This window comes from Euprymna scolopes, chromosome 5, assembly GCF_053919585.1.
Source record: "Euprymna scolopes isolate OS-2025 chromosome 5, ASM5391958v1, whole genome shotgun sequence".
Taxonomy (NCBI): Eukaryota; Metazoa; Mollusca; class Cephalopoda; order Sepiida; family Sepiolidae; genus Euprymna; species Euprymna scolopes.
In genome coordinates this window covers 1,155,081-1,299,259 of record NC_136486.1, presented here as the reverse complement: position 1 = coordinate 1,299,259, position 144,179 = coordinate 1,155,081, and the positions used below count along the sequence as shown (strand labels likewise).

The 144,179-nt window shown below is 36.7% G+C and overlaps 2 long non-coding RNA genes across 6 annotated transcripts; both read right to left on the bottom strand.

Annotated features, from left to right (window-relative positions):
- Positions 1-27,252: 27,252 nt before the first annotated feature.
- Positions 27,253-107,811, bottom strand: LOC145276680 (uncharacterized). 5 transcript variants are annotated; one of them, XR_013867988.1, is made up of 4 exons: positions 107,613-107,811; positions 77,005-77,108; positions 40,518-40,654; positions 27,253-27,514 (listed from the first exon to the last, which is right to left on the bottom strand). It is a non-coding gene; the product is annotated as an uncharacterized LOC145276680 (long non-coding RNA). The 5 variants fall into 5 exon arrangements; XR_013867989.1 differs by lacking the exon at positions 27,253-27,514 and adding an exon at positions 36,961-37,453; XR_013867987.1 differs by lacking the exon at positions 40,518-40,654.
- LOC145276681 (uncharacterized) lies at positions 40,991-54,524 on the bottom strand. The gene is made up of 2 exons (XR_013867990.1): positions 52,020-54,524; positions 40,991-50,977 (listed from the first exon to the last, which is right to left on the bottom strand). It is a non-coding gene; the product is annotated as an uncharacterized LOC145276681 (long non-coding RNA).
- Positions 107,812-144,179: the final 36,368 nt, after the last annotated feature.

Below are 144,179 nucleotides of genomic sequence, written 5' to 3'. Positions count from 1 at the left end.
ACATTTAGACGACCCATGTAAATTATGCCTCCATGAAAAATTTTCTATCCTATACTTTAAAGAACCTCAAAATCTATTAAACTGTAGGCGGGAAATAGCAAACAACTGTGTCCACAAAATAAAACTTACTCTAGGATAGCGATACAAAATAGCTTTTAAACTTACAATAACAATAGAAAATAAACAAATAAATAAATTAAATATACATGAATATACATAAACGATCACACACATATATGTATATATATGTGTGTATATATGTATATATATGTGCATTACTGTGTACACATAGGTATATTTATATGTATATAAAAAAAGGAGAACGGCCACCTAAAACTACTAACCTTGTTCTAAAACAGATCCTTTGTTTGATAAAATGCATGCCCATTGGCTGATAGGAAGGGGCGCAGTGGATACTAGAAAGCTGATTGGCCAACTAGAAATCCTCAACATATATAAAAACAAGAAGCAACGACAGAATTCGCGCATAAGCCTGACGAATCCTATAGCTGGATGAAACGCAGAATATTCAGTGTAGCTTAATCGCCATATATATTTTAACAATTACTAACTAGCTCTACCTACGTATTGAGCACTTTTGAAGTAAATACTTAAAGTTTACGCATAAATCTATACCTTCGTATATTAAATTTATGTGAATAAATGAAGTAGTTATACTTAGCTCCTAAAACAGTCGAGCACTTTCAAAAGAATTTATTTCACCACATTAAAAATAGATATGGAAAGAGTTAATTTCGAAACATCGCTAAAAAACATCCCCACACCCAGCAAGCATAGCTATATTATTAAATTAATCCAAAAAACAGATGAACTAATACGCCGAATGCGATGGCGAGCAAATTTCTTCCTTAAAAATGAAAACGTAAAAAAAAAAGAATCCTATGGTTTTAAAACCCTTAAAAATGCGAAAACAGTAGACCTTTTGATAAACTTTGAAAATGACCTCTTAAACGTAATTAAAAACATAGAATTCCACAATCAACCTAACAATTTCCAACGGAAACTACACAAAATCGTTAGAAACATAAACAACTCTAATAAAATCTTTGTAAAAGCAGATAAAACAAGAAACTTTTATAAAATAGATAAGCAAGAATATAACAAACTAATCACAGAAAACATTACAAAAAACTACAAAAAACTAGACACAAACAAATGCGATTACATAGATATAATAAATACTGAAAGTAAACAAATTACCGATAAACTAAAAATTAGCGATAAAGTTGGCAAATTGAAACCTAGAGAGTCATACATTCTGCTTAAAGACCACAAATGGGACTTTAATAATAATCCCAACACCCGCCTGATAAACCCAACTAAACCAGAAATAGGTAGAATTAGCAAAAATATACTTTCTAGAGTAAACAAACAAATCAAACAGGACCTAGAACTAAACCAGTGGGCAAATACTACCGAAGCAATCACGTGGTTTAAAAATATAGAAAACAAAGATAAATGTACGTTCATACAGTTTGACATCATAGACTTTTATCCCTCGATATCCGAAGAACTTTTTAACATTGTCCTAGAATTTGCCGAGGTATACACTGATATATCCTCAGAAGAAATCAACATAATTAAAAAATGTAGAAAATCAGTTCTAATAAATAACAATAACCAATGGATAAAAACTAAAATGAAAAATTCATTCGATTTGGCGATGGGTGCCAGAGACTCTGCAGAGGCATCAGATCTTGTGGGATTATTCATTCTATATACCCTCACAAGCATATTCGATACTACGGATATCGGCCTATATAGAGATGACGGACTAGCTATAATAAAAAACTCCAACAAAGTCAAGGGAGAAAACTTTAAGAAAATCATTCACAAAGAAATGAAAAAATTAGGCCTAAAAGCGGACATATCAGCTAACATAAAAATAACAAACTTCCTGGACGTCACGTTAAACTTAGATAAAAACACATATGAACCATACTTAAAAGATAACGCTACTCCAATTTACGTAAACCCTAAGTCCAACCACCCACCATCAATTATAAAACATATTCCTAACGATCGTAAGTAGACTCAGTAATAACTCAAGCGATGAAAATGCATTTAACAATTTAATTCTTATTAGAAATCATCAGTGCAACTCATCCGAATTAAATAATCAACCCATGCATAGATACGCTACAGCAAAGGTGATTTCCATGTTGTTGCTTCTTAATGTCTTGTATGAAGGACCAAGATTTACAAAGGGAAGTCTGATTAATCTTTCTGGAGTTGAAGTCCCACGACGAACTCATGCACAGATATGCTTCAGTGAAGGATCTATTTGATGTTTTTTCCTCTCAAATTCTTGATTGAATAATAATTTTGGAGATTGTCTTTTGGACTTCATTTTGGTCCAGTTCCATAAGTTGCCATTTAATATGAAGGATTTAATTTTCCAAAACTTGTGGATACACAATATTCTTAGTAGTTCCAGTTTCATTGCAGATGAAGAGATCCTCAGGTTTGCCGACTCTAGAACATGCAACATATAATTTCCCATGTGAGAAACAGTCAGTGTGTAAATATAAGCCACACAATTCTAAAGATTGTCCCTGTGTCTTGTTGATTGTGATTGCAAATGCCAAGCGAATAGGGAATTGCAATCTCCTAAATTGAAATGGCAGATCTGTTGGAATCATGGGAATGCGCGGAATTAAGACATCTTCACCTTTGAAAGGCCCTGTCAAAATTGTTGCTTCAATGATGTTGGTCATTAATTTTTTTTACTGAAAGACGTGTGCCATTACAAAGCTTAGGCTGGTTAATATTTCGCAACATGATAATTGGTACACCAATTTTCAATTGCAGTACATGTGGTGGAATCCCTGGCAAATCTAGTGAATTCAAAAACTCTGATGGATAATTGATTGCTTCCTCTGCTTCAACAACAGTGTCAACGGACTTGTATGTGACTAACTCACCATGAATGTTCAACTGAATACTATTGTTGAGTGCATGGACATCTTTGTTCATGGGTGCAAGAATAGCTCGTTCACTCAGCCAACTGTGATTCATAAAGTTAATGTGGATGTCTGGGAATACGTTTTTAATTAATTCGTCTTTTGATGTAACTAAATGACAGAAGTCTTGTGGCAATTGAATTCGGCCTTAAGTCAGAGTAGCCAGCACTGTCCCATTCCCAATTTCCAACAATTGTTTTGAAAAGATCTCTGTTGACTGATTATTTTGCTGCTGGACACGCATATTTCTAGTCAAATTTAATGTCTTCACATTTTGCCAAAAAGTGGAGTATTTGAGGCAATCATTTATTTCATCTGCTGGTGTTGATCGAGGAATTACATGTAATGTTTGCCTGAAATCTCCAGCAAGCAATATTACTGCATTCCCAAATAATCTATCATTTCACGGCAAATCTTGCAATGACCGATCAAGAGCCTCCAGTGATTTTTTGTGTGCCATTGTGCATTCATCCCAAACAATAAGTTTGCATTTTTGCAATACTTTTCCCATACCTGATCTTTTTGAAATATTGCACATGGGAGTTTCAATAAATTGCATGTTTAAAGGAAGTTTCAATGCAGAATGAGCAGTTCGTCCACCTGGTAGCAAAGTTGCAGCTATTCCAGAAGATGCAAGAGCTAAGGCTATGCCATTTTGTGATCGAATGGCTGCCAAAATAAATTTAATTAAGAACGTTTTACCAGTTCCTCCTGGCGCATCTAAGAAAAATATATCTCCCACTCCATTATTTACAGTCTGCATTATTTTGTTGTAAACGTCTGTTTGCTCAGGTGTTAGCTTGTTAATATTTGCTTGCACATACAACAAAAGATCATCTGTGTTGTAATTTTGTTCCCTACGCAATTCTACATCAAAGAAAGCAGCAGCAGATCGAGTCGGTGAGGTCATTCCCAATTGTTTGAGGAATTTGTTTGCAATTTCTAAACACAAATTTTCAATTTTTATCAATGCCTCATTATAGATTTCTGATGTAAAATCCAGACAGGTATTTGTACTTTCATTGCTTATTTGATGAAAAATGTCTTCGGCCATGTGTGATTTATATTTCTCCCATAACTCAACAGGAGATGAAGGGGAGCAATTGGTCAAGATAGTTGCAAACAATGCGCGAATTTGATTAGGATGTGATGTGTTACACGGTTCATTAATGCATTCATCCCAATGTCCGTCATTTTCCAATAAATTCAGAGCTTGACATGCACTGCGAAAAGTAGCATGTGTAATGCCATTGACAATTTTTAGTTGCTGGATTGATGTTGGACCAGGCACATTTATCAACAACATGCGAAGAAAGAAGCATTCATCTTGTTTGGGATGGATAGTATACAGTCTGCCTATTGTTTTTTCTTTGAATATTCTAGGTTGTCCTTCGACTTGCTCTCCTCTTTTGCGCCGTTAAAATGATTTTCTACTCTTATTCCATGTGTAATACTGAGGCACTTCTGAATATAGGAGTGTTTTTGCAAACGTGTCAGTTTGACATAACATGAAGAAAGCCGTTAATGTTGTAGCAGGTGGATTCAAAGCTATCTGTTGCACATTTGAAGCTGTAAAGTAAACGCGCTGTCCATTTTCTAAATGTACTGATAAGTGAACAATAACCGAACTTCGTTCATGTATTGGAAATGAAAGAATTTGTCACACAGCTTCATTGATGCTTATGTATCTTCCAGCTTGATACTGTGCGATTTCATCAATATGTAGGCTTGCATTCAGATTATTGCTCTGTATTTTCAAGGCAAAAACTGCCATAGCGCTGCCTTTATTCACATACTTACAAATGTATTTGATGGACTTTACAAAGTTACAGTATTCCACATTGATGTGCGATTTATAGGTTTTTGATAGCAAAGGTGAATATGGAACAACCCATCGGTTATCAACTTGCATATTGCCATTTCGCATTTGTATGGTTGCTAATTTACCGCCATCTTCTACTGACCTTCTTTTGTATAAAGGATATCCATCATTTCCTGTAACTGTGTTGGTTAATAATGCTTGGGGATATCGCTTAGAGCATTAACCCTCTATCATGCATGGTGAATTTGGATTAAATATCCCGCAAGGTCCATGTATCATATTTTTTATGACAACTTCATGCAAATCTTTATAAATGTCAGCATCAGGTATTTCAGCAGATATTAGATTGTCGATTTCGTTTGGATTGAGTTTGTTGTAGAGTTAGATTAGTATGTGGGAGTGTGGTAATCCTCTCCTTTGCCATTCCACTGAATACATCCAGCAGCACACAGATCTAAATACTTTATGTTTTACAATGAAATCTATTAGTGATTTAAGCTTTTGTCTGAAAACACGCGCTGTAATATCATGCCTATCTACTGATGATTGCCCAGGAAGTAAGTTGCTGTATTTCATTCCAAGCTGGGTTGCATGTAAATGTAATGAATAGGTCAGGACGGCCATACTGACGAACATATGCAAATGCGTCTTGAATGTACTCATGCATATGACGTGGACTGCCCAAATACGAAGAATGCAAAATTGTTAGTCTTCCAACGTTGGTTGTATTACCATTGTAGCGTTTACCCCGGAACTAATTTTGACAGTGACATTGAACATTCACCGTTTCCGGAGAGCTCCAAAAAAAGGACAAAAAAAGCCGTGGCGCTAAATTCGAGGAGTCTCTCGCTCTCTTTTTGCTCGCGAACACCAGAGGAGTAAGACGCGTTACTGCCACGCTCTGTCGCCTGTGCGTGACACACCCTGTGCCGGTTCCAATGGTGAAACCACACAAAAAAAGAAAAAACATTCTTCTTATCTATTCACTCCGCTCCTTACCCGAACGGCTTTTCTAAAGAAAATTAACTTATCGTTTCTTTCCAACTTAACGACAAAAACATTTGACCAGTCGGGAAGGATTTCTTCTTTTTTTTTGGACTCAAAATAAACACGAGTGTGATACACCAGGGCAAATAAATTTACACCTTTTATAACAAGCCAAGTCTGATTATTTGTTTTTAATTAATTTTTCTAAATATTTGTTTTCTTATTAATGTTTTTGAAAAAATAATTTTAAGTGAGCTGTTTGTTGTTTTGCCCAGAGAGCACCTCGCTTCACCATCATTAACAACTGCTTCACGCAAATGAACATATTCTTCAGAACGAAGTTTTGACTGATTCAAACGGATGAATAGCAAACGTTCAGTTTCAATTTTTGCATACATGTCTACAATGTATTGGTGGAATAATCGGCGGCATTTCAGAATGTGATTGTTTTCGTTCTCTCGAATCATTAATCGGTATGAGTAATAGTTCATTGCGATGCATTTCTTATTTTTTTCTTCGCCACTAACTGGATTTATCATGTTAATATGGAAATGATATCCATCAGCACCATCCCAAAAAATGATTGGATATTGCAGGGCATCGTAGCATCGATGAGTTTCAGCAATGTTTGTCAATTGATCATTCCTCCTATGAAGAACAATATCCCTTGGTTGAAATTGATCTCCAACTATAACAATTGCCACTTCATCTATAGTTGGAGCATTGAATCTTCGCACGTGTTCTCCATTAGGCGTTTTGTCAGCATGAATAACAATCTTGTGTGTATCCGATGGCATCATTTCAATTGCAGTTTTGAATAAAAGCACTAAATTGTTTTTATTATGGAGCATGTCTTGCAGTTCGGAGACGTATGACGCTGATCTGCATTTCCTCGTTGACGTCTTTCGGCATGTCTCAGCCTCTCGCGTTCATTACGTTGTGAACGAAGCAGATCTGTAGCCGCATTACGGGATTGCTGTACGCGCAACCTTGCCTCCTCAAGTCTGGCTGCACGTCGATCTGCTGTTTCATTGGCACGTACTTGAATCATCCTTAGTCTACTATTTTGGTTTGCAGATGCCCGTTGTTCAGGACTTTGAGTGGCAAGTAATTGCCGCAGTGTTTCTGCATTGCGAGTACGACGACCTATGTTTGATCTTCTTCTGAGTGGCATTTTAAGGAAAAGAACTGCAGCGAAATTAACAATAACCTTTAGTAAAAGTGGACTTTTTAAAAATAGGAACAAGATAAATGATTTTGGAAAAGAGAAATCTGTAAAAAAATTTGATCATTGCTTAAATTTAATGGGCCTCTCAACAGCTATAGGCTCAATTAAGGCCAATTTTTATTTTTTATACAGTTCAGTACTTTTCCTTCCGTCCAAATAGATTAAAAAAATTTTTTTTTTTATTATTTTTTTTATTACATTTTCACCCCAAACAAGGCACATTGCCACTTTGGTGTAGGGGGCTACTATCAGGGGAAACATCTACTGGGGTACTATGTAGGGATTAGGGCAACGAGATGTTGGTTCACGTTGCACTTGAACTTATGCATGTCAGTACAGTTGGGGAAGCAGTGACCCGGAATGGAATTCCAAAGTCTAGCAGTCCTGGGGAAGAAACTACTGGAGTAGAAGGATCTTTTACATCTAGGGATCTCTACAGTGTGGGGGTGGGATTTTGCAGCTTGACGGGTCTGTCGAGGGTGTTCACGTCGTGGGGGCACAAGTGCTTGCAGTTCTTCAGAGCATTCACCATTATAATACTTGTAGAACAGGCAGAGGGATGCAACGTTTCGACGATGGGACAGAGGCTGAAGTTTTGATGCCAGTTTAGGGCCTATCAGATTTGCGACTCTCTTTTGAACCCTATCAAGGAGCGAGAGACTAGTAGCCGATGCACCGGCCCAAATATGACAGCAATACTCCATACATGGGCGAATAGTGGCCTTATAGAGGTACAGGATACTTTCGGGTGTTAAAAGTTTTCTAGCACGGTAGAGAGAGCCCACCTTCCTTGCAGCGGCCCTGGCAATGCCCTCGATGTAACTGTTCCAACTCATGTTTCCAGTGAACGTTAGGCCAAGGAGCTTGAGAGACGTACTCTCAGATAAAGAGTCGTTGGCCATTGCTATAGGTGGTAGAGAAGGTTTCTTGTAATTATTGAATGAAACCAGTTTTGTCTTGGTGGCATTGAACGTTACCATCCATTTTTGTCCCCATTCCACTACTGATTGGAGGTCATCTTCTAGTGTTTCTGCCATTACTTTAGATATATGTTCGTTTGTTTTCCTGTCGTGCCTGCTATAGAGTGTGGTGTCATCAGCATATATCCCCATCTCAGAGGCAATCTTGTCGGGGAGGTCATTTATGAATATCAGGAACAGCAGAGGTCCCAGGATAGATCCTTGGGGCACTCCCGCATTTATATCATATTGTTTAGATGTACGACCGTCGAGGACAACCTGCATTTTTCTCTTATCTAAGAAGGATTTAATTACGTTAAGTATTCTACCAGTGATACCGTAAGATCTAATCTTCCTGAGGAGATTTGAAGAAATAATAATTTCTTTTTTTGCTTGGAGCAAAATATTTAATGTGTTTATTTTTTTTTTTTTTGCTTATTTATAATTGAGCTGTATGGTAAAATTAGAGCAATTCCTTTTTTTTATGTATTCCTGTAATTATCCTTTTGTCAAAATAGATTTGGAGAAATAATTTTTTTGAAAATTCTTCTTGTGCTTATTTTTAATTTAGCTGTATCGTCAATTAAGGCCAATTTTTTTATATTGTGTCCAAATAGATTTGGAAATAATTTTTTCCTAAATTTTCTTTTTGTTTATTGTTCATTTAGGAATCTGAAAATAGAGAAATCTGAAAAAGATATTTGTTTGATTTATTTCGCAATGTATTGGCCTGTCGACAAATGTATGGTCCAATAAGGCCAATTTTTTTATTTGCGGCCAAATAGATTTGGAGAAATATATTTTTCAAAAAAGTGTTTTGTTGTTTATTTTTAATTCAAGAATCTGAAAAAAGAGAAATCTGAAAAAAAGTATTGGCTTGATTGATTTCTCAATTTATTTATCTGTCGAGATATGTACGGTCAATTAAGGCCTTTTTTGCATATGGTTCAGTAAATTTCCTTGCTTACAAATAGATTTGTAGAAATATTTTTTTTGCTTATTTTCAATTGAGGAATCTGAAAATCTTTTATTTGCTTCAAAATAAATTTGGAGCAATTTTTTTTTAAATTTGTTATATTTTTCTTTTTTTGCTTATTGGTAATTGAACTGTATGGTCAATACAGAGCAATTTCTTTTCTTTGTAGTCATGTAGTTTTCCTTGTGTCAAAGTAGATTTGTAGAAATAATGATTTTTTGTATTTTTTTTGCTTATTGTCAATTGAGGAATCTGAAATTCCTTATATAGCTTCAAAATAGATTTGAAGCAATGTTTTTTTAATTTTTTTTCTTTTGCTTATTATTTATTGAGCTGTGCGGTCAATTAAGAGCAATTTCTTTTTCTTTGTTTGTAGTCATGTTTTCCTTGTGTCAAAATAGATTTGTAGAAATAATGATTTTTTTTTTGCTTATTTTCAATTGAGGAATCCGAAATTCCTTATATAGCTTCAAAATAGATTTGAAGCTATATTTTTTTTAATTTGTTTTTTTTCTTATATCTTTTGCTTATTGTTAATTGAGCTGTACGGTCAATTAAGAGCAATTTCTTTTTCTTTGTTTGTAGTCCTGTAGTTATCTTTGCGTTAAAATAGATTTGTAGAAATGATTTTTTGTAATTTTTTGCTTGGTTTGATTAGAGGAATCTGAAAAAAGAGAAGTATGTAAAAATATTTGCTCGATTGTTTTCTCAAATAATTAGCCTATTGAGAAATTATGTTCAAAGAAGCACAATGTGTAGAAATATTTTTTATAAATTTTCCTTTTTGTGCTTATTTTTAATTGATCTGTAACACCAAATAAGGCCAATTATTTTATATGTACTTCTGTACTTCTTGTATCCAAATAGATTTGAAAATAATTTTTTCCTAAATTTTCTTTTTGCTTATTGTTCATTTAGGAATCTGAAAAAAGAGAAATCTGAAAAAGATATTTGTTTGATTTATTTCGCAATGTATTGGCCTGTCGACAAATGTATGGTCCAATAAGGCCAATTTTTTTTATTTGCGGCCAAATAGATTTGGAGAAATATATTTTTCAAAAAAGTGTTTTGTTGTTTATTTTTAATTCAAGAATCTGAAAAAAGAGAAGTCTGAAAAAATATTGGCTTGATTGATTTCTCAATTTATTTATCTGTCGAGATATGTATGGTCAATTAAGGCCTTTTTTGCATATGGTTCAGTAAATTTCCTTGCTTACAAATAGATTTGTAGAAATATTTTTTTTGCTTATTTTCAATTGAGGAATCTGAAAATCTTTTATTTGCTTCAAAATAAATTTGGAGCAATTTTTTTTTTAATTTGTTATATTTGTATTTTTTTGCTTATTGGTAATTGAGCTGTATGGTCAATACAGAGCAATTTCTTTTCTTTGTAGTCATGTAGTTTTCCTTGTGTCAAAGTAGATTTGTAGAAATAATGATTTTTTGTATTTTTTTTGCTTATTGTCAATTGAGGAATCTGAAATTCCTTATATAGCTTCAAAATAGATTTGAAGCAATGTTTTTTTAATTTTTTTTTCTTTTGCTTATTGTTAATTGAGCTGTGCGGTCAATTAAGAGCAATTTCTTTTTCTTTGTTTGTAGTCATGTTTTCCTTGTGTCAAAATAGATTTGTAGAAATAATGATTTTTTTTTGCTTATTTTCAATTGAGGAATCCGAAATTCCTTATATAGCTTCAAAATAGATTTGAAGCTATATTTTTTTTAATTTGTTTTTTTTTCTTATATCTTTTGCTTATTGTTAATTGACCGTACAGCTCAATTAAGAGCAATTTCTTTTTCTTTGTTTGTAGTCCTGTAGTTATCTTTGCGTTAAAATAGATTTGTAGAAATGATTTTTTGTAATTTTTTGCTTGGTTTGATTAGAGGAATCTGAAAAAAAGAGAAGTATGTAAAAATATTTGCTCGATTGTTTTCTCAAATAATTAGCCTATTGAGAACTTATGTTAAAATAAGCACAATGTGTAGAAATATTTTTTTTTAATTTTCCTTTTTGTGCTTATTTTTAATTGAGCTGTAACATCAAATAAGGCCAATTATTTTATATGTACTTCTGTACTTCTTGTATCCAAATAGATTTGAAAATAATTTTTTCCTAAATTTTCTTTTTGTTTATTGTTAATTTAGGAATCTGAAAAAAGAGAAATCTGAAAAAGATATTTGTTTGATTTATTTCGCAATGTATTGGCCTGTCGACAAATGTATGGTCCAATAAGGCCAATTTTTTTTATTTGCGGCCAAATAGATTTGGAGAAATATATTTTTCAAAAAAGTGTTTTGTTGTTTATTTTTAATTCAAGAATCTGAAAAAAAGAGAAGTATGAAAAAATATTGGCTTGATTGATTTCTCAATTTATTTATCTGTCGAGATATGTATGGTCAATTAAGACCTTTTTTGCATATGGTTCAGCAATTTTCCTTGCTTACAAATAGATTTGTAGAAATATTTTTTTGCTTATTTTCAATTGAGGAATCTGAAAATCTTTTATTTGCTTCAAAATAAATTTGGAGCAATTTTTTTTTTAATTTGTTATATTTTTCTTTTTTTGCTTATTGGTAATTGAGCTGTATGGTCAATTAAGGCCAATTTAGCTTTCTATGTGGTTCTGTAGTTTTCTTTTTGTCCAAATAGATTTGGAGAAATGAATTTAGTTTTCAAATAGTTTTATGTTTTAATGCCTGTTTTTAATTGAGGAATCTGCTTGAGCGATTTCTCAATTTATTTGCCTGTATGGCCAAGTAATGCCAATTTTTTATGGCAATTCTGTAATTTTGTTTGCGTCCAAGTAGGTGTGATTCTTTGTTTCTGCAAGTTTTTAATTAAGCAATCTGAAAAAAAGAGGAGATGAAGAAAAACATATGCTTGATAGATATCGCAATATAATCAATTGTTTGGCCAGTTAACAGCTGTATCGTTATGTAAGGCCAAGTGTTTTTTAGTAAACAGATGGCTCGTACGCTATTTGAATAAAAAAATGGAATTTTGGAATGCGTGATGCCGTAAAAAATGTAGAAATAAGATTGAATGAAAAATAAAACAGCAAATGAATTTTTATGGAAAAAAAAGAAACTTACCAAGGAATTTGTTGAATATCAGAATAAAAATAAAAAATAAACGGAAAGAAACACGTGAGGAAAAAAATGCGGTAAGTTTTTACAGCAAATGAATTCGATCGAAACAACAAATTTATTTTAAGTAGGCTTGTTGTAATTTAAATGAAAAAAATTGGAATTTTGGAATGCGAGATGCCGTTAAAAAACAAATGTAGAAATAAGATTGACTGCAAAAAAAAATAAATAAATAAAATAAACAGCAAATGAATTAGTAAGAAAAACAAAATAATTTGTAAATCCTGTAATTCGAGATAAGTTCAAATATGAAGTTATTTAGACAGATTTACTGGAAGAAACTTACCAAGAATCACCTGTAAACGTGGAAAAGAATAAAAATGGAAGGGGGGGGGAAATGCGGTAAGTTTTTATAACAAATGAAATCGATCGAAGCAAATGGATGCTATTAATATTTTTAAGAATTAAACAAATTTATTTTAGGTAGGCTATGTTTTAATCAAAATACTTGGAATTTAAACTTTTTAAAAAATGTAATCTTGGAATTTAAATAAAAAAAATGTAATTTTGGAATTGAATGAAAAAAAAAACAGCAAATGAATTTTTATGGAAAAAAAGAAACTTACCAAGGAATTTGTTGAATATCAGAATAAAATTTTTAAAAATAAATAAAAAAATAAACGGAAAAAAACACGTGAGGAAGAAAGCAAATGAATTCGATCGAAACAATTTTTAAGAATTAAATTTATTTTCGGTAGGCTTGGCTTTAACCAAAACATTTGTAATTTAAATTTAAAAAAAGGAATTAGCACAAATTGCCGGAAGTTATATATAAAAAAAGTACAGCAAATGAAATCGATCGAAGCAAATGGATACTATTTTTTTGGATTTAATCTAAACACGTGAAATTTAAATTAAAAAAAAAAATGAAAATTTGGAATGTGAGATGCCGTTTAAAAACAAACAAACAAATAAAACTTATTTTTTGATGGATGAAAAAAACAAATGAATTATAAATGTAAATTTTGGATAAACAAATGAAATAAAAAATGTAAAAATAAGAGATGCCTATTATACTTAGCGATGTAACACTGAAAATGTTGTCATGCCAAATCATCAAATCGGAGTGAAATCATTCCCACGTGCATTCTACCGGAAATAAAATTTGACCAAAGGTTCGCATTTAAGAAAAATATTTTTATTTTATTTTATATATTTTTATAATTTGGGATGTTAATTTATAGACTGTCTGAAGCTTTCAAATAAATTGGTAATGTACAAATATGGTTTTATTGATAACGAACGAACCCAGAATTACATTTCTAATTCGAAATTCGAAATCGTCAAATCGTCGTGAATTGCCTGCAAACCGGAAATAAAATGGAACATAGTTCTGCATTTACGAAAAATATTTTTATTTTATTTAATATATTTTTATAATTTGCGGGGTAAATTTATTTTAATAACATAAAAACATCCCTCGACTCTAAAAATGGGTTGTCTGAAAATTTAAAATAAATTGGTAACGTAGAAATATGGTTTTATTCACTTTTAACGAACCAAATTTACATTTTTATATATATAGATATATATATTTATATATATATTTACTTAGATATATATATATATATATATTTATATATATATTTATATATATATATTTGTATATATATGACTTATTTATATATATATATTTCTGTATATATATATATATATATATATATATATATATATATATATATATATATATATATATATATATTGGGGGGAATTTGTTTTTGCGTATATCCGTTAGAAGCGTTATGTTAAAGTTGAAGAATAAAAACTGTATAAATACATTTGAATCCAAAACTGCAACTCGAAATCTTTTTTTACACGGTGGTCATCACTTATAAGGGCCCGGAAGCCACTCAGGGATAAGAGTTATTGCAAATACAGTACGTTAGTGTGGAGATTTGATTAAGTGTTTACTTAAGGGGGCGGTTCATTAGGAATTTGTTAACGCTGGACTTGAAGACATCCAAGTTGTAATCAGGTGGGAAGCAGGCAGATGGAACAGAGTTCCAGAGGCGTGCAGTTCTAAGAAAGAATCTTTGTTCATGGAATCCACGTTTGATTTTTTATAAAATGAACTGGTGTTTATTTTTAAAGAAATATATTTCACTTCGACTCCTCATCGAACTATCTTCCACTACATCATGTCGAGGAAGAAGAGAAATAAAGATTGATAAAAGTGTTGTAGCGTCTACCCCGGAACTAAAATTTGACAGAGACTTTTGAATTGTCACCGTTTCTGGAGAGCTCTAAAAAAGAGGACAAAAAAACCGTGGCGCCAAATTCGAGTGCTCTTTCTTCCTCTTTCGCTCGCTGACCCTTGAGGAGTTAACACGCGCTACTGCTGTGTCTGTCACATGTGCGCGACACACGCTATGCCAGTTCGCATAATGAAACCAAAAAACATTCTTCTTACCTTTCCACGCCACTTTTCACTCGAACGGCTATCCCAAAGAAAAATATTTAATTTATCTTTACTTTTCGACTTTACGCCAAAAAGAAGAACATTTACCCAGTCAGTCAAGATTTCTTTCTTTTCTACGGACACAAAATTAGCCACATGAGTGTGATACACAAGCCAAGTCTGACTATTTTTTTTCATTAATTTTTCTGAATATTTGTTTTTTATTAATGTTTATGAAAAGTTATTTTTTAGGAGCTGTTCGTCGTTTTGCCCGGCGAGCAGCTCACTTCACTGGTGACCCCTTTTCCTCAGACTTTGGTAGAACACGATAGGAGCTGGACATCCCCTATTCGGCAGTTTAAAGACTTTAAAACTAAGTTTTTCCCAACCCAGGCCAGGGCGGCAAACCAACCATGGATAGTGATACCATATCGGCGACAACGACAATACAGGCCGTTCTTAAAATTCCGCCTTTCTGGACACACGACACGACGTTGTGGTTCGCCCACGTGGAAGCTCAGTTTTTCACTCAGCGAATTCACAGCGAATTAACTAAGCTGAACCACGTGGTGGCTGCACTCACGCACGAAGTGATGGCTGAAGTCCGCGACTTGATAATGGCACCCCCAGGATCTATTTCTTATGACACTTTTAAGTCGGAGTTAATCAGAAGAACAACCGACTCCCAACAAAAGCGTCTCCGGCAACTGCTGATCGAGGAGGAACTCAGCGACCGAAAACATCCGAATTACTGAGACGGATGAAACAATTAATGGGCGAAAGCGTTATACAGCCAGACATCCTCAAACAATTATTTGTTAGTAGGCTGCCGTCCAGTATTAAGATGATACTAGCGTCTTCCAAAGACACCACTTTGGTCGAGGAATTGGCGGAGTTGGCAGACAAAATCATGGAAGTAACGGTTTCAGTAGCCCCGGTGCACGCACAGGCACCAGAGGATTCCTTTCCCAAAACCTCAGGCACCTCCACATATATCCGCGAAGAACTGGAGAGACAAGCCCAACTAATCCAAAACCTGAGTGACCAGATTCGTGATATGGAGCTCAGACCAAGCAGATACCCGCGTCCGAGCGGACAGGACCGTTCTCGACCACGAAGTAACAGTCGAAATGGTGACAGGCTGCGTCAATTCCATACGCGATACGGCGAAAAGGCTTTCCGATGCCGCAGGCCTTGCTCTTTCATGAAGAACGATAAGCAAGCGGGAAACAGCCAGGCCAGGTGGTAGAGGCGACCGATACCCCTGGCAGAAACCACATTAGTCGCACCCTTTACGTCACAGACAAGAACACTGGTACACGATTCCTCGTTGATACCGGTGCAGAAGTCAGCATAATCCCCAAGGAACTGCTGAAAGAGAAAAATACCCCGTCGACTTTCTGTCTACAAGCCGTGAATCACTCATCTATTCCGACTTTCGGAGAAAAGTCGTTAACATTAAACCTGGGATTCCGACGCACCTTCCAATGGATTTTTACTATCGCGAAGCTGCCCATTTCAATTTTAGGAGCGGATTTCTTGCATCATTTTGGCAGACTTGTGGACGTCAAACGCAGCAAATTAATCGACAATAGCACTGGACTTATCGTGCAAGGGAAGATTAATAGAAAGATGACGATAAGCCCGGTCATATTGAAGGATGCTACGGACCCATACACATACCCCTTAAAAGGTTTCCCTAATATAACTCGTCCTGTTTTTAGCAACGACAGGGTTACACACGATGTTTTTATCCACCACATCCAGACCAGAGGACCTCCTTTGAGCGCGCGCCCGCGCAGGCTCAAACCTGACCACCTGAAAGTCGCCAAGCAAGAATTTCAGCATATGTTAGATTTGGGTATTATTCGACCCTCCGACAGTAATTGGTCATCGCCACTCCACATGGTGCCCAAAAAGTCAGCAGGCGACTGGCGCCCTTGCGGGGATTATCGAGCACTGAACAGTCGCACGACTCCAGATAATTACCCCATCCCTCACCTCCAGGATTTTTCAAACTCTCTCCATGATAAATCGATATTCTCCAAAATCGATCTCGTCCGTGCGTACAATCAGTGGACCCTGAAGATATCCCCCCAACTGCTATAACTACCCCATTCGGACTCTTCGAATTTCTACGAATGCTCTTTGGACTGAGAAATGCTGGCCAATCCTTCCAGCGATTTATAGACGCAGTCTTACGTTGATTACCATTCGTTTACGCATACATTGATGATCTACTCGTAGCGAGTTCATCCGAAAGCGAACATGTGCAGTATCTAAACAACTGTTCCACAGATTGTCGGAATACGGTGTTATCATCAACCCCAGCAAGTGTGAGTTTGGAGTCTCTTCGCTTTCCTTCCTGGGATATTTAATTGATTCGGAGGGTATCCGCCCTCTCTCGGAAAAAGTCCAATCCATTGTTGATTACCCGCCTCCCACTTCCCTTCGTAAACTTCGGGAATTCCTCGGTTGATAAATTTTTACAGGCGTTTCGTTCCTCACTGTGCCGAAATCGCACAGCCCTTAACGGATGTACTCAGGAACAAAAAGAAAAAAAATGAGACAATCACTTTGAACGGAACGGAATTACACTCCTTCAACAAAGTAAAAGAAGCGTTAATGGCTGCCACTATGTTGGTTTTTCCCCACCCACACGCTCCCCTATCCCTGTCAGTAGACGCATCTGATGTGGGCATTGGAGGGGTATTACAGCAGTTTGTAGACAACACGTGGCAACCACTATCTTTTTTCTCCAGGCGACTTCAGAATGCTGAGACCAAATATAGTACCTTTGGCAGAAAACTTTTAGCCGCTTATTGTGCCGTTAAGCATTTTCGCTACATGCTAGAGGGATCCGACTTCACTCTCTTTACGGACAATAAACCGGTATCGCACACCTTGCTCGCCAAACCCAGCAAGCATTCACCCAGAGAAGCTCGTCATTTAGACTACATTTCTCAGTTCACTTCAGACATCAAATACATCAAAGGCACTGAGAACGTTGTCGCCAACACATTATTGCGCATGCACATTGATGCCATTCAGCCTACTGATAGTATCGATCTTAAACAGATCGCCGTCGACCAAAGAAATGATGAGGAGTTGAATAACTTGCTACATTCTGAAAGCCTATCGTTCAAACAGGTTCCCATACCCTTTTCTAGCGAAGTGATTTGGTGTGATATCTCAACCGGACATGAGCGCCCTTATGTTCCTCCCAAACATAGGCGAGCTGTTTTCTCTCAGCTGCACAGCCTATCGCATCCTGGCATCCGCTCTACACAGAAGTTGGTGACGTCTCGTTTTATATGGACAGCCATCAATCGAGATATACGCGAATGGACCAGGAGTGTCTTACTCTGAAATTTATTTCGTTAAAAACATACACCTGTTTATTTAATAAAATATTTCGCGTCGCAGTTGTGGCTTCAAATGTATTTATACATGTTTTATTCTTCAAATGTGACTCAACGCTTCCAACGGATATTCAAAAAATATAATTACAAAGATGTTCAAAACGCGCGACCATGCGTAACAAATCCGGCTTCATCAAAAACCCCGCAGTTAACACCATCACGTGAACTCTTAATCTAACTATCTTCCACTACAACATGTCGAGGAAGAAGAAAAAAAAATTGATAAAGGACTCTTACACCGAAATATATTTCTTTATAAATAATCAACTGTTTATTTTACAATAAACGTCCGCGTTGCAGTTTTGGCTCCAAAAGTATTTATACATGTTTTATTCTCCATATATATATATATATATATATATATATATATATATATATATATATATATATATATATATATATATATATATATATGTATATATATATATAAATACATATACATATATAAATACAAATATATATATTTATATAAATACATATACATATTTATATAAATACATATATATATATTTATATAAATACATATATATATATTAATATAAATACATATATATATATATATTTATATAAATATATATGCATATATTTATATAAAAACATACATATATTTGTCTAAATACATATATATATATTTATATAAATATATATATATATTTATATAAATATATATTTATATATATGTATATAAATATGTATATAGGAATATTTATATATATGTATATAAATAAGTATATATATATTAATATATATATATATATTTATATATATATTTATACATATAAATATATATATATTTATATACATATATTTATATATATATTATATATATATTTATATATATATTTATATATATATTCATATATATATATTTATATATATATTTATATAAATATTTATATATATATTTATAAGAATATTTATACGAATATTTATTATTATATTTATATAAATATATATATATTTATTTATAAGAATATATATATATATAAATACATACATATATGTATAAAAATATATATGTATATATATTTATATACATATATATATAAATACATATATATAAATACATATATATATATACATAAATACATATATATATAAACACATATATATATATCTATATGAATACATATATATACGTATAAATATATATATATATATTATATAATAATAAATATATATATATAAATACATAAATATATATTTATATATATATTTATATAAATATATATGTATATATATTTATACAAATATATATATATATTTATATAAATATACATATATATTCATATAAATATACATATATATAAATATATATATATTTATACAAATATATATAGATATATTTATATAAATATATATTTATAAAAATATATATATATACATATTTATAAATATATATATATATATTTATATATACATATATTTATAAATATATATATATTTATATGATTATATATATATTTATATATATATTTATATACATATTTAAATATTAAAATGTATATTTATATGTATATATGTATTTATATGCATATGTATATTTACATATATATATTTATATATATATATTCATATATATATAACCTTATCCTCGTCAATCAGAACACACACAAACACGCACACACACACACACACACACACACACACACACACACACACACACACACACACACACACACATACACACACCCTACCCCACCCTAAAGGAAAAGAAAAACACTAGCGGAAAGAGAGAGTGACTACAACCATGTCAGCTGCCTGGACAAGCCCAATAAAAGAGCAATAAAAATTGAACATGCCAATGAATAATAAACACTTACAAGCCTCCACCCCTTGGAAACACTTCAAATGAACTACAAAATTTGCCATTTTTACATCTCCAACACATTGGAAAATTATTTCTGACGAGGACGCTTCGCAGAACGTCTGAAACGCGCGTAAAAACGATTTCAATGACTTAAAAACATTATTACAATGATCCAAACATAATTCTCAATGAAAAACCAAGACACGTAATAATAAAATAATGTTAAAAAATACACATTGTTGGTGACTACGCCCTTATTTAAATATACATCTTTCTTTTGTTGGAATTTCTTAACCCATTTTATTTAAATATATCTAACTACATTGACAGAATGCCACCAACACGTAACAAACCTGTAGAGGATACACCAGAATCCCAAACAACACCCAACATGGAAAACAAACATGTCGAGATGAAATTCTAAAGCTGAATGAAAAGATGGACAGAATAATCCTCATGATATCCCACCAACATCGACGAAATTATAGAACTCCTAAAAAACAACAAGAACATTTAGAACATCTAAAGGAACCACATATCTGGAATGAAGCGCTGAAAACAAAAGAAAAAAACCTCCAAACATGGAAAACTCTTATTAAAAAGAGAAAAATGCCCTACTACCGTGCAGTCAAATGCAGCGACACCGCCCTAGCCTACAGGACATTTTTAACCAATGAGGAGCAGTTTATCCCAAACAAATTCCGAGAAAAAATCACACCACAAGACACAGAGGAGCAGAAGAAAATAAAAAAAAAGCCCTAAACATATGAAAACTACAAGCTGAAATCGACATACAGGAAGACAGAAAGATACACCTCACAGAAAAATACACCAAAATCGACCATAAAATACTTACCGACATCAGAAAACTATGCCCCAAGGAGACCCACCAATTCCTTATTGGACTTTGGGAGTCTGAATGCAGAGAGGAGGAGGAAAAATCCAAAAGAATTATCGAAAGGAATCTAACCTGACTAAAGAATCTACCAGAAACAGAAAAAAATGAACAAGTACCGAACATGACCAGTCAAACCTACCAAAAACCGAAACATACCCGATTTCAACAGCTGGAGAGATTCCAAAACAAAGATAAGAAACGAGACACACATCACTTTCAAACATACAACAACAGACTCAACTATACACAACGAAACGACCGGAACATATTCATATCATACACCCATCCCCACCAACAAACTCAACCAAAACTCCCATCTAGAACACCACACATCCACTCAAGAACACAGGCACCATACAAACACAAATACTGCTACCAAAATGCTCCAAAAAACAACATATCAACAACTGACAACCCACTACCACATTACAATACTAAAAGATGCAACCTCCCAGAACAATACGAAAATAGTTACTACCAACCACGTCACCCAACTTAGCCAATAACCCACTATCTCTTACCCCACCCCACCCACACAAACCACCAAAAAATCCCCCTACTTAACAACCCTCACCGTAACAACCCAATGGAACTAAACCACCCCTATAGATACCACCCAACACAAAACAATCTTTACAACACCCACCCCCAGTACCCCACAGTACAAAACCGACCCCAAAAATACCCCACACACAAATACAACTAATCCGAATACCCCAGGTACCATCATAACCAATACATCCCTACAAAACGACACAACCAACCTCCCAACCGAATCAACAAAACTAACGACCCTCACAATCATTTTTTAGGAATCCCTCACAAAATGACAACACCAGACTAGACAACAAAAAACCCAAAGTCATCAACCTATCTACAGAGACACTTACAAAGGACGAAATTGAAGTACTAAAACTAGGCCTCAATTTCTGCCCAACTCCCAGAAGTAACATAGCAGAGTTAAAGAAAGACCTCAAAGAATTTGAACGCAAATTTAGACTCATAGATATACTTAACGACAGTGATAACACAACAAACGACTCTCTAGTAAAAAACAAGTCAACATACTTCCCCAACAAACATAACAACACAAAAGAACTAAATACCTTCTTTGAAACGCTCTGGAACCTCAACCCCCAACAAAAAGAAAACCCCACCAGTAATCTAACACGAAAACAAAATCAAGCATTTAAAAAAATCCAACACAATAACAATTTAGTTATAAAGGAAGCAGACAAAGGTAGTGCAGTAGTTATAATGAATAAGAACTTCTATAAAACAAAAATTTTAGAATCACTAGGGAACGAAAATTATTACAAACCAATTAGCTCTAACATAGACGACACAACCATATATAAAATAACAAAACTCTGCATAACACACAATATTACATTAACTAAAAAAGAAAAAAGACTTCCTTCAAACTTCACAACAAAAACAAACATCTTTTATGGGCTACCCAAAATACACAAATCTGACCAGGTAAGACATGCCATCAACATACAAAAGTCGGAATACATAAGCACCCCAAACCCCAACGACCTCACATTCAGACCCATAGTAGCAGGACCATCATGCCCAACAAGCAGACTTAGCAACCTAATAGATATACTATTACAGCCCTTCACCAATCTAGTCAGAAGTTTTGTAAGAGATAACACACACTTCCTTAGCTCCCTACCACAAACAGTAAACGATGGGACTATACTAGCCACATTCGAAGTTAGCAGCCTATATAGCAATATCCCACACAATCTAGGAAAAGAAGCTATCGCATATTGGATTGACAAACATACACAGACTTCACACCCCAGATTCAATAAACAAGTCGTGATTGATAGCATCGACATAATCCTCAATAACAACTCCTTCAAATTCAATAAAGATAACTACATCCAAATACTAGGCACAGCAATGGGTACCAAAATGGCACCGACATATGCCACCCTTACACTCGCCGTCCTAGAAGAGACCCTTTATGAAAGGATAGAGCAAAAGTACGGGCACAATATAAAAACTCTCTTCATAAAATTTTTGAAAAGATACCTAGACGACTGCTTTATCCTCTGAAGAACCTCATGGGGGATATCAAAGAACTCCACACTTTGCTACAAAATCTACACCCCAAAATAAACTTCACACTAGAACAAAGCCCCACAGAACTACCTTTCCTAGACATCCTAGTAACAATAAAAAACAACAACATAATCACAGACACTCAACAATACCTCCACTTCAAAAGCCACCATCCTAAAAACTGTCTAAAATCAATACCCTACTCCCTAGCACGTAGAGTCTGCACCATAGTAACAGACAGACACCCCCGTTCAACTAGACTGAATGAACTACAAATAACACTGCGGAAAAGAGGATATCCACTACCACTAATAAAGAAAGGTATTGAACTGGCTGAAAAAATTCCAATAAGACCAACTAAGAACCCCAAAAGAACACTACAAAGAACAAATTTTAGCATACGTCTCTACACACAAAACAAACAACCCAGAACTATTCACACAGATAACAAAAAAAACCTTATCCTCCTCAATCAGAACGACACACTAAACAACATACTTAAAACATCAAAAATAATAAAAAGCAAACGCCAACCCAAAAACTTAAAACACATTCTAACTTCCTCAAAACTCTTCCCACATACTACAAAAGGAGTAATAAAATGCAACAAACCGCGATGTGGAGTATGTGACATAATAATAGAAGGTAACACATACACATTCAAAAACCCAACACAAACATTCAAAATAAAAAAGGATCTTAATTGCACCTCTAGAAATGTAGTATATGCACTAAGATGCACAACATGCAACAAATCCTACATGGGCGCCACCAAAGATTTCAGCAATAGAGTGGCCTTACATAAGAGCAACATCAAAATTGCAGATAACAGATACCTCTATGTTTCAAAACACGTACACACATGCAGTGGAAACAGATTCAAAATAATGCCAATCTTCCAAACAGACAATTATTTTTATTTACTTACACAGGAAAAAAACTTCATCACCAGATTCACTCCTGAACTGAACAGAGCCTAATATCATCACACAAAAACATGAAATGCAAGGTACTCTCGCATGCACATCCATACACATACATATATACACACCCACACATAAATCATAACCGACACATTAAAACACACACGTGCACGCATACAACCACACACAGACATAACACCCCTATCTCTAATACAACACACTGAACAATACCAACCCTACTTAACCTCGAAACCAACAACACTAGGAAACACCTAGAACCATAGTATAATATCTGTTCCAACACCTCGCTCCCTCCTCAGTCAGTGGAGGAGAACCCCCTCATGACTGAAACAACTATCATCCCTTCTATCATCCCCCTCCCATACCTACACCCCCTCCATTTGCCCCCCTCTGGGGAACAAAATCTCCCTCACACTAGGAACTGATCCTGGGTCTGGCCATACCCACTTGGGAAGACAAATAAATAGAAACATTAAAAAATCCCCTATACATATTTTAAATACACCCCTCTTTCTAAACAAACATAATATAAGGAATACCCGAAAAGACTAAAACGAAAATCACAATACTAAAATCCAAGAATCCAAAAAATAAATATCAAAATAGAATGAAAGCACCAATGAAAGCATTTCAGAAAAGCTGGTCCACCCTCATCACACATACACATTAGTAACGACTTCGGATCACAGTCACCTTCCTAAGGAAGAAAATAACCCCATAATACTATAAAACAGTACATACCTTCTCAAACCAATAAAAGCAAACACACACACGCACACACACACACGCGCACACGCGCACACACACAAACACACACACACATACACCCTACCCCACCCTAAAGGAAAAGAAAAAAACACTAGCGGAAAGAGAGAGTAACTACAACCAAGTCAGCGGTCTGGACAAGCCCAATAAAAGAGCAATAAAAATTGAATCTGCCAATGAATAATAAACACTTACAAGCCTCCACCCCTTGGAAACACTTCAAATGAACTACAAAAATTGCCATTTTTACATCTCCAACACATTGGAAAATTATTTCTGACGAGGACGCTTCACAGAACGTCTGAAACGCGCGTAAAAACGATTTCAATGACTTAAAAACATTATTACAATGATCCAAACATAATTCTCAATGAAAAACCAAGACACGTAATAATAAAATAATGTTAAAAATACACATTGTTGGTTACTACTCCCTTATTTAAATATACATCTTTCTTTTGTTGGAATTTCTTAACCCATTTTATTTAAATATATTTATTCATATATACATAGTTATATGTATATATATTTATTTATATATATATATATTTATATATATATTTATATATATACTTATTTGTATATATTTATATATATATTTATATATATGTATCTCTATATATATTTATTTATATATATATTTATTATACATATTTTATATATATACATGTATATAAATATATATTTGTTTATATATATATATTTCAATATATATATATATATCTAAATATATATATTTATATATATATTTGTTTATATATTTATCAATTTGTATATATATATTTATTTATATGCATATATATATTTATTTATATATACATTTATTATACATATTTTGTATATATATATATATATGTATATAAATATAACCTTATTCGATTGGCAAAATTTTAGAATAATTATAAAAAAGTGAACCATATCGTAAATTCAATCAACTAAAAAATGGAAACCGGGGTGAGGTTATTTATTTTATTTAATTGTACATATAATTTGCCCCATTATATATATATATATATTTTTTTTCTTTTCCTCACCAGGATTTCCATTTTTTAGTTGATTGAATTTACGATATGGTTCACGTTTTTATAAGTATATAAATATGTATATTTGTTTATATATATAATTAAATATATATATATTGATATATATATATTTATATATTTATTTATTTGTATATATATATTTATTTATATATATATATATTTATTTATATATACATATATATATTATATATATATTTATGTATATATATAGTTTATATGTATATATATTTTGTATATATATTTATTGATGCATATATGCATATAATCTGTTTATATATATTTATATTTATATATTTATATATATATATTTATATATATATTAATATATATATATAGATAAATATATATATAAGTATATATATGTAAATAAATACATATATAAATAAATATATATATAAATATATGCAAATAAATATATATATATTAATATGTATATGTTTTATATAAATCATTTTTTATATATATTTATTTGTCTATATATGCATTTATCTATATATATATTTTATATATATATATTTGTGTTCATATATATTTATTTATTTATATATATACATTTATTTTGATGTATTTATTTTTGTATATAAATATATTTGTTTTGTATATATATATTTATATATATGTTTATTTAATTATATATATATTTATATGTATTTGTCTATTTATATATATTTTTTATATACATATATATATTTATATATATATATATATATATGTATATGAATTTTTTATATATATTTATTTATATATATTTATATATATATATATATTGATTTCTTTATATATATATTTATATATATATATTTATGTATATATATTTATATTTCTTTATATACATATTTATTTATATATACATACATTTATTCATATATATACATATTTATTTGTATATGTATTTGTGTATTTGTTTATATATATATATGTATATATTTATGTATATCTTTGTTTATATATTTATATATACATATTTATAAGTATATGTACATATAAATATTATTATTTATATATATATTTATATATGTGTTTATAAATATATACTTATATATTTATTTATTCATATATTTATATATTTATTCAATCATATATATTTATATTTATTTATATATATATATATATATTTATGTGTATATATTTATATATATATATATTTATATGTAGAAGAGCAGAAACCATATAAAGTTTCGAGGACATCTATTTTTTAAGTTCAGCAGTATCCCTCCACTAACAACCACAGTATAATTTGTTTTCAGATCAGGGTCTTTACCGGTTTGTTGAAGGAGAACAGTGTTCATGCGCGCTTGTATCTGTAGTAGTTGTGGAAAGATTTTCTGATGTGGGGATGTAGATTAGACAGATTGGTCAAATTGAAAGGAAGAGAAAGTCTTCAGTAGATACACGTGTTCGAGATAGCCATGTAGGCTTTTATGTACTCATGCTAGTTCATGGACCAGATGGCTTGGGCGATGTTTCTGCCAGTAAGAGCAGGGAAGAAAATGATAGTCTGTTGCGAGTTTCACGTTTGATATACTCGGTCACGTGACTGCTAGCTTCAGATTGGATAAGCCAGGGAGAAAGTCACTTTTTTTTGCAACTTTCGTTTGCTAAAATGTCACTGTCGGACGCAGCGTGGAAGTACCGAAAGCTATATGTGTAAGTTTATGTAAACACAGAAATTGCAGAGAAAAACATTTTTATGCAAATACTCAATGATATTCCTTGTGTATTCGTAAAAAAAGGAACTTCCATGCACCAGGAAAATAGCAGAAAAGAATAAAAGCCACAGTTTATTATTATTATTTTTTTTTTTAATTTAATGTTTATTTAGTAAACGCAAATAAGAATTGCAAATAGAACGAAATTATAACTTTTTTATTTGCTGGAAGAATTATATAAGATTCACATTAATTCCGTGGCGTCGTTTTCAATAGAATATCTCTATAGGGATACATTTTACAGTAGCAACGCTGTCCCCGATACGCGCATAAATGTCCCCACATATTTTTGCAAAGATTCTCATCACAGCAAAGGCTTGGTTCTAGGTCGCATGGGTGATATGCACTGCAAATATAAAGTGATTCATGGAAACAGAAAACAATCATAAATACGGCAGTATCGCATGCAAACTATAAAAATATTGTGTATACTTGTTCGAACATATTTTTCCTCACATACACACCCCCATGTGCACGCACGCACATGCGCACACACACGCACGCGTATACACATCCTCATACACACACTCACAAGCATATATACGCATACACACACACACACACATTGTGCGCACGCATCCGAGCTATGACGTCACAACAAAAAATGCTGACTCACAGTAACAGGATATATAAAGCATCAGCATCCACGCTAATTCTGTTTTTCACTCCTGGCGTCTACGGCAACACACGTGTTGTTAAACGCGCGAGATGCTACTACTGTTTTTGACCAGTGCGAACATTTGACGACTCACATTCCTTTGTCCTTTCCTTCTCCCGTTTTTTTCCACCGTCGAAACAAGTCGCCATGATTTCTTTTACGACCAACGTCAACCACAAGCATTTTCTGGGACCTTTCAGTAATTTCATCATGCGGTTTCGTCTTTTATCTCTCATCCCTTTCATACCACAGAATTGAACATTATTCACAAGAGACTTTATTTTTCCATGAAAAATAAATAAGTCATTTATTACAACCATTGTGTTTCTTCTCGCCAATACATTCTTTTCATTATTTTCTTTTGTAGCGAGTCAGGATTATTATATCCTGGGCCGCAACACACGCAAACTATGGATAACAGATATTGTACTATCACACGCAAACTGAAAAAATAGATTTTTAGTATCATAAGAAAATTATAAAAATCAGATAATGTGGCATCACACGCAAATTATAAAAACAATAATAGCTGTTTTAGTGTCATATGCAAATTATTAAAAATAATCATAAATTTTGTCGCAACACACGCAAATTATGAAAATAGTATTAGCTTTTTTAGTATAACATCAAAATTATAAAAAAAATCATAAATATTGTTACATCACACACAAACTATAAAATATAATATACGTTTTAGTATCACGTGCTAATTATAAAAAATATAGATACTGCAGCATCATACGCAAACTATTAAAATAATCAGATATACTCATATAGATACTGTACTGACCAAAAATTTAGGTTACAAAACCAAAACCACTACTGCCATCCTCTTTAGCACTATATTAAACCTTTCTCTTCTCTACAGTGTAAAAGACAATTCTCACTCCTTAACCGCTCCTTACACCTAGTCACGCTGCTTACTTACTCCCCCCCTTCAAGTACACACGTGTTTTGACGACTGCTATACTCATGTCAGCTTACCATGTTCGCAGTGTTAACAGAAAATAAAATAATCCTTCAAATTAGTATTTGTGTTGTCTTATTCAGACGAGATAACAGCAAATAGTATAATGGTGACCCCGCCTAAAGAACACTGCCCCTCGTCAAAAGAACTTTGCACTAAAAAATGAACAACATAAACTGGACTCGGACTGAAAAGAAATGAAACACACTTTGGAATCTTCAGGAAAATACAAGTGACTACTCAATTTCATGTCGCAAATGTTTCAAAGAGAACCTTCGACGTAAGTACAACAATACTATATCCCCCCTCCTTCTTTGCCTACACACACAAAAAATCAAAGGCAAAGATACACACACATATATATATATACTTTTAAAAAAAAGAAAAGAAAGAAAGAAAATGGAAGAATCCAGTGTGCAACAAATAAATCTAAAAACCCCTGAGTTTATGGAAACGGCAGGAAATGGCTGGTTTTCCATTCTGGAAGCGCAATTCCACCTGCGCAAGATAACAGCGTCCCACGAAAGACCAAGCCGGAATTGCTCGACAAACTAATGTCAACTAACACTATAACTGCCCGTCCTTCCGCATATCTTCAAGAGAGGCTGTCTATTGCAAAAAGGATAGGTATTGGCGAAGAGATTGTTCTCCATAAATTTTTGCAAGCCTTACCCGCAAAAATTTCCCCGGCCAATGCCTCGCAGAAAGAGCTAAATGCATCTCAACTAAGAAAACTAGCGGACGAACTAATGCCCTTGTTGAATAATATAAATGCAACAGCGTTTACCGCTCAGCATACTGACAGAAACAAGAGCAACGTTCGGATACCGATAGGTGTTAAACCATTTTTCCCTGAACAAAAAGCAAAGATATGCCGAGAACTTATTTACTTCGCGGAGAAAGTCAGAACCTGCAAAATATGGTGCAAATGGCCAGGGAAGCGAAACATAAAAATACTACCAAGCTTACACCCACCCACACCAACACTAAGTGACTCGGAAAACTAGTAGCGCGAGCCATGTCCGACCCCTTGAGTTCGCCACTACTACAAGTCAAAGCAAGGCTAGGGACAAAAACATTGAAATTTATTGTAGATACGGGCGCAAGTATCTCGATAATAGCAGCAGCCATGATAAACGATGTCACATTACACCCAACACCAGTATCACTAACCACTGCCAACTGTGAGAAAATAGAATGCCACGGCCAAGCTAACCTTGAAATTGGGATACCAAGTTCGAGAAGGTCATTTTCCTGGACATTTGTTATTGCAAACGTCACCAATCCCCTCCTCGGACTTGATTTCTTAAATAAATTTGGCCTTACAATAGACTGCAAAAATAGAACAATTTACGACCCAATTACCACCACCAAAAAAAAAAGCTACTATTAAATGCTGCAGCACCAGTGAATGTGATCATAAATGAAATAGAACTGCCTGCATTCATTAGAAAAAGCCTGGATAAACACCCAGAAATTATCTCTCCGCACACCAACAAAAACAGTCACAGAATCACAGAATCACAGAATCGACATAGACAGCCACTCCCCAGTCTTCGATAAATCCAGAAAACTGTCTGCTGAAAGGCTGGCGGCGAGGAAAGAGGAATTTAAACGTTTAATAAACGAAGGTGTAATAACCCCTTCAGACAGTGAGTGGTCAAGCCCACTACATCTGATACCCAAACAAAGTATACCGCGCCTTAAACAGTATCACTAAAAGTGACAGATACCCCATCCCCAATGTAAACTCCTTTACGGCCAAACTCGCTGATAAACAGCGATTTTCGAAAATTGACTTGATTTCGGCATATCATCAGATTAAGATGCACCCCGATGATATTCCAAAAACTGCCGTAATCTCGCCGATAGGACTCTATCAATACGAATAATGCCGTTTAGATTAAAAAAAATTCAGCGGCTACGTTTCAAATATATATATGGACAAAATTTCCCGAGATATCGACTGTGTTTTAATTTATATAGACGACATATTGATCTTCAGTGACAACGAACAATCCCACAAACAAGATATCGACACAGTTTTTCAAATCTTAGAAAACAAGAGTCTAAAAATATCACTTTCCAAATCCATCTTCAATGTGACATCTCTTGACTTCCTAGGATTTAGAATCAACTCAAAAGGAATCACACCAACTGCAAATAAAATTAAATAAATAGAATATTTTCCGTATCTTAGAATTACCCCACTCTCAACCAACTTGTAGGCAGTATAAACTGGTCACGGACAGCAGCAAATATGCAGTAGGTGCTGCCTTACATCGAGTCATAGATGGAACCCCAGTACCAATAGGGCTTTTCTCGAAAAAACTCACAGCAACACAGACGAGATATTCCACTTTCGACCGTGAACTTTTAGCAGCATATTTGGCTGCATTACACTTTCGCCACATAATAGAAAGTCGCGAAGTATTGCTTCTGACAGACCATAAACGAATATGCGTTGCATTTCACAGTCTAAAACCTGGAATATCAGATAGGCAACAAAGACAACTAGCCATTACGACAGCATTAATCTCAGGTATTGCCCATGTGAAGGGTGACCAAAATATAGTTGCAGATTGTTTATCTCGCCCAACATTTGCTGTACAAATAGATATGTACGACCTTCCAGCACTTGCAGATGCACAGAAAACAGACACCGAAATACAGTCCTATTCAGACTTAAAGAAATTCACATTATCTGGAAAAAATCAATTTGTGTTATGTGATACATCAACGTCATACCGTAGACCTTTTGTACCATGTACACTACGGAAATCTATCTTCAACAGCTTACATTCAGTATCACATCCGGGAATAAAATCATCTATCAAAATGATTAAGACTAGATTTTACTGGCCACATATGGATAAAACAATAAAAGAATTATGTGCATCATGCACATCTTGTCAACAAGCAAAAATATACAGACATACCAAATCACCAATTCAAACGTTGGAAATACCATCATCAAGATTCCATACCGTACACATTGATATAATTGGACCATTACCCCCAGCAAAATGTGCCAACAATCCTTATACAAATCAATGTCAGTATGTTTTAACATGTATAGATCGAACAAGTCGATGGATAGAAGCACAGCCCATAGCAAATATTACAGCACAAACTGCTTTGAAGCTTTTGTTTACACGTGGATTACTCGCTTTGGTGTCCCACTGCATGTCACAACTGACAGAGGTACACAATTTGAAAGCGAACTATTCCTTGAATTGTCAAAAATTATTGGATTCTATAGGCTACGAACAACATCTTATCATCCACAATGCAACGGCCTTATAGAAAGAGCCCACAGAACTATTAAAGCAGCTATAATGGCCCGAAAAGAATCTTGGATTTCAGCTCTACCAATAGTCCTCTTGAGAATTCGAAGTATGCCCAACTGCTCCAATTTTTCCCCATTTTATGCGGTCACAGGTACACAAATGTTATTACCACAACTAATGATGGGTACAGAAAATACAGAAACACTTACACAAAATTTTACAAGAGAACTACACAAAGCAATGGCAAAATTTGATCTGACAGATTTTTCAAACAGAGAAAAATCAACAAAGAAAGCATACGTAACAAATCAACTTCAAACCTGCGATAAAGTTTGGATTAGGATAGACCGCGTTCAAAAAAAAAAAGAAGCACCCTATTCAGGTCCTTACATTGTACTCGAACGAACACCGAAATATTTCCTAATAGAAACGAACCCAAACACGCATACACAAGTTTCAATAGACCGTTTGAAACCTTACATTGAAAACAAGCAAAAATGTACACAAAATACAACTAGCAACAAAAATTAAAAAAAACCGACATTTTACTCCGAAAAAGTGCAGGAACATAAGATAAAAACAAGAACTTCAAGTAGGAGAGTTACTGACTCCTACCCTATCAGCCTGCTGCTACCGTCTAAGTAGAGCACGCTGGTGCCTTTTCAACGAGAACGAGGCAGAGTTCACTGAGTCAACGTCCAGTACACACGTGTTTTGACGACTGCTATACGCATGTCATCTTACCATGTTCGCAGTGTTAACAAAAAATAAAATAATCCTTCAAATTAGTATTTGTGTTGTGTCTTATTCAAACGAGGTAACAGCAAATATTACAACACTATAATCATATATCGTGTAGCATAGCATGGAAACTACAAACACAAATTTTCAGTATCGTCGGATCCCATTCATTTATAATTTACATAGCACATGAAAGCAATTAAATTTATAATGAATATTCTATTATCATGACAAAACTACCTAAATAATAACGGAAATTGGTATAATATGCAAAGACTGCTGGTAAAAAAACGGACAGTTCTTTTTAATTTAATGTTTATTTAGTAAACAGGAACAAGAACAACAAATAAAACGCAATTAAAACTGCTTTATTTGCTGGAAGAATTCAAAAAGATTCAGAGTTATTTTCGTGGCGGCAAATTCGTTAAATAGTGAACATAGTTAAAATCATGACAGTAGCAAGGTTGCCCTGGAAACTCGCATAAATCCCCCAGTATATTCAGGCATTTGTTGAAATCACAGCAAAAAGATCTGGGGTCGCAGGATTTATAGTATGGTACGCACTGGAAATATAAAGTCATTCATGGAAACAGAAAACATTTATAAATACAGCAGTGTTGCAGGCAAACTATGAAAAATTGTGTATATGGCATTATCAAATGCAAACTATGAATAACAGATATTGTACTATTACACGTAAACCCCCCTCCCAAATATTCTTGCATCACATGCAAACTTTGAATATCAGATGTTGTACTATCACACGCAAAACCCCCAGATATTCTAGCATCACATGCAAAATATGAATAACAGATATTGTACTATCACATGCAAAAACCAGATATTCTAGCATCACATGCAAACTATGAATAACAGATATTGTAATATCACATGCAAAAAACCCCAGATATTCTAGCATCACATGCAAACTATTAATAACAGATATTGTACTATCACACGCAAAAAACAGATATTCTAGCATCACATGCAAACTATGAATAACAGATATTGTACTATCACACGCAAAAAACCCAGATATTTCAGCATCACAGGCAAACTATGAATATCAGATATTGTACTATCACATGCAAAAAAATCCCAGAGATTCTAGCACCACATGCAAACTATGAATAACAGATATTGTACTATCACATGCGAACCCCCCCCAGATATTTCAGCATCACATGCAAACTATGAATAACATATATTGTACTATTACACGCAAACAGACCCAAAATATTCTAGCATCACATGCAAAATATGAATAACAGATATTGTACTATCACATACAAATAAACCCAGATATTCTAGCATCAGGTGCTAATTATGAATAACATATATTGTACTATTACACGCAAAAAACCCCAGATATTCTAGCATCACATGCTAATTATGAATAACAGATATTGTACTATCCCATGGAAATAAACCCAGATATTCTAGCATCACATGCAAAATATGAATAACAGATATTGTACTATCACACGCAAAAAGACCCAAAATATTCTAGCATCACATGCAAAATATGAATAAGTTATATTGTAATATTACACGCAAAAAACAGATATTCTAGCATCACATCCAAACTATGAATAACAGATATTGTACTATCACACGCAAAACCCCCCAGATATTCTAGCATCACATGCAAACTATGAATAACAGAAATGATGCTATAACACGCAAAAAAAACAGATATTCTAGCATCACATGCAAACTATGAATAACAGATATTGTACTATCATACGCAAAAAGACCCCGATGTTCTAGCATCACATCCAAACTATGAAAATCAGATATTGTACTATCACATACAAAAATCCCAGATATTTCAGCATCACATGCAAACTATGCATAACATATATTGTACTATCTCACGAAAAACACCAAGATATTCCAGCTCCACATGCAAAATATGAATAACAAATATTGTACTATCACATGCAAAAAAACCCAGATATTCTAGCATCACATGCAAACTATGAATAACAGATGTTGTACTATCACACGCAAAAAAACAGATATTGTAGCATAACATGCAAACTATGTATTACAGATATTGTACTATCACATGCAAAAAACCCAGATATTCTAGAATCACATTCAAGCTATGAGTAACAGATATTGTACTATCACACGAAAAAACCCCAGATATTCTAGCATCACATGCAAAATATGAATAAAAGATATTGTACTATCACACGCGAAAACCCTCACATATTCTAGCATCACATGCAACTATGAATAACAGATATTGTACTATCACAGGCACCCCCAGATATTTTAGTATGACATACAAACTATTAGTAACAGATATTGTACTATCACACGCAAAAACCCCAGATATTCTAGCATCACATGCAAACTATGAATAAAAGATATTGTACTATAACACGCACCCCCCAGATATATCAGCATCACATGCAAACTATGAATAACACATATTGTACTATCATACGCAAAAAAACAGATATTCTAGCAGCACATGCAAACTATTAATAACAGATCTTATACTATGACATGCAAAAAAAACATATATTCCAGAATCACATGCAAACTATAAAAATAATAATAGATGTTTTAGTATCAAATGTAAATTATAAATTGATGTTTATGTATAGCGTTTTTTTTAAGAAAAAAAAAAACGCTGTACATAAAAATCAATCTTGGTCGCAAAAATACGTGAAACAAACTGAAACATTCACAAAATCCGAACAAGGCAGTTATTTTATATTTGTGTTTGCCATTAATAAGTTTGGCTTAAATGTATTTATTTATTTTATTATAATTATAATTATTATTATTCTAAGTTTTTTTTTAAGTTCTGTAAATATATTAAAAACGTACTCAGCAACGCACACTTTTATTTAGATATCTTTTATTTAAATACTTCGTTTTGTTACTTACTTAAAAAATGTTTTGTAAATATATATTTTTCTTTTAAGTCTTCAAAAGTTTGTAAATATATTTTTAAAAAGCTTGCGAATATTCGCTTATGTCTCCTATTTGACAGGAAATAAGGTTTATTTTAATTTATTTTATTAAAATTAAAAAATTTAAACAACCAACGCCATGTGTTTGTGCCAATGTCAAGGTTGAATCACCGGTGTCAATTAAAATGTGCGCCGGTTGTCACTAGTCGTCGTCGTCTGGTACAGGGTTTCTATTCTTTACTTGGTCCAATCACAAGTATAAGCGATCGAGATGTAAAAAATATATTATATAACACAAATCTTTTTCATATTTGTTCCTGCCATTAATAAATATATTAAAAACGTACTCAGAAAGACACCCATTTATTTAAATACGTTCGTTTTGTTATTTCAAAAAATGCTTTGTAAATATATTTTTTTCTTTTAAATCTTCAAAGTTTTGTAAATATATTTTTTTTAAATCGTGCTTGCGAATATTCGCTTATGTCTGCTATTTGACACGAAATCAGGTTTATTTTATTTTATTAAAATTAAACAAATTAAACAACCAACGCCATGTGCTTGTGCCAATGTCAAGGTCGAATCACCGGTGTCAATTGAAATGTGCGCCGGTTGTCACTAGTCATCGTCGTCGTCGTCTGCTACAGGGTATCTATTCTTTACTTGGTCCGATGTTTAGTGCCAGAGGCAAATTATAAAAAAAAAATCACAAATATTGTAGCATCACACGCAAACTATAAAGAAATAATAATACATATTTCGTATCACATGCAAATATTAAAAAATCTTTAGATATTCAGCATCACACGCATATTATAAAAATAATAATTATTAAATTTATATCACATTCAAATCATAAAAAATCTTAGATAATATAGCATCATACACAAACTATAAAAATAATATGTTTTAGTATCACATGCAAATTATTAAAGAATTCATATATATTATATAGCATCACATGCAAACTATAAAAATTATCATAGATATTTTTGTATCACATGTAAACTATAAATAATAGATATTGTAGCAACACACGTAAGCTATAAAAATTTCACGTTTGATATACTCGGTCACGTGACTGAGAGCTGGCTTCTGGTTGGATAAGCCAGGAAGAAAGTCAATTCAAAAACTCCAACCGAAAGCATGTGCTCCTGCTTCTTTTTTGTTGTTGTTTTTTGTTGTTGTTGTTTTTTGTTGTTGTTGTTGGTTTTTTTTTTTTTTTTTTTTTTTGCAATTTTCGTTTGCTAAAACGTCGGACGCAGCATGGAAGTGCCGAAAGCAAATGTGAAGTTTATGCAAACACCGAAATTGCAGAGAAAAACAATTTTTATGCTAATACTCTATGATGTTCCTCGTGTATTATAATATTCATAAAAAAGAAACTTCTGTGCACCAGGAAAATAGCGGAAAAGAACAAAAGCGGACAGTTTTTTTAATTTTATCTTTATTTAGTAAACACAAATAAGAATTGCAAATAGAACGAAGCTAGAACTTTTTTATTTGCTGGAACAATGTAATAAGATTCACATTACTTCCGTGATGGCGGTTTCAATAGAAATTTTCTAAAGGAAAAACCATGACAGTAGCAACGCTGTCCTGGATACTCGCACTCATAGCCCCGTATATTTTTGCAAAGCTTTTTATCACAGCAAATGGTTTGATGTAGGTCGCAGGGGTGATAGTACGGTGTGTACTGCAAATATAAAGTGATTCATGGAAACATTGTTAGTTTTAACTAAACAAAAAATATATGAATAAACACAATTGCCCAATTACGTTTACACATTTATTATACACTGACAAACATTTAAACAACAACAAAACACAATACAATAGCGACAGTTCGATAAGACTCACCGACTGGTGGAAAAAGATCTTAGTGCTCACCTCATGGTGGAAAAAAGGATCTCCTCTCTTGAGAGGGAAAGGCAACACGTCTGCCCGTGACCAAAGGGAAAAAGATGACAAGCGTTAGAGCAAGGGCAGATTACTCATCCCCGGTGTCCTCTAATTTTTAGTCCCCTACAACACTCCCCCCCCCGTAAATACGGAGTACTTTTAATTGAATGTTGTGAGAGGATTGTTTTCTTTTATGTAGAGACAAAGTCTCTTAAATGGGCAGGCCATTTTACCTGTCTGCCCGAACGTGTTTTTTCATAAGGGCGTTTTTCCAATGTCACTTCGACTAGCATCCTTTGTGAGGGATCTACTTCTAAATATGCATCCTCGAGTGTTGCGGGTTTCAACCTGTCAATTGAGATATTTTGTTCTTCGTCCTTTATGAGGATGCTGAAATACTTCTTGTTTTTCTTGTTGACTTTAAAAGGTCCGCGGTACGGTGGTTGCAGGGTATGCGACCTAGCTGTATCGCGAACAAACACATGTGTGCATGTCTCTAGTGCCTTTGGCACATATGTGTTAGCGCACTTGTTTATTCCTCATGGGGAATATGCCATTTTGGCCATGGTTCTTGTCAGTCTATCAACAAATGATGCAGGGTCCCAAACTTTATTTGGTGTATCACAAAAGTATTGTGCTGGCAGGCGTAGTGTTGTACCATACATCGCTTCTGCTGTTGAGCAATTCATATCCTTCTTCACTGATGTGCGCAAACGCAGCAAAATTAGAGGAAGGTGTTCTAACCACTTTGTATTGCTGGTAAGCACTTTAGGCTGCGATGTAGACGTTCGACTGCTCCGTTTGCTTGTGGATGGTATGCTGTCGTGTGTATAATTCTGGTGCCCAAAAGTCCTGAGAGTTTATGAAACAGTTCGGACTCAAACTGTCTACCTCTGTCAGTTGTCACATTTTCCGGGACACCGAATCTTGCTACCCATCCAGCGAGGAAAGTTCTGGCTGTTGTGTATGCTGTCATATCCGGCATTGGTAAGGCTTCAAACCACCTTGAAAATCTGTCGACACATGTCAAAAGATAACATTGGCCTTCACATGTCGGAAATGGACCGGTGATGTCGAGGTGTATGTGCTTGAACCTCTCATCAGGTACTGGAAATGTGGCTAGTGGCGCACGTGTATGTCGACCGACCTTGGCCTTTTGACACTGCACGCACTTCTTTGTCCATTCTCGCACGTCTGCTTTCATCCTCGGCCAGACATACCTGTCTGTCATCAAACGTATCGACGCATTGGCCACTGGGTGTGATAACCCGTGTACCGTGTTGAATATGCGTTTCCTTAAGGATGCTGGAACATATAGGCGCAGTTTGTTAGTGCTGATATCACACACTATTTTTCTAGGGCTGTTGGGGTGTGCCATTTTCACCAGCTGCAGTGATGTTCTATTATTCTGCAGAAGCTATTGCAGGTGCTCGTCTTTTTCTTGCTCCTAGCTAAGGTGTTGGCTTCGACGGAAGGTCCCAATGTGAAGGAGTTTATTCCTCGTGACAGTGTATCTGCTGGTATATTGTCAGCTCCCTTCATGTGTCTGACATCCGGCGTAAACTGTAGGATATAATCCAACTGACGAACCTCTCGGGGAGAGTACTTGTCTGAGGAGTACTGCAGAGCGCCTAATAGAGGCTTGTGGTCAGTCACCAAGTCACCAAGTCACCAAGTAGAATGGCTGTCCCCCTAGGAGGTGCCGATAATGTCTTATTGCGGAAAACAAGGCCAACAACTCTCTGGAAAATGTGCGTGTTTCTGCGTCAGTCAATTTCCTGGAGAAGAAAGAAATAGGTCGCCAGTTCCCATTACATTTTTGCTACAGGACCGCTCAAATTCCAGTTACAGATGCATCTACTGCCAGGCAAAGTTCACTATCGGGTTGAATGTGGGACAGCTTTGCGGTGTCTTCTAACATGGCCGTTACTTTGTTGAATGCTGCTATTGCTTCCTCCGATAGTGTAATGTTGCAGTTCTTCACATTTGTCAGCATACCTGTCAATGGCAAAAATACTTGGGCAACATGAGGGAGAAACCTACAATAGAAGTTAACTAATCCTAAAAATTGCCGCAACTGTCTCATTGTAGCAGGGATAGGGAAATCTCGGATGGACTTGACTGTCTCTGGGGATGGGGAAATTCCCTTCTCTGAAATATGGTGCCCCAAAAATATAACCTCGGATTGACCAAAAGTACATTTCGATGCATTTAAAACAACACCATATTGGTTCAGGCGATCGAATACTTGGTGCACATGATCTATGTGTTCCTGCCTATTCCTGTTAGCAATGAGGACGTCATCTATGTATGCATACACAACTGGCAAGTCTCGCAGAACCTGGTCTATAAAACGTTGGAACGTTTGAGCTGCGTTGCGTAAACCAAATGGAACACGCAAACATTCAAACATTCCAAACGGTGCGGTAATTGCCGTTTTGGGAATATGTTCGGGCTCCACAGGGATCTGGTGGTATGCCCGAATAAGGTCTAATTTAGTAAAGACCTTATTATTCTGGGCCACTGCTGTTATATCTTGGATATGTGGTACTGGGTAACTATCCGGTTTCGTAGCGGCATTTAAAGCTCGGTAGTCCCCACATGCTCGACATGCATTTGGACCCTTACTTTTTTTTAACAGAACTTATTTCTATGTATTTGCGTGTACATATATATTTTCTCGGGGTCACCAATTTGTTAGTTTTAACTAAACAAAAATATATGAATAAACACAATTGCCCAATTACGTTTACACATTTATTATACACTGACAAACATTTAAACAACAACAAAACACAATACAATAGCGACAGTTCGATAAGACTCACCGATTGGTGGAAAAAGTTCTTAGTGCTCACCTCGTGGTGGAAAAAAGGTTCTCCTCTTCTTGAGAGGGAAAGGCAACACGTCTGCCCGTGACCAAAGGGGAAAAAAACAACAAGCGTTAGAGCAAGGGCAGATTACTCCTCCTCGGTGTCCTCTAATTTTTAGTCCCCTACAACATAAAACAATCGTAAATATGGCCGTATCGATGCAAACTATAAAAATATTGTGTATATATTATTATCACACGCAAACTATGAATAACAGATATTGTACTATCACACACAAACTGAAGAAATAGAATTTTAGTATCACTAGAAAAGTATAAAAACATCATATTGTAGCATCACGCGCAAACTATAAAAATAATAATAGCTGTTTTAGTGTCATATGCAAATTATTAAAAATAATCATAGATTTTGTCGCATCACACAAGGATATTTTAGTATCGCATGCGACCAATATAAAATAATCATGTCAAATATGAAATCGACGCAGTCATTTTAACTTTCTTTTTATTATTTTTCCTTAAGCGAATGAATACGACACCCACCACAGTCAGGTAAGCCAAAATTTCTCCTCCATGAACAATTTAAAATAATTGTAGGATAACATCTAATCCATAGAATATATTAGTGGATCTTGTTGTACCGCATGCAAACTATCAGAAGTAATGGATATTGTTGCATCACATGGAACCTATAGAAGATAAACATGGATATTCAACTGTCATTATGACAGCGAGGCCGTTAAAAGAAAAGTGGATTGGCTGCTTCGAGGAAATGCAGCGATTCTGACAGCGACTCACTAACGGAATATGCTTATTTTCTAATGAAGAAGTGTCTACCGTAATAGTCTGACGATGAATCTTAAGGTCTGTAGGAGAATTTGGACGAAAACACCAGCTTAGATAGACACCGGGGAGTGAATTTTCTTTACCCACACACACACAGACACGGTGACATCGAGACGGGAAGCCGCATTAACACACAGTGGGCATAGCGCCTACGGGAAAAGACAGAGATGTTTCGACCTTAACAAGAAATATAAGGTTTTACCCGGGTGAGAACATTGTCCCACTATGAGACACAGTAGGACTTTAACTATTTCTAAATTATTGTTGTTCTGTATTGTGATGTTACATGACTTTCATGTTTGTCAATTTGTAATAAAATGTGTATTTATGTACTTGGAAACTATCTGCCTTTGTTAAGTATTTATGTTTGTAAGCATTTCTAGTTTCAGTGATTCTATCGTTAGCCCCCTAACGTTTACAACAGTTCCTTTGATTGAGCGCAGTATCGTGACACGGTATATGAAGTCAGCAGGCATTAATATCACATCTGCTGATAGTCCCGTAATTGGTACACCTTCAGATCCTATAGACAGAGATGTAAATATAGAGAGTAATGAGGCACGAAAAGAATGAGAGAAAGAGAAAAGCATGTGATGATGGTATGGATAAAGATATATTCAATCATATTATAAAACATTCTATATTGGGATGTTTTATGCATACAATGAAGTAGATAACTTTCTCTACTGTAGGAATTTGTTTCCTTGGACGGCATATCAATACTGTGTCAATCACTTTATTGTAGATTAGTAAAATATCAATATTTCACTAAGTATAGGTCACAATAAAATGAGAATTTTACCATCAAAAGGTTGCTTTAAGGTTAGGTTTTTCCCAAAATGTTATTAAAATTCATGCTATATTCATGATGTTATAGCATTTTATTTATTATCAAGGAAATTATACTGTCCACCACTTTATTGCAGATCTCTTAAAATGCCCAAAAATCAGGTGATTAAAAGTTATCGAAAAGCAAAGGATAGTTACTGGACTCGCAGAATGATTTAGTCACGGAGCTGGAAAGGGATCAAACCGTGGCCTTAGTCTTGAATACCCGAACACAAATCCAGAAAAATAAGGGCACCAGGAGAAAATTTTCAGATCGTGATATTCAGAAAATTCATAAGGAAGTCAACTGAAACACAAACAGCACCAGTGCTCCCGTTTTTTAAAAAGCTGGAATCGCTACAAGATCAAGGCAGGCCGGATACAAGGTGTTGAATGAGGCTGCAAGGAAAATCAAACCTCTTCCAAGGCCTCCATTGAGCAAAAAACATAGGGAAAAACGAATGGCTTGGACACAGAATTACATGAAAATGGATTTTCAACAGGTTCTATTTAGGGATGAGGCGCATGCTACTCTTGACGGTCTGGATAGATGTATCAAAGTTTGAAACCTGAACGGAACTCCGACCTCTTGTAGAGTTCATCGCCACAAAGAGGTAGAGGCATTATGTTTTGGGCGGAATCATTAGGGATGTTGATTGGACCATGTCGAGTTCCAGAAGGTGTAAACCTTACCAGCAATGCGTACACAGCCTTTTGGGATAATCATTTGTCGACATGATTAGATGACCTACCATTGTTACGTTGCTTTCAGATGATTTTTATACATAACAACGTACCATTTCATTCTGCTTGGGGCGACTGCAGCCTTCTTTGAATCCATGGGATGCGTTGGGGAAACTGTCATGACCTGACCACCGTGTTCTTCAAACTTTAACCCCTTTGAATATCTCTTGTCAAGATTAAAAAGAGGAGTTTATAAGGAAGGAGGACAATTTACTTCAAAGCATGCCTTGCGGAGGAACATAGTTGATGTTGCTAGAGCCATAACTCCTTTTAAGATCAAACAATTGACTTCTTCGGGGGACAAAAGGTTGTTTTAAGTTATTTAAAAAATGGTGGACATGTCGATGAATAATTCATTTATATGAGGTTTATACCTAGGATATGCTTTCGTTTATTATTCTTTGACAGAAAAGTATAATAAAAAGTAAAGTTCGCAAGGTAAAACATTGTATTTTGCCCTAAAACATTTTAAGAGACCTGCAATAAAGTGATGGACAGTGGAAATTCCTAAATAAAGAATAAAATGTTATAACTTCGTGAATATCGCATAAATTTGAATAAAGAATTTGGAAATAACTAACCTTAAAGCAGTTGTATGGTGATATGATTTTTATTTTGTTGTGACGTATATTTAACAAAATATTGATATTTTACTAATCAGCAGTAAAGCGATTGACGCAGTATGAGTAATGATTTTTTGAATTTCCAAGATTTTTTGTTCTTTTGTGAATTTCTGTAATATTTTTCATGTACTTCTCTAATAGTTATTATTTTGTGATTTGTGTGTTGGCAACATCGGCCATATGCACGAGGAAACACGTGTAAGACGCTTATGAAAAAGGTTAATAAAAATTGCCTTAATTTTAGTTAGACATATAACAATGATAACTGATTCACATTTTACAGTAATTGGAATATTGCATAGTATATATATACGTCTCATAAAGTGCGACGTGTAATAGTATTGCATACCCTTCTGTTCTGGGTTCCCGGAACATCAATCTGTTATTTATATGGTCAAACACGCATGTGCATTATCAATAAAATACATGACAGTTCCTTAATTATAAGTAACGCACGTTTTCGCATTATTATTATCTATTAATACACATCCATGCATCACTGGGCATGGCAGAGTGACAGCCCTATGACATCACGGTTCACAAAAAAATAGAAGGTATAAACAGCAGTTCATTTTCTTTAACCGTCCATGCTACACAAATTCTCGCTCACTCGCGCGACATTTCACAAAATAACTGCTACAAACTGGCAGATAGCATGGTTACAGTGTCAACATAAGCACCTAGTATTCACTGATGCGGTTTTGTTCCAAATCTTTCAACAGCGTACGGAGCTTTACTTCAATGTCAAAGCAACAAAACACGAAGACAAGCCGCCATTAATTCTGACACCGATACACCAGTTTGTCGATGACAGACGACGACCGCAAAATAAATACAATATTCGCTGCTTTCATGAGGCAGCTCGAAACGGCAACCAACCATCGCGTCTGTAGAATCAGAACTCAGCAAATATCAACAAAAAGCAACTGAAACAATGAACATCTTCCTTAACAAATGTCAATTTCTACCTAAGAAATGCAACTTTACTACCGACAAATTAAGCAAACGCTTCGTTGAGTTATTGATTGTCAACATGCAGATACCCAAATTTCAAAAGGAACAACTGAACAAATCAAAGATTTACAACATCGATGAGGCTGTTAAACTAGCCCGTTTACATGAGGCATCAGCAGTATATGTCAGTCAACCCCACCAGATACAGGGTCACCACAGATAGCCACAATAAATCATGCTACATACTGGAGTAGTGATAGAAAATAGGGAGATGTTTGCAAAAATTGTGGATACAACTATCGTTTTGGCAGTAAACACTGCTCTCCTAAGAATAACACATGCAATATATGTGGCAAAATAGGCCACTGGGGTACAGTCTTTATCTTAGGGAAGCATAAGGCTAACAATTCACAAGGAAAACTCTAGCTTAACAGTCGTAAATAATTGGGACATTCACAACGGGAGCTTGGAGGAAAGTCAACAGCGTCCCCAAACATGACAAGCAAGCCATTGCTGACATAGATACAGCAATGGAAAACCTCACCTTAAGCTCGATCGAAACCAACTGTGGAAAATCGCTAAATATGAAAGACCCTAAGAATGAGGGATTTGATGATTTAAGCATCAAGTTGATGAATCATCCACGTACGCATACATTCAACCTGAGGGTATGAGGGGCACATGCAAATAAAATTGCATGTTGGCAATTAATAACTCAACGAGGCGTCTGCCTATCCTCATAATCCGGCAGATATACCTCACCAGTATAAACAAAGCTGGAAACCCAATGATCGAATCACTAACCTCAACACAATGCCTACTAACAACAGCACAAAGATAAACTGTTATGGCACCACAAATATTAGGTACAAAATACAAAAACTTTTCATAGCTGGATACACAATTCTACGTGCTCGATGTACCACCACCAGCTATATTGGGCTTGTCAACATCAGTAGCTCTTAGAGTAGTGACAATGAACTGTGCTATCTCATCCCAGCACCAACCCATTAACTGTGTAGCTGACTTAATGCACATCTACCCTGGCAGATTCGACCGCATTATGAATTTAAAAGGACTTAAAAAAAGTTCAACAGTTTGTTGAGGGATTCTGCTTATTCTGTTTTAACAATAAAAGTTCGCAAATCCATAGAGATAGGGGCAGCCACACGCCACGTGATTGTTTTTGTTCATATGCGAGCCAGCCCTCTCCCAGCGCTAAAGACGGTAGTCTTCTTCCGATAGATGTATCCTGAAAAAAAAAAACCCTCAAGTTAACCGTCTGGTTAAAAACCCCGCAGAAGCAATAAGTAAAACATCAGTCATTGGTTTTCTTTTTTATAAAAAAATATATTAACAGAATCTATATAACTACAAAGTTCCAATATAATACCACTGTACAAAGATACACTGTACAGGCAGTTGAAATTAAAATCACTTCAGAGTCCACAATTCAACACATGTAGCATCATCTGCGGCTGATTAGTACTAATATAATACCACTTAACAAAGATAATTGTATAAACTGTTTTAATTAAATCATTTCAGAGTTCACAGTTCAACAGGTGTCGAATTATCTGCGATCAACAGCGCGTTCACCTGGAGAAACAATCACCCATACATTCGGATTCAATTTTCGTTTATCGTAAATCTCTATAGGTGGGATAATTACAGACACAATTATGTTAATCGGTCTTTTGTTCTTTCTTTTCTTTTTATATTGTCACCAACAGTCTGCAGATACGGGTATGAGAGGAGGCGTTTTTCAGCAATAATGTCAAGCAATGAATTATCAGCAAAGGAGGGTTTTAGCTAAAAGCAAATCTATTTTGTTTGTGCAAAATACCATATGTGACAAAAGTATTTAACCAGGGTATTCAGCTTTTGAGAGATCTTAACGGCGGTATTTCAATGTCAGCGAACGTTCAAGTGGCCAGGGGCTTCTATTCAACTCACTGTCAACTCAACTCTACTGCCCAAAATTGCTCGTGCATAAGCTTATATAATGAAGTGATAGGTGGAGAATGAAGCACCCCAGTCAAAACTAGCCAATCGACGATCGTTACGACATATCCCCTTCTCTTCAGATTGGTCCTATGCTAACCGCGCATAACCGTTTATTGAAGAAAATTTCTATCTACTTCTTCTCATGCCGGTCGTCCTAAGGAGATGACCCCAGGTTCAGATATCGCTTCCAAATTTAGCGCAAATAACTTTCAATACCATTCTCTCGAAGTCAATTGTTTTCTAAGCAAAACAATGTTATTATTAACAAATTATTATCGATCCCAAATCCGCAAATTGAAGCTACTATTCCTCAGTTTGGTTGCGTCATCGACTAAACAATCTCTATTCTAACCATCATTAATGTAAAATTTTAACACTGTAGCGTTGTTGTCCACATTCTCTCGCTTAGCTAACCCAGCTTCCAAAGGAAATGGTTGAGTCTAACCCATCAATACACCTCCCACATGACTGAATCACTGTAACAAGACTGATCACTCCTTATTCAAAATCGATGCAACATGCACTAATCACGCAAGAAAAGATTATATATGTGTCATTGTCTAGATCATTATTAAAAGCAAAAGTACAATTCTAATTGAGGGCGACTACTCGCCTTCTGCTTAGTTTTTTTTTAACCTTATTTCCTTTTAGAAAATTGTCTAGTCTGGTCTGGGGTTAAACACTTAGTCTAATGAATGTTCGTCAAAAATCCTTTGTTTTTTTTAAAAAAAAAAAAAGAAACATTTTCTTTTTTTTTTATTCCCTTTTCTCTAGATCATTGTATTTTTCTGGGATGAAAGATCACCATTATACAGTTTATACTGTTTTCTTTCCTGAAAAAAGAAAAAAAACAGAGAGAGAGAGAGAAAAAAAATGTAAAATCAATTTTATTTGTTTCTTCCATTCTTCTTCGGTAGCTTCTTCTTGGGGGAGTATCAAATTCAGCATTTGTTTTAGTTGAGGTCATCTCGGCTTCAGTAGACTTCTGACGAGGACTAACTTCCCTGCTGGCGTGAGTAGCTTTGATGCGTTTCTTACTGTCACGCCCATTGACTCGTTCGTTAATACCACACTGCCGCCACCAACATCGCCATCAGAACCACTATCATACTCATCATACTTCATGCCATTATTACCCCATGGGAGACGACCTTTGCACCATTCATATTCCGGCCTTCTAATCTGATCTGCAATTCTAACAAATTTACCTTATAAATTTATTCCTTTTAACATTTCATTTGCTCGTACCATTCCTGCTTACAAATGCCGTGGCCTCATGCTAGCCACTGAGCTCGTCAATCGATATGTAGCAGAAACAAATAGAACTCTTTTTCTTGTGCGTCAGTGCCTCCCATGACTGTGCGATATAGCATATACTGACCAATCAGAGGCATAACGCAGGGATCTTCCTTACCCCCCCTTAAGGAACTGTAATTGATTCCGTTCCGGATGAGAAAAAACTCCTTTTTCCAGCGAGACGCCAAAGAGAGCCGGCCTGGTTCCTCATCCTCTCTCTCTTTCTCTCTCTCTCTCTCTCTCTCTCTCTCTCTCTCTCTGCCTACAACGGTATCGACGATTCCCACTTGGGAATAACTACCGGGCAAAGGCAGACAAGTTTTATCCTAGTTATATCTGTTTGGCATCTTACCCTGACTTGCTTCAATAAATCTTTTCCTTGTTACGTTTTACGAAGTTTTTTGTTCGTTTATTAAGTAACTTGTGTTGAAATATTTATTTTATTAGGGAGTGCCCGAAAAGTACTAACTCAACTCCCTAAAGATACGTTTCCAGACTGCAGGTCTGACATTTCTCAGCCTCTTGTCAGAATATAAACCTATCCTTAGCCACGTCGAGGGCTATAAATTCGAACTCTAGCCAGTAACTGGCACCAAACTTAGATTGGGTGTGTCAAGAGGAGTGGGGACACAGCAAATAGTTGTCTACTATTGTTTAGTGGGGTACTATATCCCAGGGCTTTAGCCCACGTCCAGAGTTCTCTTATCCGGATCCACAAGCCGTCTTAGGCAGCCAGGTAATATTCGCCATATCTTCTCTAGCATCTCTCATAATTGTTCGGAGCTTATTATAATTGGGGACTAAGTGTCCCAACTCCAGGGCTTCTAGCCACACTTTCGGATGTTCAGTGCACATACATAAGGACTGTTCAGTCTGCCTTAACCGGCTTAACATGTAACACTTGAAAGTATTTCTGAAAAAATATTTCGCCTCAGGATATTTCCTTGTCTATCTTACCGGAGATGTTCCAAACTTCTTCCCGCAGGATTTGCAAATTGGCAATTTTCGTATTAACACTTTCTCGATTTTTTGTAAGCTATAGCCTCGTAATATTCAACATCGAGAGCCCCTTACGCGTGCTAGCTAACTGCTGTTTAACCTCGTCGAACTTATCGATTTTTCCTCGTAACTGTCGATCAATTTCTAACAGGGTTCCAAGATCGAATATGTCGGTTACCCTCTACTCGCAACTCAATTTCTCCCAGGGTTCCGGCGTACACTAGTTTGATCAAGTGCATATCTACAAAGCTATTGAAAATTTCCTCTTTTTTCAGTGGTAGATATACCCCACTCTGGAATATAAAATTTATCGATTTCTCTCCTGTTCACGTGGATAAATTTATCACATAGTTGCAAGGTCGAATATGTCGATTCCTTCTTCTATTTTAGAAACCTGTACACACATACCGCATTGAAACCAGACCTGGCAAAGGTACGTAACCTAGAGGAGATGTCAGAACAAAACAGAATTACAACTATTTTGGGGTGTGATTTCATACGTATCTCGTTTCGTCTATGACTTCAGCTCCCGAACTGTCCTGTTGCGTCACCTGTTACACAAGGACTCTGGTTTTCAGGGGGAACAACGCCACCAGAAAGTTTTCAAACAACCAAAGAGTGAAGTATCTGAAACGTCCTGCTTCGCTATTTGAACTTAAAACTCCAATCTACATGCACTGTGACGAGAGTATACGGGGAATAGGTGCAGCTCTGCTATAACCGGATGCAGATGGCAATCTATCGCCTGTGACGTATGCTAGCATGAGCCTTGCACAAACGGAACAAAGATACGCATTATTGGCTGTGAGCTACTGGCTATTGTATTTGGCACATAACGATCTAACACATAACTCTATGGCCAAAATTTTTAAGTCGTCACCAACCAAAAACCCCTCACTATAATTATTGACAAACCGCTCACCTCGGCCCCAGCACGTCTGCAACGAATGCTAATACAACTCCAGGGATACAACTTCAAGCTCACATATGACAAGGGATCTGACAACATCTGGGCCGATGGACTATCACGCCTACAACCACCCGGTAATGTGGACTCTACCGGGCTTGATGTCCGGGTTGATACGGTTCGTTTCTCCATTGATCGCATTGAAAAATTGAGAAATTGTAAAACAGCAAATCCCTTACTTAACCAGCTGATAGACTATTATCACGGAATGGAAAGCAGCTGCCCATTTACATTAGAATGTTCTGGGATTTAAAAAATCCGTTCTCAATTGTTGATGGTCTCATCCTCAAAGGACAACAAATCGTCGTCCCCATGCAATTCAAAAAGATATACTAAAACAATTTCATTTCGTTCATTTAGAACAAGAAAAAACAAAACTCCTTGCCAAGGACATTCTTTACTGGGTAAATATGAATAGGTACATTGAACAGTTCAGTCATGTATCTGCCAACACATCAGCCATCCCAAATGCAAGAACTCCTTATTCAACAGGACATCCCAACAAACAGTGTGACGTAGTTGGTGCAGACCTGTTTAATATCCATGAAAGTCAATGGTTGATAGTAGTTTACTATTAATCGAAGTATCGTATAGTCCAACGCCTAGCTGCAGTGTTATAGGGAAGATCATGTGCCAAGACTTGTCAGAGTTTGGCATACGATCAAAGGTAGTCAGCGACAATGGACAACACTTTTCAAGTCATCTCTACCGTGAACTTACCAAAAACTGAGGTTTCAGCCATGAGACCTCTTCACCTCGGACACCACAAGTAAATGGCTTCATAGTACGTCAGATAGGGACTACCAATATCATTCCCAAGAAAATCAAACAATCGGGAACAACGCCTGAAATTGTGTTGCTGCACTGGCGCTACACTCCAGTTTCAAGCGTCATACCAAGTCCTGCGCAACTACACATATGTAGACTGTAGAGTTGACTGTAATAAGCCAAGAAGCAAGTGCCCACATGTGTGCAATATGTGGCTATATGACTTACCTTCAGGTGGGGTCTGAGAAAGAGAGAGGTTAAAGATGGCGGTCGTGACTTTATAAGGCGTGGTCTCGTAGAATCTCACGAGGTCACACTGCCAAGCAATCAAAAGAAAATTACGGAAAGTGCATGTTATAAACAATAACAACGTTTATTTACATAATCTTCAACAAAAACCGTGGAATGAGACTGAGTGTTGTTGACTGGTGGAATAAAATTTCCTTATAAACACTGGGTGTATCTAATTTTAAAAGTAGTTGAATAGAGTATTATGAGGTGTTCTACTTAGCTTAGCTGATATTCATAAATGACCTCCCCGACAAGATTACCTCTGAGATGGGGATATATGCTGATGACACCACACTCTAGAGCAGGCACGACAGGAAAACAAACGAACATATATCTAAAGTAATGGCAGAAACACTAGAGGATGACCTCCAATCAGTAGTGGAATGGGGACAAAAATGGATGGTCACGTTCAATGCCACCAAGACAAAACTGGTTTCATTCAATAATTACAAGAAACCTTCTCTACCACCTATAGCAATGGCCAACGACTCTTTATCTGAGAGTACGTCTCTCAAGCTCCTTGGCCTAACGTTCACAGGAAACATGAGTTGGAACAGTTACATCGAGGGCATTGCCAGGGCCGCTGCAAGGAAGGTGGGCTCTCTCTACCGTGCTAGAAAACTTTTAACACCCGAAAGTATCCTGTACCTCTATAAGGCCACTATTCGCCCATGTATGGAGTATTGCTGTCATATTTGGGCCGGTGCATCGGCTACTAGTCTCTCGCTCCTTGACAGGGTTCAAAAGAGAGTCGCAAATCTGATAGGCCCTAAACTGGCATCAAAACTCCAGCCTCTGTCCCATCGTCGAAACGTTGCATCCCTCTGCCTGTTCTACAAGTATTATAATGGTGAATGCTCTGAAGAACTGCAAGCACTTGTGCCCCCACGACGTGAACACCCTCGACAGACCCGACAAGCTGCAAAATCCCACCACCACACTGTAAAGATCCCTAGATGTAAAAGATCCTTCTACTCCAGTAGTTTCTTCCCCAGAACTGCTAGACTTTGGAATTCCATTCCGGGTCACTGCTTCCCCAACTGTACTGACATGCATAAGTTCAAGTGCAACGTGAACCAACATCTCGCTGCCCTAATCCCTACATAGTACCCCAGTAGATGTTTCCCCTGATAGTAGCCCCCTACACCAAAGTGGCAATGTGCCTTGTTTGGGGTGAAAATGTAATTAAAAAAAAAAAAAAAACTGTCAATGATGGAGAATGGAGTGGCAACGGATTTGGTTCTTTAAGCGCATTAAATTCTAACTATGGCAAGGATTTCTGTGAGTTTTCCTTTTTCCCATCAGAGCGTCCTAAATCCCAAAACAGGGCTATCTCGTACACATTCATCTCTAAAAATATGTTATATATTTTCTTCCTACGTATTTATGGCATATTTTACTTTTCCCCATTCTTATTACTATATGTGATTTGTCCTTGATACTGACCATTATATGCCCTTTGATACCTTAAAGAATTCTCGTATTCTCTCCAATGCCTGCATTTTTAATTTATTGTGTCGAACTTACCCTTTCGCTCGAAGCCGTTATTTGCAGCATGCCTTTAAAGCTACAATATCGCAGGTTTCCACCTATATTTTCCTATAGGTGCATTCTAATGCTGTTCCCTTGCAAGTAACTTTCTTGCGAAAAATGTTATAGACACAAAAAAAAATCTCACTTTTGGCTTATCACATCCGAAATCCTCTCAAAATACCCGTTTACGTAATTTTCTCTTGTCCCCTCTCTAAAATTTAACTTATTTTTAGGCCAACCATTCGTCTTAATAATCGTTTAATTTTTATTTTCTTATAACCTGTGTTTTCATTTTAATTTACACCTACTTAATTATGGCTTGAATTCCTGACGACAAATATACTTCATTATGCATAATACATTGTTCAAACATCAGATCATATAACATCTTCTTCAAAAATACATCATTACATAACATTTTCCCATGCATAAGACAATTTATAGCACATTTAACCTTGATCTAGACAAAAAACGTTCCAGTTATGACTTCTTTTCAAAAAAAATATTTTCCTGTAAACAACAACAACGACAACAACAAAAGTATGTTAAAAAACACTGGAGCATACAGAAAAAAAATTCGAGATTACTAGACATCTATATAAACTCACGTTCAAAAATTGTCCTTTTTTAATTGACTTTTTTTTCAAAAAACAAATAAAAAAAACACCTGGAAAGCTGAATTAGTTCAACTATAAACAAAAAATGCTTTAAACACACGTTGTTTTAAAAGTACATCTACATTAGTACTTGTTGCAACTTTTTGAATGACAGCTCAAATTTAAACAGTTTCGACGTTGACATTGATTTCAAAACAATGCAATTTCCTTTATCAATGAACTTTACGCTGAATGTACTCATATCTTTTGTTTTTGCATTTTCGTGTCAGAGTGTTTGTTTTTTTATTCATTTCTACGAGTCTGTTATTCCGTTTTGCAGCATATCGTCTCGTTTTTCATGTATGAGTGTATGATTCTCTTTCGTCTTTTCTCTTGATATTGTGTTTATGTGTGTATTAATCGTCTAGCATTTTTTTCTTTGTTTTTTTTTTCACGTTGTGTTTATTTTAAAGAAAAAAACTTCAAAGGACCCTTTCTGAGAGCTCCGATGAAGATGAAGAAGTCAGCTTGATTGTATGATTGCAGTGCAAACCCTAACGCTGATGCCGATAGTTCCGACACCCCTTCTGAGAACTCCAATGAAGGAGTGCCGACAAGAAACCCACCACGTCGACAATGCCACATGTGTGCTCTTGAGACCAGAGAGAATGTAGAGTTGAATATAATAAGCAAGTAAGCAAGCGCCTATACGTGTGCATTATGCGTCTATACGAATTACCTTCAGGTGGGGTTTGAGAGAGAGAGAGAGAGAGAGAGAGAGAGAGAGAGAGAGAGAGAGAGAGAGATTAAAGATGGCAGCCGTGGTTTTATAAGGTATGGTCTCGTGGAATCTCACGAGATGACACCGCCTACCGCTCACATATGCAAATGAAATGAAGTCAGTTTTTTTTTTAATAAAACGCCTGCTGGAAGAGGCGAGGCGCCAGGCGGTGAGACGCGTGCTGGAAGTTGAAATAGCAAGTTGTGAGGAGTAAATATAATGACGAATTCTATCCGTGAACTTTGTGTTTTCTTTTGTTTCTTTTCTATTATCAGCCCATTTAACTGCATAGACGAATCCATTCTCCACTGATAATCAACATCAGAAACTACCACCACGAGGAGGATGTGATATATAGCAGCACGTCAGAAAAAACAAAATAGGTATTTGACTAACATGCACTCAGGGAGAATCTACCATTGCTATACCGTTGCCAAACGGTAATGGTACAAAACCCTGTGTCTGTAGGCTGGGACAGTAATACCCCATACAGGTGGTCACCTGTCCTATCTCCTGGCGAATGCCAAAAGTTATATGCTGTAAAGAACAACATATAAGGAGCATTCCGGTGACACCTATCCCACAAATGTCACAATACCTCCTAAAAATGGCTTTACAGAAATGCTCGACCTCTGTGGGTCCACTTGTGTGTGCGGCTCCAAACATGCACAACGACCCTCAAAGGCGTACCGTAGTGGTAGAATAGTGCGACCGGCATCAATGATAAACTTATGATGAAAACCAAAACATAACATCTCAACAAGTATCTCATGAGGTAGAATAATCCCCTTCTTTGCTGTTCATGCAGTCTACCCTAAACTAGACTTTCCATTTTATTTGTCATGTTTGTTTTGTCTAACAGGTATTGTATTATGATATTTGTTGCAGAGAAAGGGAGATGTAATGATATTGCCTACACTTTCGTTTTGGATTCCAGAAACGTCAATGTGTGTTTATATGTACAAACACGCACGCGCATTATCAATAAAATACACTCGATGATAGTTACTCAATTGCAATTAACACAAGTGTTCGGGTTATCATTATCTGTTAATACGCATCTATAAACCACAGGAAATGACACGACGAAGACATTTTCATAACGAAAAGTACAAGAAATCCAAAGAAGAACTTCGTCCTGCGGTCTAGAAAATAAGTATATTGAAGACAAAGAGAGAAACTCTGTTTGTGTGTACACGCATTTTAATATATAGAGGCATATATATACGAATATATATATATATATATATATATATATATATATATATATATATATATATATATATATATATATATACAATTATTAACCTGAAGAGTCCTCAAGAGGTTGAAGTAGGAAGATTTCGGTGGGGCTTAATTGTCACATCTGTTGCAATATTTTGGACTTGTAATGGGGTATATATTTAAATGCTGCCCACATCAGCATTATGTGGCACAAGGCCGCAGGCTCCCTAAAGAAGGGGCACTCCTGCAATTTTAAAAATTGCCTGAGTAACCCCGTCGGTATTCCCCGGTCGGGGCGCCTCAGGCAGCAAGAATAAACTTGCCCCACCGGAAAGCCCGGTGGCAAGGCCTGGGAGGGTGGACCTCCTAGATATTACCCAGGCGGCGTACCTCAGTCCAACAGGTGCTGGACCGGTTCCCGGCCCCTCACCTGTTGGGCTGAGTGTCAAGTGACGAATCCTTGACGAGTACTACCCTGTCTCCCTGCAGCCGAAGCCGCTAGGAGACATCCCATCACAATGGACTTGTAATGAGGGTATGATCTCACACAGTCGGACGATTCTATTTATAAACGATGCTGCTATGAACTGACGAATCGAATTAATTCACGTTCTGCTACCAACCAATCAGAAACCAGAATTGCTTCATAAATATTACACCTTTTCTGGAGCAATTTCACATGTTTTTTTTCTTCCCGTCTCGACACGGTTAGAATATTTTGTTATGTGGAACTGTCTACCGCAAACAAGTCACCTCTCAAAACTTGTTTAGAACAACGAACCATCGGAAACTGTTCTGTCTACTGCAAACCAGTCACCTCTCAAGACTTGTTTAAAACAACGAATCATCGGAAACTGTTCTGTCTACTGCAAACCAGTCACCTCTCAAGACTTGTTTAAAAGAAGGCGGCGCGATTTTTTTGTGGTCGACAATATAAAAGATTATCAAATCGACTATTGCTATTCAATGGAAAATGCGCCAAAAAGCTTTAACGTAGCAATTAATTCAGAACATTGTGATGAATGGAAAATTGCCATGAAAAAAGAAATAGATGCCTTAACCGAAAATGATACATATACGGTAGTGCCTCTCCCAAAAGATAAACATGTTATTTCTACAAGATGGGTCTTTACAAAAATTAAAAAAAATACAGCATCAGGCGTAGAACAGTACAAAGCTATATTTGTTACTAAAGGATACTCTCAGATTTACGGTATAGAATATTTTTCTACGTTTTCACCGGCCACAAACCTAACGACAATCAGAATTTCACTGCAAGTCGCATCACAATATGACCTAAACATCCATCAAATGGACGTAAAAAAATACTTATTTGAATGCCCCAATAGACTGTGAAATTTATATAACCCCTCCAGAGGGATTTATAATGAAAAATAAAAATAGTGTGTGACGACTTAATAAGTCATTATATGGTCTAAAGCAGAGTGCTCAATGTTGGAACACAGTATTTCATGATTAAACAATTTAGACAATGCGCTGTAGATCCCTGTTTATATACCCAACACAAAGACGATAAACTACTGATTTTGGTTTTGTGGGTCATATTTTAATCGCATCAAATTGTGACATAATGTTAACTGATGTTAAAAACAACTTAAGTAAAAGATTCAAAATGACCGATCTCGGCAAAATATCCTGGTTTCTGGGGATAGAATTTATTCAAAGCAAATGACTTGTTACGATGACTCAATCGAGATACATCGACAAAATACTATTAAAATTTGGAATGGGAGAGTGCAAGAAACGCTCTACACCGGTCAAAAATGATATTAATAAAAATATACACACAGAATCTGAAATAATAAATGACACACAATATTGCCAAATTATAGGTAGTCTTATATATTTAATGACTGCAACCAGGCCCGACAAAACTGTCATAAAAATTATCACGACCGACAATGAAGGATTTAAACAGAGCTAAACAAGTCCTGCGTTATTAAAAAGGAACTAAAGAAAAGAAGTTAGTATTTAGAAAATCAAGAAATCCCCTAAAATTAGAAGGTTTTTCGGATTCAGACTGGGCAAACGACGAAGATCGTAAGAGTATATCTGGATATTGTTTCAGACTCTCAGAAAATGGGCCTATTATTTCATGGAAATCTAAAAAGCAACAGATCGTATCTCTCTCTACGTGTGAAGCAGAATTTATCGCGATCACACACACGCCCCAGGAAGCACTCTACCTTAAAAATATCCTGAAGACTATTTTAGAGCCAGAATTGATTACAAGCCATGTAGTAATTAATTGTGATAATCAAGCCAGTATAGTCGTAGCACAGAACACGGTAATAAACCAAAGATCTAAGCATATAGATATAAAATACCATTTCATAAAAAACGAGGTGGAAAAGGAATCCATTATTTTGAATTACATATCATCAGAACAAAATATCGCTGATGTATTCACGAAACCCGCAACAAGAATAAAGTTACAGCGTTTTTTCTCAAAACTTGTTGGGGGATTCGACTGAATAATTTTATTTTCACGTCCCTGTATGTATATAGATTTCTATATATCAAAAATCAAAAAAAAAATAGTCCTGGACAAGACGTTAAACTGTATCCATTTTATTTGTATTAACACTTTAACCTACTAATGCTTAACTAATACTTTTGCTGAAAAAAAAAGTCACTTAAAAAAACTCTTTGTAATTTTCCTTTTCGACAAAATACTTTTTGCATGCTTATTTTAAGGCGCGCAGAAATTACAATTGACGTTTTTGTGCACATTAGTTTTCTTTCTTATTTTTCAAAAATGTCCTATCTTTTTTTGCATTGTTTTCATTAACAAAACAAAACAAAACTCTTTAAACGGGTAAATAAATGGCGTCTTTTGACATGCTAAAATTCTAAGATCCAAATGATTTCTAATTTTTGGTTATGTATAATTGAATATAAAAATATATATTTATTTTTGAGCAGAACAAACACAAGGGACTTCCCCATTATAAAAAATAGGGAGAATGTTGCAATATTTTGGACTTGTAATGGGGTATGATCCCACACAGTCGGACGATTCTATTTATAAACGATGCTGCTATGAACTGACGAATCGAATTAATTCACGTTCTTCTACCAACCAATCAGAAACCAGAATTGCTTCATAAATATTAAACCTTTTCTGGAGCAATTTCACATGTTTTTTTTTCTTCCCCTCTCGACATGGTAAGAATATTTTTCTCTGTGGAACTGTCTACTGCAAACAAGTCACCTCTCAAAACTTTGTTAAAACAACGAACCATCGGAAACTGTTCTGTCTACTGCAAACCAGTCACCTCTCAAAACTTGTTTAGAACAACGAATCATCGGAAACTGTTCTGTCTACTGCAAACCAGTCACCTCTCAAGACTTGTTTAAAACAATGAACCATCTGAAACTTTTATGAAACTAAACATGGCTTACACTTCTAGAATTTGTTAAATTACTTCTTAGCACATTTTGGGCATAGTTTGATAAATACTGGACATTGTATATATTAGTTAGAATTTTCTAAGCCTAGTTTAATTTTTTTTTAATACGTAATTTCTACGTTTATGAGCTAAATGCAATTTAAATTTCAACAGCACATATATCACGGATAACAAAATTTAAGCTAATTAACTTCATGTGCGCCATGCACATTTCCCAAACATTTGAAAACACTTCTGTCGAAGAAAAGCACACAAACTCTCGTTTTACGGCTTATTGCTTCGGATTAATACCATATGACGAAGAAAAAAACAGAGATAAAATGATCTTGAACAAAGTGTATAACGTCGAATATTTGATTTTAAACAAATAAATATTTATTTACCTGCAAAAGAAATTGATGGCGTAAATATATTTCTAGAAATTCCGTAGCTGGAAATTATGTGAAGTAGGCTTTTATGTAACACCTGCGCAAGCCTTTTCTTGCCTCACACAAAACATGCGTTCACATTTCAAGCTATATTACTTGTCATATATATACGCGCACACAAACATACGCGCCCACGTGCACACACGTACATATATTCACGTTCGCGTACATACACTCACATTCACGTGTATACACACACACGCACGCGCTAACGTACGTACATATACGCACACAAGGACAACGTCACTCCCCCTTTCAAGGGAAATCAACACATGCGGAAAAGACCACTGGAAACGACTAAAAAAGAAAGAGACCAGCTGTTTCTAGCCTTTTCAGACCAGCCTCCTAGCTGGACGGTCTACAGACCGACAGCATGCCTTTTCGGCATGCGCGCACGCGCGTACCTCACACCACTTGCTACTATGTAGGACAAAAAGCTAACAGGCAGTATGTACACTTTATACGCTTTCTCTCTCCATGAACTGGATTGACATTTTCACTCTATTTCTCCTTCGTTTTGGTCCATCAACACAGACATGTGCGCGACTCTCTACTGAGCTTAACCCTCTCTTTCTACAGGCCGGCTTGCCACTTCGCGTTTCTCTATTGCATTCCCCTTTCCTTCCACGCGTGTAGTCGTCAACGGCGGAATAAACACGTGTACACCCAAGACTTTCATTTCTCAATAGAAAATAAACGACATGTTTAGTTTATTCCAGAATTTCAGTTCTTTGTTTCCTTCATTCAATTCGTTTCATTATTTTTTCTTGTAGCGAATTTAGGATATTTATATCCTAGTCTTCTACAAACCGTATCAAATGTCAGGATGTATTGCTCTAGTGAAGAAACCTATGTGAGAGAATCAATGATGCTTTCTATTTTTCAGCTCCCTTTTTGGAAAATATTGTTTATGAAGATGATGGACATGATCATAGAAAAGTGCACTGAATTTTAGCGTTGACTTAAGATGTAATTGTCTTCGAAACAAAAAAAACTGAAGAATACGACCACAACTTACGAATATTGATGGAAACAGATCGGACAACAACACATTTACAGTAACAAATGTGCTATCAATAAGAAAAGGGCAGATACGTTGGTGCTATCTGCAGCCAATACAGTATTTATTATTATTTTTTATTTTTTTTATTATTTATTACATTTTCACCCCGAGCAAGGCACATTGCACCTTTGATGTAGGGGGCTACTATCAGGACTAACATCTACTGGGTACTATGTGGGGATTTGGGCAGCAAGATGTCTGTTCACGTTACACTTGAACTTCTGCACGTCAGTACAGTTGGGGAAGCAGGGACCTTGAATGGAATTCCAAAGTGTAACGGTTCTGGAGAAGAAACGTAATAGATGCACTGAGACTAAAGCTGCTTTCAGGACTGTCAGCAACCACTGTAAAAGAGTAATAAAAAATGCAAGCGAGCTATATGCCCAGTCTGTTAAATCCAAGATAGCTGATCAGCGGCTTGGATCCCACCAGTTTTGGCAAATAACAAATATGATCCTGAACAGAAGTGTGCGTTCTATCCCAACCATTATCAATGGACCAGAGGTCATCTCGTCAGCGTCAGACAAGGCCAAACTATTTGCAAATTCTACCCTATGCGACGAAGGGCATCAACTCCCCATATTTCCTCCTATAACACAGAACAAGCTAGGTAACATACAAATATCCGTGCATGAGGTCGCCAAGCTAATAAAGAACCTAGATTCCAGTAAAGCAACTGGCCCTGATGGCATCCCAATTATAGTGTTAAAAAAGCTTCAACCAGAACTTGCTCCCATACTTACGAAACTAAGTGTTCAAGTCTAAAGTAAATAAGTTCTTGATGAGCCGTTCCATATAAGTTATTAAATTTACCAAATTTTCATTACTAATGATTACTATATTGACCAATTTCTACTGTACACTCTTTAACCCTTATCCTTGAGTGGCCTCTGGGCCTTGATAATGTGGTGATGCCTTTGTAAAAAAAAAACAAAAAAAAAACAAAAAAAAAACTATTTAAGCGCTGTCTTAAGGAGAAGTGCTTTCCGACTCCCTGGAAGACCTCTTCAGTTTACCCTATATTTAAGAATTCAGGTGATAAGTCATTTCCCTCTCAATACAGACCTATAAGTCTCCTGTGTGTTATGAGTAAGTTGCTGAAATCTATATTAAATAGAGAAATAGTCAACCACCTCAGCAGGAATAACCTTCTTAGTGACACACAATATGGTTTCCGCTCTGCAAGATCTACCGCAGATGTGCTGACGGTTATATCCCACAAGATAAGTGAATCTCTTGACAAAGGCTTCCTTTCTAGGGCAATTGCTCTTGACATATCAAAGGCCTTTGACAAGATATGGCATAAGGGTCTACTTCACAAGATTTCCAGCTACGGTATAACGGGAAATGCTTTCTCAATCATAAAATCATTTCTCTCCGATAGGCTCATAAGAGTAGTGGTCGATGGACAAAAATCGGAGGCCTGCAATATAAATGCTGGAGTCCCTCAGGGGTCAATACTGGGCCCAAATCTCTTCCTGATCTACATCAATGACCTCCCTAAACACATACTTAAATCATTCGTTGACATCTATGCTGACGACACGACAATCTACGGCAACACATCAAAGGATGTAAATGACAAAGTTCTCTCTGATTCTCTCTCCTCTGATCTCGAGCGCGTGGTTCAGTGGGGGGAAGATGTAGCTGGTTACCTTTAATGCATCCAAAACCAAACTCCTATCCTTACATTATCAACGCTCTGATCCCCAGCTGGCATCAATCGTGATGGATGGCTTTCGTCTGGGTGAGGCCCCGTGTTTTGACAAGCTTCTGTGTTTGACCTTTACTCCTGATCTGAAATGGAACACGTACATCAAGCCTGTTGCTAAGGTCGCTGGAAAGATGGTGGGATCCTTCTACCGCTCCAGAAGATATTGTAGTAATTACCAACACAACAAACGCCCACGTGTTTGTGCCTTGTATAGGCATGCCCGACAACAAAACTTGGGTTTTTATAAGCGGAAGTCTCGAGGTTGTCAGGAATCTACAGGCGCATGCGCAAGAGAAGGGATTGAGATAGTGGTATAAAAGGCAGGTCGAGTGAGAAGGTTGTTGTTATTGTTGTCATTGGACGTTACAGTGACGCGTGCGTTAGCAGGTGATTAAGAGCCCTTTTTTTGTGTGTCAAGTCGCGCACCTCGGTGAAGATCATATAAATCGTGCACCTCGGTGAAGGTGAAGGTCATAAGCTATTTCGGCGATTTCGGTTTGTCTCTTTTCCTGGACAACTATGGCTGGGGCAAAGTTTGATTTAAAACTGATACCCGAATTCGACGGATCCACTTCTGTTGTCGACTGGATCGAAAGGGTTGAGCTGACCTGCAACCTCTGTGAAGTAAAGGGGGTGCATACCGTGATTCCCCTGAGATTGGCTTGAGGCGCCCTAAGTGTATATCAGCAACTTAGTGCCGTGGAGAAGGCTGATGTTACCTGTATAAAAATGCTTTATACAAGGCATTTGCCATGGATCCCTGCACGGGCTACGACACATTTGCCTCTAGGAAGCTCATGCCAGGAGAACCCGTGGACGTCTTCTTCGCGGAGCTGAAGAAACTTGCAGTTCTATTTGGCAATGGAGTGTCAGAGCAAACACTGGCGTATGCGTTTGTGGCCGGCCTTCCCACCCATGTTAAGCAACTGTTGAGGGCTTCCACCAGCGTATCTGTAACACCCATGGAACATTTGTTAGAACGCGCTCGAGCCATTATCAGAGATGAGGAGGACCTGAGGGAACCGGTTGTAATGATGGCGCAGGCAGCCAAGACTAATGCTGAAAAGAGTCCCAGTTTGAGACCCACGACCAATGGGAGATGTTTCTGCTGCGGCCAGCGAGGCTATGTCGCAAGAAATTGTACTAACAAGGGGTGGGGGCGCCCGCGTTGTTTCCAATGTGGTAGTTATGGACATTTATCGCAAAATTGTGCGGGAAATGCATCAGGGGGCAGGACATCAGCGCCGCCCTGTTCCCCGGACAAGATTTAATTGAGGCGCAATCGGCAATAAATTTGTACGTGGACCAAGTGCCTTGTTCAGCTCTTCTCGACTCCGGGTGCTCACACACCATCATGAGTGCCAAGTTGTGTTGAAACTGGACAAAGCAGAACATCAAAGTAACCACAATAGGTGGCAATACGCAAGCTTGCTGTGGAGCCGGAACTGTCAAAGTCCACACAGACTCTGGTGTGGCCGCAGATATTAATGTGCTGATGATGCGAGGGGATTTGCAGGGATTCGATGTACTGTTGGGATATGATGCTATTAAGGCACTGGGGGGGAGTGGTTATAAGAAGAGATGGGACTGTGCGATTTTTGGAAACCCCAGTGTGTGCTGCAGTTCACATTGATCGGCCTGATTTTAAGGTGGACTACGACCCTCACCAAAAAGCATGGACTGCATCGTGGAAGTGGACAGAAGGAAGGACGCCAACCAAACTCAAGAATAGCATTGCAGAGTACTCGATACCCGACGAGGCCCGTAATGAATACGAGAAGGAACTTGAGGCATGGATCTAGGATGGATGGCTGATCCCCTACCCCAACAAGCTTGGACCACCCAAGGGTCTGATTCCCTTAATGGCGGTAGTCCAGCATAACAAATCAAAAGTTCGTCCGGTGCTGGACTATCGTGAACTCAATAGATACATTGAGACGTACACTGCCGATGCTGACGTGTGCGCCAGCAAGCTGAGAGAATAGCGCCAGAAGGGCTCCAATGTGTCTATAGTAGACTTGCGGAAGGCTTATTTGCAGGTGCGAGTGGATGAGACATTGTGGCCGTTCCAGACAGTGTGGTTCCGTGGTCAGGGATACTGCCTTACTCGACTTGGCTTTGGGCTGAATGTGGCACCGCAAATCATGAAGACCATCGTAAATGCAGTGTTGTCCCAGGAAAAGACCACTGAGGACGCAACATCGGCCTATATTGATGATGTGTACGTCAATGAAGACGTACAATCTGCGTCACACGTAAGAGAAAAGTTAGCTCAATTCGGGTTGGAGTGCAAGGATCCCGAACGTCTGAGGGATGGAGCACGGGTATTAGGATTGGACGTTTGCGGGAAAGACGGTACCTTACGATGGAGGCGTGGCAGTGAGATTCCAAACATCCCTGATGTTATTACGCGGCGGACTATTTTTTCCTTGTGTGGGAAACTTATTGGTCACTTACCAGCGTGTGGCTGGCTCCGAGCAGCTGTGGGCGTCATCAAACGCAGGGCAAGTTTAGTAACTATAGGTTGGGATGATGTATCTGATGATGCTCTTCTAACTCTGATGACGACAGAAACCCTAGAGAGAGTTAACAAGGAGGACCCTGCCCGTGGAGAATGGTGTGTCGATGGGGACACTGTGAATGTGTGGGTTGACGCTAGTTCTTTGGCATTGGGAGTGTTATTGGACCAACGTGGAAATGTAATTGAAAACGCGTGCTGGCTGCGACCCGTGAATGATGCTCAACACATCAACCTGGCGGAACTGGATGCTGTTGTGAAGGGTTTAAATCTGGCACTGCAATGGCAGTCGAAGAAGTTACACTTGTACACGGATTCTCTCTGCGTCTACCATTGGGTGTCCGACACTCTTTCGGGACGAACAAGAGTCCGCACTAAGGCAGCCAGTGAGATGTTAATCCGGCGGAGGCTAAACACCCTGAAGAGTCTGGTATCAGAGTATGACCTGTCTGTGAGTGTAACGCTCATGGCATCACACTGTAATCGTGCAGACCAACTAACCCGTGTGCCTCACAAATGGTATGAAGCTGTGAAGACAGGCGTGGAGTTCGCTGCTCGATCTTGCGCAGTTGGCGCGATTAGCTCATGCCAAATACAAAGAATTCATGTGTAGAGTGGACATCCAGGTATTAAAAGAACTTTGTATTTTGCGAGGCGTGTGGACCCGGCAGTCACAAGGGCGGATGTCAGGCAGATAATCAAGCACTGTGAGGCATGCCAGTCTATCGATCCTGCACCTGAGCAATGGCAGAAGGAGCGATTGGAAGTTGAGCATGTGTGGCAACGATTAGCGATGGATATTACCCATTACAGTGGTAAGCCCTTTCTAACCCTTATCGACTGTGGACCCACTCGTTTTGTGGTGTGGTGGCAAATGACCAGGCAGGACTCAGCGAATGTTGTCCGCCAACTGTCATCTATCTTTTCTGAGCGACGTGCGCCGGAAGAGATATTGACGGACAACGATGCTACTTTTTGTAGCCACCAAGTTCGGCAGTTGTTGAATGAGTGGGGTGTCCGACTACGACTGCGATGTGCTCATGTGCCATCAGGGAATGGCATTGCTGAGAGGAGCCATCGCAGCATCAAGAGAATTGCTGCCAGAAAGCAATGCACCATTACGGAGGCTACGTATTGGTATAACATCACACCAAAGAATGGGAAGACACTAACAACAGCACCGACCAATGTCATACACAAATACCGTGTTAGGATAAAGGGCATTGACACTGTCCAACCAATCGACGAGGAGAGTCATAACAAGTACAAGGTAGGGGATCCTGTTTGGGTTAGACCCCCTGGAAACCGGTGCACCACCAAGTTCAAGCGAGGACGAATATCTGGAGTGGTCCGCCAGCAGTCGGTCCTTGTTGATGGAACCCCACAACATGTGCGCGATCTTCGCCCAGCTAGTGAAGTACATCCCACAACTACAGAGAGCGATGAATCATCAGATGATGAGCTGCTGATGAGTGAGGTCACCGAGCAAGAGAGTGATAGTTGTAGTTCGTCTGATCAGGCAGGATCAGAACCAGAACCAGAACAACACCCAGAACCAGAACCTGAATCCGAGAGTGTAAATACCACCCTTCGCAGAAGCCAACGAACTAAGAGGCCACCCCCGGAGTGCACTCTATGTGATCATCAGATCAGGGGGGAGTGTAGTACTTACCAACACAACAAACGCCCACGTGTTTGTGCCTTGTATAGGCATGCGCAACAACAAAAATTGGGTTTTTATAAGCGGAAGTCTCGAGGTTGTCAGGAATCTACAGGCGCATGCGCAAGAGAAGGGATTGAGATAGTGGTATAAAAGGCAGGTCGAGTGAGAAGGTTGTTGTTGTTGTTGTTGTCATTGGACGTTACAGTGACGCGTGCGTTAGCAGGTGATTAAGAGGCGTTTTTTTTTGTGTGTCAAGTCGCGCACCTCGGTGAAGATCATATAAATCGTGCACCTCGGTGAAGGTGAAGGTCATAGATATCTCACTATTGATGCAATTCTCTATCTATATAAAAGCCAAGTACGTCCAAGGATGAAATACTCTTACCATATCTGGGCAGGAGCGGCCAGAAATAGCCTATCATGCCTTGACAGAGTACAAAATAGACTTCGTGGCTTACCCTGCAACCTCTCTCCCACAGAAGAGACGTTGCCAGCCTATCCTTGTTTTATCGTTATTTTCATGGCAGGTGCTCGTCTGAACTCTAATCTCTGGTCCCCCCTCGCCAATCCTTCACGAAAAACACCCGTCTAGCTGAATCCACTGTGAAAAATTTCCCCCACTCTATATCTGTGCCTAAATCAAAACGCGGATTCCATGAACAAAGCTTCTTTCTTAGAACTGCACGCCTGTGGAACTCTGTTCCGTCTTCCTGCTTCCCTCCGGACTACAACTTGGATGTCTTCAAGTCCAATGTTAACAAATTCCTAATGAACCGCCCCCTTAAGTAAACACTTCATCAAATCTCCACACTAACGTAATGTACTTGCAATAACCCTTATCCCTGAGTGGCTTCCGGGCCTTGATAAGTGGTGATCACTGTGTAAAAAAAAAACTACTGGAGTAGAAAGATATTTTACATCTAGGGATCTCTACTGCGTGGGGGTGAGATTTAGCTGCCTGTCGGGTTTGTCGAGGGTGTCTACGTCGTGGGGCACAAGTGCTTGTAGTTCGACAGAGCATTCACCATTAAAATACACGTAGAAAAGGCAGAGGGATGCAACATTTTGTCGATGGGACAGAGGCTGAACCTTAGATGCCAGTTCAGGGCCTATCAGAGTGGCGACTCTCTTTTGAACCTTGTTTAGGAGTGAGAGACTAGTAGCAGATGAACCAGCCCAGATATGACAACAATACTCCATACATGGGCGAATGGTGGCCTTATAGAGGTACAGGATACTTTCGCGTGTTAGTAATTTTCTAGCACGGTAGAGAGAGCCTACCTTCTTTGCAGCGGCCCTGGCAATGCTTTCAATGTAATTGTTCCAACTCATGTCTCCTGTGAACGTTAGGCCAAGCAGTTTGAAAGATGTACTCTGAGATAAAGTATCGTTGGCCATTGCTATTGGTGGTAGAAAAGGTTTCTTGTAATTATTGAAGGAAACTAGTTTAGTCTTGGCGGGTTTGAACTTGATCATCCATTTTTGTGTCCATTCCACTACAGATTGGAGGTCATCCTCTAGTGTTTCTGCCATTTCTTTAGATATGTGTCCATTTGTTTTTCTGTCGTGCCTATTATAGAGTGTGGTGTCATCAGCATATATACCCATCTCAGAGGCAATTTTGTCGGGGAGGTCATTTATGAATATAAGGAATAACAGAGGTCCAAGGATAGACCCTTGAGGCACTCCCGCATTTATATCATATTGTTTACATGTAAGACCGTCGAGGACAACCTGGATTTTTCTCTTATCTAAGAAGGATTTAATTATGTTAAGTATTCTACCAGTGATACCGTATGATCTAATTTTCCTGAGGAGACCCTCATGCCATACCCTGTCAAAAGACTTAGATATATCTAGAGCTACCGCTCTGCCCTCCCCGGCTTTGTCCAGTGAGTGGTATATACGTTCAGAGATTACAGTTAGGATGTCTGCTGTGGAACGGGTTTGTCTAAATCAATATTGTTGGTCAGTCAGAAATTAAGCGTCTGTAAGGTGATGAACTAGAGTATGGTTAAGATTTCAAATATTTTGGGAAAAAGTGGGAGGAGGCTAATGGGGCGATAATATAATGGGCCCGTTCTTTCGCCAGAATTCTTGAATGCTGGTATCACAGAAGCAGTTTTCCAAGAGCCCGGAAAGCAAGATTTATTAAGGCATTTGTTGTAGAGTTAGGAGAGAACTGAATCTACTTCAGCTGACCACTTTTTTAATAGAACAGCTGGCATGAGATCGGGTCCACATGCTTTTGAAGTGTCAAGGTTTTTTATGATAGCATGCACCTGAGAAAGGGTGATTTTCAGATTGTCTAGCGTGGCGTATGTCCGCATAGGAAAGTCAGGTAGGAGGTGGTTGAGAGGGTCCAGTGTGGAGTTTGAGGCAAACCGACTGGCAAGCATGTTAGCCTTCTCGGTTGCTGAGCAAATAACCTCGTGATTGTTGGTTGGATTTTCCAGAAGTCACGATTTCCTAATTTCTGTGCTTCGATGCGTTTTTTGGTGGTTTCAGTAAATTCTCTCTTAGCTGTCGCTATTTGTTTCTTAACGTTACTTCTAGCTTCTATATACTTCAGTCTGTTTGAACTGATGTCGGTTAAATCTGCGGTATGCATGCTGCCTTTGAAGAATGACAGTTGCGCAAGTCGAAGTAAACCATTGAGGAGAGTGGGGCTTGCTATAAAATTTCCGCATGGGGACATATGCTTCAATTGCAGTTTTGAATCATTCAGTGGTCTCATTTGCTCACTGTTCAGCAGGAAGAGAAAAAATATTTTCCCATGGGGTATCTCTGATAAGATCTCTGATGGCTTCCCAGTAAGCCTTTTTATAATAACTCGTTGTTTTGAGCACTGGCTCTTGAGTTTTGGCTCTAGAGTTTAGGGCGATTTCAACAATTATCACTGCATGATCAGCGTTCGCAAGTGGGCTGCCGGCATTCGTTGGTCAAGATCTAAAAGTGATGCGTGTTGTTCTTGCTGATCCGGGAAACGGGTTGGGAATGTAACCATTTGTGATAGGGAGTGAGATATAGCGAAGCTATGTGTTGTGCTGCCCGCTGTGTCTGTGTAAGTAGAGAATCCCAACCAGTTTTTGTGGTGGACATTAAAGTCACCAAATACATGTACATTTGCGCTAGTGTCGAGAGAGAGAGAGAGTGCTGTGTCTATGCTATCAGAGACTTTGTTTATTATGGTGTAGTCTTGGGTCGAGGGAGAGCGGTAGAGAAAATAAAAGTAGCTAATGTTGTGTTGCATGTTAAGTCTAAAGCACATAAAGACTTGATCGTCCGATTCTCGGTTTGTTTCTCTAGTCAAGGGAAGGGTATTACGAATGTAAATTCCAAGTCCGTGCATATGTCTGTCAGAGTCCTTACGGCAGAGTGGGGAATATCCAGTCATGTTAAATAGTTAGAGGGGATGGAGGAGTGTAGGTTAGTCTCACTTAGTGTTAAGATATCTGGTGTATTTGTTAAGAGAAATATTTCCACATCAGCTAAATTAGTTCTAAGCCACGGATGTTCCTGAATGCAAGCCTCAAGGGAGGAGGCAAGTTGGATTTGTTTATACCTAAGCCTGGTTTAAGCTTATTTTTTAGATTGTACTGTCATAATATTTTTGAAGAGTTTCAGTTTAGTTAGGGGGAAGCTGAACAGGAGGTTATGCAGAGTATCACACATGCATCACAAGTAGACCATCAGCTGACCTTTCTCCAATTAGGATTGTGGCCTCAGGAAAGCCCACCGGGGATGAGTGCATGGTCCCTTTCCATGCGCCACAAGGCACTACAAATATTCCTATATCATACAACTGTTGGTGGAGCAGCCGCTCTAAGCGCTACCAAAGAGTTAGAGTCCTGTACTACCAGTCGGAAACTGCAGCCAGGAACTGTCAATCCGGTACCCTCAACCCATCAGAAGAAGGTCAACCCAATCTAATTGCACAGGAATCTGTGGTACTCAAGCACTCCTAAGTGCCCAGTTTTTAGGGGTGGGATGTCTCGGGAGTGGGTAAAACGGCGTTCATTGCCCTAGACAAGAAACAAGATCTACCACTGTGTGTTTCTGTCGAATCACCATGATATCGTCTTTGCGCCTGACTAATAGGCAAAGAAGGAGTATGGAAGCCGGGTGATAGACAGATCCTATCTACTCCTTCAGCAGTTTAAGTTTGCAAACCGGTAATTTGTTGGAGTCACCAGCTCTAGGAAGGTTGTCATCCAAGACTGAAGAGGCCTCCCTTTCCTTTGGTTTAGTTTCAAAGTTTTCCTTCTCCTAGACGGATGATCTGGGAAGATCTACTGGGTCCGTCAGCACTGAGAGGGTTTGCTCCGCGCCTGTGTCCGAATTCAGGTATTTCTGCGATACCGCGTGGCTAGTTAATATTACTGGATTAGTTTGTATAGATTAAATATCTGCTGAATAGTTACACTCCTCAAAGTGATTAAGGGGCATTGCTATTTCATTGTTACTGGATAAAGGGGGTAAGTAAAGCTCATGCAGTGTAAGCAACTAAGTTTGTAAGCAGGTTTGTAAGGTTTTATTTATATGTTAGCTTAAGTATAGGATAAGGGTACAGTATGAGTATGTATTAAAAATTGAACTAAGAGTTGTGCCCAATCTCTGTATATTTTAGATCACAGGATGGTTAAGATGAAAGTGTAATACAGTACGGATAAAACAGTAGGTAAGTTTTTCGTCATGTGTAATTTGGTAAATAAGATATATGGGCTAGTTTTCAATAGATGCAAATAAGTTGAAGTTGTATTAATTATGTGTCTATTGTTAAAGGAAGATAATTTCAGCTTTCAGTTAAGAGTCATGGGATATTTTGCATAACAAGGAGTATCGGTTCAGTTTCGTATTAATCGTTGCAAAACTATCTAGGAGGAGACATAGTTATTTAATGCAGGTCGCTTTGCTTCTGAGTACATACTTTGGCTGTTAAATACCTAACTGGATAGGAATGAACTCTAATGCATGTCTTAGAGATAGAAATGTATAGATGTTTTTTGATGACTATTAAGCAGTAAGCATGTGAAGGTTAAGGGCTGGAAGTTAAATTCCACTACAAAGGCGTGTGCAATGTAAGAGTTTAGTGGCAGCTTGGGGGATAGAGCAGATTGTTAACTTTCAATAGACGGGGCTTATTAACTTACAAATAACAGTAGATTTTCATTAAGACGTAGAGTTTCAAGTAAGGTTTGGTGGGGGGGGATTTTTTTTTACATTCAAATCTATAAAAAGTGAAAGAATTATAGTCATCCCACTCTAACTAATGTAATGGAAGATCCTGGGAATCATTGCAAACATGGTATCATTTATTGCTAGACTTTGGGACCTCACGTCAAATTACGGTGAAATCCTGATGAAGATATCGAATACGAGTGAAGCAATAGTCACATAGAATCGATGAAAGGGATAAGGGATTTGATATGCAAGGAAATGCTACTCAGTAATATGATCCTTCTGAAAATATGAATACAAATTGAGGTGTCATCCAATAGCTTAGGATCAACCCTAATCGAAGATGACAAACCCATAACTTTTGCTTCAAAATCTCTGACTCAAACGGAACAACGTTGCACCATTATCGAGCTCTTATCTGTTGTATTTTGATGCGAATGATTTCGTACATATATTTACCGCTTTTAATTCGAAGTTGAAATTGACCACAATCCTCTGAGAATTATTTATTTCAAATTCGACCAAGGCAACATTATACTACTGACAGGTGTATTAGTTAGATTCCCCAACCAAAAAACAAATAATTAATTGATTTAGACATTCAAGTAGACTTTGTACACTTCTTGGCGAAGAAATTGTCAGTCACACGGTGAATGTTGATCCAAAACTGTGTGACTTAAGGAGACAGCATTTTTAAGGGTGGTCTGAATCTCACAGAAATTATGTAAAGACCTTCCACCGTACAGATGTATTCTCTACGGAGAATAGTATATTGCTTTAAAGTAAGAGGATATTTATCTATGAATGAGACATCAAGCGTTAAAAAATACCTCATGGTATTTTCTGGAATGGCACAAGTAGCGGTAGCGGCAATTATCAAAGGTGAAAAACACCAGAAATCTTAATCCCTCTGAATCCCCGATGCCGGATGAAATCCTAGTGCGACCGTGGCAAAGCATGGCTACTGATATATATATATATATATATATATATATATATATATATATATATATATATATATATTGGTGATGTTGATGTGGCTTTAGGTATAAGTGCGATCAACAGAACTGGGGGCGCTACGTTGAGACGGGGCCAAGTAACTTTCGGACGCCTCGGTGCAGTAGGAATGGCAGGAGTGGAAGGTGATAGAAACATTAGAACGCAAAAACCTGAGGCTTGCTGCATTGAGGACGAGGATTTCCTGGCGGGGTTCGATGGCGAGAGGTGGACAGTGGAATGGAAATGGATCTCCAGGCCTCCGGAACTACGAAACAAAGTAAACTGCTACGAGAAAACCCTGCGAGGAGACATAAGAAAAGGATTCGAGGAAGAAGTGGAGAGATGGATAGAGGAGGGAATTCTGAAACCGTGGACAGGGTAAGAAAAAGGAGTGCTAACATTACTGTCCGTTGTTCAACCCACAAAGAATAAAGTTAGACCGGTACTGTATTTCAGGGAATGAAACAGATACATAGCCTGCCACACTGGAAAGGGGATTGACGTATGCGAAGAGGTTATGAGGAAATGGAGGAGGATGGAGCGGGTCACTAAGATTGTCGACCTGAAGTCGGCTTATCTCCAGATCCATGTAGATGAAAAACTCTGGCAACATCAATTGGTCCAGTACAAGGGGAAGATGTATTGCCTGACGAGGTTAGGCTTTGGGCTGAGATCAGCCTTCAAAATTATAACTGCTATGCTGAAGACTGTGCTGAGTAAAGATTGTACAGTGGACAAGGCCACTAGTTCGTACATAGACGACATTCTCGTGGAGGAAGCAGAAGTGACAGCGGTGAAAGTGAGAGGCCATGTCGCGAGGTATGGATTGACTACAAAACCGGCGGAGTCCCTGGATGGAGGAGCGGCGTTAGGGTTGAAACTATGCCGAGATGGCAAACGAAGCCTTGTCTTTAGATGAGGAAATGCAATGCGTGAAATCGGAACCGACCTGACAAAACGAGATCTCTTCTCGGTCTGCGGGAGACTGGTGGGATACTATCCAATTGCCGGCTGGCTCAGGATAGCATGCAGCTTTATTAAACGGCAAATGTACACTGATGGCTGGGAGGGCCGTGTGACGAAGCAGGTCACAAACATGCTACAAGAAATCATCGCGAGAGTAACGAAAGACACAGTAAAGGGGGAATGGTACGTCAGCGGCGGAGACGCGGGGGTGATTTGGTAGGATGTTAGCAGTCTGACATTGGGCGTGGTATTAGAGATGGGAGGTGTAACTGTGGAAGATGCAGCTTGGCTAAGAAAGAAAAACGACTATTCTCATATCAACGTAGCCGAACTGGAGGCCGCTATGAAAGGAATCAATCTAGCCCTGAAGTGGGGATTGAAAACGATTGAAATCAAATCCGATTCAGCAACGCTAGTTTCATGTATCAGGTAAGCAGTGACTGGCGATAAGAGAGTTATCACCAGAGGTGCTGCAGAAATGCTGATCAAGCACACGTTTGGAGCACTTACAGATTTAATAGTGGAATTCCAGTTGAAGGCATCTGTAGTGCTGGTCTCATCATAAAAGAACAAGGCGGATTCGATTACACAGGTAAAGAAGGCCCGGCTGCAAGAAAGAAAGGAGGTTTCCTCAGTATGCTGTGCAGGGGAGGAAGTTAAAAAGTTACATGAAATGCACCACTTTGGTCGAGAACGGACGTTATTCCTGGCAAGAGAGGTTTACCCAGAAACCACCGAGAAGGAGGTCAGAGGGGTAGTGGAGCACTTGCCAATCGATAGACCCCGGACCACCCAGACACGAAGCAGGAGAGTTGCACATTGCAGAGGACTGGAAGCGATTGGCCATTGATGTGATCCATTATCGCCATAAGCTGTATCTGTCGATGGTCGACTGTGGACCGGGGAAGTTTGCCATATGAAGAGGAATCAGGGCAGAAGCTGCATGGGCGATCGGAGGGGTCATCGAAGAAATATTTTTGGAGAGAGGGCCGATTGAGGAACTGTTAATGGACAATAGCCCCGCTTTTCGATCAGAAGCCTTTAAAGAAGTGTGTGATAAGTGGGGAGTAAGGCAATTTTTTAGGGCAGTGTATCGCCCGAGTGGCAATGGGATAGTGGAGAGGAACCATCACACCATCAAGGCTGCTGCGGAAAAAGCAACATTTCACCCATGGAGGCGGTGTTTTGGTACAGCATCTCACCGAAAACCAGACAAGATGAGACAACTGTGCCTCATAGAGCCATCTTCGCATATAAGTGGCGGCATCCGTGCAACAAAACGGTAGGAATTGAGGGTGAAGAAGCTACCATTAAAGTGGGCGAGGAGGTGTGGGTGAAGCCCCCAATGCAAAATGTACCACTCGCTGGGGGAGGGGGTCGTAACAGGAACGCAGTCGAAGAACAACGTGATGGTGAATGGCGTTCCCTGGCATATCCTATACCTGCGTTGTGTAACCCTGTCGGTGCCCACTAATGGTAGTGAAAGGAGGAAGTCGAGATCCGCCAAGAAGCTAACGATGCACCCCAATTCGACTTAGCCCCACATTGTTGTTCCTTACAACCGGACGAGAATGTTTGTAGTGAACCTGAAAACGTCAACCCCCAAGAAGTTGTCCCCCAGAGGTCTCAACGTGAGAGGAGGAGGAGGCCTGCTTGGATGAAGGATTATGAAGTGTCTTTATAATCTCGAAGATCGGGGGGGGGGCGTGTGGGGTATATGGTTAGAAAGAATAAAAACGTACCGGGCGTATCTGCATCGCTCTTTGGGAAGGAAGAAGGAAAGGATGGCTAGCTCATTTATATACACGAACGGCATCTTGGGAAGGCAGGCATGATGGGAGAAGCTATTTTTCCCTGTCTCTTCCTTTTTTTTCTAGATAGGATAGCTGGGAAAATTGTTCACTCGAGGTCGTTCGAACGTACGGTTAATTTGCGTGTCAGTGGGAAGAAAGAAAGACGGATTTTCTACGAACGTCGAAACTGGAAGATAAAAAGGATTGTCGTTTTTTTTGTGTGTGCCGAGAGCGTTGCAAGCTGAAGAAGAAAAACCTCTTTTTTTGCATGAACATTTAACGGTATTCGGCAGTTAAAAGGAACACTTTAATTTCAATACTAGACAACTACCACTAATAAAGACAAGTGCCAGCCAGGGTTACAACAAAATTGCAACTGCTTTTCTGACTTTTGGGAGATGTATTTAATTATACCTATATTCCTATTATTTTCCTTTAAAGTTAATGAGTTTTTATTCTGATTAGTCAGAGCATAAAATATTAAAAAAAGCTGACATAATAATTAAATGAATATTCTGGCGCTACGAAACAGAAGCTTTCAAAGGTTGAACAATTTAACATACTGAAATAAATAAACGTTAAGGTGAACAGCATCTTTGAATTTGGAATATAGATTGTCATTTATACCGCGTTGAGCATTAACATTTTCACCATAGAAAGACGACAGAATTCAATTTCCGCTTGAGGAAAAACAAAATTTCTTTTTTCTTGCAGACCATCTACTAGTTGATCAATTGTGTAGAAGACCCAAGAGCGATATGAGCCTTCTATCATGTCTAAACGTGACACAATGTTCAATGAGCGAAATAAAAGATGCGCTGCTGTAAAACGTATGCTTCGTTCTAGGTTATGAGAACATAACCATTGCCAGCATCCTCAAAATGCAAATCTGGACGGTTCTCAATTTGAGGGCACAGACCAACGAAGTTTCCAGCCAGGGTTATGGCTTTTGGTGTGGTTTCAAGTGAAGGGTTCATCATGCTACTTCACATTTTTTAAGTGGCTTGAAAGTCAACACCAAAGTGTACCTGGACGTGCTGAAAAGTGTGATGATCCCCTGGTGCAAACAGGTAGCTGCTGACAAATCTGAGTGTGATAGTAGGACTCAGCGCCGGACCACAAGTCCAAAGAGACCCAGGCTTGACTTCATAAGGAGTGCTACGACTTTGCATCCTTTTCTCATTGGCCACCTTCCTCCCTCGACTTGAACCTGCTGGACTATTTTGTTTGGTCATACGTCGAGAAAATCACACACATGACTTCCCACAACACCAAAAGGCAGCATGATCGCCATCCGCCGAGTATTCGCTGGGTATTCGCCAAGTTCCCGCCGGTGCTTGTGGAAAAGGCTGTGTAGTGTTGTTTTTTAGGGTGACTAATTTATGGTTCCACTATATATCTATAATATAAATCTGAATGTGTGTGTGTCTGGTCACGAATAGGCTCCTATATGGTTGACTGTTTAAAAAAATTGATTACATATAATGATAGAAGATGTATCGAGACACAGTAATGGGTATGCTTGATTTGGCAGAACGGTGGTTCATTAAAATTGTGGGGTCTGCGTTCGCGCCTGGTCCACAAAGTATGGAAATAAAAAATTTAAAAATTAAAAAAAAACGTTTGCAAGTGTTTTTAATATAGATGTACATAATAATACTTTGATAAGTATGGTTTAACTTAAATAGGGATGGTATAAAAAATTGTGGGGTCTGCGTTCGCGCCTGGCCTCCATAGAATGGAAATGGGCACAAACTTTAATAAAGACTTTTCATATCTATCTGTGTAAGTATACTTTGATAATTATGTTTCAATTTGAAGAAATATGGTATAATAAAATTATGGGATGTTCGTTCGCACCTGACAAGGTTTTTAATATAGATCCACAGAATATTGTGATAAGTGTTTCAGTTTGAACAGGTATGGTATAATAAATTATGGGGTTTATCTATTTTATTTTTACTTTCATCATATTTTGCTTTGGTTTTGATATCCCCAAATTCAACCCAAATCTACAACCCTTCCTTTTCATAACGTATCATACTTTCATAAATCCGAGTCCATTTTCTATAGGCTGTTTTTGAACCCAGTCAACGACGGATACTTTTGCTAGTATATATATATATATATATATATATATATATATATATATATATATATATATATATATATATATATAATATCAGTAGAGAATGATTGGATATGCAAATGATAAAGTAATGTGCAACTATAATTTATATTAAATGGCTGTTATTGTGATTGTTACCGATCTCGCCTTGCTGTATCTATCTCTTACCTTCGTCCTCTGACCTATAGGCTTATCGGGAAGCATTGCAGAAACGAACACATTCTTCGTAAAAATGAATGCAGCAATAAAAAGCCACATGGAACAGTTCAGCGCTGCAAAAATAAAAAGGAATAAGATAAGTAAAGATATGAACCAAACATTATACTCTAATTAACTCAACTATAAACTGTGTCTCTAGATTGTATGCAAAAGAGATATTTTAGGTATAAGTCTATATTTACTATCGAATGAAATAATTTGCACTATTATGTATAGCGACTCACCATGAATACAATTAATTTACAATTTTTAATTTCTGGTTAATATTCAGTATAAAAGGCGTTGTGTTTGAAGGAAAAACCGTGGACACGAGTTAGCATATAAAAGAATGAAAATATTTAAAGGAATTTTCAATAATTCTCAATTATATTAGTTTATTTACCAACATAATGTTTCGTATAAGAGGGTTCCCTAATTTTTTAGATGTATCTTTTTTAAGGGAAGGGGGGATAACAGCATTCTCAATATTCAGCATGTTTTTTTAGTAATTATAGAAATTGGCAGTGTCAACAGATTATTTTTAAAAACTAGAATTTATTATTATGACTCGTGAAAAAAGAACTTAGAATTAAGGAAATGATCAATATAATTCTAGTTTTCCTTTTAACTGCCGAATACCGTTCATTGTTCGTGCAAAGAAAAGTTTTTTTTTCAGCTTTTTTTTTTTTTTTTTTACATAGTGATCACCACTTATCAAGGCCCGGAAGCCACTCAGGGATAAGGGTTATTGCAAGTACATTACGTTAGTGTGGAGATTTGATGAAGTGTTTACTTAAGGGGGCGGTTCATTAGGAATTTGTTAACATTGGACTTGAAGACATCCAAGTTGTAGTCCGGAGGGAAGCAGGCAGACGGAACAGAGTTCCACAGGCGTGCAGTTCTAAGAAAGAAGCTTTGTTCCGCGTTTTGATTTAGGCACAGATATAGAGTGGGGGAAATTTTTCACAGTGGATTCGGCTAGACGGGTGTTTTTCGTGAAAGATTGGCGAGGCGGGACCAGAGATTGGAGTTCAGACGAGCACCTGGCATGGAAATAACGATAAAACAAGGAGAGGCTCGCAACGTCTCTTCTGTGGGAGAGAGGTTGCAGGGTAGAGAAAAGGGCATCCCCCACTAAACCACGAAGTCTATTTTGTACTATGTCAAGGCAGGATAGGCTGTTTTTAGCAGCTCCTGCCCAGATATGGCAACAGTATTCCATCATTGGACGTACTTGGCTTTTATATAGATCAGTAGTGAGATATCTTCTGGAGCGGTAGAAGGATCCCACCATCTTTCCAGCGACCTTGGCAACAGACTTGATGTACGTGTTCCATTTCAGATCAGGAGTAAAGGTCAAACACAGAAGCTTGTCAAAACGCGGAGCCTCACCCAGACGAGAGCCATCCATCACAATTGATGCCAGCTGGGGATCAGAGCGTTGATAATGTAAGGATAGGAGTTTGGTTTTAGATACATTAAAGGTAACCAGCCACATATTCCCCCACTGAACCACGCGCTCGAGATCAGAGGAGAGAGAATCAGTGAGAACTTTGTCATTTACAGCCTTTGATGTGTTGCCGTAGATGGTCGTGTCATCAGCATAGATGTCAACGAATGATTTAAGTATGTGTTTAGGGAGGTCATTGATGTAGATCAGGAAGAGAGTTGGGCCCAGGATTTACCCCTGAGGGACTCCAGCATTTATATTGCAGGCCTCCGATTTTTGTCCATCTACCACTACTCTTATGAGCCTATCGGAGAGAAATGATTTAATGATTGAGAAACCATTTCCCGTTATACCGTAGCTGGAAATCTTGTGAAGTAGACCCTTATGCCATACCTTGTCAAAGGCCTTTGATACGACAAGAGCAATTGCCCTAGAAAGGAAGCCTTTGTCAAGAGATTCACTTATCCTGTGGGATATAACCGTCAACACATCTGCAGTAGATCTTGCAGAGCGGAAACCATATTGTGTGTCACTAAGAAGGTTATTCCTGCTGAGGTGGTTGACTATTTCTCTATTTAATATGGATTCCAGCAACTTACTCATAACACACAGGAGACTTATAGGTGTGTATTGAGAGGGAGATGACTTATCACCTGAATTCTTAAATACAGGGCAAACTGAAGGGGTCTTCCAGGGAGTCGGAAAGCACTTCTCCTTAAGGCAGCGCTTAAATAGTTTCGTAAGTATGGGAGCAAGTTCTGGTTGAAGCTTTTTTAACACTATAATTGGGATGCCATCAGGGCCAGTTGCTTTACTGGAATCTAGGTTCTTTATTAGCTTGGCGACCTCATGCACGGATATTTGTATGTTACCTAGCTGGTTCTGTGTTATAGGAGGAAATATGGGGAGTTGATGCCCTTCGTCGCATAGGGTAGAATTAGCTGCAAAGTTCTTTGCAAATAGTTTGGCCTTGTCTGACGTTGACGAGATGACCTCTGGTCCATTGATAATGGTTGGGATAGAACGCACACTTCTGTTCAGGATTCTATTTGTTATTTGCCAAAACTGGTGGGATCCAAGTCGCTGATCAGCTACCTTGGATTTAACAGACTGGGCATATAGCTCTCTTGCATTTTTTATTACTCTTTTACAGTGGTTGCTGGCAGACCTGAAAGCAGCTTTAGTCTCAGTGCATCTATTACGTTGGTAGCTATGGAAAAAGTGATTTCTGTGCGCGATAGCAGCAGCACATTCTGGGGAGAACCATGGCTGGCTGTTAGGTTTTTGTTGAAATTTTTTAGATGGTATGAATTGGTCTATGCCTGCAATTAACCATTCGGTCAGATCTGATACTATAGAGGACACATCCTTTTTAAACATGGAGTGCAGAGGTAAATCAGATATGAATGTACGGAAGCTATCCCAGTCAGCCACAGAGTATCGGTATACAGTACGGTGGAGGGGTACGTCTGGGGGCTTCTTACATTTCGTTTGTAATGTTCTCGGCACACGCAAAAACGATTATCTTTTTTCTTTTCCTGTTTCAACGTTCGTAGAAAATCCGCCTTTCTTCCTTCCTACTGACATGCGAATTAACCGTACATTCAAACGACTCCGAGTCAAAAAAAATGAATCTTCTACCAATGAAAAAATACCGTTTTTTTATTTGCTCAAATTCCACCGCGTTTTAATTTGTATGTATCACCTTTTCATTTCCTATCGATCGGGTTTCGGGTTATAGTGCTGCTGACATTTTACAATACGCAAACGCGACCCTTGGACGCTTGTTTCCATGGCCGTTGTAACAAATGAAAGTGTTCGCTTCAAATTTGTAAGGATAATGAAGTGAATAGTATCAGTAAGTAAAGAATTGCCTTTTAGAAAGGTTTTATTAACTGTAAAATACACGTACGCTCTTGAAAGGATCGAGCGGGAAAATGAAACAGAGGGCGCTTTTATTATGAATGTAAATCCCAAGGGGGATAACTCTTAACAACAAATTAAATCATAACATTTTCCCCGTCCTAAAGTATTCAAGTAAGGGGTAATTAATTATAGACAATTTTTTTTTTTTTTTTTTTTTTTTTACAATCACATAAGAATCATTTTATTTACAAATAACATATGAACCCAAACTGCAGTTTTTTCAGTATTTAGTCACAAAATCCTTATATTTACTAGGGAATTGTCGAACTTGGGACGACCTCCGCACAGATTGGCAGGAATGCTGATTTTCAGTATTATTTTTTAGTGAAATCTGATTTTCTTCAAGATCAGACGATTGATTTTTGTCTTCCTCATGACCAATGTTTTCATTAGTAGAAGGTTCAAATAAAGTCTCTGAAGTAGTAGGATTATTATTAGAGTTTTCTTCATTTGATGAGTTTGGAGCTAAGTCTCGAACGTTGACAGTGGTTTCAGTACCAGAAGGTAGTTGAACATAAGCGTAGTGGGGGTTGACATCTATTAGGGTGGCAGGCGTTACAGGAGGGTCATGTTTACTTGTTTTAGTGTGGTTTCTAATATATATTGGGCCTGGTTTAACCCAAGAAGGAATTGAAATTCCGGAAGCAGATTTACGACTATATTTAAATAGTCTATCATGGGGAGTCATATTAGTGGCAGTACAAAGTAATGATCTAATTGAATGAAGTGCGTCCGGTAGTATGTCTTCCCAATAAGGTAGTTTCATTTGATTAGAATGTAATGTTGTTTGAATGGCCTTCCATAAGGTACCGTTGAGTTTTTCAATCTGTCCATTACCTTCAGGATGATACCTACTTGTTTTAGAAGTAGCAATTCCTTTTTTGTGTAAAAAATCCTTTATTTCTCTTGCTAAGAAATCAGAAGCACGGTCAGTATGTATCATGTCAGGCAAACCAAAAATTGAAAAGAGTTTGTTTAGACAGTGGATAATGGTTTTGCTTGTCATATCTCTGCAAGGAAAAGCGAAAGGAAAACGGGAATACTCATCAATTAGAGTAAGTAGATATTTGTTGCCATGTATAGAAGTAGGTAGAGGGCCTTTAAAATCAAGATTTAATCGTTGAAAAGGTAATATGGCTTGAATGAGAGTCCCTCCATTGGTATTGGCGAATTTGGGTTTCAGTAATTGACAGGATGAGCAAGAGTCAGTAATATTCTTAATTTGATCCAAAGTAAAAGGAAGGTTCCTCGTTCTTATAAAATGGCTTAGTCTTGAAACACCAGGAGTACATAATTGTTTATGTAAATCACGAAGATCTTGTAGATTGTAAGTAAGAGCAGAGATGCGAGAGAATGTGTCAGCAGCAATATTTTCAGGTCCAGGTCGATAAACTATAGTGAAATTGTATTGGGATAATTCTATACGCCAACGACATATTTTGTCATTCTTAATTTTTGATTTTCTTTTATTGTCGAATATGAAGCTGATGCTCTTCTGATCTGTGATGACTTTAAAGTGCCTGCCGAGTAGAAAATGTCGCCACTTACGGAGAGCTTCTACAATAGCGGCTGCCTCTTTTTCTACTGCATGGTGCTTAATTTCGTTAGTATTGAGAGTTCTTGAAAAAAATGCAATAGGACGACCTTCTTGATTTAGTGTTGCAGCAATGCAATAGTTACTAGCGTCCGTTTCTACTTCAAATTCTTTATTTGGATCTACCGTTATTAAAGTGGCGTCTTTTAGATCATTTTTCAATGTTTGAAAAGATTTTAATACAGATGGAGGTAGTGGAAATTCTTTGTTTTGATTTAGTAATAAAATTTTATCCGAAAATTTTTTAATGAATTTGCAGTAATAGGAAAACATTCCAACTATTCTTTTTTGAGATTTAAGATTCAGCGGAGGTGGCATTTCGAGTAATGGTTTTAGTCTTTGATAATCGGGAGCTATTTGATTATTTTCTATGGTGTAGCCGAGTAGAGTAATAGAACTAGAAGAAATTATGCTTTTATTTTCATTTAAAGTGATGTTATATTGTTTAGCAATTTTGTAGAATTTTTGAAGATTGTAATCGTGTTCTTCTTGATTTTTTCCGCATATAGTTACGTTATCAACATACACAAAGGTATCGGTTAGATTTTCTTTTTCTATAATATAGTCTATGCTCCTCTGTAAAGCACTTACTCCATTGGTGACGCCAAAAGGAAGACGAGTAAATTGAAAAAGTTTGCCACTTACTTCAAACGCAGTGAATTTACGATCAGCATGATTTATAGGTATTTGGTGATAAGCAGATTTTAGGTCGAGAGTAGAGAAGATGTTATATTGAGCGATGTCGTCTACCATCTTATTGATATTAGGCATTGGGTAAGCGTCTAGTTCCGTGAATCTATTAATGGTATCGCTGTAGTCGACTACCATTCTTTTCTTATGATTCTCATTCGAAGTTACGAGAACTTGCGCTCGCCACGGAGATATCGAAGGTTCAATTATGCCTTCTTTCAACATTCTAGCAGTCTCTTCTTTTATGAATTTGTTGGCGGCAAAAGTGTAACGTCGGGATTTTGTCGCAATAGGAGTAGTATGAGGAGAAAGATTAGAAAAGAGAGGAGGGGGTGGAACGTTTATGGTAGGAAAAAAATTATTCGTGTTTATAGCTCCAATTATAAGTTTGTCTCTAGGACCGTCGAATTTAAGTGTTACTTTTTTATATTTTTTTAAAATATCTTTTCCGATTATTAAATCAATGAAAAGGTTTTCAATGATTTCAATTGTTATTCCAGAATGGGTTTTATCTTTCAGTATTAAATCCACGACAGCTTCGCCAGTTATTTTAGCATGTTGATCGGAAGCAACCAGAGCTATAGTTTTGTTTTTAGGTATTGTGAAGAGTTTAAGTTTTTTAGCAGTATTTTCATTAATGAATGTTTTTACACTGCCGGAGTCCACCATAGCGTTCACGAAGTGCCCGTTAATTTGGCATTGAGTGAATGTGACATCTTTGGAGTTAGTTCCTAGTCAGGATAGAGAAGGTGAGGGGTAGTCAGAGTCGTCATAAAGAACAGCAGTATGAGTGTTAGAAATAGAAGATTTACACACTTTAGCCCAATGACCATTTTTTTGCATTTTTTACATTCGGCGTTTCGTGCAGGACATAAATATCGAGGATGACGTGATTTTCCACAGAAAAAACAAACCCCTTTTGGATGCATATTTTCTTTAGTCACAGCTATACGATTGTAGCCCGAAGGATTATTTGTAGCTGCTACAGTAAAGTTATTTGCGTAGCTTATCGAATGCTTTTCTGCTTGTTCAAGAGATCTGGCCGTGGCATATGTGTCTTGTAAAGTCAGGATGGGTTTTTCTAACAGTCGTTGTCGGATGGACGAAGAAGAAATTCCACCGATGAAAGCTTCCCGAATGTATTGATTTTTGTTTTCTTCAGCAGAAACCGCTTCGAAGTTACATGTTTTGGCAAGCATTTCCAATTGTAGTATGAAGGCATCTATATTTTGTGTTGTTTGTTGCTTCGTCGTCATCAATCGATATCTATTATAAACAATATTTTCAGGTTTTAAATAAGCGGCGTCCAATGTTCTTAATGCACTATCGTAGTCGGTTTTATCGCTTATTAAATCGAAAACAGAGGCTGAAATACAATTGATCAAGGCAAAGAAATTATCTGAAGTGTTTTCGATTAATCCGTTATTATGTGAGCGGATATAATTCTGGAGGGTTAATTTCCAATGCCTATAGGATTTTTCGGAATTAGGGCATGTAGGTTCCACCTCGAATCTGTCGGGACGTAAGATTCGATTCATTATTTTTTTTTTTTTTCTACAGTTAATAAAATTGAAGTGAATAGTATCAGTAAGTAAAGAATTGCCTTTTAGAAAGGTTTTATTAACTGTAAAATACACGTACGCTCTTGAAAGGATCGAGCGGGAAAATGAAACAGAGGGCGCTTTTATTATGAATGTCAATCCCAAGGGGGATAACTCTTAACAACAAATTAAATCATAACAGATAATAAAAAGGATAATCGAAAAAGTAAAATGAATATGTCAAATTGGAATTAAAAATTGGAAATAAAAACGTTTCAGGCTTAACTCGGAAATTTAATAAAGTGAGATCTATCACATATCTAAGAATAATTAAAAAGGAACTCAAATCTCTCAAGTGTGCACGTGTTTAAGGACGCTGGAACCATTATGTTGTCAAGGTAAACAAGTGTTAAAGTATTAAGGAAGTTTTCTGGTGTACAAAATAAAATAAAAAAGACCGATTATAATAAGAAAACGTATATAAAACATTGCAGTGGTAAAAAAAATACATGAACACTGATTTCAATGAAATGCTTTTTACAGATGCATCAAGGATCATTCTCGATAAGCATGATAAATGGGCTCGCAGATGAGTTTTCAAGCTACATGATTTGAGCCATTTTTAAACGCCAACAAGGCGGCGCTTGGTCAGGAGCTAGGATGTTTCATAATGAATTAGTGTGTTCATTTACAGTAAGAGACAGGAGTTAAAATGAATTTATAATGATACTGTAATTTTCTAAAGCAACATTTCTTTGGAGTAGCTTGATAACGAATCATTACAGAAGCATGGATCTATGATCTTTATGCAAGACAAAACATCAATTCATGCATCAAACTTGACTAAATCCTGGTTGTAGGAAAGGGAATTTGTTGAAGATTCTCTTATAAACTCGCCTTCAAATAACTGGGATTTGAATCTCATTGAGAACCTTATGGGCATTCTCAGGAGAGATATTTATTCTTATGGAGGGTAATTCAGAAGCACATGTGACCTCTGGGAAACAGGTAAAGTTGCTGCAAAAAATAACTGGGTACTAAATATTCAAAATAAACACCAGATGTTGACAATAAGCTGGAAAGATTTATTGAAATAGAAAAAAGCATTTGTGCAATACATATTGGAGGTTCTTACAGAGGGGAATCGTAAAGTTGTCGCCCTAACGAAAACAACCCTACAACTTTATTTCAAAACTTTTATTGATAAAAATCAATTCGGGTAACTTGATTATGTAGTAGAGCATCTATTCAACGTAGTTGCATTCAGCCTCAATCGCCGCTTTTATACGTGTCAGGAACTGGGAGCAGGCCTTTTCCACAAGCGCCGGTGCAAGTTCGGTGAATATTTGGCAGATGGCAGCGGCCAGGCTTGTTTTCGTGTTGTGAGAGGTCAGGTTGGTGATATTCTGGACGTATGATCAAACGAAGTAGTCGAACAGGTTCAGAGGGACCAATAAGAGAAGAGTACAAAACCTTATTCTGAAGCCAAACCGTCGGGTCTCTTTGGATTTGTGGGTCGGTGCCGAGTCCTGCTACCACACCCAGGATCTGCCAGGAGATCACCACACTCTTCAGAACTCCTAAGCACTAGAGGGTCACCACACTTTTCAGCACATTCAGATACACTTTGGTGTCGACGTTTCTAGAAGTGTAAGCCATTTTGAGTTTCAGAACAGTTTCAGATGGTTTGCTGTTACCTGGGGGGTGACTTGTTTGTAGTTGACAGTTCCACAGAACAAAATATTCTTACCGTGTCGAAACCCGGGAAAGAACATGTGAAATTGCTCCAGAAAAGGTTTAATATTTATGAAGCAATTCTGATTTCTGATTGGTTGGTAGCGGAACGTGAATTAATTTGATTCGCCAGTTCTTAGCAGCACCGTTTATAAATAGAATCGTCCGACTGTGTGGGATCATACCCCCATTACAACTCCAAAATATTGCAACAACGTTCAAGCCGACTTCGAAGACGTGAAATGGCATAATATGGCTCCACTTGAAACCACACCAAAGACGATAACAGTGGCCGAAAACTTTATTTTAATCACGCTGGGAACGTCCCGATTATTCGTGGCAATCCAGCGATGAATTTTAAGGGTGCTGGAAATGGTTCTGTTGTTATAACTTGAATCGTTAGAGTGCAGGAGTTGTACAGCGACGCAACTCCGATCTCACTCGTTGAAGATTGTGTCATTTTCAGACATAATAAAAGGCTTCTATCGCTCTTGGGATTTGTGCAAAACTGGCCAACTAGTAAATAATTTGCAACAAAAAAGAAAATCGGTTTTCATCAAACGAAAATGGAATCATGTCGTCTTTTCTCTGAGAGGAATGTTATCGTTCTACCCTGTACTATTATTCTGTTAATATATCTTTTATTTTTAAAATACATTGTTTTTACTTTTATGAAATTGACATTTTAGTTCTATTTTTATATTGTTTTACAAATATTATAATGTAAAAATAAATAGTTTCAATAAACGCAAGAGGAGACTGCAGCGAAAACTACTGCAGCTTACATTAATGATATTTACGTCAATGAGAACAATTATCTGCAGTGTACCTCAGGAGTCATTCCTTGGACCTTTATCATTCTTGATATGCATAACCTCCCTGATAAAAGAGTCTCTGTGATGAGTGCTCTATAACAGACACGAGTGAAAAACGAAGGAACACATATTCAAGGCAATGGCAGAAACCCTAGAGAAAGACCTCCATTCTGGAGTAGAATGGGGTCAAGAATGGATGGTAATCTCCAATGCTGCTAAAGACTAAGCTCGTTTCTTTTAATAATTACAAGAAACCCTCTCAATCACCAATAGCTATTGCTAAAAATTAATCACTCGACAGTACTTCGTTCAAACTCCTCGGCTTAACGTTCACAGGAAACATGAGTTGGAACAGATACATCGAGAGCATTGCCAAGGCTGCTTCGAGGAAGGTGGGCATTCTCTACCGAGCTAGAAAGTTATTTACGCCTGAACGTATTGAACGAACTCTTTCTAGTTTCACACAAAAACACGCGTTCACATCTCAAGCCATTTTTCTTGTCATACACATACGCGCACACAAACATACGCACACACGTACACACACGTTAGATATATTCACGTTCACGTACATTCAGGTGCATACACACACACGCTAACGTACACACATGTACGCACACATACGCGCACACGTACGCACACATGGGCAATGCCACGCCCCCTTTAAAGGAAATCCACACATGCGCAAAAGACCACCGGAAACAACTATAAAGAGACCTGAGCTGTTTCCTCCCTTTTTCGATTCGGTTCCCGAGCTGAGCCGTCGACGGACCAACGGCTCCCTTTTGGGGCGCGCGCGCCTGCACGCGTTTCACGGCACCTGCTACTATGTGTGGGGCAAGTGTCAACAGACAGTACGTACACCTTACACGCTTTCTATCTCCAAACTGGATTGACTTTCTCTCTCTCTCTCTCTCTCTCTCTCTCTCTTTCTACAACAATATACGTTCCTTCTCACCAGTTAACAGCGAGAGACGCACGCCAAACTAAACACGTGCTGTACCATTTTCTTTCATTTGTTTCTTCATTAAATAAATTCTAGTTCGTTTACTTCAATAGACGCGTTGTTGGTTCCTTCCTAAAAGCAATTCATTTTTCCTTTCTCAATTCAATTCATTTCCCCTATTTTGTACGACTGGGGGATATATATATATATATATATATATATATATATATATATATATATATATATATATATATATATATATATATATATATATAATATCCACCAGCCCACTACAAATTGGTGACACCCGAACGTGAGATGAACACGCATTTCCTTCTATACCACCAGCCCGCTACAGTATCCTGTACCTCTACAAGGTCACCATTCGCCTATGCATAGCGTATTTCTGTAAGATTTGGACTGGTGCATCTGCTATTAGTTTCTCACTACTGGAAAAGTTCAAAACAGAGTCGTCAACCTGATAGGTCATGAACTGTCATCTAAGCTTAAACCTCTGTCCCATCGACGAAATATTGCACCCCTCTGCCTGTTTTACAAGTATTGTAATGGTGGATGCTCCGACGAATTACAAGCCCGTGTACCTCCTCGACGTAAATACCCCCCGACAAACCCAACAAGCAGCAAATTTTACAGCCCTACACAGTAGAGATCCCTAGATGTAAGAAAGACTTTTACTCTAATAATTTCTTCCCCAGAACTGCTGGACTTTGAAATTTCATTTCGGGTTCCTGTTTCCCCAACTGTACTATTATGCAGAAGTTCAAGTGCAATATAAACAAGCATCTTGCTGCTCAACTCCCTACATAGTATCCCTACAACTTATGTTCCTGATAGTAGCCCTCTACATCAAAGTGGCACAGTGCCTTGTTTGGGGTAAAAATGTAATTAAAAAAATCAAGTTACCTAAATTGATTTTTTTAAAATAAAAGATTTAAAGTAAAGCTATAATGTTCTTTTCTTAAGGGCCAGAATTTTATCGTTCCACCCTGTATTTCATATTATATTAAAATAATAAAAATGGAAAAAAATTGACTGGTTAAGAATAGGCTTGAAGATTAATGGAAGAAAAGAGACAAGTGTTCGAGAGCTATGTGACATAATTTTGTTAATTTTGGTGTTTGAAACGATTTCCATTGGTTGGAAATACTTTTGATATGTTCCTGTGAAAACTAATTTGCCTTTGCAAGTAAATAAACTCTTAACGAGGTATGACGTGACCGTCTAGGGGAGCGTTATTGCTCCCCATTGGGGAGGTTAAGATCCCATCAAACCTTGAGTAAGGCCGGGTAAATATGCTGAGATTGTCTGTTAAACGTTGATTGAATCCTGGACAGCGGTGAGTTACCAAGCAAAAGGGAGGAATTTATTGTGTTATGTAAAAACAGACATATATTTTATTGTTTACGGAATATGACAGAAAATGTCAGTTTAATGTGAAATGAAATCATACATTTGTTGGCCTGATGAACACCTGCACAGGCTGTCTAGCTTCTTAGTGCAGAATAATGACAATGTTGACCTTTTGGAGCGTGTGAATAGAAATTGAGTTTTGATCTCAGATTCGCAAGCTATGGACGGCTGGCTGAGGTGCACACACGCCACACGCAAAAGGAAGTCTTTGTTTTATCGTTATTTCCATGGCAGTTGCTCGTCTGAGCTCTAATCCCTCGTCCACCCTCGCCAATCTTTCACAAGAAACACCCGTCTGGCTGAAACTACTGTCAATAATTTTCCCCACTCGTTATCTGTGCCTAAATCCAAACGTAGATTCCATGAGCAAAGCTTCTTTCTTAGAACTGCACGACAGTGGAACTCTCTGCCGCTTGCCTGTTTCCCACCTGACTACAACTTGGACGTCTTCAAGTCCAACATAAACAAACTCCTGACAAACCGCCCCCTTAAGTAAGACACTCTATCAAAACCCCCAACACTAATTATTACTACAATACTATCTCATTGATTACTGTACACGCAATAACCCTTATCCCTGAGTGGCCTTCGGGCATTGATAAGTGGTGACCCCCATGTAAAAAAAGAAAAGAAAAAAGGGCTTCACAAAGTTCTTAGCATCACAGGCTTCTTGTCTGTTTCCGCTGAATATCAATTAGCTTTGCATGCAAGCCAAAAAAAAAGGACGACAAATTTATTTTCTTCCTTCTACCTCTGGCACAGTCCCGCTTCTTTCAAGGTATAACCCTTATCATCGAGTGGCCTCCGGCCTAGATAAGTGGTGACTCATATGTAAAAAAAAAATGATGAATCCTTTCGTTGTTTTGTTTTAAAAAAAGTGTTGGTTAATTATTCTGTGCTTTTATTAGGGATTTTGTGCACTCACGCATATAATCCTTCCCTACACGAACAAACATGACTGAGAAATACGTTTAGTTCATCATAATTTCAGTTATTTTTTTTTACATTACAAAAATCAAATTTATTCTTTGTTTAGCTGTACAATAAGATGAAGAAGAGAACATTAAAAAAAAACAAAAAAAGTGCGCATCAATAATATAAATCTCAACTGTTTAAATATATGTATGTATGTATGTATGTTTATGTCAGGTCATGTCATATGCTACTGGTACCATGTAACCCAGTACTACGTGCCTCATGGTCGGGTCACCGGCTACTAAACTGGTTCTCCCACCAGACTTGTCTGGTGAGGAGGGTGGCTAGTCTCCCTGAAGGATTAAAAACAAGACCTTCTAAAGGGCGAATGAACCCTTTTTTGGGGTCAACGGCCAACTAGCACCATGTGTGTTTGTGTGTATGTATGTGTGTGCTGGGGTGGAGAGGACTCCCGTAAGCCGTGGTGAAGGCAACCTTTCTAGGAGAAACAAATCTCTGATTTAAAAAAACCATAAAGCGGGAGACCAGTACCCGCATAAAGCTGGTCTGCAGTTTAACTTGTTGCTGGCTATCTTGCTCTTTTTTGTTGCTGGATCTTAACATCTTGAACCGAGAGAGAGAGAGAGAGAGAGAGAGAGAGAGAGAGAGAGAGAGAGAGAGAGAGAGAGAGAGAGGCTTAGCTGCCGTACAAAGCTAAGACTCTGTAACATCATCTATGTGTAGATACTCCCTCAGGCATTTGTTTATAAAAATGGTCCTGTGGCGATGGAAGTCATTTTCGGGCTCATGGACTTTAAGTGTCTGATGGAGTGGCACTCGTCTGGCAAGACGTTGCAATCATCATGTATGTATGTATGTGTATATGTATGCTAAAACTTTCGATAGAAGCGACAGATTTTCACGAGAATGGTATCGTTTTGAAGCTCGAACCTTCGGGCGTTAAAACATTAATTCCTTCACTCTGAACTTGGCACTTTTCTACAGGGAGGGGTCGCTTTTTTCACCGATATTTTCGAAAGTCAGCCACTCTTTTCGATTGACTAGCGTTAATTTAATCTTACGCCACGTTCGGTTGGCGATTGGCGTTTTTTTTGTTTTTTTTTTCACGGTCTTTTCCTCCTTCGTGATACGGGTTCGAGCCTGCCTACCTACTACCACGTTTTTGCTCAACACGCACCTCCAAACACCCGGATAACGCCGAGCACACAGGCTAGTTACATAAAATAAATAATTAATATATATCCTCCTATTTCTTAAAATTAGAATTTCTTCTATATTAAAGAGAATAAAAAAGAATTATCACCCAAAATTTAATTTCTCTTTCAACAAAAATAGAACTAATTTTTATTTAGGTGAAAAGCGAGATTTTAAAAAATAAAAATAAACGAACATTACATAAAAATAAATGATTAATATATGCTCATATTTATTAACTCGACCTTGTTATGAACAAGGCCGATAGCCATTAGTCGCATGCTCTCGTGTAATGAATGAATGCGTGAATGTAGGATTGACATGAAATTCTTAAAGATAAACTAAAATGACTGAAAAATGGGCTGAAATGACTTAAATAAATAAAAAGTAAATGACTTAGAATGAGTTCAATGAACTTAAGGATGAATTGAGTGACCTTAAGAATGACTTCAATGCTTAAAAAAACTGGAATCCTTCAAAAACAACTTGAATGGTCTGGAAAATAACTTGAATGGCTTTGAGACTGAGTGATTGTAAAGTGGGTGATAATTTTACATTAAATTAATACAGAAAGGTGATCCCCCACTTTATATCACAAATTTACAAACATAAGTACAGCATGTAGTAAGAACAGATACTACACTTTGAGATATTACATTTTTTATTTACAGGAAAAAATACAGTTGGGTAATGAATAAAAACTTAGGCACAAGGCCAACTCAAAACGAAGGGGGGATTGTGAGGTTGGCTGATCCATCTCGTCTCTGTTGTAAATTTTAAATGATTTTTTCTCTCGGCCAGAATCTTTCATCAGGGTTACCCCTTTAAATTTGTATTTATGTGTGTGTGATGGGAGGGGGTGTTCCTACTTAAACCCAATTTTGGCCAAAAGGCCAAGAAAAGCCACAAAAGCTAAGAACAGCATCTATTAAAAACAGACCTTTGATCTTAACCAAAAAGGCCAAGCACAAAAGTGTTACAGACAGACCGACCGACCGACCGACCGACCGACCGACCGACGGAGTGACTTATAGAGTCGCTTGCACGCGACAAAAAACCAAACAATGTTTGTTTTATTATCTGTTTGTTTAGAATACGCGATAAACTCAATCCGTATGAATTCGAAGGCGACTCGTTTGATTTACCAATTTCTGTTTTTATAATTTAATACATTCGTTTAAAAAAGCTGTTGTGGGCGAGAAAGAATTTCTTCCTATAAACGAGCTTTACTTACGCGGAGTTGACATTTTAACATATCAGACACTTTTAACTGTTTGTTTTTTGTTATGGCGAGATGAGCATCACAGCCGGAACTTTTTATCGAAAGAACGTTATCACCGGTCACCGGTTGGGAGAGCCTTCCCTGAGCGGGAACACTTAAAAACGTAACATGCTGACTCTGTAAATATTCTCAATAAAATTCTCTAATTCGTTATTACTTCAGAACCTCTTTATCCATTTATTTTCCTTGTGGAATCCTTTTATTACGGCCACCCACCGCAGGATATATCAACTGGCGACGAAAATGAGATACGAACTGTTAATTCATATAAAAAAAAAAAAAACACGTGGTAACCGAGAACATTCTGAAAATTGTTGTTCACAAAGTTCACTTTTAATTGAAGAAAAAGTTTATTAGAAAGCGAAAGACTGGTGTCTGCCACAAATTTACGCAAGTAAAAAATAATGTTTATATTATTGACGAGTTAAACTCCGTTTTTCACTTTTTAAACCCCCAAAGAGTTGACGTTATATAATGCGCGCGCGTGTGTGTGTAAATCGTGACTTTCTTCATGAGAGCTATTTTTACGTGTTTTTTGTATTTGGTTAATACGATAAAAAAAACCAACAAATGAACAATACTGAGGAATCTGTGTTTATTTAATAAAGAAATTTTTTTAAAGAAGTTTACGTGTGTCTGCTGAAGTAGACGATAAAGGAGTCTCTTGAAATTTTGTCAAGTGTTATTTTAACGGTGATTTTATTCGGAACTTTCCTATGTGTTGACAATTTTCTGTGAAAACAAGCATCTTGTTTTTGAACAATATTTTTTTCTTCTCTGTGGTATACGTTAACTTGCTATTGATACATTTAAAAAGAAAATGACATCGGAACAAATAGCGACGTTGACGAGAATGTTAACTGAGAGTTTAATCGCTCAACAAAAAGCCCAAATGGATTTTCAAAAACAAATGCCAATTCAACAAGAACGGATAATCGCTTATTTTGTGAAACGATTTTGTCAGAAAAATCTAAGGAGTGTGCATCCAGATTTTTTTCGGCTGAGGGTATAGCGAACTCGCTTTCAGAGTTTAAATATGACCCAGAAAAAGGTGACACTTTTCCAGCCTATTATCGTAGGTTTGGAACGATATTTACAAAACGATGCGAGAAGTGGTCGGATGAGGAAAAAATTACACTATTACTCCAAAAATGGGCACAGCAGAAAATACTAAATTCACGAATGATATTGCCTAAAAAACCGGAAGAGATCTCTTTTTCTGAAACGGTGACAATTTTGTGTGTTATATTCGGTGAAAGAGATAGTCTTTTTCATACATGGTATAGGTGTTTGAACATGTCAAAAGACGAAACTGATGACATTGTCACATATGCGGGCAAATCAACGCCCAGTGTGAACTGTTTAAATTAAAGGATTTATCAATGGACATGTTTAAGTGCTACATATTTGTCCAGGGACTGACAGCACCGAAGGACAAGGATTTAAGGTCAAGGATATTATCAATCATCGAACAAGACCCGGAAATGAACTTGCAAAAAGTGACAGAAGAATGTCAAAAAATGATAAATGTAAAAAGCGCCACTACGAGGATAGAGGAAAAGTCACATGCCAAGTCCAGGTAGTAAAACAGAAGACATTTCCAAAAGACAAAGGGAAAAGTTTTGAATGTTGGAGTTGTGCGGGTCCGCACTTAAGAAAAAACTGCCCTTATAAAGACCAACGTTGTACCAAATGTCGCCTAGTGGGACACCGGGCATCCCACTGCCGAACTAAGCAAGACAAAAGACGGAAATGGAAGCCAAAAGTAAATGTGGTCTTGTCCAAAGAAGAAATAAAACAAGGAGGGAAACGGAAATTCGTTCACACACAAATAAATGGTCACTCAGTGAAGCTACTTTTAGACACAGGAAGCGACATATCAATTATCGACGAAGTGACCTGGAAGAGAATTGGTGGTCCAAAACTGAGAAAAACACAAAAAATTGCAAAAGGTGTTTCCGGAGAGCGATTAAAATTTATGGGAGAGTTTAATTGCAGTGTTTCGCTTGGACCGAAAACTTTTTCCTCATACCTTTCAGTTGTTCCAGGAATAAATTCTTGCCTTTTTGGAATTGATTGGATTGTTTTGTTTGATTTATGGGAGCTACCCATAAATTCATTTTGCAATAATGTAAGAGCGTTGGAAAAGAAAAATTCCACACAAAAATGACCATTTTCTGGCAGTGTTAAAAAGTGAATTCCCCAAAGTTTTTTCAGAGGGATTAGGAGTGTGCACCAAAACTGAAGTAAATTTTGAATTAAAACAGAATGTAAAACTTGTTTTTAGACCAAAAAGAAATGTGCCTTTTTCTTCAAAAGAAGATATTGAAATTGAACTAAAAAGACTGCAGAAGAATGGTGTAGTCGAAAAAGTTGACTATTTTGAGTGGACGAGCCCCACTGTGTATGTTAAAAAGAAAAATAAGAAGATTCGGGTATGTGGCGATTTTTCTACAGGCCTTAATGACTGTCTGATTGATCATAGTTATCCACTTCCATCTCCTGAAGACATTTTTACAAAGCTGAATGGAGGTAGAATTTTCTTCAAAATCGACTTATCGGAAGCTTACCTTCAGGTAAAAGTCAGTGAAGAATGTTCTAAGTATTTGTGTATCAATACCCATCTAGGACTTTTCCGACTAAAAAGACTTCCTTTTGGATTAAAAGTGGCCCCAGCACTATTTCAACAAATAATGGATACGATGCTTGCTGATTTAGATGTTGCAATCGCATATTTGTATGACATCCTTGTCAAGAGTAAAAATGTACAGGAACATAAAGAACACATCAGAGAAGTTTTCCAAAGAATTGAGGAATTTGGTTTAAAGTTAAGTGCCGAAAATGTGAATTCTTTTTAAAACAGATAAAATATCTTGGTCAAATTATCGACAGCCAAGGCAGAAGACCGAATCCTCAGAGAGCAGAAGCAATCAAGAGGATGCCAGCACCCAATAATGTTGCCCAGTTACAATCTTTTTGGGGTTTGGCTCAATATTATGCTATTTATATTCATAACATGCATAAGTTGAGAGCACCATTGAATGATTTGTTAAAAAAGGACAACAGTGGATTTGGTCAAAAGAATGCCAAAATGCGTTTGAAGATATTAAGAAATGCTTGCTACCAGATTACTCTAGCACACTTTGATCCACAGAAAGAATTGATTGTTGCATCAGATGCAAGTTCTTCTCCATAAACTTGAAGATGGATCAACAAAGCTAATAGCCCATGCATCCAGATCACTTTTGCCGGCTGAAAGAAACTATTCTCAAATTGAAAAAGAAAGCTTGGCGATTATTTATGCCATTAAAACATTCCATAGATTTATTCATAGAAGGATGTTTACTTTGCAAACCGACCACAACCCCTTATTGACTATTTTGGCTCTAAAAAAGGCATACCTACGCACACTGCGAACAGACTCCAATGATGGAGCATAATTCTACAAAATTATAACTTTAAAATGGAGTACATTTCATCCCAAAATATCGGACATACAGATGGACTGTCCAGGCTCATCCAAAAGTGTGCTGAACCTTTGGAAGACACAGTAATAGCTGCATTGACAGAGGAAAAAAACTCTCCGGGTTACTGTGCAACACAATCAGAGAGTTACTAGTGACTCTAGACGAAATAAATAAGGCAGCAGAAAAGGATGATTATATTGTGAAAATGAAAAGTTGGTGCAACTAAATGGAAAATCAAAGAAAGACCCTAAAATTTTACCATTTTCCATTTCTGCCCAAACCTTGAGGTACGCAGACAGAGTCGTCATACCGACTACGCTTCAGAGAAGAATTTTTAAAGAATTTCATAGTGGTCATCCAGGCATGTCGAGAATGAAAGCTTTAATGCGTGGATATACGTATTGGCCTAGGATGGACCAGGACATTGAAAAACTCGTAAGAGAGTGTCAAGGGTGTCAGCTAGCAGCAAAGGCACTACCTGTGCAGATACAACCGTGGCCAAAGACTGATACACCGTGGACTCGGTTACATATCGATTATGCAGGTCCTTTAAATGGACATTATTTCTTAGTTGTCGTCGACAGTTTCACAAAATGGCCAGAAGTGTTTAAATACAAACACCCTACTTCGATGAGTACAATAGACGCACTAAGAGTTCTCTTCAGTCGTTTTGGAGTGCCTAAAACTATTGTCAGCGACAACGGCACCCAATTTACCAGCAAAGAATTTGAAGAATTCTGCAAAGCTCTAGCCATTGAACATTTAACAACGGCAATCTACCACCCAAAGTCAAATGGCCTAGCAGAGAGGTTCGTCGATACATTCAAAAGAGCCTTGAAGAAAAACCAAGGCATGGACACTGACGAGAAGAGTCTTGAACAATTTTTATCGGTGTACAGGATAACTCCGAACCCAAACACTGATACCGGTTCGTCACCAGCCGAACTGATGTTTGCACGGAAAATCAGATCTGTATTTGACAGAATTTTACCAAGTGCAACCAGAGTAACAACAACAAAAGAAAATTTACCAACAAGGTTTTACAAACCTGGTGACAGAATATTCTTCCTGAATTACAGAAGTGGAAAAAATTTTGGGAGGAGGGGATTATCATGAAAAGAATCGGACACATGCTATATTCTGTAAGAAGTAATAAATTCGACTGTCGCAGGGATATAAATCAGCTAAGTCCTCGACACACTGATGACTACAAACAGGCAGAAGAAAATGACCTGCCCTAGAGTTTTTGTATGATTCTTTTAATATTTCCCAACCCTTAACAGAACTTACTCCAGATTTGAGAGTTCCAGCTTCTCCACCAACTCCACCCACTCAAAGGATATTGAGGAGAAAAAGTACAAGGGGGAAAAGAAAAGTTAACCGGCTGAGCCCCAAGCCAAAAAGCAAACGATATTAAGCCAAATTCTCTTGGGAGAAATTGTCTTAGGGGGAGGTTTTATGGCGAGATGAGCAATTTACCGCCGGAACTTTGTATCGAAAGAACGTTATCACCGGTCACCGGTTGTGAGAGCCTTCCCTGGGCGGGAACACTTAAAAACGTAACATGCTGTCTCTGTAAATATTCTCAATAAACTTTTCTATTTCTTTATTACTTCAGAACCTCTTTATCCATTTATTTTCCTTGTGGAATACCTTTCTTGAATATCCTTTTATTTATTACGGCCACCCACCGCAGGATATATCATTTTTAGTCGTTGGAAGGCTAGTGTGTGTTTTCAAAATACATATATGGGCAACAATGTATATATATATATATATATATATATATATTTATATATATATATATGTGTGTGTATACATATATATATATATGTATATATATATATATTATGTCACACTAGTGTGTGTTTTCAAAATATATATATGGGCAATAACATATATATATATATAATATATATATAATATATATATGTATATATATATATATATATATATATATATATATATATATATATATATGTATGTATATATATATTGTCACACATCTGACGGGGAGGGGCTAAATAAAAAGCAAACAAAGGGATATGGAAAGGAATTTACGAAAAGCAAATGTGTATCGCAAGCAGACAAATTTTCTGCATAGGGGTATCGTCAAGGTCCCAGTAAGGTAAGGTTCAATTTTCCTTTTCATTACAAAAAAGGTTGAAACAAGAAACGGTAATTAGTTCCCATGAGATAAGCGGGATACAAAATAAACACAAGAATCGAACACGATAAAATGGCGAGTAAGAACGAAGATGTCCAAATAATATAAAATAAATTTATTAAAGACAGGGAAAGAAAAAATTAACGAGAAAAAAATATTCAAAATTTATGGAGCTTAGGATATTTCTAACATGGAAACTGAGCGAAAATTCTGCAAGAGAAAGAACAGAGATTAACAGCGTAACTAGACTCCCCGCGACCACGAGGAAAGAAAGAGAAACAAAATTTTACACTCACAACTCCTTTTTTTTGTCTTCTTTTTTGTTTGTTTGTTTTGTTCTTTTACTTTTCACGACTCATGAGCAACACATTTAGTTGTGGTGGAAGAAAGTTCTAAATGACAAATTTACAGTTTTTCAATACTTTTTCTTTCATCCCCTTTTTCATATCATATCTGTCAGCATCCGTTTTCGCTTTTCCGCGGTTAGCCTTTGGCTGGTATATATTTTTCCTTTGGTTCTTCCATATTTGAAAATGCGTCATAACGCTTAAGGGGTCCAGAGAAGAATGAGAATGGACTCTCAGGGAGAAACTTTACACCAGGATAACGATGAAAATAACTTTAAAATTAACAATAACAATAGAGCATAAACAAATAAAATAAACATACATATACAAAAATTATCATGTGTGTATATATATATATATATGTATGTGTGTATATGTATATGTATGTGTATGTGTGTATATTTAAAAAAAAACAAGCGTCTGTAATTCATATCAATTGGACTGTTGTTTTTCATCGATTCGTATGTTGAGTTATTTGGAAAATTATATGTGAATTTGTCAACATCATCATCATAATTATCATGTATTGCATATATGTTAGTCTAAAACAAACATTTCATTTTTTTTTTAATCCAAGCGTCTGTAATTCATATCAGTTGGGCCATTGTTTTTCGTCGATTCGTATGTTGAGTTATTTGGAAAATTATGTGTGAATTTGTCAACATCATCATCATTATCATGTACTGTATATGTGTGAGTCTAAAACAAATTTTTGTTTAAAAAAATCCAAGCGTCTGTAATTCATATCAATTGGACTGTTGTTTTTCGTCGATTCGTACGTTGAGTTATTTGGAAAATTATGTGTGAATTTGTCAACACCATATTCATCATTATCGTGCACTGCATTGCATAAGTGTGAGTCTAAAACAAACTTTTCATTTAAAAAAAACAACAAAAAAAGGAAGGAGGAAAGATCAGGAAGGAAAAGGGACAAAAACGGTCCAGCCGCTGATCACTTACTATGTATATATCTGTGTATGTATATGTATGTGTATTATGTATTGCGTATGTATGTATGCATACACGTGTGTTGTATGTATGTGTGTATCTGTATGTATGTGTATATATGTATGTATGCGTGCATGTATATATATGCATGTATAATAGTGACCGTCTTCAGTGTCATGTCTGTTTGAGCGTGTGAATTTTGCCGGTAGGACTAAAGTCATTTTCGGCTCATGGACTTTCAGTGCCTGAGGGAGTGGCACTTGTCTGACAAGGCGTTGTAATCATCATATGTGTGTACATGTATGTATGTATATATATGTATATATATATATATGTATATATATATATATATATATATATATATATATATATATAAAGTATAACACGGAAATTACATAATTGTCGATGCAATAATTTATTTCAACCTTATGGTATTTTCAAGCATCTAAACCAGACAATTACATTTTTGATACTGAAAAAAGGAAAGAAAAGATCGGGCCTCGACCCTCAAAAAACCAGAGGGGGTGGTAGTAGCAATCCACTTAATACATTTTATAGAGAGGGTGGGAGGGATTTAAAAAAATAAAAAATAAAGAATAAAAATATTATGAACCTTATAAGCGGCAGCTCGATGTAACCATAGATACACACACACAACACACATACACACACATACACACACACACACACACGCCTCTAAATATGTACGTTCTTACACGTAAATGCCTTGACACGCGTTTACTAACCTAGGAAGAAAGGGGAGAAAATATACGGATATAGAGAGAAAGAAATAGAACAGAGCGTAATGGAAAAAGAAGAAGAAAGAAAATAGAGGAAGAAAAAATGAGGAGACACTGATCAGCTGCTGCCTGTCATATTAGTCTAGAAACTCTGAGAAAGATAAGGGAAAGAAAATGGAGATTATACTCGCGTCCTATAGTTAATTGAGTTATGGAAAGTAAGTCTATTAAAAGATAAATAAAAAAATATAAAAATAAAAAAATATTATATAAAAAGTTTTAAAACTATCTGTATGTTATTATGTTAAAATTAGTTAGAAATAGATGTTATCTTATACTACATTTAAATATTGTATTCGTAATATATTGCTATGAATTTAAAAAAAATTGAGTCTTATGTAGTTAATATTTTATATATATATATATTTTCATGTAATTAATTTTATTGGTGATTATAGCGGTCGTTGTAATTAATATTTCACTTCTTAATTGATTAAGAAGTAGAAAATTGCAATATTAGCCGCTCCCAATTCGATAGGACTATCTAGTTTCGGTTAATATATACTTTTATTCACTCCGTACACAAAAGTACTTTCATGCACGCATAAAGAAATAAATAAAATAATTATATTTTACAGTTTTGTGTTGATTTGTATTAAATCTAATAATGTCTAGTTGTAGTATTTGATCTTTTTGACTTAACTCAGTTTAATAACTAATGTATTATCTGCAGAGAAAAATTATTTTCTTAAAGCTATCTCATTTATTTATAAGTAATTTGGATAAAACAGGTACTTCGGGAAAAAGTACACCCAACTTAGATTTCGGACAACAAATCATCAAGTAGTTAATATCGAGTATATACCGGACAGCACTATAATTGCCAGTGGGGTGGGGTGGGAGGGTTTATCGTAAATAATCTAGTGGTGTTATATTCGGTGTCTTTACCATTATAGAATTATCTGTTCGTCGGATCTGGAGTTATTGGTTATTTTAAATTTACATTTATGTCTACATCTGGCCATCAGTTCATCTCGTTTGTTTAGGAGATTATTATGTTCGTACTTCAGGATTCTTATTTTTTCCTCGAGGCATAAACTGCATCTCTGCCTAAAGCCGTTTGGAACGTCCGAATGACATAGGATTGACCATGAAATCACTGGGGATCGATTCTCATTTTTTAATAACCACCATTGTTTAGCTAACTCGGTTTTATTCTTAAGTTCTGGGTTATTGAGAGAATGTTTATGGTCATAAAAACGCTGTTTCCAGTTTCCAGCGGAGATACCGAACTAAACTTTTTTGTCCCTGTTATTATCTTCTGGGTTGATCGTGGCCTTATAAACCACGCACTCAACTTTACAATTACCGTCCAGTGGGCAGTTATTTTTCACTTGGCAGTTACATTTGTCTACTGTAGCCTTATTTCTATTAGAGTTGTTTAATATTTTACTATTATGAGTGCTAATTATTCTGTCCATGTTTTTAGTGCACGAGTAACTTATTTTAATGGTTCTTCTATTAAATATCTTCCTAAGTGGATTATTTATGGTAAAATGCTTATCTATTAGGTTCAAAAATACTTTCCCTATGTTTATGTTGGATAGTTGACAGTAAGGGGGATTAAACCATATTATTTTCCGGCCTCTGTTCTTAGATTTATTTTTATTTTTATTTTCCTTCTTAATATATGTGAGTTTTTCACTGTATCCGCTTATCTCTAGTGCTCTATTGTATAATTTTTTATTTGCTTCAAAAATTTTTTTGTTAGCCGAAAGTTTATTAATCCTAGTGTTAATCGTTTTAGGTATTTGTTTAATTATGCAACTTGGATGGTTAGATCTAGTATTAATATAAGATGGTGTGTTATTATCTTTATTGAACGGCTTGTATATCCCCTTTCTTAAGTCTAGAGTTATGTCTAGATAATTAACTTCTTTACAATTTGGGGTAATATCTATTTTAAATCCAAGGTATTTGAAGGCTCTTACTAATTTTTTATGTATTTTCGATACCATGGGGCCGTCACTATTAGGGATAACAATTAGTCCATCATCCCTGTATAATCCCACTAAGTTAGGCTCTATAATTCTGCTAATAGTGTACATTATAAATATGCCCACTAGGTCAGCAATCTGGGCTGAGTCAAAAGCCCCCATCGGGACGTCAAATTCGTTGTTATTCGCTTTGATCCATGTTTCCTGATTGTTTAAAAGTATGGATCTGCGACAAGCCATAATTAGTTTTACCTGATCCTCGGATACATCCACGAAATTCCTAGCATAATTAATGCTGTTCATGAGTAATTCCTTGGAAATTGAGGGATAGAAATCCATGATATCGAATTGGATGAAACAGGCATTCCTCTTATTTTCAATCGATTTAAACCATTCGATAGTATCCGAAGAATCCTTCCACAGATTGAATTTAGTGGCCTCCAGGGTTACATTAATAATGTTCCTGATAATCTCCCTAGATACATGACCGAGTTCCGATTTAGTGGAATTGATCAGTCTAGACTGCTTCTTGATGTGGAAATTATTCTTGTGGTCCTTGATGAGTATGTATGCGTTTCTCTTATCTATTTTTCCCACTCTATCTTCTATACCCAGTTTGGATGCAAATACTTTGGTTTCTTCATTGATTCTATTTTCAGTGTCGAGGGTATCCTTTTTGTAACTATTACAGATGTTCTCCAGAATAGTTTTCTTCTATACAGATGGGCACATCTTGTAAATATTCGTTGATTTATCAGCCTTCACCCACACTTTATTAGACTTTTTAATCTCTGCGATGTCATTTTTCAGGATTGACTGGAATTTGTTTGAATACCTCCGGAACTTAATTCTTTTAACTAAGTCAAATAGATCAGTCTTGAATGGCTTTAAAGCCTCGATGGGTTTACAGGTATTCTGAGATCTGAAATTATAGGTTTCCTTGAAGTTATAATCCTCATTTCTTAGATAGAAATACGCTTTCCATCTCAGTCTGTTGGTAAAATCCGTTATTCTGTCCATAAGAGAGAAAGTGAAGCTGTGTAAGCTGGGAAAAGGTATATTTTTCAGCGAATACGATGGTGTGAATTTTTCCATCTTCAGTTCAAAATTGAAGTAATTCCGATACTAGGAATCCTGTGAGAGCTCAATACGGTGTGGAGCCAATTATAGTGTTATAATGGAATAATTCCAGAGGAAATCCGGGTATGAGAGCTCAATGTGGTAAACAGAGCAATAACATAAAAAGTATAACACGGAAATTACATAATTGTCGATGCAATAATTTATTTCAACCTTATGGTATTTTCAAGCATCTAAACCAGACAATTACATTTTTGATACTGAAAAAAGGAAAGAAAAGATCGGGCCTCGACCCTCAAAAAACCAGAGGGGGTGGTAGTAGCAATCCACTTAATACATTTTATAGAGAGGGTGGGAGGGATTTAAAAAAAATAAAAAAATAAAGAATAAAAATATTATGAACCTTATAAGCGGCAGCTCGATGTAACCATAGATACACACACACACACAACACACATACACACACATACACACACATACACCCACATACACACACACACACGCCTAGTGCTGTCCGGTATATACTCGATATTAACTACTTGATGATTTGTTGTCCGAAATCTAAGTTGGGTGTACTTTTTCCCGAAGTACCTGTTTTATCCAAATTACTTATAAATAAATGAGATAGCTTTAAGAAAACAATTTTTCTCTGCAGATAATACATTAGTTATTAAACTGAGTTAAGTCAAAAAGATCAAATACTAAAACTAGACATTATTAGATTTAATACAAATCAACACAAAACTGTAAAATATAATTATTTTATTTATTTCTTTATGCGTGCATGAAAGTACTTTTGTGTACGGAGTGAAAAAAAGTATATATTAACCGAAACTAGATACGTCCTATCGAATTGGGAGCGGCTAATATTGCAATTTTCTACTTCTTAATCAATTAAGAAGTGAAATATTAATTACAACGACCGCTATAATCACCAATAAAATTAATTACATGAAAATATATATATATATAAAATATTAACTACATAAGACTCAATTTTTTTTAAATTCATAGTAATATATTACGAATACAATATTTAAATGTAGTATAAGATAACATCTATTTCTAACTAATTTTAACATAATGACATACAGATAGTTTTAAAACTTTGTATATAATATTTTTTTATTTTTATATTTTTTTATTTATCTTTTAATAGACTTACTTTCCATAACTCAATTAACTATAGGACGTGAGTATAATCTCCATTTTCTTTCCCTTATCTTTCTCAGAGTTTCTAGACTAATATGACAGGCAGCAGCTGATCAGTGTCTCCTCATTTTTTCTTCCTCTATTTTCTTTCTTCTTCTTTTTCCATTACGCGCTGTTCTATTTCTTTCTCTCTATATCCGTATATTTTCTCCCATTTCTTCCTAGGTTAGTAAACGCGTGTCAAGGCATTTACGTGTAAGAACGTACATATTTAGAGGCGTGTGTGTGTGTATGTGTGTGTATGTGTGTGTGTGTGTATCTATGGTTACATCGAGCTGCCGCTTATAAGGTTCATAATATTTTTATTCTTTATTTTTTATTTTTTAAATCCCTCCCACCCTCTCTATAAAATGTATTAAGTGGATTGCTACTACCACCCCCTCTGGTTTTTTTAGGGTCGAGGCCCGATCTTTTCTTTCCTTTTTTCAGTATCAAAAATGTAATTGTCTGGTTTAGATGCTTGAAAATACCATAAGGTTGAAATAAATTATTGCATCGACAATTATGTAATTTCCGTGTTATATTTTTATGTCATTGCTCTGTTTACCACATTGAGCTCTCATACCCGCATTTCCTCTGGAATTATTCCATTATAACACTATATATATATATATATATATATATATATATATAAAAACTAACATAAAAACACGTTTTAGATAGGTTTAAAATAGGTCAGGACGCTCCCTACTAAAATAGTAAACACAGAGGTACGGGTCAACCGGAGGTCAGCTGGGCATTTGTCCTGTAAATGCCTGCTCATTGGATGATTAGGAAGGGTGCGGTAGAAACTAGAGAGCTGATTGGCTAACTAAAAACTCAATAGTAGATTCGTATATAAAAACGCGAGACAACGCAACAAAATCCCCGCATAAGCCTGATGAATCCTAGCGTGGATGAAACGCGGAATATTCTGTGTAGCTTAATCGCCATATATATTTTGTAACTTACTACTTAGCTCTACCTACGTATTGAGCACTGTTGAAGTAAATACTTAAAGTTTACACATAAATCTATACTTTCGTACATTAATTTATGTGGTTAAATGAAGTAGTTATATATATATATATATATATATATATATATATATATATATATATATATATATATGGGCAATATATATATGGGAAACAACTTCAAAAAGACGCTCCAAATTACAATATTCCCTTTTTTAAAATATTTGATTCCTCTGCTGTGGTAATGGTTCATTCAGGGTTTGCCAAATATAAGTGCTATCCAGATATTGAGCCCCGAGAGGTTTCTAGATGTTATCTGAGAAACAGATTTGACATTTTGGATTCCCGGTCAAAAGGATGTATATTCCCAGCAAATTGGCAGTAGAAGTCAATTAAAGTTGTCCTTCTAAATGTCACACGGACAGTGTGCTTTTCTGCGGGTTAACAACTCTATTTTGTGTAGGCGAAGTTTTTTTTTTAACTTATCCATCTTCTGTGTACTTTAAGAACAAATGGTTCAGTCTCATTTGTTACAAGTAATCATTAAGTAAGATGATATGAATAGGTTTTCAGGGAAGAAATAATTCTGAACATGTGACGGAATTTTGGTGGCGTTACTTCAATTCATCTTTAGTTAACAATACATTATAAAATAAGGAAACAACAGGGGAGCAATAAAAAAGGTTAATAAGAACGTAATCCAAAAATTAAGTATATCGAATTTTATTAATAAATGAATTTATGAATAAATAAAAGCCGGTGCGATTGCTTCCCAAAGCACAATTAACGAAGTTAATCAAAATAGCATTAAAAACAACGAGACACATAACAGTAATAAATAAAAAAGGAATCTCTATACAGAAGACAATTCTTTAAAAGAATTATCATCTTGAGCAACAAAGGTTAATTCATCATCCAAAATGATTCGAACAAAATGATGAAAAACGAGGACTAATCTCGCTTTTCTACCGCAAAACAAAGAAAAAACAATAATGGTCTTACGGGTGAAAAACAAAATACATGCAATGAAAAATTTCTTTCACAAGACTTTTCAGCTCCCGACATATTTTCCATTCAAATAAGTTGCTTTGGAATAAATTGTTTTATTTTATGGAAACTTTAAAACATTAACGTTATTGCGTTTTTTTTATCCCCATGAAAACGTAAAATGAAAAAAAAAACTATTCTTTTATATTTTTCCGCGCAAAGGGATTTTTTTCTACCTTCAGGTTTGTTTTATGTTAAACTTTCTCCTCTTTGTCAATAAACTATTCGATTTCATGAAAAGCGCTTTCTCTTTAAGAGTGTGTATCTTGGAAAGTTAATCTGTTCTGACTTACTCAAAATACTTTAGGTTTTCTCTTCTTAACTTTTTTTGAAGAAAGTAAAAAGACTAAGGGCAGTTTGTCAGGAAATCGTTTTTATTCTCCTCTTTTAGAGTCTTTCTGATCTTTATTTCAAGAGACTGATAAATATACGTTGATAAGTCTGGTTGACTCTTTAAAAAAGCACAAACCACGTTCTCTAAATCAACTAAAAAAATTATGTTTGGCCCCCAAATCAACAGAGATTAGACCATTGCTATAATGATTCGGTCGCTGTAAATTTGGGCAATTCTGGATCTGTGCAATTGTAGAGGGTCCACTCTCCCGGGTGTTGCCCTCTCTCTTCGAGAAGGAATTAGTTTATTGCTAATTAGCTGATGCGCCCTTACTGAAGAATGCCGACGGAGCTTCTCAGGCACTTTTTGCAGGTCAGACTGCCCCTCTTTGGGGCGCTGACTTCTCAGTCCCACTTCTCGACCCTGGTGTCTAAGTTCTTACAATGGTAGAGAACTAAACAATTTTTAAAATTGCATGGAATGAAGATGGTCGAGAAGGCCCCTTGTTACACACTTGCTAAGCGTGACCGCTGAAATCCTCACTCATTCCAGCAAAATATTAAATAATGATGACGATAATGAGGAGTGACCAAGCCCTACATTGGCAAGGGAAGTTGACCTCCACGAACCCCTGACACTGCTTAATGACTTCTTATAGATACTTTTTCAACAGTATTCGATTATTATTATAAATATGCGCCACTATTATAAAATTGAAACAGGGTTATTTAGTCTTCTACTTACTTCGTAGTGTAAGCATCTTGATTGAATTCGCTGATCTGGTGAGATTTGCGTCCGTACAGTCAATTCGACGACAATGTCATATTTAATTTCAACAACTTTTCTTGCTTTTATACTATCCGTTTTGAGGTGGGTTGTTTAGAAGATAAAAGAGAGCAAAAGGAATGATTCTTCCTTGCATTTTCTTGCCTTTTTAATATGTCAATCAAACAAAACGACTGTATTTTCTTTTTTATCCCTGCTCGATGATTAAACTGCTTTCCACGTATTTCGTTTTTTTTTTATTTCTTTTAAAACAATTTTCGATCATTTTAGATTCTTTTTAATGACAGCTTTTATGAAACTGTAACATTTCAGTGAAAACAACAAATAAAAATAAAAATGTTGTGTTGAATTAATGTGTTGCGCAGTCCTTACAATTAACCATTCTCTATTTTTTTTCCATTTTGCATTAAAAACTCGAAATCATTTTTTGTTTAGGTGTAGAAATCGATAGAGATGAGAAAATTAAAAAGAATAAAATAAAAATAAACGCGAATAACACAAAAACAAACAATTAATATATATCCTCCCATTTCTTAAAATAAGTATTTTCCTATATTAATACTCGACCTTTTGATAAAATACTAAAGAATTTCGGTTTTAGTTTCTGCGTTAAATTTAAACCCATGTACATATGAAGACGTCTCATTTGATTTGCCTATTTGGGGAGTCTTTAACCCCTAATATACTCGCTCATGGAAGCTGTTAAGAACGAGAAAAAAATTGTTCCTGTAAGCGAGATTTATTTACGCGGGGTCGACATTTTAAGATATCAAATGCTTTTAACAATATGTTCTAGTCGTTAAACGGTCGAAAGCTAATGTTGTGTCCTTTCAAAATATCTTTCCATTGACAACAACTTCATAAATAAAGGCGCTCCAAATTACAATACTCCATTTTGGTCTCATTGACAATAAAACATTGGGGTAAATAAAAATTTATTTATGAATAGAAATTGTCTTCATTGTGTAATAAAAAAAAGCATATTGACACTGTGCATATCTGTCCTGAAATGAAGTTGTGGAAAAATACTTCTTCGGGACCCTCTTCTTATGTCTGTAAACTACAACAAAGTAGATAGCGATTCACCAATCCACAAATTTATCGTTCGTATAAGATGTTAGAAGAATCTCCTCGACCCCAGCAGCTACATTCTGGTAAATTATCCCTTTATTTACTACACTCCCTAAACAACAAGAAAAATATATACGAAAAGAAAATGTCAAAATATGTGTGACTCTGCAGGGAGACGTAGAGATGCTAGGCCTCTGTCAGGAGCCACGTAGCGGTGACAGTGGTTCAGCTTACCCTCATTCTGTATCTCAACCGAGGCTTCACTGTCGGTTGTAGCTTATTGTAAGATCCAAGACTATTCTAGAATAGGTATACTCGTCCGTCTTCTTCATGGTGCACACTTACTGTAATACAACCTTGGCCTTATGGGCAGAGCTATGTCAATTCCAACACACTCAAAATGGTACCACTCATCACAGGAGCCAACAGCATATAAGATCTTGGCTCGGTGGAGGCCTATTGCAAGTAGAGCATAAGATCACAACTAGATTGTGCCGTCTCCTTTATGGGATGAGCCTGAGGATTCCAAGTTTTGCCTGCTCTTTGAAGCGACAGGCAAAGACGCACCAGCATGATCCGGTTTATTCTCATCAGGACAATCATAAGATTGAGGAATTTCCATTGGATATATATGTTTTTAGTGAATAAGCCATTACGAGACCACCACCTTGTTTGACACGAGTCCTTCTCTTCACTCCATCTTAACCTGACATAACCTCAAGTATAGTACCCAACATCCAAAAGGGTCGTGGTTTTAGAGGGCCCTTAACCAATAATATGCCATTTCTTTCAATGCGGCTCGTGAATGGTATCCGATATTTTCTTGGCGACTTTTCTCTTAGATCAAGGAATTATTCTTTGTACCTGTTAAAGTAGACATGCTAAATGTATGTGGCGGTCAGTAAAAAAAAGGAATGTCCACACGTGGAGATAGGTTATGGACGTCTTTATTTTAAGAAGATTAACACCGGAAAAAGGAAGAAACATGACTCCTTTAGGGGAGAGTTCTCAAACCAAAGGGGCATAACTCAGGATGCTAAGTTTACTCTATTAACACCCCTGCTTAAACTTTACATCCTGATAATTTTAATTTTACACAGTCCATGCGGGTTCTCACCAGGGGTTTTGTGAAGCAGTCTGTCGTATTTTTATCAGTAGGCACATAGTTCAGTTCGATTTTACCATTGTTTATTTTGTCCCGTATGTAGTGATATTTTATATCTATGTGTTTTACCCGCTGATTAGTGATAGAGTTTTTTGCAATGGAGATTGCGCTCTGGTTGTCAGAATATCTTGTTGCTTGCTTCCATTCTTTTGTATTGTTCATATCGTTTATTAATTGCAGTAGATATTGTGCTTCCTGTATGGCTGGTGTCATTGCCGTATATTCAGCCTCACATGTAAATAGAGCTACAGTAGACTGCTTTTTACTTTTCCAGACAATAACAGATCCTTCTTCATTTAGGGAAAAACAATACTCGACGTACTTTTTCTGTCTTCAGAGCTTCCCCAATCAGCATCAGTAAATCATGTTAACTTCAGGCCGCCTTCACATTTCCTGAAAGAAAAACAAAAATTTGAAGTCCCTTTCAGATACCTGAATACATGCTTCACTGCATTCCAGTGTTCAATTGTGGGGGTTTGGTTGTACTGTGATAATTTATTTACGACCCATGAAATATCGTGTCTGGTGCAAGTAGATAAGTAAACCAGGTTTTCTATAGCCTCTCTGTACCTTGTGGATGTGGAGAAATGCGTGACTTACCTGGATAGACCACGTGCAGGTCGGTCACCGAAAATAAATAAAAAGAAAGAAAAGAAACGGTCAAGACTCTTATTTATAGAGTAGTGATCACGTGAGTTAGAAGAATATGCAAATAGAGGTAAGCGATATAAAAAGTCTATGTTGTTAAGAGGAGGGGCAGACTGTTGGCAGAAGTCAGTGCTGTCAGACGTGCTTTAGAGTTTTGTTATTATATGCTGTGCTCGATTGTTGGGAGAGAGAAAAGAGAAGAGGAGGAACCAAGAAGACATTCTGCAGGTACTTTGATACAACGGGGGCGCAATTCAACAATCAACCATTTCCTTTGGTTTAAGAACACAAAGGAATCGAGATACTTGACTTTGTGTTGGTTTTAAGCTATTTCGGCGCTTGGTGTGCGGTGACTAACAATGGACAGATTCGACATTCGCTTAATACCCGCGTTCGACGGATCTACCACTGTATCGGCTGTCGTCGAATGGATTGAGAAGGCAGAGAAAATCTGTAAACTGTGCAAAATTAAAGAACCAGCCACAGTTATCCCTTTGAGGCTAACTGGAGGGCCCTATGCAGTCTACCAACAACTCGGGGATGAACCAGGCTGGGATGAAATCAAGCAGAGCCTGTATACAGCGTTTGGTACAGATCCATTTGTTGCGTGGCAACAGTTCACGAGCCGGACACTTCAACCCAAGGAAACAGTCGACGTGTACCTAGCCGACCTGCGAAAATTATCTGTACCGTTTGGTGGGGTCAACGATGAAATATTAAGCTGTGCTTTTTTGGTAGGCCTACCCGAGGAGGTCAGTAAACTGTTGCGGGCATCATCAAGAATCGATGAATTGTCAACTGATGAGTTATTGGCCCGAGCTCGAAACATCTGTAAGGAACAGGAACCAATTGCAGCAGCAGCTCGTTTTCGACATGGAAGCAATGTGGACTCTTTTCCAGATAGTAATAAGCATGCCACCCCAGTGTGCTATAAATGTGGGGAGGCCAATCATTTTGCTAAAGAGTGCCGGGGTGATAGAAAAAGAGACCAGTGCAATGCTATCGCTGCAATAAGTTTGGGCACATATCTTGCAACTGTTCGGGAAACGAAGTTGGGGGCAAGGTACTATCGCTACCCTTGCCCCCTGCCAACCAATAAACACAGGATTGCCTGTCATTAGCGTTAAACTTGATGATGTGCAGTGTTCAGCACTTATAGACACGGGGTGTTCCCGGTCTATAGTTAGTGCCCATTGCTGTCCGGTGTGGCGGAGGAACCCAGTCAGCGTTATGACCATCAATGGCTTATCACGGGTATGTTGTGGTGAAGGGACAGTCACAATCTGTACTGAGAAGGGTGACACAGCTAAAGTTGACGTTCTGGTGATGCAGGAGAAACCCCTTGGCTACGACATGTTGCTTGGAATTGATGCAATACAAGCACTAGGAGGCGTTACAATCACAGCAGCTAGAGGTATCAGGCTTGGAGAAGGGAAAGACGTCTGTGCAGCCATGCCGATTGAAGAAAAGGACTTCTGTGCTACATTTGATGACAACGAAAGGGTGTGGACTGCAAAGTAGAAATGGGCCATGGGCCAGGAACCAGATCGGCTGTGCAACACGATTCCAGAGTATGCAGTTTCTACCAAGAATAGGGCCGCATATGAAGAAGAACTTCAGATGTGGATTGACAACGGTTGGTTAATACCATACCCACAGGAACGTATGGGACCACCCAAGGGATTAATTCCGCTCATGGCTGTTGAACAACCTACCAAAGAAAAAATTCGTCCCGTAATGGATTACCGAGAGTTGAATCGGCATGTTGATGCGTTTACCGGAAACGCAGATGTGTGCGCTGCTAAACTGAGAGAGTGGCGTCAAAAAGGGAGCAATGTAGCACTTCTGGATCTAAAGAGGGCCTACCTGCAGATACGTGTCCATGAGTCATTATGGCCGTTTCAGACAGTACTACTCAAGGGAAAACTATATTGTTTGACACGTTTGGGGTTTGGCCTAAACGTAGCACCCTTGATTATGACAACCATTATTAAAACTGTTTTGATGCAGGATGAGACCACAACAAAAGCTGCTTCAGCCTACATAGATGACATCTATGTTAATGAGGACATAATGTCTGCGGATGAAGTTCGAATAAAACTGAAAGCGTTTGGGTTAATAAGCAAAGACCCTAAGCGCCTAAAGGATGGAGTGCCCGTGCTAGGCCTCGAGGTCTGGGAGGAGGGCAATACGTTGCGATGGAAGCGAGGGAGCCCACTTCCAAAGTTACCCAATGTATTAACAAGACGTACTGTGTTTTCCATCTGTGGTAAATTGGTAGGACATCTACCTGTCTGTGGATGGCTCCGATCGGCAAAAGGAGTGGTGAAAAAACGAGTGACTACAGTAACAAAAGGATGGGACGATGTTGCGGATGATGATTCTCTCCAACAAATGATGGCTGAAATGTTGTCCAGAGTGCATAGGAATGACCCTGCCCGGGGTGAGTGGCAAGTGTCTGGAAACGAACTAAATGCATGGGTTGACGCAAGTTCGTTGGCTACAGGTGTCGTGTTGGAGCAACTAGGTGTTGTTGTGGAAGATGCATGCTGGCTTCGTCCGAAAAATGATGCCCAACATATAAATTTGGCAGAACTTGATGCCACGTTAAAAGGTCTTAATCTCGCATTGCAATGGCAGACTAATGTTGTGCATCTCCACACTGACTCATTGTGTGTTTACCATTGGTTAACCGACACCTTGACTGGAAAGGCTCGAGTTAAGACTAGAGCTGCAAGTGAAATGCTAGTACGAAGGAGACTAGCAATAATTAAGCGTCTAGTTGACGAATACAGCTTGCAGGTAGACATTACGTTAGTCTCGTCGATGCAGAATTTGTCTGATAGATTGACTCGAGTACCAAAGAGGTGGATCGATGCAATGAGGCAGGGATCCGATCTTCAACAACAAACATGCGCGACTGTAACGGATCAATTAACACCTGATCAGATCCGTATGATACACCAGCAGAGTGGACATCCTGGAATTCAGAGGACTGCATATTTTGTCCGAAGAGTATGCCCTGCAATTACAAAAGCATCAGTGAAAGCAGCCATACGTTCGTGTGAAGAGTGTCAGAGAATTGATCCGGCACCATCCCAATGGCAAAAAGGGAAGCTCGAGGTGGAGGGCAACTGGCAGCGAGTAGGGATGGACATAACACATTATGGGGACAAACATTTTTTGACCATGACGGATTGTAGCCCGACGCGTTTCACAATATGGCGCCTGTTGACACGACAGGATGCAGCCAGCATTATACGATAGTTGAGAGCCATCTTTTTTGAACGTGGTGCCCCGATTGAAATTCTGACTGATAATGCCGCCACATTTCGATGTCAAGAATTTCAGAAATTCGTGCACGAATGGGGGATTAAAATGCATTATCGGTGTGCATATTATACCGAGGGTAATGGTATAGCAGAACGGTGTCACCGCACCATCAAAAGAATTGCAGCCAGGACGCAGTGCTCTATTCCAGAAGCTGTGTACTGGTATAATATAACACCCAAGGACAATGCAACACCAGCAACTGCACCAGCCAATGGGATTTACCAATATGAACAGCGTGTGAAAGGAGTTGATGCCATACCATCAGTGGTGAGTGTTGTCAATACACCATATCAGGTGGGAGACCTTGTTTGGGTAAAACCCCCGAATGCTGGGTGCACTACGAAATTTTTCCGGGGAAAAATAGACGAAATCATAAGTCCTCAGACCATGTTGATTGGTGGCATACCACGTCACGTAAAAGATATCCGCCCTTGTTATACCTCTTCTGATTCTGAGGACGATGAGGAGGATCACACACCGTTCAGAGATGATCCTGATCACTTACTGCCCCTTCAGGTGAGCATAGAAACACCACCAACAGAACCAGACGAGGGAATGATGGGACATACCGATGACAATAGTGATGAGAGCGATGGACACAATGAAGTAATGCCTCATCGAAATACTCGACAGAGACGAATGCTGCCCACCCCCCGTGATTGCGAAACCCCACGAGAAGGGATGATGGAGCACACCGAGGAGATGACGCCTCCGATTCTTCGGAGAAGTACCCGACAAAGACGGATACTGCCCCCCTGCCCTGATTGTGAGACACCGCCTATGGAACCACGAGACGGGATAATGGAACAGACTGGTAGTAATGATGGTGGTAATGAAGAAAACAGCAATGAGGAAGTGCTGCCCCCGATTCTTCGAAGGAGTACCCGCCAACGACGATTGCCCGCATGTCCTGTTTGTAATCATGAGATCAGGGGGGGTGGAGAAATGCGTGACTTACCTGGATAGACCACGTGCGGGTCGGTCACCGAAAATAAATAAAAAGAAAGAAAAGAAACGGTCAAGACTCTTATTTATAGAGTAGTGATCACGTGAGTTAGAAGAATATGCAAATAGAGGTGAACGAGTTTGCGATATAAAAAGCCTGTGTTGTTAAGAGGAGGGGCAGACTGTTGGCAGAAGTCAGTGCTGTCAGACGTGCTTTAGAGTTTTGTTATTATATGCTGTGCTCGATTGTTGGGAGAGAGAAAAGAGAAGAGGAGGAACCAAGAAGACATTCTGCAGGTACTTTGATACAACGGGGGCGCAATTCAACAATCAACCATTTCCTTTGGTTTAAGAACACAAAGGAATCGAGATACTTGACTTTGTGTTGGTTTTAGTGGAATCAAAGGATTTTGCTTCCTTAGAGAAAGTTAATTTCTGTTCACAGGGTGTTTTTGCAGTCTAGCATATTAAAATTTTCTAATATTTTCTCAGTATATGTCCGTTGATTCATTTCTATTTCATTTGGTTTGACTATGACGTCCACACCAAGAAATCTTGAGATTTGACCTAAATCTTTCATGTCAAACTTTTGTTTGAGTAGGGTCTTGACTTCTATTACTGTATCTAAGTTATTTGCGACAATCAAGATATCATCAACCCATACGAGAATAATAATTCTTTTATTTTTATCAACTTTTTCAAACATGCATGGGTCGATAGTGCTTTTATTCACTTTTTCTTGTAGAAGTTCTTTACTCAGTAGATCGTTCCAATTTTTACCGCTCTGTTTAAGACCATAGAGTGATTTGTTTAATTTCCAAACAAGCCTATCATTGCCTGGAGCAATGAATCCTTCGGGTTGTTGGGTGAAAATATCACAGTCTATTTTGGCGTTTAGGTATGCTGATTTGACATCTATCTGGTGAATTATCAAATCATACTGCACAGCAAATTGCATTAGAATTCGGATAGTGGTCATTTTTGTGGTAGATGCATATGTTTCATGGTAGTCTATGCCTTTTATCTGACTGTACCCCTTGGCAACATATCTAGCTTTGTATTCTTCGTTATTTTTGTCATCTTTTTTTTTATATTATACACCCATTTTCCCCCAACTAAATTTTTGTTTTCAGGGAGGGTTGTCAGAGTGAAAGTGTTGTTTTCCTTTAAGGAATTCATCTCCTTCTCCATTGCCAATTTCAATTTATCAGCCTCCGGTGAATTTATGGCTTCATGATATGATCCAGGGATAGTTTTATTTTTTATTTTCACAAGAATTTATACAAACTTCATCTTGATCAATTAGGTTATTGCTAGTGACGTAATCTTTTAAATAAGTGTGTGGTTTTCTCTGTCTCAGTGGGTACCTTGGATTTCTGTTTTCGGAACTGCCATTTGTTCTGTTACTTGTCTGTTCGCTAGCTTGACTATTGCTATTATCTATATCTCTCTCGTAGGGCTCAGGTAGAAGTTCGTTTGTTCTACTCTCATCGATCATATGTTCACTGAAATGGTCAGGATTTATTGAAGGAACCAAAGTTGGATTAATATATCTATTTTCGTTTTCATTATTCTGAGTGGTCTCCATTTCATCGCTAAACTCATTTGTAAAAGTATATCTATTTTGGGCTGTGTTATCCTGAGTGGTCGCCCTTGCATCGTTAAATTCATTTGTAAAAGTCATTAACCGTATTTGTTTACAGATTTCTTATCATTGAAATATACAAAATAGGCTGGACTATATTTGTCGTATCCTACAAAAATTCCTTTGTCTGCCCGAGGATCTATTTTTGTTTTATTTTGCACATAGGCGTAACACGTTGTACCAAAAATGTTGATATTTTTAACATTTGGTTTTCTACCCTTTAGTGCCTCATAAGGTATCAGTTTTATTCGGTGATTATAACACCTATTTCGGATATAAGCAGCACACAGAAAAGCATATGGCCACAGCTCATGAGTTACATGAGACTCTATTAGCATGCATCTCCACATTTCAAATAACGTTCTCCATCCTCGTTCTGCGGTTCCATTTTGGTGCGGTGAGTAGGGGGCTCGTGTCGGATTTTATGTTGAACAAGAAGTGATTTGAATTCTCTTGATGTGAATTCAGAACCGTTATCATTCTTAATCTCTTAACCCTTCCATAAGGAGCACTATCGACCAAGAATTGTTTTGTAGCGTCTACTGTGTTGCTTTTGTTCTTGAGGAAATATGCCATCACATAACCTGAATAGTCGTCAGTAAATGTTATGGTATACTTGTAACCATTCACACTAACAGGTTCTATTTTCTCCGCCAAGTCACAATGCACTAGTTCTAATGGAAACCTTGCCTTTCGTCTGGTTTTCCTGATCGCAAATTTCTCATTTTTTCAAGAGTACAAGTTTCACACAGTGGTATATTGTTTTTCTCAATAATGGACATTCCCTCAACAATAGTCGGCAGTTTCAAAATATCGGAAATATTACAATGGCCGAAAATTTTGTGCCACGCTTTCAAGTCGCGTCTCGTGTTATCAATACTATTTGTTATGCATTTATTTTAATAATAAAGTTTCCCTCTTTTCTTTATTTTAAATTTAACGCTGTCTTAGGTGGTTAGCATAGCATGATTTTGTGCAAATTCCACGCTGCAGCCTTTCCTTATTGCGGCTTGTACCGGCAATATGTTTTGTGTAAATGTTGGTACAAATAAAACATTTTTTAAATAAATATTATGCCTCTTTTTATAAATATCGTGTAACGTTATTTTTGCTGTTCCTTTCTTTAACGCGATATTATTTTTTTTTTGGGGGGGGGATCCGTCGGCAAGCTCAATATAATGTTCTTCTGGGTTAAAGTCACGTTCAAAAGTAACAAATTTTCTTTCATCATTAATAATATGGGCAGTAGCACCACAATTGACTAATATTTCAAAGTCATCAGAAATAATATGAGGGTTTATTCCTACCTTGTAGTATGAATGGCTGTTTCCTTCAGTTTGTCTTTTTCTGCAGAATTTTGTATCATGAGTTCTTACTTCGCAAAATTTACACCATGTGTTTTTGTTACAGTTTTTTTGTGAAGTGGTCATATTTGTTGCACCGAAAACACGTCGGATGTTCCTTTTTATTTGATGTCTTCATGATGGCGTCTTCCATTTTGGGTTTCGTGTTTTCTTCATATGATCGTAGTGATGCCTTGAATTCCATCAAATTTTGTGGTGTATCTTTTTCGGTAACTATGGCTTTTAATGTGTGGAAGGTAGACGGCAACCCCTTGAGTAACATAGCTGTCGCCAATGGGTCTGAAATTGTCTCTCCATAATTTCGTAAAGCAGCTATAGCTTTATCAGCACGTATAACGTAGCCGGTAACACCTTCGTCCTCATGTTTTTGGAGGGTAGACAGTTCGGTATACAAGGCAATGATTTTTGGTTTGCCTTTTCTCAAACAAAAGAGGCATAACTCAGGATGCGAAGTTTACTCTCTTAACAGTACCAAAGTTCCCTAAACCTTGTAAACCATTAGTTCTACATATATATTATTCCTTATTTTGAATTTATTTTGAGATGAGCATTATATATATTAATTTATTTTTATTTCGGACTATTATTCTCATCTTTATTAGCTGTTGTTTTTCATCTTTTTTGGTTGTTGTTTTTCACGACATTTCGGCCAACTATTCCTCTGGCCTTCGTCAGGTGGTAATCGCGACGGATAGGAACGTTCTGCAAGATCTACCGCAGATGTGCTAACGGTTATATCTCACAGGATTAGGCTTCCTTTCTAGGGCAATTGCTCTTGACATATAAAAGGCCTTCGACAAGGTATGGTATAAGGGCCTACTTCACAAGATTTCCAGTTACGGTATAACTGGAAATGTTTTCTCAATCATTAAATCATTTCTCTCCGATAGGTTCATAAGAGTAGTGGTCGATGGACAAAAATCGCAGGCCTGCAGTATTAATGCTGGAGTCCCTCAAGGGTCCATCCTGGGCCCAACTCTCTTCCTGATCTACATCAATGACCTCCCTTATCACATACTTAAATCATTCGTTGACATCTATGCTGATGACACGACAATCTACGGCAACACATGAAAGGCTGTAAATGACAAAGTTCTCTCTGATTCTCTCTCTTCTGATCTCGAGCGCGTGGTTCAGTGGGGGAAGACGTGGCTGGTTACCTTTAATGCATCTAAAACCAAACTCCTATCTTTACATCATCAACGCTCTGATTCCCAGCTGGCATCAATTGAAATGGATGTCTAACGTCTATGAGAAGCCCCATGTTTTGACAACTTCTGGGTTTGTCCTTTACTCCTGATCTGAAATGGAACACGTACATCAAGTCTGTCGCCAAGGTCGCTGGAAAAATGGTGGGATCCTTCTACCGCTCCAGAAGATATCTCACTACTGATGCAATTCTCTATCTATATAAAAGCCAAGTACGTCCAAGGATGGAATACTGCTGCCATATCTGGGCAGGAGCTGCTAAAAACAGCATATCCTGCCTTGACAGAGTACAAAATAGACTTCGTTGCTTAGTGGGGGATGCCCTTTTCTCTTCCCTGCAACCTCTCTCCCACAGGAGAGACGTTGCGAGCCTATCCTTGTTTTATCATTATTTCCGTGGCAGGTGCTCGTCTGAACTCCAATCTCTGCCCCCCCTCGCCAATCTTTCACGAAAAACACCCGTCTAGCTGAATCCACTGTGAAAAATTTCCCCCACTCTATATCTGTGCCTAAATCAAAACGTGGATTCCATGAACAAAGCTTCTTTCTTAGAACTGCACGGCTGTGGAACTCTGTTCCGTCTGCCTGCTTCCCACCGGACTACAATTCGGATGTCTTCAAGTCCAACGTTAACAAATTCCTAATACACCGCTCCCTTAAGTAAACACTTCAGCAAATCTCCACACTAACGTACTGTACTTGCAATAACCCTTATCCCTGAGTGGCTTCCGGCCCTTGATAAGTGGTGAGCACTGTGTAAAAAAAAAACTTCGAATCTCCTAGCTGCATTCTCAGCAATCACTGCCATCCGTAGTTGTTGTCGTCTCACCACGTTTTTGCCAAGTAAACCTCTGCCCGGCTTTGGGTAGTATTGAAACCGCTATCTTCAGACAATGTCCATCTGAGACCGTAGAAATTCGTCTCTATCAGCTGCGCCACGGGTCCCGAAGGGCGATCAAGGTTGGATTCTTTGATCTTATAAATTAACGTTTATTTATTATCTGATCTTCCATAGTCGGGTCCGTACCGATTGGTATATATATTATTCCTTAATTTGAATTCATTTTGAGATGAGCATTATATATATTAATTTATTTTTATTTCGGACTATTATTCTCATCTTTATTAGCTGTTGTTTTTCATCTTTATAGGTTGTTGTTTTTCACGACGTTTCGGCCAACTATTCCTCTGGCCTTCGTCAGGTGGTAATCGCGACGGATAGGAACTTCGAATCTGCTAGCTGCATTTTCAGCAATCACTGCAAAGATGAAAAGCAACAACTAATAAAGATGAGAATAATAGTCTGAAATAAAAATAAATTAATACATTAGTTCTATAGTTCAAGTATGTCAATGAAACTACTCAGGCTGCGAGGAACCAAGGCGGAGAGGTCATTTCTTCTCAATTGTAATGATAGACCTGGGCTCTTATTGGGTCTCATAAACATATTGGGTGTTATAATAGTATTGCATTTCATCGTACCTTTGATAAATAAGGAGTCTGTAGTTTACTGCTCTCTGAATATCAGAAACAATAGTTAGGAAAATCACATTATCCCTTCCAATAACCTATGTAGATCTAGGATTTTAAAGTTTTCATATTACGCTTCCAGACTCCCTAAACTCAATTAGAAAATAATGGAATTTTCTGGCATTTCAGGTGCCTGAACAAAATATCAGGTGCAGGCTTTCTCCATAAGAACCCCCACGTAATTCAGCTATATCGTAAATTCCTGCTGTTGAGAGGTCTTTTATTAATTTGCGGCTTTCTTGACGTAATTTTCTTTCCTTTTACTTGTCAGGCCAATGAATCGGGAGATTAAAGAAATTACATTCAACAAGCTGGTAAATGTTGAAAACTGCTGAAGTAGGCTCCTTATTCATAATCGTCGTGAAATTCGTCTAAGAACGGGAGATCTGCTAGCACCTATCATCAAGAGTCCTGCTTCTTCCAGATCAAGACACTGGCACGCGACTAAGACAAGCGTGCCACCAAAAAGTTATTCTAGAGCTTTTTATCTTTAATCCTGTGGTGATTAAGTCTGCTAAATTCTCCATGTTAGAAACATACCTGAAGGTTTATTTGATGCCATACTCGATTTTCAAATAAAGGCTTCTTTGCAAAATATATTTAAGCCTATTTCTTGTAACATACTTTTTGCTGGCCATGGCTTGTGTCAAAATCCACGAGGGTACTACTTGTTCATCTATTGCTACACACAATGTTAAAGAGTGGACACCCTTGCATCCATCCAACGTAGTAGGCATTTATTTCACGGCAAGAAAAATACCATCAGTTCTAAAGTGGGTAATGTCTTATCCTTCACTGGCGCAACCTGTGCTTTAGTGAGAATCCAAGCAGATTTTTGTCCAGAACATAGTAGGCAGCAAACTCATAAGCTTCTTTAGAGATCGGTTCCTATCACGCGCATATTAACATCCACATCGCTTAATTTCGATATGTCTTCTGCAACATTCTTATAAGATGAGTAAAACTCTGGAAGGAATTCATTATCCCAATTATAAACAAAGCTTCTATAAATTTCGCTCCTAAAGCTTACTTTTTGTGACCACCGACAAACAGAGAAACGAGGGATCTCACAGTCTAACCTATTTTGAAATAATCTGCCTCTGGTAGATGCATTTGCATCGCATCTAATAAAGGCAATGTGGAGTTTCTCTGAGAGAGGGTCGTACCGGTACCCGAGCACCATCCCATACCCGCTATCATGAGGACTAAACGTACCATCCTTCTCGTATCCCTTCTAAGGATGTCACAGTTGGTATTGCAGAATTGCACCCCAAACCCACCATACTTGACATGAGAATACAGTCCTGCACGCTTCACTTGGTCGGAATCAGTCACCAAAATTTGGTCGACATAAAATTTGTTCTCCAATGCTGATCATCGTCAATCTAAAGGACACTGGGCTGCATAAAACCAATATTAAGGAGCTGGAGATGAACCAAAAAATCAGAGTCGAATGATGCAAACATCTAATGTAATCACTATCTTTAGCAAAAACCAAAACCTATCTTTGTCTTCCTTTAAGGTAGAGGCGAGCTATCAAGAATGCTTTTCATATATCTGTAAGCAAGAAAAAATTGTTAAGCCTGAATGACATTAGCAAGGTCAACATCTCTCCCGTCATGTTCACACGCGATTAAGTAGCCTCGTTCAGTGAAGCTGAACCACTAGTCTTTAGGAAAGTGTGAAATTTAAGGTGGGGGTCTATTGCTTAGTTATTTGTTCTTAATTTGCGACCTCATATGACTGAAGTGAGGAAGAGAATGTAGGGACGAGAAGAGGACATCTTACACTAGATTTAGAAGCCAATTTTACATTTCACAACGAAGAAGAGAATGCACTGAGTTACACCTTCGTCAGATGTGGCAAGAGTACTCTATCTTAGTAAGTCTGATAATATCTGGGATGGTAAAAAGATTCCACTAATTTCCACTGACCTTTATAATAGATCTGATGTAAGTATTCTATTTAATGTGAACAGCGAAAATCAGTCAACGTAGAAGGTCTCCTCAAGGGAGACGCCATACATTTTATCTTGGCAAACTTTATAGTTGTTTTCAAATCAGCTTTTTTTATTTAATTTACTTATTAGTGTCAGGGTTTTAATTAACGAGATGCATGCATTGGTTTAATAAACGTATATTTGTATGATTAGCCCCATTTGATTCTGATGTTGGCATTAGTATACTTAGATTTTCCACACATTGAAAATCGCCTTTGTGTCTAACTTTGCCCTCCTAGGGAGTAATATAACTTGGAACAGCCATAGGAAAAAATGACTGTATGGAATTGATAAGATTCGAACTTTGAAACGCCATGATCGCTTCGTATCCATATCATCGCAACCAGCTGGCGTTGTTTGGTAATTAATTGTCTCGTGTAACATGAATAATTCAACTCATTTTTCAATCCATCAGTATCAAGATTTTGATGTGAATGATTACATCTATGTTAAATTATTACATAGACTTAAATAATGGATTTTGCTGACAAGAAATCAATATTCTTATTAACTTTTTTCTGAACTAACAAGGCTATCTTGCGTTGCCCTGGCAAAAACATATCTTTACATTAAACCATATATAATGTATACTCTTTCTCTGTCCGTATCTCCAGCTTTCTCTTCCATCTCCCCCTTTTCCTTTAACTTTTTCTCAGCTCCTCCCTCTCCTCTCCCTCGAATCTATGTCTCTCTTGTTTGATTTATTGAAAGCCTTAATGATAATGATATTAATTCATCTGATATTGCAATTTTTAATTTATTGCTTCAAGTCAACACGAAGACAATATTGGATTACTGGATCACACTTTTCGAAAAAATTACAATATTTGTTGTAATAAATTCCCGAGCAAAAAACTACTTTCTTATCTTTCCTTTCCTCTTTAATAATATAATGAAACATATATTTGTGGTAATGTCGAGTTTCGTGCCTTCCACTTTCTGTTTAGTATACCAAAGTATAATAACATAGATTCAAGGTATTCATCCCGGGATTTGGGATTGATTCATTGTGATAACAAATCACTAATAAGAATTTTCAATACAAATATATAAAATTTTTTCCACATTTTATAACTAAGAATGCTTTTTGGTAATCAATGCAATGATTTTGTTGTATTTGTTTATGCCATCATCCATTTCAACGAATCTGTGTCTATTTTCTTTCTAATTTCATCTTTTCTATCAGTGAATTGTTTTACTAATGTTAATCAATGACACGAAATCAAATGAAATATTTAAAGACTGAAATGATTTCGTCGTTTTTTTTTTTGTTTTTAGCTTTTCGCTGGTGAGATATCAAGATAAAAAAAAAAAGAGTTTTATTATTTTTATATTTAGATCCGAATAATCTTATGTTGTGGTGTCCACTTTATGGATAAAAATCGATGCTTTTTATTGCAAAGATCAGGAGAATATGCTACTTGGCGTTATTAATACGTTATACATTTCTGACAGCCAGAACTAAACCTAAACCAATACGAACAGGCGTGATGAAAATCCGTTAGTTGGATACTTTTTAAAACAGAGGGAATTCCTGTTCTCTTTTTATTCCAAGGAAGACGTCTGTGATTTCATTATTTTAATTCTGCCCCGTTATTTTATATCAAGAAAGGTGTATTTTCTCCTTTTCTCCACAACAAATGGAAAAAAATAGTACCAGCAGTTTCTATGTTTTTTTTTCGTCGTTCATTTTAAACATTCATCTATTCGTTTACATTTTTTATTCATTATTTCGTTTTATTTCGTTTCTTATTCATTTCTTACAATTTTATCATTATTTTTAATTCTATTTTCATTCATTTAAAACTGATTAAGTACTAAGTAAAACTGAGTTCAAAGTGAGACTCTTCTGGTGGCTAAAAGTTCAATCTTAAGTGTGGGAGATACAAAGAAAACAATTGTAAATTACTTAAGGCTTCCATTTGGTAATGTCTGACGGAACAAGTGTATGCTACGCTCGTGGATTAAATAACGAGTTCCGTTCGAAATTAGTTCAGATTCCAGAGTTTGGCAGAAATATTCCGGAGTTCCATAAGATTCACCTGATAAAAATCCAAGATTACATCGGTCGAAACGTTGTACGAATATCACTCAGGATTAACACAGTAACCTAAGTAATACAGATTTTGTTTTTAAATTTTGTTTTTGATAGACCCGGGCAGCGTCGTATAGACATTCTTGTTCATTAAATAGGTTAATTGGGAAAGGTAACATCTGGCTGATTTCTTAATATTCAAAGAAACATAATAAAGGTTTTGGATCACGTTAACTGTCGTCATTTGCATCACGATCACGATGAAGATGAATTGAAAAATGGTGTAAAATTTACATGAGACATTTCAGTACGAAAGACGACAATTGATTGCGATGATTGATTCAACCTAGAAATTATTCTCCTTCACTAACGACAAACAAGATTAAGTGCAGCATTAGAAAAAATCTTACACTTTACATCTAGCAAAATTTTAGAGAGAACTAATGCCGAAAGGAGAAGCGAGCTCATAAAAGGTTCTACCATGTTTAATTTATACACATTTAATTTTCATTTTTTTAAATTTTCATTTTAAAACAACTATAAAAAGAAATATAAACGAAAGTGCGCCACAAAGTAAAATTAGTTATATTTTCCTTGTGCAATTAAATAAATTTATTACATTGACGATTTATTACATTAATGATTTATTAAATTGAGTGCTTACTGGAGATCAGTGGCATAGCAAAGGCGGGGTGGGGGAGTGAAGTCCGCCCCGGGCGGCACCTTCCAGGGGGGGGGCATTTTGAGAGGGTAAAAATATAAAAATAAATGAAAACTAACCAAAAAATCTGAAATTTTATGTCGAAAAGGTTGTAAAACATCAGGACTTTTAGAGATATTGGAATAAGAAAAATGTGTCCCTATTTTATGAGCGACACGTGTCAGGGGCGGCATTTTGAGAGGTTAAAAATATAAAATAGAAAAAAATGAATAAAAATAAATAAAAGGTAACAAAATATTTTGAATTTTATACCGAAAAGTTTTTTAAAAATCAGAACTTTTTGAGGTATTGGAATCGGAAAAATGTGTCCCTATTGTACGAGCGGCAAATGTCAGAGGGCGGCATTTTGAGAGGTTGGAAATAAAATAAAAATAAATAAAAACAAAGTAAAAGCTAACAAAAAAATTTGAAATTTTGCACCGAATAAGGTTGAAAAAATCGGAATTTTGAAGGCATCGAAATCAAAAAAATGTGTTCCTATTTTACGAGAGGCCCATGCCAGGGGCGGAATTTTGACAGAGTAAAAATAGATAAAAATAAATAAAAGCTTACAAAATGTCTTAAATTTTATACCGAAAACTTTTTTAAAAATCAGAACTTCTAGAGAAATTGAAATCGGAAAAATGTGTCCCTATTTAACGAACAGCACATACCAGGTTGCGACATTTTTTAGGACAAAAATAGAAAATAAATAAAAGTTAACAAAAAATTTGAAATTTTCTACCGAAAAGGTTGTAAAATATCGGAAATTTGGAGGTATCGGAATCGGAAAAATGTGTCCCTCATTTATGGCTCCACAACCGATTGTTTTAAATTTTTCATTATTATCATAATGATAAAGATTTATTGTTTTTAAATTATCACTAAAACTAAAGTGATAATAGCATCAAAATACGATGTAAATTTACTTTATTTGCAAAACAAAGTTTTAAAAAAGTTGCATAAATTCTCTAGGTAACCTTTCAAAGAAAACAGTTGATTTACATGTTCCAAACAATGTTGACAAATTAAACAAAACATTTTTATCAAGAATAATACTTTCAAACATCAGTAAATATTTTTTAAAATATGCACATTTCCGTGAGAGGCACTGAAATCCTATTTAAAACTATATCGTCTTTAAGAATGGTCTTAAACTTTATCTTCAATTGACATTTTTTCCGTAGATGCTTAATTTTTATACCTTACAAAAATTATGTCCCCGGTGTCTAATTTTCCTAAATTTAATTAAATTAAAACAAAACCATAAAAAATTATTTTAATGTTTTTTATTCATTTGGGATTTTATCTGTTTTTTGCTGGTGGCTTTTGTTCGGTATCTTTTTGTCCGATCCCCTAGGTGTATATATATATATATATATATATATATATATATATATATATATATATATATGTGTGTGTGTGTACCAGTGATGAGCTGATTCCAAATTTTTTCCCAATTCCGATTCAATTACCGATTCGATTCTGTCTTAAATTCCCGATTCCGATACGATTCCCGATTCCGATTCTTTTTAAATTTCTAAATATTTAATTAGTCATTTGTTTTTGTCTTTTTTTTTTTCGAATTACTATGAAATTTCTCATGTCAGCATATATTTTCGCAAACAAAAAATGCACTTAGTGTGTGTGTGGGTGGGACGTATATTAAATATACGGAGAGGGTCTAAATATTTTTCTCGGATGTTTTCCTTTTAATTGATTGAAAATAATGAAACAGTTAAAGATGAATTTCTCTTTTAAAACAAAGCCGATTTGCATTTGTAATTAATTGGCAAAATGCTATTTGAATATTTCATAAAACAATTGAAAATAATTAACGATTGTTATGCAAAATAAAACAGTATAGGAACAGTATAGTTAATAAAATCCTCTCTCCATTTTAAACATAAGTTTCTAAATAACATAGTTACTATAAAAAAAAAACAATACTCAACTTAAGAACGGATGTGAATGTATTCTTAACTATTCTACACATTCTCTTTACCAAAGAATGTTCATGTGTTTACCCTAATCATCAATATTTGCTGTTATTACTACTGACAATGTCATAGATATGTAGTCGATTGATTTATTTTAATGCAAAAAAAAAAAAGCGAAACAAAACACAAGATACAGATAATTATAATAGAAATAGTTTTTACTAATATTGTGAGGATTTTAGACTAACACCCTTGGCTAAAGATGATATTTTCCTTTTGTTTTATTCGACTTTCATTTTGTTTTACTCGATTGCATATGGACACCCTGATAACCTTGCCGGAAAAGGGTAAAAAAAAACCAATTATTTTTAAATTTCAACTTTTGTAAATCAATTTAACCTAAAATGATGAATAATCATCATTTACAGGCTACTCTAACATTATAGAAACGTTCATTAAGCCGAAGTCTGACTGCACAGGTTGTAAAATTATGCGTAATCGCTTAGATCCCCCTCCCCAAAACAATGCTTACAAAATGTATTTCCATGAGGAAAATAATAATTTTTGGTTGGTGTTCTAAAGTGACACAATGTCTCTGAAATGAAAAATCATTTTACGCCCAATTAATATTGCTCAAACGTTTCTCAACTGGGCAAATCTCGACATCCGACTTGCTGAAGGAAACATAATTGACAAAGTAGAGCAACATCTTATTGAGAAGGAAACTAGGAAGTGGCAGGAAATTCTAGCTAGATTACTGGACATCATCAGATTTCTCGCCAAGCAGAATCTGGCACTACGGGGTCACTGGGAAGACATCCATAATTGTGAACGAGATCAAGAAAACAAAGGGAATCTTTTAGAATTGGTAAATTTATTGGCCAAGTATGACCCTGTGCTCCGTGAAAATTTGGTGAAAGTTACCTGGGAAAGAAAATCGCTACTTCTTATCTGTCACCAGAAATTCCAAATGAATTTGTGAGCATTTTGGCAAATCAGGTGAAAGGAAACTCATCGATCAGATCAAAGAAAGCAAATACTTTTGCATAATTCTTGATAGCATTCCTGATGTATCTCACAAGGACCAGATGAGTGAGATGTTGCGCTACGTAAAAACTGACGAAAATAAAGTGACAGTGGAGGAGTCGTTTCTCCGCTTCATCGAGACAAAAGGTAAAAGCGCGGAGGACATTTATAAACTTATTTTGAGAGAACTGGAGAACGATGTGATTCAGATTGGTGACTGTATTGGCCAGGCATTTGACAATGGCACGCCACCGATCGGGTGAGCAGAAACGAATCTCCGAAATCAACCCAAAAGCTCTATTTGTGCCATGCACTAACAATTCATTAAATCTGGCTTGTGTACATGTCGCTTCTGTAGAGGTTCACTCTGTTATATTTTTTGGCATACTGGACCGGTTATTCTAGTTCTTTTGTGCATCTACACATCGCTGGGACGTCTTGATTCAGTTGATCGGTCTAAGTATCAAGCGGACTATGGAAACTAGATGGAGTAGTCGAGCAGATGCTAAAAATGATGTGGTAAAAGAAGTCATTAGAAGTCGTCATATCCCTGGAACAGCTCACAGAAGAGGGAGAAAATGAAACCACAAGATCAGATGCATCTTTAATTCTCAACTCGGTATTGCTGTTTCCGTTTCTTTTATTTCTGAGCTTTTGGAAAACTATTCTTCCAGAAATAAATGATGCCCAGAAGTATCTTCAAGAAAAGGGCTGGATCTGTACAAAGTTCTGTCAGGCTGACGGCGTTGAGAGATTTCCTTCTTCAAAATAGAGAAAAGATGGTGAACACTGCAATAGACGAGTTAAAAAACTCTGCTCTGAAATGGGGATAAGTATGGAGCGTCGTATTTGCAAAAAGAAACGAATGGTGAACGATTGACTGATGCGGCATTGGCGTTTTATACTGATTTGAGACGAGAAATGTTGTCTGTCATAGACAAGTTAACTGAAGAAAAATCTTGTAGATTTCCACAAGTCACAATCTTGCAAGTAAATACGCTTTTCTTACACCGTCAAATCTGCTTGATAATAATTATGATTGTAAGCTTGGTGAATTTGACGATATAGAAAAATATAAATTCTTTGCCGAAAGGAAGAGATTACAGTATTTTGTGAAAGCTACGGGAAAAGACAAAATCAATGGACGTCTTGAACTTTTGACCTTTATACAGAGATACCACCTTGGGGATTCCGTGTCTAATATTTTGATCTTGCTGCACATTTTCCTTACCCAAGCTATTAGCCTTGCCAGTTGTGAGTGCTCTTTCTCAAAACTGAAACCCATAAAAACTACTTTTGATCAAAAATGAGCCAGACAAGGCTTACAGATCTGGCAATCCTCTCCATAGAGAGGGAACTTGTCGATAAAGTGAGTTTTGATAGAGTTATTAGTAACTTTGCCGAAAAAAAAACGCGATAAGTATGTTTGTAAATTTTCAATCGACTTGATGCCTTGCGATAGTTCTCTCACAAACACTAAATTTATAGCCTTATTTTCAAATCATAAATACATTAATTTAAAAAGTTTTTTTAACTGTTTTTTTATAAAGGATTGAAACATTATTAACAACAACAAATTTTGTTGATTTCGTGCTTAAACCGAACTATTATACATACAGATTTCAAACAGCACAGATACAAGACGTTTTTTCTCTCTTCGGGAGGCTCGACCTCTTAACAATAGCATTATGACGAAAAATAATAAAAAAAACTACATCGGACTGTCCTCTCCTTGATACAGTCATGTTTTTTGTGAAAATTCGGAAAGAACAACAATAAAAAAGTATATAAAAATGATTTTATCATTTCATGGCATTTTCAGGTGTCGAAATGTTCTCATTTAAATTTATTATTATATTTGTTTGCGTAGCCAATTAATTTAATTTTACATATTTTTATAATTTGAATTATACGTTTTTGTTTTGAAAAAAATATTTGGTTTCATTTGCTCCATATCAACGTTTACATAATTCCCTTCAGATTAATGTTTACATACTTATTATCACTCAAATTATTGAAAAGAAATTGTTAAATTAAATTAAAATTAAAAACAAAGGGGAATGGTGTAAACATTAATCTGAAGGGAATTATATAAACATTAGTTCAGTGAAAATAAATGTTTTGAGTTTTTTTTTTAATTTCGAAAGTTTTAATAAGTTGTCATATGCTAGCAGTAGGCGGGGCGGCAAAACAGGTAATCATATGCCAGTGGGGAGGCAAAACAGGTAATCATATGCCAGCTGGGGGCAAAGCATGTAATTATATGTCATCGGGGGGGGGACAAAACATGCAATTATATGCCAGCGGGGTGTGTGTGGAAAAAGGTAATTATATACTAGCGGGTGCAGGGGCGAAACAGGTAATTATATGCCAGTTGGGGGGATCTTCCTATTCCTGACAACTGCAACACCAACCTAAACACCCAGTCGGCTGCTACTGGGAGCGTATCATCCCGAACCCCTCTCACCTCCTCTCTCACATCCCACTCCTACTTCAAAAGCTAACCGGACACGAAATACTAGCGCCTTACGTGACCTAGATACACAAAGTCATCCCACCTAATACATGTCAGCAGGAAAAAAAAATAATAATAATAATTAACAATAAAGATAAAAAAACAGAGAACATAAAAAATCACGCTAAAGCAACTAGTTATAAAATAAAAAAATAAATAAAAATAAACATATAAATATGTTAATTACCTCATCATAAATCCCCTTCTCACATTTGCTACGAGGCCCCACACAGCTATCCAACTTCCGCTCCATCATCTAGCATGCTTTGAAGCGTTTACCATTTGAAAAGGGATTTTTTTCCGAAATTGATAATGGATATTGTCGCAGACATAACAAGTAAGACTTTTGTACCTAATACAACTGAATAAATATATGTATATATAAACATATATGTATGTACTTATTGATTTGTAAATTGCCACTTGTTCTCGTCTCCTTTCACCAACAACGACTATATCTCATTCCTCGTATTGTGATAGCCTTCTAAATCTCTACTACACACCTATCCCACATAATGTTTCAAGCAAACTACACACCAATCCTATATATATATATATATATATATATATATATATATATATATATATATATATAAAATAAAAATATCCCCACAGATATAGTTCTATTTTCAATAAAAACTCAATCAGGATTTCTTATTCAACAATGCCTAATTTAGCACAAAGAATCTTAACATCTAATAACAAAAAAATTAAATCAGCCCAAAAAATCCCTTTCCCAATTAAACGCAAAACTAACTGTAATTGTAATAACAAACATCTTTGCCCACTCAATAATGATTGCATCCATAAAGATGTTATATGTTCATGCACAATTGCTGAGCTCCCACGCAATCCTCCCATAACAGACACTAATATTTCGTCTTCAAGTTATCCTTCTTCCCATTCTCCATCTGATATAGTTACTTATCCAATATACCACTCGAGCAGCCCATCCATCTACAATCATACAACTAGGAATAATAATAATAATAATAATAATAATAATAATAATAATAATAATAATAATAATGAGAATAATATTTCTCCTAACAGCCATCCTAACACTAACAACACTCATTATCCCCTCCAAAATAGTCCTCGTACAATCATTGTTCAACCCTTTGTTGAACACAATGAACAAAATTCAAACTATTTAACTAATACAAATCAGCAACTAAATATTAATATCAGACCCTGAGCTTTTAATAAAGTACATACATATATCGGCGCTACTTCAACATTAATTAAGAAAAGAATATCTAACCACATTTCTTCTTTTAACAACCATAATTCTAATAATAACCAAGGAACTTCTCTAACCACTTTAATTAAAAAACTTAACTCTAATAATACCCCTTCTCAATCAAATGGACTATCATAAAAAAGTTCAGTCTTATACTCCAGGCTCTAAATCATGTCGCCTCTGCACAACCGAAGCTATAACTATAATTACTTCCCCTCAAAGTAACAATATAATAAATTCTAAAAACGAACTGATCTCTTTCTGTAAACATAAGTCCAAATTTAATTATGGTAATTTTGAAATTACATAGTTATTACTTTAACCTTTCAGGTATATATAATTTTTCTTTATCATTATCGTTTTTTTCTACATACCTTCTTAATACTTTATTACTTAATAATCCTTTATTTTAATTCTTTATTTCTTCTTTGCTTGACCGGTGTTTTATCTGCAATTGCCGTTTTAGTCTTTAAATATTCCTATCTATCTATCAATCTACCTACACATTCATATACTTATGTATATTTACTTATATTCTACTATATGCATTTACTTACATACTTGCTTTATCCGGAATTTTCAGATACCGGCCATCCCCTCCCCCTAAAATTTTATTTTATTTTTTTATTTTATATTTTATTTTTTATTTTATATTTATTTATTTATTAATTAATTTTTTTCCATTTAGTGTCTTTTAATAACTCTTGCTGACATTTTCTTAAGTAATAACCTGTACATTTCAGTTCACGTCTCTCTTTTTTGCCTTATATTTTTCGTGCCTTTTAACGTCATTTTGTTTGGGTCATGTTGACATTTGCTTTTCTATTTTTTTATTTAATTCTATCACCATTTAATCCTTTTTTTCTCTCATCTTCTTCATTGATTTTTCTTAATTACACTTTGTCTCGGCAACCGTGTTAAACGCATATCTTATTTTTTTTTATTAATATTATTGGAAGTTTCCCTCTTGTCCTTGTAAATATTTGTGAATTATTCCACGGATTTCAGCCTTTTGGATTGTTTTGAACCATTTTCCAATTACGCCATTTCCTTGGATTTTACTTGTGCGAATGAAAATTAAATTAACTTTCTTGGATTTTCATTTTTGGATTTTACTGTCATTGGATACTTTACCTTTCACCAGACTATCCATTCACGTGAAATCACCTTTTTCTCCGCCATATTCTCTCTGTTTCACTTTTTGTTATCAAGTAAGATCTTTGACTTACTTGCAGTTTCATCAAATACGTTTGTATGCAAAATCCGATCCCCCATTTTGCTAATTCTTACCCTCTGATGAGAAGGAAAGTATTTCTTCGAAACTCCGCGAATTAAGGACTATCCACAAATGTTTTTTTGCAGATTTCAAAGTGTTTTTAACATCATGTTTTATTAACTATTTATTCTTATATATATATATATATATATATATATATATATATATATATATATATATATATATATATTGGTGGTCAAGGTCTGGTGTGGACGTGTGTTAAAATATCTTAGCGTCATACTGTGCTTCTCCCAGACAAATCAACCCCACGTGCACGTCGTGACCACTGCCACGCAGACGGGGCTAAAGTGCAGCGAACTTTAGCACGAATTCTTTTACACTTGAGTCGTGCTCACTCACTATTTCATTTAAATATCTTGGTGACCACTGCCATGCAGACGGGGCTCTGATGAACGGCGAGTGTCCTGCACCGTAGAACTGTAAAAAAAAAAAATCATTTTACTAGCTTATTTGAAACCTAATTTTTAAATTGTATAAAGGATATGATGATAATATTAAATAAAATTACCGTTACACTGTGTTACATATCGGGGGGGGGTTACATCTGTGGCGTACGTTGGAGGTATCTAGTACTTACTTTTATTATATATAACAAAATTAGCTTCTCTCATTTTGTCGACAGCATACGTATCCTCACTTTACCCAGTTAAAATGTATTGTTCTTGCCCTGATAAGGCCACCTGTTTTTGGTAAACTCCTCTAACTGAATTTCACTCCAGAAATTGGTTTGAAAACTTATATCATATTTGTTGCAAAGGTCACGGAAAAATGGCTACATTTTTCTACCGCTGCAGAAAACATCTATCTTCTAATGCAAATATGTGGCAGATAGGTCGTAAGATTGAGTAATGTTGAAACATCTGGGGATATGTCCTTAAGAGTACTCTATTTCGATTTGTTGCATTAAGATATCAGTGTCGAAATCTGGTGTTCACTTTTCGTTCCTATAAACTCTTTCTCAGAGAAATTACGCTGCTCATCTCTCTCTCTGTCTCTCTTACACACACACACACACTCTCTCTCTCTTTCTCTCTCTCTCTCTCTATCTATCTATCTCTCTCTTATCTACCCTAATTATTGTGGTGGTTGCTAAATTGAGCTTCAATCACTGGGTGCCGCCTGTACTACGTTCAAAGCTAATCTAATTGAGCTCAAGACATTGTTTTAAATTTTCCTTTCATTCCCAAAATAGAAGCGTAATTTCAATGAACACAATTTTCTTCCGATAAATGCCTGTGTTAAGCGATCCTGTTGCTTTCTAGACGACAGCTGACTTGTACAGCATAATCGTGTATCAGTTCAATGTTGAACTATCCTCAGACTATTAATTGTGTCCTCTCAAGGCAGTTAAACATTGATGAGAAGTTACTGGTTAGAATGAAAAATGCTTATTGCTTAAAACTTATTTCAAATATGAGATAATGAAAGCAAAAATCTTCTTCCAAAACCGAAAAGAAAAACATCCTACCGTTATTATAATTAAGTCTTACTTGTTCATAAATTAAATGAAAAAAAAAAAACAGTAAACACCCCTTCAACTATTAATCTTCCTTACTATGATATAGGCGTGGGCAATTTAATAGTGTTTAAGTTATACAGCGACCAGTTCTCTAGTGAACATCAATAGGAAGTTAAAATTAATTACTCTCGTCCCCCGAGAGTAGGTGCCGCTGTAAGGCTGTGTCAGGCGCGTGATCGCAAACCTGTAGAAGACAGATTTTCAAATAACACAAGCTGGAACGAATTCCCGCGGTTGGAAAGTTTAAAATATATTTCCTTCCTTGCATGTCAAATCAAAAGCTAGCTCAGTGACATGACCATTTTCATAAAACGTTAAACCGGAAATACACACACACACACACACACACTCTCTCTCTCTCTCTCTCTCTCTCTCTCTCTCTCTATCTATCTATCTATCTCTCTCCCCCTCTCTCTTTTTCTCTCCCTCTCTCTCTCCCCCCACATATGGTACACACACGAACTTTCTTTTTCATGCTACAGGATTACCTTCTTCCATACATTACTACTAACTTCTAGGAGACAGATAATCCATTATAATAACAAACCATAACTTCAAACACATATTTGAACTATCCTCTCTTTCAAGAAGCCTATATAATCATCACAGTCTCTACACATAAACTCTTTAAATGACTAACCCGTTTCTTTATTCTTACTAACGACAATAATATAAAGTTGATTTAAAATGTTAGAATGAGACTTTTTGTCTACATTTTTACACTGTGACCCGAACGTGATGTTGAACATGCAACGTTCGTCGATATTATTTTTACAAACCTATTGCTAAGAGCTCCACTCAATTCAAAATAGAATCACAATATGGGGTAATAATAATAATAATAATAATAATAATAATAAGAAGAAGAAGAAGAAGAAGAAGAAGAAGAAGAAGAAGAACAACAACAACAACAACAACAACAACAATAGTAATATTCAAAGATCAATAATCATAATAATAATAATAATAATAATAATAACGACAACAACAACAACAACAATAATAATAATAATAATAATAATAATAATAATAATAATAATAATAACAATAACAATAACAAACCGGAGCAGCAAATAGATCGTTCAATAAAATATTAGGCAAAACATCGTATGAAGCGTTTTGCGGTGTAAAACCTAAAATGACCCGAATGCATATATTTGATTCAGATTGTTTTGTATTTATAGAAAATAACAGTAAACTAAATACTAAAAGCGAAAAAGGTATTTTCGTAGGTTACGATAAAAACGGTCCAACATATTTAATTTACTTTCCAACCCAAAATGACATAAAAAGGGTTAGATGTGTAAAATTCAATGATACATTAAATTTAAAAAATGGCGTCTCAGTGGATGAAAAACGTGAAATATTACCTAGCATCTTAGTCGATCACAATGAAAATATTAATAACGACGACAATTACAGTAGAACGACTGACGAAAATATAAACCAGACACATCAATACCCAATAAGGGAGCGAAAAAGGCCAGCCTTCTTACAAATTGAAAAGATACAAGGCTACGCAGTGAATTACTGTTACTCTTTGAACAGCGCACCGGAAAGTTATAATGAGGCGATTAATTCAGAAAATCACCAAGAATGGGAACAAGCTATGATAGCCGAATTGAAAGCTTTATCTGAAAATAACACATACGAAATAGTTGCAAAATCAACAGATAAAAATATAATTTCTTCACGCTGGGTTTTTTCCAAAAAAAATCATAGCTTCTGGCAGTGAAACTTTTAAAGCAAGATTTGTGGCAAAAGGTTTCTCACAACTTTCTGGATATTTTGCAACATTTTCACCAACGACAAATTTAACGACAATTAGAATTTTATTACAACTTGCCATTCAATACAATTTAAAAATACATCAAATACATCAAATGGGTGTAAAAAATGCTTATTTAAATGCTCCGATTGACTGTGAAATTTATATTTACTCTCCATGGGAATTTAAAATAAAAAATAAAAATTGAGTGTGGAAACTGAATAAATCGTTATATGGACTAAAACAAAGTGCACACAATTGGAATTTAACACTCTATAATTATTTAATAGAACAGGAATTCAAGCAATATCCCGTATACGCGTGCATATATACCAAAAATGTAAGTAATAAATTGTTGTTTTTTGTTTTTTGGGTTGACGATATATTACTCGCCTCAACCTGTGACAACACTTTAAAATATGTTAAAAATGAATTAAAAAAAGATATAAAATGGCCGATCTTGGACGACTGTCATTGTTCCTCGATATAAAATTTACCTGTGAGAATGAAACTATAACTATGAACCAATCACGATACATTGAAAAAATTCTGCTCAAGTTCGGAATGCAAGATTGCAAACCGCGTAAAACTCCCGTCGAAATGGGCATAAATAAAAATATAGAGACCGAAACAAAATAAACGATTTCAATAATTTAAAAACATTATTACAATGATCTACACATAATTTTCAATGAAAAACCAAAACAAGGAATAATAAAATAATGTTAAAAAATACACATTGTTGGTGACCCATCCCTTATTTAAATATATATATATATATATATATATATATATATATATATATATATATATATATATATATATATATATATATGCATATATATATATATATATATATATATATATATATATATATATATATAGTAAGTTATAAAATGTATATGGCGATTAAGCTACACTGAATATTCCGCATTTAATCCACTCTAGGACTCTTCAGGCTTATGCGCAAATTCTGTGGTTGTTTGTCGTTTTTATATGCGCATCTTCTATTGAGATTTTAGTTAGCCAATCAGCTGTCTAGTATCCACCGCGCCCTTCCTATCAGCCAATCAGCATGCACTTATCGGACAAAGGCCTAATTGACCTCTGGTTGACCTGTTCCTTTGTGTGTGCTCTATTTAGCCTGGATATTTAGTTTCTTGATCTGTTTTAAATCTAGGTTAGTGTTTTTTTTAATGTTAGTTTATATATAAATATATATGTGTGTGCATACATATATGCACATATATATATACATATATATATACATATATGTGTGATCGTTTATTTATATTTATGTTTATTTAATTTATTTATTTGTTTATTTTCTATTGATTTTATAGTTTTAAAACTATTTTGTATCGCTATCCTAGAGTAAATTTTATCTTGTGAACACAGTTGTTTGCTATTTCTCTTCTACAGTTTAATAGATGTTGGGGTTCTTTAAAGTACAGGATAGCAAATTTTTCATGAAGGCATAATCTACATGGGTCGTCTAGGTCCCTACACGTGGTAGCTTGTCTTATTATTTTCCATTCGACTACCGGCGAATGTCCGCTTTCCTTGAGTTCCCAGTATTTATTTGCTAGTGTTCTTTTCGTACGGTGTTTTTTATTGTTGAATGTACTTTTGCGGTCATAATATGGAGTTTTGAAATCTAAGGAAGTCATACCTACGTAATATTTCTTGTTATTCGGGTTTTCTTTCGCAAATATTGTGGCCTGGTAAACTATATATATATATATATATATATATATATATATATATATATATATATATATATATATATATATATTAGGGGACTGGATTAGGGAACTTAACAGATATATAAATTAGGGGGCTGTATTAGGGAACTTAAGAGAAATAATGCAAATTTTGAATTAAAATGGTCAGTAGTGGACAGGGGGAGGAAGTACAACCCTGGGAAATCAAAAAGGTGGAATCTATGTTTATAGGAAGCCTTCTACATTGTGAATTTCAAAGAGTAAAGTTTGAATAAAAGACTTTATGCCATACAGGGATGCCTTCATAGGAATAGATTGCTGCTATCAATCCTTAAATGTAACTGAGGCATAACCTTTCTATAACAATAAGGATCATCGGATGCCAGAATTAAAATTTAATGTAGGGTTAAATAGGTAGAATTGTTACAATATCAATGAAGAATCCAAAATTAACATGCGAATATAGTTTCCTTTCTTCTTAACCGGGTAAGAAATATAAATAAAGTATATAGCTCACCTAGGAATGTTTTTTTCCATAACAGCAATCATTCTTGTATTTAGTCGTAGCAGTATTAACGGTAAAATAAATAACACCCTCTTCAATTCAATAAAACAACTCAGCAATTAATCTAGTTATTATTAAAAATTAAATTAGCAACTTGGGGGCTGTTAATCCATCTAAATATTAATTCAATTGATTTTGTCATATGACACCCTAGTTTGGTAGAATCCATGCTGACTTACTTATTCTCCTACTTCACTCCATGGTCTAAATGTTTTTCACCCATAAATGCAGGAGTAGACATCTTCCCACTGGAGTGAAGCACACTTGGAGCCATGGGTGGTTTTGCTGTCAGAATAATAATTAGAGGACATACAATAATTTATTTATTTAGACAACCAAAGAACACAACGCATGAATTATATGACAGGAGCATCATAAGTGATTAATAACACAACCCATTCCTTTAGATCAAAAACTTCATTTATATACTTAATTTGCTAAGCCATTGTAGCACGTTCTGGACCTATCTGATTAAATTAATTATTAAATCATAGTCTCCTTCAAGTAATCATTGAACCGAAAACACAAACGGTCTGAATTACCTCCCTTTAACCATTTAAGAAACAAAATCGGCCCAGTTTCAAACAGAATTAACTAGCAGTACTTAACAACTTAATTGGATTATCTCCTTTAACATCATCCTACGGAACGACATAAAAACATTTTTCAAGTAAAATAACTATGCATCTTCAGACAGTAAATAGATTAGAACACTTCACCTGAAATGTCCTACAAGGTTTATATATATTTAATACACCCATTTTACTTTATTCTCATATTCAATCAAATTATAAACCGGAAATGGTCTTATATCCTTGTACCAATAGAACGATAATATATAAACATTACTTGCCACTAATACGAAACTAAAACTAACCGTAAGATCTTTACAAGGTTGTTACGGCCATAATATAAATATAGATACCAAATTTAAAAAAAATTCTTTTTACAAAAAATCAATCATTGGGAAATAAAGGAATTTAGGAACCCAACAAATGGGATATATATATATATATATATATATATATATATATATATATATATTTTAATTTCTTTTTTTAAATGGCTTCGTGCTCCCCGTAAAAACTTCACATAGCTAAAGATGTGAAAATTAGGCGATACATTAATATTTAAATGGGTTATTCCGTAACCACAACCAAGCTAAATGTTTCTTGCATGCTTTTCCCGTAAGGGATCCCCCCCGCCTTTTTTTCTTTCTATTCAAAAAATGCTACATTGTCTAAAGTGTGTTTATTCATAAAGTCTTAAGAAATGCTGATTTTTGAAAATTTTAAAACAATATAATGCTTGAAATTGTCGAACTAGACATTGAAACTATTGTAACGTAAGATGAAATACACTTTTTGTTGCCGTCAACACCTTGTCTTGAAGTCTTGATTTTGCACACACAGTTTATTAATGCTCAATTATGAAATGTGATAATTTTGTAGCTTAATCCTTGTCAACCATTTTTAGCTTAAAACCTATTGGTATATGAAAAATTACTGAATTACATGAACTCAGTATATTACATATAAGTCTATATATATATATATATATATATATATATATATATATATATATATATATATATATATATGCCGGAAATTATTCTAATAGAATAGATAAAGTTAGGACTTTATAAAAAAAAAAGTTAGAACTTTTTTTTTCTTAACAAAAAAAATGTAAATTAAATATTTTCACACATCCGACCGTAACGACTTTTATACTATAAGTAGATAGGCACTCGACCAAGTTATCCGGAAGTAGAAATCTTCTTTCACTCTAGAAAGACATATGCCAGCTACCAGTTGACAAAATGAGAACGGAATCTTCTAGCGCAACAACGTTAAGTATTTTTTTTTAACTAATCCTAAATGCTTTTTGTTTAAGTTATCTTGTTTTTAAACGTGTCTTTTCCGTGTTTTATTTATGTATTTTGTCTGTATTCTCCTGTATTATCCGCCCCCCTCATTCTACAAAGTTAAACAATAAAAAAAAAAAAAAAAATGCCGGCAACTAACGAGAAAAAAAATGCCGGAAATTATTCTAATAGAATAGATAAAGTTAGGACTTTATTTAAGTAGTATACTTAATATATACTATTACTGCAAGCTTGCATGTATTGTAAATGCCTTCTTCTTGCTGGCAAATCAAACGATCTCATATAGTTAGCCTTATGTTCAAGTACATTCGAAATATAATACAGTCCAAAGAAACAGTTACTCATGAAAACGAACCTCTCAAAGTAAAACCTTGAATAATTATCTAAACTCGAATGTAAAGTAATATTAAGCCGACTTTACAAATTAATAATAGTTAATTATTGGATTTTAATTAATTTATAAGATAAAGCTCTAATGATTTAAACTCGATAGATAACGACACTTCCACCCATTAATATAGGAGGGGAGATTATCATCAAAAGTGTCCTGAATTGTTAACTAAGCACCGGACTTACTACTTAGATATAAATAAGTCACTTGTCCCCATCCCCCCCACTTTTTTTTAATGGAGAGTAGATAATACAGTGGATGTGGTATCGGCAGCTCCAGTAACTCTCGCTTCTCCTATTTTGTCATTCAGTCCTCATTCAATGAGTGATTTTTCTGACAAAGGGTGAAGAAAAAGCTGCTTAAAGGTCGGTAGTACTTGGTGACCAGTAGTCTGAGATGTCGGAAATTTTTCTGTCTCTGTCTGTCCTTGTGGCCATGTCACTAGTAAGGGTGCTGGAGGTAAACGTTTTGTCTGGGCTGACGTTATTCGCCTGATAGTCAGGGACCCGAACCTTGGATTAACCACTAAGGAGGCTGTCCTATCAGCAGGCGCAAAGTACTGGGACTGCTGTATTGCCATTTGGTGAGTGGATCTGGACCATGCAGTAGTCTCTGGTGGGGCCTCTCGATGCCATACTAGTGGGTAATTGTTACGGCTTTACCTTTTCGTGTGCTACAAAAAAAAAATTTTCCTGTCTTTTTCTCTCTTACTTTCCCTCTCTGTACTGCTCTAACCAAGTATGCCGACCTATTCCACAAATCCCCAAACCTCAACATGAAATATCTCCAGAATAAAAACTCGATTAAACCTAGAACCCCATCTTCCAGCGTAGACCCCTACTACCAGGTCTCCTTCTCCAACACCAGGGGTCTACGTTTCAACCTTCCAGAGGTTGAAACCCAATTACAGGAGACGAAACCGGACATATTATTTCTAAGTGAAACTGGAATAGGACCGACCACTACCCTAGCATAATTAGCGTTCATAATTAACGGATACTCAAATTTAACAGCTAAATCTGACCCCAAAGATCCCCATGGGCATGGAATATGTACCTACATTAAGGATGGCTTCGCGTGTGGCAGGGATATCTCTAGAGTAGATCCTAATTTACCCTATATGTGCTTCAGGGTTGCACTTGCTAACACCACTGCATTTATATTTGCCCTCTATAGGCCCCACAACAGCGGAGTTACTATCTTTAAGAGCATATCTGAGAAAATTGACCACATACTGTCTTCACATCCCTCGGCTAACATCCACATATGTGGTGATTTCAACGTCCATAACGTGGAATGGCTGACCCATTCAAATAAGACAGATGATGAGGGAAGGTTTTGTCATGATTTTGCCATTGCTTATGACCTCACTCAGATTGTTCGCAAACCCACCCGTGTGCCCGATACACCCGGTCAATATGCAAGCCTCTTAGACCTTTTTCTCTCAACTTCCCCTGAGCTATGTTCATGTTCCGTTCATTCTCCTCCAGGATCCTCCGACCACTCCGTCGTATCAGTTAAGATAAAAACGAAATGTAAGAAGCCCCTAGACGTACCCCTCCACCGTACTGTATACTGATACTCTATGGCTGACTGGGATAGCTTCCGTACATTCATATCTGATTTACCTCTGCACTCCATGTTTAAAAAGGATGTGTCCTCTATAGTATCAGATCTGACCGAATGGTTAATTGTAGGCATAGACCAATTCATACCATCTAAAAAATTTCAACAAAAACCTAACAGCCAGCCATGGTTCTCCCCAGAATGTGCTGCTGCTATCGCGCACAGAAATCACTTTTTCCATAGCTGCCAACGTAATAGATGCACTGAGACTAAAGCTGCTTTCAGGTCTGCCAGCAACCACTGTAAAAGAGTAATAAAAAATGCAAGAGAGCTATATGCTCAGTCTGTTAAATCCAAGGTAGCTGATCAGCGGCTTGGATCCCACCAGTTTTAGCAAATAACAAATTAGATCCTGAACAGAAGTGTGCGTTCTATACCAACCGTTATCAATGGACCAGAGGTCATCTCGTCAGCGTCAGATAAGGCCAAACTATTTGCAAAGAACTTTGCAGATAATTCTACCCTATGCGACGAAGGCCATCAACTCCCCATATTTCCTCCTATAACACAGAACAAGCTAGGTAACATACAAATATCCGTGCAGGAGATCGCCAAGCTAATAAAGAACCTAGATTCCAGTAAAGCAACTGGCCCTGATGGCATCCCAATTATAGTGTTAAAAAAGCTTCAAACAGAACTTGCTCCCATACTTACGAAACTATTTAAGCGCTGCCTTAAGGAGAAGTGCTTTCCGACTCCCTGAAAGACCTCTTTAGTTTGCCCTATATTTAAGAATTCAGGTGATAAGTCATCTCCCTCTCAATACAGACCTATAAGTCTCCTGTGTGCTATGAGTAAGTTGCTGGAATCCATATTAAATAGAGAAATAGTCAACCACCTCAGCAGGTATAACCTTCTTAGTGACACACAATATGGTTTCCGCTCTGCAAGATCTACCGCAGATGTGCTGACGGTTATATCCTACAGTATAAGTGAATCTCTTGACAAAGGCTTCCTTTCTAGGGCAATTGCTCTTGACATATCAAAGGCCTTTGACAAGGTATGGCATAAGGGTCTACTTCACAAGATTTCCAGCTACGGTATAACGGGACATGTTTTCTCAATCATTAAATCATTTCTCTCCGATAGGCTCATAAGAGTAGTGGTCGATGGACAAAAATCGGAGGCCTGCAATATAAATGCTGGAGTCCCCCAGGGGTCAATCCTGGGCCCAACTCTCTTCCTGATCTACATCAATGACCTCCCTAAACACATACTTAAATCATTCGTTGACATCTATGCTGATGACACAACCATCTACGGCAACACATCAAAGGCTGTAAATGACAAAGTTCTTTCTGATTCTCTCTCCTCTGATCTCGAGCGCGTGGTTCAGTGGGGGAAGATGTGGCTGGTTACCTTTAATGCATCCAAAACCAAAC